This window comes from Coffea eugenioides, chromosome 6 (assembly GCF_003713205.1).
Source record: "Coffea eugenioides isolate CCC68of chromosome 6, Ceug_1.0, whole genome shotgun sequence".
NCBI lineage: Eukaryota > Viridiplantae > Streptophyta > Magnoliopsida > Gentianales > Rubiaceae > Coffea > Coffea eugenioides.
In genome coordinates, this window is record NC_040040.1 from 14,821,628 (window position 1) to 14,961,335 (window position 139,708).

A 139,708-nucleotide genomic window follows, 5' to 3' on the forward strand; every position below is an offset into this window, starting at 1 on the left:
AATATGCTTTGCAAGTATGTGGTTTTGGTCCTGCTTTAACTCACTAATTTTGAAAGGATGATGCAATTTAAGATTACTGGACTGTAGTAAAAGAACCTAGAACCCACCTAGAACATTTACAATGCGGTAATGATCGTACAATCCTGTAACAAAAGATCATAGTGTATTAGGCACAAGTAGCTATGTATCATATACCAAGCAGATTGATAAGGTTGTGGGTAATCAATTCTTTTCTGCTCAACTACTGCTTTGCTTGGCTTATATATAATTATATATATATATATATATATATATATATATTTTGTTTTGCGGGTAGCGGGGCAGGGGATGGGGCGGGGGTATACTCCCCCGCCCCCTGCCCCGTTTCTAAGCGGGGGGAAATAATTCCCCCCCGCCCCCGCCCCAACGCCCCGCCCCGAGAGCCCCCGCGGGCACCCGCCCCCATTGCCATCCCTACTCTTAAGTGACATGATTGACAACTAGTCCAAGTTTGTGTCCAATTCTTAGGCAGACAGGTGATCAGGTCGACGGTGCATTGACTCATTGTTAACTTGTAGTGAGCCATGATTTCATCATTTCAACTTGTTTATTGTAGATATGATATGACTTTGCCCAATAGGGCTACTTGCAGATTCTGAATATCGATGTCTCCATTTGCCTTTCCCATTTCTTCTACTACTATTATACTTCTTTTATATTTTTATGTTAAACTCCACCATTTTTTTTTTATTGAATCAATAAAAGAAATTATGAAGAAATCCATTAATAAAGAAACTCAAGAAAGAATATACTATAGACAGAGAATTTTAGGTTCTCAACTATATTTTACTTGTCTGACGTGCGCATGTTAAATTTTTAACTTATCCATGTCCCCAGCAACTGATCCCACAACTGCCATGGTCCCTAATGCATATTCTTTCGTCGTACATCTTTTTTTGCAAAGACCGGCTGAGCCGATCAGCCAGCACAAAAGAAGCTGCAACTTTGGCCAGGATAATTTATGTTAGAGGGTCTTCATCAATTGACAACTCTCACCTGTGTGTGTTAAACAGAGAATCTATCCAATAGCAAAATTTCCTGACTCAGCACGAATTGGTACAACCATCTTTGTAAATATTCAATGCCTTGTCTGTTTTCCAATCTCCGCCCTTAAAGAATCAATGCTCTTTCATTTGATAACCGACCATGTAGCTTTTTTTGGCGACCGAACCGAAAGTTAAAAGCAACTCTTAAGTAGTATCTTATTCGTGCCATTGGTCAAAATGTTGGTTAATTCCTTAAAATATTGTTGAGAAAAAAATAGCATAATTGTGACTTTGACAGGACTATTTTCTGATTATTGCCTACTATGCTGACTTAGCACGACAGGCAAAACCCTTTTTTAAATATAAGTCTAAACTGTTGTTGTGCTGACTCAGCACAATAATTTTTTTTTTTTTTTTAAAAGAAGTAAACTTGTACTCTCAGAGCTACAACAATTGTGCAATTTTTTTCAACAATATTTTAAGGAATTAGCCCAAATAATTGAGAAGCGGTCATCTTTTATCAAATTGCGTCCTGGCTTTGGTCCATCTGATCGATTTCTTGATTGTTGTTCTTGCCCTAGTACTCTTGCCCCGTTTGCACAATTATACAGGCTCTGCATTTGCTAAAAAGCTTGAAATTTTCTCCAATTTTGTACTAAGAACAGCAGCCAAAAAAAAAAAAAAGCCTTCTTGTCACTGAATTACTCAAAATTTCTCCAATTTTGTATTAAGAACCGCAGCAAAAGATAAAAGCCATTTGTCACTGGATTACTCAAATTTTACATTTTTATATGTTGGGTATCATTAGATTCTCTCACATTTATCTAACACTCTTTGTCTCTTCCACAATATCCAACAGCTGAAATGGGATAACCTAAACAATGTCCCTCACTCATAGATAAATCCAACAATGCCCCTCAATACATTGGTCCCTAGGTTTGATTAGATCAACATTGGATCCAAAAGTTCTTGATGGGATACAAACGGTCTACATATGATTGGACTCTCTCACCCAAAAATTAGTTGAAGGGGTAAACTTTTCCTTATATTTACAACCTAACACCTTGTCCTTTTCACAATTGATATGAGAAAAAGGTACAAAACCAACAGAAGAATCAAGGACACTAAAAGGGTTGCTTTTGCCATCAAATTTATAATTGATCAAATTCATATTAAAGAAGCACATGACTCCTTCCAAATTGTTTCGTGGAATAGACGAAATTACCATTTCATTTTGCAATTTCAATCGTTTACATTTCTATACAGAAAGCTAATTGACCGGACACCAACAAGGCAAAAGGGAAGCCGCTGTCTCACGCCATCCCTATCTATATTAAGCCGACAGTAACATTAGTCCACCCCACCACTTCGTGTATTTCATTGAAAAGAATATCTGCAGCAAAAGTTCTTCTGGGCTCACCAAAAATGACTCAAATCATGAAATGCCTTGCATCTTTTTCACTCTTCCTGTCAGCACTCATATTATCCCTTTGCTCTCCAATCTCATCCGTTAGCCTTGATGGAGCTGTGTCAAGTACATCTTCTCTGGAAGTCCAACAAGGGAATCATCTTGCAGCATATGAAACTAGCAAAGTCTCATTCTTTGCAAACCGGAAGTTAATACAAGTTCAAAGCAAAAGAAGAGGGCGTTCTGTAAGACCACCGGTCGGTGCTGGTTCCAGAACAAGATCATCATCTGCGAATAGGAAGCAAGCATCTTCGTCCCAGTTGAATGCTCTGCTGGTTTTCTCCATTTCATGCATCTTCTTCTTCTTGGTTTAGTTAGTACTAGCTACTACCATTGCAATTGTTATTTATAGAACTAAGGATATTCGTGCAGCTATACTTAAAAGGTGAAACGTTTCCTCTTTACAATCCATGGAAGGTTCATCATCCTAGAAAACTCTCTGCCTGTGTGCTCGTTGGAACTTGTTTGTAAATTACAGAATTCCTTTGCACATATCATTTCAGTGGATTGAATTGCTAGCGAGTGATTTGTGCTTTATTTGCCATTTCCATATATGTCAATTAATTCATTGAAGTGGAATTGTTGCACAAGTTTTTTCTCCCCTTTTTTTGAATTAAAGAAAATGACATACTGAGCTGTTTTTTAGAAAGTATATAGCTTAGATAGGGGGGCAAAAAAAAGAAAAGGTCTTTGCTGGGACCATATTAAATTTTTGTGGAATCTTACTGAAAACATTTATTTCAGGCAGAAGCAGATCATGCCTAATCTAAAAGTATTGCAAGGATTTTTTTTTCCCTTTTTGGCACAAATGACTTCATACTTGCGGTATAATCATCAGTCAAGGAAGCTGAGAAAGGCATTAAATATATCTAAACGCTATGATTATATCCCAGACAATGACCGCCATAAAGTGTTCGGGTTTCTCTTGTAATTCGTTCGTTTTCAACAGAGAAATAGCCCGAGTCTTACTGGTATATTATGCCCAAGTTGGAGCTGAATGGACAAAATAATAATAATAATAATGAAGCCCCTGCTGGTTTACAACCAAATTTATTTCATAAATTAAATTTAAAAGTTGAATAGATGGAAATAGATTTTTCAAATGACGTGCATGAACATAACATCACCAAGTTCCACAAGATGTGGTACAACTTTCTAATTTTTCTAAAAATTTTTTTTGATGAATTCGGTAGGCGTAGAAAAGTTGTTAGGACATTTTTGTCGTGCAAAACTGTGACGGTTTGCTTGAGTTTGGGTTATCGAAAAAATTAGAGGCGAAATGGCAGCTAGATAAAGAAGAGACATAGGAAACAAACACTAATTTGGAAACAGTATATTTGAAGCAGATATTTGAGTATTCATGTACATATGACCAATGCCTTTAGAGGCCCAAAACAGGGCAACGGCCTTCTACGCTTAGTTTTGAAACCCACAAAAGGCAAAGCCGCCCGTTCTTTACTTACTGGACATGGCTATGAGCCCGTCCGTCATCTCTTCAGATCCAACCCGTTTCTTATGCCTGATTCCTTCAGTAGCTATTGCTTACTTTATGTTTGTTGTGATTATTATGAGATCATCCATATGCTTGATTAAATGTTTCACACAACTTCTAGTTTTCCATTATAAGATTGTGGGAAGAAGAAACAATTATTTTGCATCATAATATGTCTCTGTCACATATCAAGCTCGAGCTCGACTGAAAAACGCCTTTTTATTGTTAATTTTTCAACCCCCATCCAGGCATGGAATTCAAATGCTTCACAGAAAACACCAAGGATATGCATTTCATGTGTTTAAGACTTGAGGGATTAAAAGGAAAAAAAAAAAAACGCAAAGAGACAAACTATTTATGACTCCATATTCTATGTTAAAACTTATCAACAAAGCGTAGTTCAATATTTTTTACCTGCAATAGATTGTAAAGTGTAGAATTTCCCAGAAGTCGTGTTTTGCATACACGAGCTTTTCGAGAATTCTATCATATAGCCGTCTGTCAGGACGAATCAACACCTATAGTGTGATTACTTCAATATTAGAGACATATGATCTGGCTAAGATTGGGATTACTTCACCTGGGCATTTAAGAAATATGAAAGCAGATTTTTTTTATAAAAAAAAAAGGGCAAACCTTATGAGGATTAGAAGATTTGCATGGAAACATGCACCGAAAAAGAAGTTTTGCATAAGAAACGTGAACAGGCTGCAAACAAATTGAATCGCTCGAAAGTCAATTCGGTCAAATCTTGATTTGAATTTGGTCAACATCGAATTCGAATCGAATTTGAGCCAACTAATTCGAGCTATCAAACTCGAGTTGAGTACAAAGAAATTCAACTCGTTAATTCGCAAGTCGATTCGAATATATATATATATATATACGTGTATGTATGCGTGTGTATTATTTTTTATTTTAATAATAAAATTACTTATAGATTCTTAATATTTTTATTATTTATTAAGAAAAATGACTATTTTATTTATTTTTTTAAAATAAAATAATTATTTTTTATTTTTTAAACTCGAGTGGGTTCAAGTTCGAGGTTGATTAGGCTCAAATTTGAGATCGAACTCGAACTCGAACTTGATTTTTACATTGAAAGTTCGTCGAGATCGAATTTGGTGAAATTTAATCGAGACCCAATTCAATTAGAACAAAACTTGACTCATTTGCAGCCCTAAACACGAGGAACCACGTTTATGGAAACAAGTTGTTTCAAACAACACCAAAAAGAAAGTGGGGGAAATTATGTCACCAAACAAGTCCAGTCATCAATCTAAGCAGAAAATGATCAAGAGCATGTGCAGCAGCATTTCCTGTTCCCTATTTATTCTACACACGTGTACAGTTCTGCGATGCTACTTGTTGATGTTGAATGCAATAGCAACTTAGTGGTTCCAAGTCAAACACCTCAATGCCTATACATCAGAAGCCTACTGTTAAGCCGCGATTATTGCCAAAATTTCAGCATGCTCTAAATCAATAGTAACATTTTGCTAAACCCCTTTGATAAGACAGCCAATACTCCCCTATATCTGTATATCATCCCGCCCTAGTGCTTCAACTTTCGCCTTCCCTCTTTTCCCCAAGACTCAGCAGCATTAAATTTCAACCTTTTCTCAAGTGGCTTTACACCTGTCCTAATCAATTTATTCGGTGTCTGAGCTCTAGCAGCCATCCCTCAGGTAGTGGTTTTGATTTTTTTTTCCGGTGAGTATTATTTGGAATAATTACTGTAATATTTTTTATGATGTGATGTATGTGAGATAAAATGTATAAAAAGATGAATTGAAAAATATGTTTATGGTGCAAGCAAAATATTATTTGAGATAATTGGGTAATCCAAACAAACTCTTTTATTCTGCAAAAGTACTTAATTCAAGGACTACGTGATAATTTTAAAATTTTAATAGTAGATTCTTGATATGCTTGTCGTGTGCCACTAAATATAAACAACCTTTGCACAATGATGCTATTTACCCTCCTAAATGTACCTTTATTTAAAAAAAAAAAAAAAATCTCAGAATCTATGATAATATGTTTACAGCTCTTCTTGAAGATGTCATGCTAATTATCAAGTCTAAAACTAAACTGATTAACATAGTCGAGAAACCAAACCAACTAGTGATTTCAATTTTCTAGTTGACCTAGGCAGGAAGATCCCCTGATTTGTGGGTCGCTGTCCTCTTATAATTATTGCTGGTTTACTAGTGACTGTCTCAACATGCAACCATCATTTGCGAGTATGGGGCGGGGCCAAATCTTATAGGACATCTGGCTAAGATTGGGATCAAAAGTTTTTAGTCCAATGAAACCGCCGCAAAAGTCGAAGCACGTTTATGCTACCCATTCCAAAAATTTGTTCTGGAAGTAAAAATTGGATGTCCTTTCAATTGCTGATCAGCCATTTGTGCCGAGCATCTCAGTCAATGATAAAATACGTAAAATATCCTTTAGTAACTGGATGGTGTCTTACTCTCAAACTACAAGGTTGAAAAAGTTGACAAAGAATTATACCGATTCATCTTAAACAATTTAGACCCTTGTTAAATGTATTCTTGATGGGTTGAATTCATCATTTCTGAACTTGATGGATACGTGTATACAGTTGGAGTAAAAGTTTGCACCAATATCGGCCTTGTTTGGTAGATAAGTTTTTGGTCGTCAAGTTTGTCTGCTACAAGTTTTTTAAAAATTTTAGTTACAGTAATTTCAAAATTTTTAAATTATACACTTCAAAATATTAAAAAAAAATACACTTTAAAAATTTTTACAATAAATTACAGTAAAGGTTTAGATAAACACCCAAAAAATTTACTTATTATCAAACGGGCATATCATTATATGCTTTTCCTGGAATGCAATCATAAGATGCCTATTCGGTCATGAACGGGAAGTCGGAAACAAGCACGTGATTGTGGGGAATTGAATCAATGAAGATATTAAAAAATAGGGGACCATGGCATGATTGTTCATAGAGTATATATTCTGTGATCCATGCAAGGTATACGTATGTACATATTTAGTCACGGGTACAGCCATACCCTACTTGCAAAGCGATCGCTCTAGAGGCATGGCTACGGTTGTCTGGACCATCACAAATTGAGCAGCTTTTCTGGTAATAGAAATTTGTTTTCTGTTTGGATTTGGATTTTCTTAATTTCGATGTACTTTGATGCCTAGTTGAGTAGGTTTCCTTTCTATTTTGGTAAGAAAAATTTTGGATGGATACACAACTCAGATCATCGCCACGAAACAGGATATGCATTCAGAATCATAGGTGCTTGTAGAGATTTTTACATATCGTTTACCAACATAGTTCTCGTACCGACAGCGAAATTTACACAGGTCAATTATGGCTGCATAGCAGATGGGATAAATCTCTGAAGAAAGGTAAAATATGATGGGAGACAATTTAATGGGGACAATATTAATGTTGTACTAGTTTCTTAACGTTTTCTCCCTCTTTTAAAACAAGGACAGGCAAGAACACATGCCATGCTGAGCAAATGTTCAAAGCTTAATAGCCAACTCAAATTTATCAATATGCACATCAAAACAATTATATTGGCAGCTCTTTTTAAGTTTGCAGAGAATATTACCACTCTATTATTTATGTACCTCCCCAAATAACAAGGCAAAACTCTCAATTCTTTCAACCAAATATTCTACTACGTGCCAATCTATTTATTAATATGTAATGGAGTTTGTCCTTTTTTGCCTTTCTCAGAAAACGTCACCAAAAAGATAAAAGCACCAGCCAAATTGAAAGCAAAAAATCTAGAAAAAAATATATATATTTTTTGTTTGAAGCATAGTGAGTCTAGAAGTACAACAATTATTGTCTTCCCGTCTGTGGTTCGTACACATTGCCATCGGCTTGAAATATGAACATCTGTGCTTTTTTGGACTTTTCTTTGACATTGACATTAATGTCACATCCTTCAACTATTCTGTAAGAAGTGTAGAGGGGACAAAGACAAAAGCCAGCCAATTCTGAGGGATTGAAATTTTGTGGTGAAAAGGGTAGAAAGGCATGTGAATTGTGCGGTTGGAAATTTTATATGATTGTACTAGTATCATTTTTTATATGAAAATCTTATATGATGTTTTTGGTGTTGAATGCTTCATGATTGTACTAGCATCAAATTTTTTTTTTTTTTATCTATTACCTAATATGCAAATCAACTTGATTGCGAGATGTACATGTTAACCTAACCAACATTCGCTTGTGCAATTGTATATTTACTGTTTTTAGTTGCTTTCAAATTATCTATATCATTGATCGTTTATATCATCAGAGCAAATTCCAATGGGTTTTAAGAGGTACGTTCTTTAATCAATTTCAATTCCTTTTCAATAGTTTATATTCTACAATCCAATCCACAGTTCATAAATATGGACTACAAGACTTGGTCTTCTTTTAGGAAACAACTTTTTACAGATCTTGACAAGTTAATTTGGTGTCATTATTGAGTTTCAAGTGAATTATCTTTCTCTAGCGGTTAAAATTGAGAATTCAGTTCTGAGTTTGTTTGGACAAAGAGAATTTGGAAAAAAAAATTTTGCCTCACAAATCCTAATCACCTTTTTATCTCACATACATCACATCACAAAAAAGTGCTACAGTAAATATCTCAAATAAATCATCCAAATAAACTCTTATCCAAACAAACTCTAAAGGTTCTGAATTCAAATATCATTTCTTCCCTCCCCTTTCCGTTTTTTGAATCTCAACCTTTGCTTGTTAGAAAATACAAAGTTCGCCAACTTATACACAACATTGAACTTTAGCAACAAAAGAAGGATACATTTCATTCCTTGTATGACTGTCCAAATTGAAACCACAGATCAAGCAGGAAAACAAAGCAGAAAATCACATTAACATGGTCTACAAGGCTACAACCTCAGAATTTGTCTAGAATTAGACTTGGAAGGTACTGCTCAAATTTAGCCCCATTAAAGACCCCAAAAAAAAAAAATTTGTCTGGCGAAATGTATAGCCAGCCTTGTTTGGACAATAATTTTTTAATCACTTTTTTATCTCACATATATCAAATCGCTACAATAATTTTTCTACAAAAAAATCTAAAAAAATATAATCCAAACACAACCTAACCCCGAACTGGAAAATAATTTCTAGCCTTTCGTCCAATCATCTTCTCACTAGATGTGCTCGGTGGCGCAAGGTCTTTCGCAAGTTCAGTAGTATCATTTTCTATATATTATATAAAAGTCGCTAGGGTGACACATGCAAAGTTGAATCTAGCTTTTAAAATTAAAACACCTAGTGGCTGCTAACTATTCCACGATCCTCGTTTTGATTGTTTTTTTTTTTTTTTTTCCAAACTCGTTTTGATTGTTTCCCCCACTAAAATATTGTGCACGCACGAAATGCTTCAGGAGCAGCCATCGTTAGAGTCAGCTGCCCGTGAACATCCAAGATGCACAATGACAAGGGTTAGGTGCCGATTCCGTTCTCACGGAATGGGTATTAGGTGCCAAATGATGGGATTTGCATTTATTGCTCTGTCACATCCGGGAACCGAAAACTTCTTCCGCGTGAAAATTTTTACATTTTTTATAAATATATTTTTATCTTATATATATTAAATCGGTGTAATATATATATTTTATAAAAACTTCTAAAAATAATAATTCAGATGAATTTTAAGGGTACCAAATGATGGAACTTTTGTTCCCCCGTCAAAAATTTAGATTTATAAAGAAACATTTTTAAAATTTTTTTAAACGGAGCAAATCATAACCTAGGCTCCTAAGGTTGTGTTTGGATTGCATTTTCCGTGATTTTTCATGGAAAAATTACTGTAGCGATTTGATGTATGTGAGGAAAAAAGGTAATAGGGAAATGTGATCACGGAAAACGACGTAATTTTTCGATGGAAACCGGCAATCCAAACAAAGACTTTGGATTGTTAAGGTAAAAGTGACATCACTTTGCTTGATAATAGTCAAGTTAAAATGTAAAATTTATTATTGAGAATATGCTCAAACTATTGCTTTTTTGCATATAATTCTCACTGCCCACAAACCTTGAAAGACAAGAAGTTGGAAAAACAGTCGCGTGACCTTTGCTCAAACTGACATTTCAAAGTGGTGTTGTAATTACACATACCTATTTTATTACGTAGGAATTTTGAGCACAAAAACTTCTTTTCAACTCTCAATTTTTTTTTTTGTTCCTTTCCTTAAGGGCACTGGCACAAGTTGAGTTGAATTGATGTAGTTTAGTAGCTTGCCGGATGATATTTGTGTTCAGCAGTAGACAATTAATATGAGAACCTTGTTCGTCGTTAATATATAAATATTTTATAAGCAAAATATGGCACCAAGAATATGTTCTGATTCATGACGATTTGAGTGAAAATCAAACTTACTTTTAAATATCGAAAAAAAAAAAGTAGACAATTGATTGGGATCGTACCCTTTCTATACCCAAAAAAAAGAACAAAAAAATCTCAATTCTTGATCTATAATTTGGAGCAAACTCTCCTCAATTAAGATAGATGTGCCGTTTCCATACCCAAAAGTCTCGAATTTTTCTTTGCAGCTGAACCTCGTTTGAGTGTGGACAAGGGGCACAAACGGTTGCAGGTGCAACCGTTTCTGTCGGTTGTGTATATTTTTCATTGTGCGTAACTTTGATTGCACAAGATATAATTTTCTTTATACACGAAATAATTTTAAAACAAATTTTTGTGGATTCTACATACGACGTGAAAATCGAGTTACAAGATGTGATCAGAGTCGCACAAAAATTTTTGACCAAATCATGGCAGTCAACTGCTAGGAACCCTTCCTGCCCCATGTCCTTTCAATGTTGGGTGATATCTAGTTAATGATTAGACTGATTCCTTCTAGAACAAATATCTCACAAGTTCAAACCACAACAGCAAAAGACCATACGGTATATTTGCTGAAATAAGCAAAAACATTATTCAATAGGTTCCAGTTAATGCTTGTTTTAGTCTCGACCAGTTAACAATAGGTTCCAGAACCCTTTGGCTGTTTTGTTCTTACACGTTTCCTCGCAATTTGCAGATATTTGTCTGTTCAAACTTTTTGGCAGAGGAATTTCCGCTCACGTTTTGACCTATAGACTGCAATGTTGACAGTCGAACTAGCAATAATTATCGTGGAAAATATAAACATCGCATCTCTATAGTGTGGAACAATTTCATATTGTGTGCCACAATTACAACCTTCACAAATCAATCATGAAATAAAATCCAAAAAAAGGGGGATAATTTCATAAACCTCCCCTGAGGTTTTATGAAATATCACCTAGCTCCCTTTAGGTTTTCAAAATCTCACTTAGCACCCCTCGAATTGACATTTTAGTAACATTGAAAGCCCTTCTAACCAAAAGTAATATTAAAAAATTCATGTTTGAGGAGAGAGATTATTTTAGTGCCTTTAATACCCTTAGGCTATAAAAAATGAACATTTTACAAACCAAGGAAAAAAATACTAGATTGGAACCATCTTAAAAGTGAGGAAATGAAAATTGGTAAGATTTTATGTTACAACCAATAGTCACTTCTACAGTAGGAAGAGATAGTAAAAGCAAATACTATTTTTTAAACCATTTCTACAAATAGAACCCTTCATAATGTTGAAGGTAATTAGCATGTAAAATCATACATTTGAGCAAAAAAAACTTAGTAATAGATGAAATTCAACTTCAATATCATACAAAAAATTTATTCAAAATAGACCGACTTTTTTTATGAGTGTGAAATATGAAAATTTTATTATAGAAAAAGTAAGAATTTGAAAAACTATTTGGAGTTTCAATTACTTTATTTCTCTTGTGCTCTATATGAATAGGAATAAATAAATAAAGTTGTGAAACACCAAAACAGGAAAAAAAATAAAAAAGAACCTGCAGCTATTCTTCTCCAAATGCATTGAATGTTTCATTGATTAAATCCTATATTTCATTGACATTTGCAATTCAATTATGTATATATGTATGTATCTATGTTTGTATAGACATTGTTAAAGAAAAATAGAAAATTTAGAGAAAGAAAAACAAGTTTAGAAATTTAAATATGAGGGTATTATTGACAATTCATCACCTTTAATATTAGTATATGGCCCTACTTTCACTTCAAGGGTGCTAAGTGAGATTTTGAAAAGTTTAGGAAAGCTAGGTGATATTTCATGAAACCTCAAGGGAGGTTTCTGAAATTATCCCAAAAAAAAACCCAAGGAATTATACAAGCATATCCCTTCACCCACCTAATTAGTAATTGCAGGCTTATTATTCTGTCCTTGGAATATTCATCACCTTTAACATGACTGATGATGCAATATCGTGTCCAAAGAAGTCTTTTACTATTTGGGGGCCTGAACCTTCAATCAAAGAAATGGTTTTTTTCCAAAGTTGACTGTCAATCAAATAACGTTTTTTCTTTTTTCCAAAAGTTGTGCCTTCTGGCGTGACTAGCAAGCATATTGAACGTCAAAAATCAGGAAAAGCAGACTTGACCCAACAGTTGGAAAAATATACAAACCCTCCCCCAGTGGAGAAACGTAATGGAGAAAAAGACAACTTCTTATGGAGTAATTTATTGACGTAAAACAAAGGTTCAAGGTTGGCCGTGCACGTTTCCCCTCTCTTTTTCTCTGCAAATGTCTAACTTCTAATTAATTATCAACAATACAATTTTTCCTCTATTTTTCTCGACGTTTTACCAAAACAATTATTGTTGCTCTGGTTTTGCATGTTTTAGTCCCTCATGTTTCATTTTAACATGTATTTGTCTCCTTAAGTTGCAATATTTACCGAAAAGTTTAGTCTAGTCCCTTAATTTCGTAAAATTTACACTTCTGGTCGGTTATCTTGAATTCTCAAATAGCAATAAATGTGTCAAATCTTTTGGGTTAATTTCTGAATAGGTGGCCAAAGACGTATGAGAAATGCAACTGTCCAAAACACACGGAGTAACGATGAAGGGGACATAGTTTTAGCTTACTGATCGTCGGCAACGCTCCGTTTGGATTAGTTATTTTTTGGGGTGTTTTTGAAAAACTTTGCTGTAACAGAGTTTTTAGAGTATATTTTGAAATATTTTTAAAAAATATTTTGAAATATTTTTTATTGGCACTTTATTATGAGATATTTGGTAAAATTTTAAAAAAATTTAAATTAATTTTTAGATTATCTTTTAGAGTACTTTGTTGTAACTTTTATTGTATTTGAAAAATTAATTTTTAAAAAACACTCCAAAAACAGGAGATCCAAACAAAGCCCTAGTTTTTAGTTGAAATGGTCAGGTCAACTAGCAGATTTCTAATTATTTCTTCAGCAGAATAAAACTTCCCTTTCACTAACATCAACTATACTTAATTTAAATGTGCCTTCGTCGTCGCCTAAACTTTTTTTAGTCCAGGAGTGATAAACTGCAATTGGAGTGTCGGCACAACTCCCTATCAGTCATTTTCAAACATTTATTTTTTGTTTCTTTGTAACTGTCAAATCACTAAAATGTAATTATGGCCGCATCCTTGCTATTAATTAAAACTTCCCGTTTGCTGTCTTAGTATGTTAGTAATTAGCAAGAAAGAATGCAATCAATGTAAACAGTAGGAACAGGTGATAGATTAAAAATAAGGGCAAATTACTCTTTAGCCCTCTGTGATTTAGTAATTTTTTACATAATTCCCTGTGGTTTCAAAAACTATACATAGGCTCTCGTGATTTGGATTAAATTGCTAAAGTGACGGAATTTACAATCTATAACGGAATCAACTAAAATATCAAAAATACCCCTGTATAAAGTTGAAAATTATTTATTAATTACGGGGAGTTATGTATATATTTTAAAAATCATAAGGTGGCCATATGGTAAATCACTAAACCACAAGGGGGTTATATGATAAAAAATATAAAATCATATTGGGTTATATGCATGTTATGCTTATATATTTTAGTTACTTCAACTATTTTAGTTTTTAAACAATAGTAATTTTTATATTTTTATATGTTCTATTACGAATGATCATTTTCGTCATTTTGACACTTAAATCCAAACTATGATGGATTATATATAGTTTTTAAAACTATAAGGGAGTTATGTAAAAAATAGCTATATCATAGAGTGGTAAAGTTTATTTTGCCCAATAAGCCATTCACAGATTCACCATCTAACACCTATTTTTGCACTAATCTTCTGTACTTAAGCTTATTTTAGTCAAGAAAGAAGTTATCTTTTGGGTATGAAGTGCTACATAGATAACTCCTAGTCCTTGTCATCCATTTTCATCATTTTTGGGTAACAGTTTGGCGATTAAAACATAATTAATCCTTGTTATGAATTATTAATTAAGTTCAAGTGCCGTTTTATACAGCAGTGTTATTTGTATATTACATAGGCCACATATTCCTCCATCATTCGATGAAAGATTTTGATGACTGCACTAAATTAATTTCACAATCAAGCATTATTTACAACTTCAAACTAATCCGCCCTTAATCCTTGAATAGTTAATGCTAGTTGTAGGATAATACAATTATTCATCCTTTTCTTTTGCCTTGTACAATTATTCATCCTTAGTGCATGGTTTCTACACAACCATCAATCGGACCAAACTATGAAGGAAGAAAAATAATTTGATTTAGTATGATGTGTACGCTGGAGTGTAATGATTGGGTACGACCTCGAGTAACTGTCAATTACCATAATGCTATTGCTAAATAACAACGCGAGAGTATATTGTGAGATATCTTTATGGAAAAAAAATGATGACAAATTATGACTTCAAAAGAGTGAAGAAAAAGGGGGAAAAATGAGTGGGATCCTTTTCATAAAGTGACCTAGGGTGCATTTAATAAATTTAAAATTTAAATCCATTAATTTATTGAATTGTAAGTACTAAATTTGATATATTTGAGTGTATATCACGTTAAAATTTGATACATTTGAATGCATGTCGCATTAAGTGATTAGTGGATAGTTCATCATTTATTTATTAAAGCAAGTTTTGTATAAAAAATTCTGCCTCACTTAATTAATATATTTTAGTTTTAATTATCAAACGCATCTGAATAGATCTGAATCTAACAATAATTTTAGAAACCTCCCCTGAGGTTTCTGACTATTTCACTTAGTTCTTTTGAAATTTTTAAAATTACACTTACCTCCCTTGATTTGACACTTTGATAATCAAACCTTCAAATAAGGTCAAAAATTTAATGAATACCGTAAAATACCCTTATCTTATAAAGTTCAATTCATTCTTCTAAACAATTGTAAATAATTTGACGCAATTATAAAAATAAAAAAGGAGATTCAAGTTTTTCATACCAATATTTATTATTTAATAACCAACTATAACAATAAATCTTTTGTTATGATAAGCTATTTTTTATAGTGCTTTATTGGGAATATAGATTCTTTTGAGATAGAGAAAAAAGTGTTACCTTGTGTTTTTTAAGTTCATGGACTATTTTTTTTAATAAAAGTTTATGGACTAGTTTAGTGATGGAACTACCATAGTTTGGTAGTGATTTTGGGCCATTTGTTTTTAATTATTGCTGATTTTGATACAAAAAAGGAGCTACAAAAAAATTGGATGATATGAAAAGTCATAAAAAAAATTACTAGTTTAACGTTTGATCTAGATAGATATTAGCGACAATATTGATAATTCTTCTATACTTCTAATGAAATATTAGAGAAATGAATAAGAAGGCAAAACGAAAAAAATTATAAAATTCATCCTCAGTATAAACATGGCAACAAGAGAGTTTCATTAAAATATTAAAGTTAATATTGTTATTTTAAATGGGTAAGGAAGGTATGTATAATTTTTGAAACTTTAAGAGAGCCAAGTGAAATTATAAAAATTTCAGAGGAGGTTTCTGAAATTATCCCTTAAATTTAAGTGCCGAATGAGTTTATCAAGTAATGCTACTTTGTTGCGTTTATCAATTTTCATAAGGATAAAGAAATTTCGTGGAAAAGAAAAAACCTTCTAGTGCTTCTCATGCCTCCTTGTTTGATCCATTTTAGTGACCTAATTCATGTTACAGCAGTATGCTACTTTGTGGTTCCTTTTCCTTTTTTGTTAGGCAACACTTTCATGGTGTCTGAATCATTGGCTGGTATGATTGGTATCTACAGTTGTAGCGCAATGACACAGAATGCTTGATCACACAGTGCTCGATATTTGAATTTACAACGAATGGCTTTATCCCAACAGCGAAAATTCATGCCTGCTTTTTCTTCTCCTTTTGGCCAAATGAATTATGAGATGATATATGATATGTTCCGATCATAAAAGTTTCAAAAAGCAACAATAATATCTATTGCATCTGAATTTACGAGTATATCCTGTGGCCCCGTGGTTGGCAATGCAACACCATAACAAAAGCTATGTGGTTGGCTGCTTTGAAGCTCGAACAGGTTTAAAGTTTAAACCTGATTTTGCATTCTTGTGAATATGAATTTCTACAAATGCAGCTTCCACCGTTTAAACAGCTAGTAAAGGACCCAGCAGCCCACGGGTTAGCAAGATAAATCCCCTTTCCATATTTATTTATGCTAGTAACCATCTTAAAATTCTTTATTGATATCAAATGAACGTATTACTAGAGAATATGATACGAAGTCATTATCCAAATTAAAACTCAATTTCTAATTATTTTTTATTTTTTCTGTAAATTTTTTTATTTCATACATATCACGTTACAGAAAAGATTATAGTAAATAACAAAATGAATTTTTGGAATAATTTTCAAATCGAGACGCACTTGGAACCCATAAATGTTCCAAAGTCAATTCAATTCAACATTTTAAATAACCAATACATATCTTTTTTTTCACCTTTATTTGAGGATGTGGCATTATCCATCTTTTAAATGTCTCCACGAATGATTTTCTTAATGAATTGGGCCAGAAGAGAAGATTGATTGTGCATAATCACAAGGCACCATGCACGGGTAAATCTAGTTAACATAATGAAACCCTATGGGCAAAGTAGCATCAATTGAAACCTCATGGGTTGGACTGCAAATAGCATTTCCTTAAACTAATTTATTGAATGTGAAAGGTGACCCATTAAATTGAAATAAATACTTTGTGTTTCAAGCCAATAAAGAAGGGTTAATACCACTTTGTCCCCCCAAATTTTGGACGATTACCCACTTCAGTCCCTAAACTTCAAAATGGGACACTTGAGTCCCTAAATTTCAAAATGGGACACTTGAGTCCCTAAACTTATAAATATCTCCCACTTAAGGAAAATTGTTAATAAATCCTGAATGCCGTTGGTGGTCGAAGTGTCCCATTTTATAAGGGTTTAGGGATTTAAGTGTCTCATTTTATAAGTTTAGGGACTTAAGTTGGAGGTATTTATAAGTTTAAGGACTTAAGTGTCCCATTTTGAAGTTTAGGGTCTTAAGTGGGTAATAGTCCAAAATTTGAGTGGACAAAGTGGAATTAACCCAATAAAGAATGAAATAACTACTTTGTGTTTCAAGTCAACAAAGAATATATATAAAAACTTAGGGTATGAAATCATAAAAATGGCTTTTTGCTTTTGCCGGGACAGGTACCATGTGACATCCACGGATATATTCTTTCCTGTAATTGTCAATGTAGCCATTGGAAAACTTTATTCAGTTAGAATGAAGAGAAGTAACTTGTTTCTTTTGTCAGAAGGAAAAAATGCAACCAAAGGGGAAAATATCGACCTTGTTTGGTAATCAAGTTTTTGGCTAAATTTATTTGCTACAAGTTTTTTAACAACTTTATTTATAGTAATATCAAAAAACTTCTCAAAATTTTTAAACTATACACTTTAAAATATCAAAAAATTTACACGCTTCAAAAATTTTTTTTACAATTTCTACAGTAAATTACAGTAAAATTTTAAACAAACATCCAAAAAACTCACTTGTCAAACGGGCAATCTTCTTGCCAATGTGTTTTCCTTGTCATTTCGCTAGCAAAAAGCCAGGAAAAAGTGGACCTGGCTACTACATTGTTGTGGTGTGAAAAACATGGGCACCTTCACAAGTGATAATTTCTCATTCAGTTATGTGAAATGTTAGACAAGCCCTGTGCGGCAGTCGGATATTTTAAGGGAGGTTCAAATTCGAATTGGCAGGAAGTCATACCAATATTATCATTTCGGCCAGCCAACAATAAATGTGTTTCCTTGTCATTTCGCTGGCAAGAAGAAATGGAAAACAGTTCACATAGCTGGATGAGAAATTATCACTGTGAAAGTGCCCATGTTTTTCACACCACAACAATGTAGTACAGTAGTAGCCAGGTTCATTTCTGCAACACATGTTCAATTGTACATGTTTTTCAAATCTTTCTCTACGTTAATGCAATCCTCTGCATTACTCAAGAGTGCCAAGACACGACAAGTAAGTGCCAACACATTTTCGTGCCAACACATTTTCGTGCCAAGACTAGAAGTGGCCAAGTGAAAGTGAAGTAGAACTCTTGAATAGCAAAGACAGGATTGAAGAACACTTGTGAAAATTGAAGAGCAAAGACACGACAAAGTAAGTGCCAAGACTGAAGCCCCGTGTGAACGGTCCAACGATAGCGCCTCTCACCGGTGACCCTTGAGATCTTAAGTTCGAGTCTCTGCTCTGCTGGATTCCTCCACGCACTTATCGTGTTCGGGTCGGGTTGGGGCACCGGACCCGGGCCGCAGGGGATCAGTCGGGCCCCGTAAGGATTGACCCGGACACCCCTGTGTCGACAAAAAAAAAAAGAAAAAAGTGCCAAGACTGAAAGAAAATGTAGGACATTTGGTATTCTATCATGTTTGAATTGTTATTTTTAGAAGTTTTTGTAGAAAATATACTATAGCGATTCGATGTATATAAGGTAAAAAGGTGATTCAGAAATGTGTTCATAAAAAATATAAAAAATTTTATGCAAAAAACCGCAATCCAAACAAGTGATAGAGAAAAAAGGAAGAGTACCTGACATTTTCAATCAAACAAGGAGCATCATATAATTATTGAATGTGTGTTTAGAAGAAAAATACTTGTACTAGTTGATAGTATCATGTGAATATAACCTCTACATTAATAATATGTATGTTTTTCATGTCAACTAAAGTACTTGCGTGTTACAATTCAACTTTTCCTTAATTAATTATGCACACATTCAAGCCCAATAAAAGTAAGAGTAAACAAGATATCATATAATTATTGACGTCTTAACTTAGTTCAATTGCATTTGAACGAGACCCACTCTTAAATATTAATGGCTCAAATTAGACAATGCAATTTCATTCGAAATCTGATTATTAGGCTAACCATTTTATTTAATGGCTCGAATTTGACCCTTTTATTCATCTAATAAACAAAAAAAAAAAGAATAAAATAAAAAGGAAGAGAGAGAAAATTCAACGTAGCTGTACTATAAATATGTACAACCAGCGGCAATTACACTCGTTGCCTGGAGGAAAGCAGAGAAGCATCCCTCCACCCAATTTTCACAAGACACTTTTGTGGTCATCTTTCAATAGCCACTCTTCCTCATCATATTCCACAAAGGACAAAGGTACGGAAACTTACAGCTAAGCAAAATTGCACATAGCCATTTTCCAATTTGCTTCTGAAACGTCAGGACGAAAAAATCCGTAACTCTAACACATATAAATCTTCAATTGACCTCTAATTCATCTATCTCATCTGCCCTTGTACTTCTATTTATTTAGACCATTTGTTTGTCTGCACACCTTTCTTCTCCATCCCAGCTCGTTTCTGACAAATCCCTTTCGTCAATCAACAAAACTGTTAATATTTTCTGCTGAATCTCAGGTTATTTCATCTTGTTTGACCAGCGTGGGAAGCGAGAAAATGAAGATAACCGTGAAGGAAACAGCAATGGTTCGTCCAGCCCAACCAACGCCTACAAAGAGGCTATGGAACTCGAATTTGGATCTTTTGGTAGCAAGAATTCATATCTTGACCGTCTACTTTTACAAGCCTAATGGTTCTGCTAATTTCTTTGATACCCGTGTGCTCAGAGAAGCATTGAGCAATGTTCTTGTCTCTTTCTACCCCATGGCTGGGAGATTAGCAAGAGATGAAGAAGGAAGGATTGAGATCGACTGTAACGGCGAAGGTGTACTGTTTGTCGAGGCTGAATCAGACTCAAGTGTCGATGATTTTGGTGATTTTGCACCAAGTTTGGAGCTCAGGAGGCTCATTCCGACCGTCGATTGTTCTGGTGACATTTCTTCTTACCCCCTCGTTATTTTCCAGGTAACCTTTTAGTCCTCTTTTGAACAACAAATTTTACTACTACTACTACTATTTTTGCTACTTTAGTCCTTTCCATCTGAGGCGGTGCTTGTTGAAGGTTTTTCTAATTATTACTATATGTTTGACTGTCAAAGGCTTGAATATATTTTTCCACAATGAAATGAATAATGAACAATAACCAAATCGATACGTTGTCTGAAAATACTTGTCTCTAATCCAATCAGTCTGGACCTCATAAAACTTACTGGAAAGTCTAGAGAAACTAAGGGGCTGCTTTTGGTTGTGGAGAGGCGTAGCGAAATTTGATTGGGGCATGTTTTCTCCCTTGACTTTTCTCCCCTTATCTAGCCATTGATTTCATTTTTTATTTCATCAAATTCTTAGAACTTACAAATTTTGCATTTGATTGTACTCTTTAGTTTGAGTTTGTATTCTTCATGTGATACTTTGTTCAATGTGTTAAATTAACAATATATGAAACCTGTAAGGTGCGTTTCGTTCACGGACCGGAAAAGAGTGGATTTTTTTTTTATTCTTAGGACTGTTCATTTTGGATTGAGTCATCCACAGATGAGTAATAATAATGTTTATGTTAGATGGGATGTCTTAGAAAATAATAATAATGTCTCATCCTGTGTTTAGTTGGAAATTCGTGACGAAACAAAGGTCAATTGTGATCCGTATTATATGGGGCAAAGATTATATTCAAATGTGCAGTACTTTACTTTTTCCTGGTGGTTTGAATTGCAAAGCGTACTGTAGCGATTTGATTTGATTTGATTTGATATACACGGGATAAAAACGCGATTGAAAAATATATTCACGAAAAATATAGAAATTTTTTAATGAAAACTGGCTTTTCAAACACCCTCAAGTCCTCCTTTATACTTTGTTATCCCAAAAAAATACGTACTTACCTTTTCTCGTTTGTCTCTAACAATGTTCATTTTTTCCTGAAAAGAATTTGGATTTTGCAGAATAATCTCTTCTTAGAAAACCTTTTGTTACACGGAAGATCTTGTAATAGCACATGTTCTCTACCATTGGGAAAACGTAAAATTAATTAACTATGCTACATCCTATATTTTATTTTAATTTTCTGCAAGTTTTAGTGTTTGTGTGTTCAATTTGTGATACAAAGAGCAGTTAGGGCACCCCCACAAAAAGAAAAAAAAATCATAATTGATGTAAAATAAGTGTATATAGCCCACATTAAGTACTTCCGGTTTGAAATTTAAATCCAAGTCTGAAAAATTCAATACGGTAGACGGGTAGTTACTAGTTTACAGTTAGACAGACCAACATTTACTACCCTTTTACCGGTGGCTATGAATGAATTGTTTAAAGTCACGCGAGGCACTGACATGAATGAGGTACAATATAACAGTCTAGACGATTTGCTCTCGTTTCGTCCACAAAAAAAAGAATTCTGGAGGGGTCCTAGTACGGAGTTCGGTACGGGTAGAGAATAATCGTGGAATAAATAGATCCAAAGGCCATAAATCTAGAAAAAAGGGCCACACAAGTTCACTCGATTCACAAGGATGTGTCACTTTCTCGTAAAATGTCACGTGTTCGAAATTTGTTAGCAATGTGTGAATTACGATAATGGGTGATTCGTAAAAAAGTTTGTAAGCGACCTATGATCCCGAGAGCATACTTGGTCCGTGATAGTAATCGAAATCAAATTCATCTAAATTTTATTATAGTTAAAAAAAAAAAACACGGTCAGAATTCAATAACGTAGAAGGAAATTATTTTATATAACAAGGTAGTGAGAAGTAACATGTTTTACAAGACAAGAAAATTAATTGATATTGTCCGACACTTTTAGTTTGGTACAAATGGTTTGTTTTCCTAGTACTTTTGTGGATGGTGTTTTAGTTTGGCTACCATGTAAAGGATGAATAGGGATTGAGAAATGTAAGCCTATGCATCAGCTACTTGAACATCAGGAGCAAGTAAAGGATCCAATACTTTATGACAGGCAAAAGATCAGAATAGCGACAGATTGGTATTCTAGTGTTGTTAGCTTTTGGCGGCATAACTTTGTGCTGAACCAGTTTCAACCATATGGTTCAAGAGGGAAATATGGTTGGTGTTCACCACTATCGTTTAATCGTTTTTGCAACTGGAGAACTGAAATAGTCCCCACTCAGAAAAAGTTGATAGGAGAGTTAGGAGCTAAATTTTATACCTGTTCAAATTAGACTCGAAGTTAGTAGTGTTTAGACATTTATTAGATTTTTCAGTTTCATCGCTAAAACGATGCAATGCAATGAGTTTCTCTTTCTCTAGTCCCTTAGAATCCATGTGCTTCAACGGGAATCATAGATTTGAAATGTTTTTTTTTTTGTTTTGTTTTGGTAACATAGCGTTTGTTCGTAACATATTAGGGTTTGATTTGATAGGTAACTCGTTTCAAGTGTGGAGGAGCAGCTCTTGGAGCTGGGGTGCAGCACAATTTATCAGATGGCGTTTCATCTCTGCACTTCATCAATACATGGTCAGACATAGCTCGTGGCCTCACCATTGCTATCCCTCCGTTCATTGACCGGACACTTATCCGTGCTAGGGACCCTCCCGTGCCTGTATTCGAACATGTCGAATATTATCCGCCCCCTCAACTAAAGTCAGATTCAAGAATTCAAGAACTCAAAACAGGCCCCAGGGCAAGTACCACAGCTGTACTAAAAATCACACCTGAACAACTTAGCCAGCTTAAAGCTAAGGCCAACAATGAGGGCAGCACTTATGAGATCTTAGCAGCACATATATGGCGTACCGCATGCAAAGCACGTGGCCTCACCAATGATCAATCCACCAAGCTGTACGTTGCCACTGATGGCCGGTCTAGGCTGATTCCTCCCCTGCCTCCTGGCTATCTAGGTAATGTGGTCTTCACTGCAACTCCAATTGCTGAATCCAATGATCTTCAATCAGAGCCCTTGACCAATTCTGCAAAAAGAATCCACAATGCCTTAGCAAGAATGGATAATAATTACTTAAGATCAGCCCTGGATTATCTTGAAATTCAACCTGATTTGTCTGCTTTGGTTAGAGGGCCTCGGCATTTTGCTAGTCCTAACTTGAATATCAATAGTTGGACAAGGCTTCCGTTTCATGATGCAGACTTTGGCTGGGGCAGACCTATTCATATAGGGCCGGCAATCATTCTTTATGAGGGTACGGTATATGTATTGCCAAGTCCAGGCAAAGACAGGACTTTATCGTTAGCTGTGTGCTTAGATGCCGATCACATGCCACTCTTCCAAAAGTTCCTGTACGATTTCTGAGAAATTTTGAAATATCAACAACAATCAATAATCAAGCTTCTGGAAGAGAATGGATAGAATTACCATTTTTCGATGGTACAAATCAAGGCAGCCTCGTGACACTTGTGATTGGATTGGGACTCTCGTTTTTGTATTGGTGTTTTGCTTAGTGATTTTCCCATTTTCTTTATCATGGCCAGAGCATTAATTAGCTGGATAGAAATGCTTGATTGCTTGTTCCGCTTGCAAAATAGGGCATGCCGCAGATGATGCGTATTATCGAGGACTTGTTGCTATAAGCCTTTGACTGGTTGCCTTTTGCCTCCTATTTGATTGTTGATGTGTGTCATTATCCCTTAGCGAATCTTTGCATCATGAACGGTTGAGAGTTCAGAATTAGTTAAATCTAAGGGTGCATTCGAGTCGAGTGGACCGTGTGCAGTGTGACTTGAGGTAAAATAATTGAATTTGAGCTCAATATCGAACTCGTCAAGCTTTTTTAAAAGTCGAGTTCAAATTCGAGTATGATTTCAGTTTATTTTATTTGAGTTTGAATTTGAGTTCGAATTTAATTAAATTTAATTGAGTCTAATCAAGATCAATCGAATCTATTCAAGTTTAATCAAGTTCATCTAACAAAATTAGGGAAAATTGCCAATTTAGTCCTCAAACTATTTTACTAAAGCCGATTTGGTCTCTCAATATTTTATCGTATGAATTAAGTCTCTTAACTAAAATTTTTGTGCCAATTGAGGACCTATACGGTGTCATCACCCAAAATACATGTTTCGGTACAGAAACCAACGGTGACGCAAGGGCTTTTTTGGAAGTACATAGTAGGATTTCTGCGGAAAGCAAGACAGAAACCATTTTGCATCCAAATTGGGGGAAACCTTTAAGTAGCGAGAAAATAGAGGGTTCAAGTGAAGAGAAATTTGACTAAATTTAATTGAGTCTAATCAAGATCAGTCCAATCTATTCGAGTTTAATCGAGTTCATCTAATAAAAATTAATATTCTATATGTAATTTTAATAAAGGATATAATCGATATTTCAAAATAATAAATATAAAAAATAAAAAACTTGATTAAATTCGTCAAACTTTCGAGTATAAGAATTTAGGGATTAATCTCGACTCGTGAGGTCGAACGAGTAACTTGAACTCGATCAAAGTGAACTCAAGTGGAACTATTGATTGAATAGCTTTCAAACTCAAGTCAAATTATTTGGTTCAGTATCGCCCTTAGTTACATGTACAAGTTGATAACGTTCAATTCCTGAATTGGGTCCCCCCCACCCCACCAACACTGGCTTTGATAGGACACGTGCACGGCAAAGAGTTCAACTCATAAATCCCTTTAAAAAAGATAAGGGAAAAATCACTGAGGGACAGATTTCTTACTGGACGCCTTTCACTATCATCTCCAATTAGTATTTTTCTTGTTTGACAGTAAGAAAATTTAAAACATATTATTTAGAATATTATTTAAAAGAATGATTGCAACACTTTTTATGATATACTATATGTGAGATAAAAATTATGTGATTGGAAAAATAAAAAAAAATTATTAAAAAATGTGTTTGTGAAATAGACAAATAAATTTGTAAAATAATACCAATCCAAATACACTCATTGAATAAATCCAGTGGGCTCCAACAAAAGGAGGCGTGTAATGGTATCCTACTAGATATAAAGAAAGCAAGGACAGTTACGCGAGACACAGAATTTCGAGAAGTGACTGCAAGGTTGAATTTCTATGTTGATGGGATTAACATCCAAGTGATAATAATGTTTAGCAGAAAATAATAATGGTTTGTCTAGCCAGAGCTTTAACTCATGGTTTAAGCGTTAGTTTTATGAAAAAAAAAATTGAAGTTTACTAGAGGTTCTTATTTACCTAAACGTTAGTTTATAAACCAAAATAGATCGAATGTGTTGTCTAAATGTGCAATAGATGTAATTATGACTGTGTTTAGTGTTGATGAAATCATAAAATAATAATCAACAGATTGATAAGAACTTAGTCTTTATGTTGGGATACTGAAATTACAGTCTAACTACCGACTAAAGTGTTTTTAATTAGTAGGCTATTTCTCAGAACCATTGTAAAACCATCTAACGTATTAGTGATATGTTCTGACCTTAGAATGAGGTGAGCTTTACCCCTAAACTTTTTCTACTGACTGAAAAAAGGGAGAAATAATGAAATGATAAGTGTATCAACCAGTGTAGCACTCATTGGAAAAGGTTTTTTTTTTTTTTTTAAAATATCAGATGCATGTAGTTAGTCCCCCCTATTAAACACTTCTCCATTAAACAAAAGCTTAATTATTCATATTGATTCTCTCAAATTGATTTTAAATACTTGATTTAACTGTAATTTACCAAAAATATTAACACACTTTACACCTTTATCAAGTACTAATTGAACACCAGTTAGACTGTTAGACAAACTCGTAAAATCTACATAAAAAATTTCACACATAAATCTTGGGAGACTGACAAGGGAAAATGACATGTTTCATCCCTTACATTTCACAACAATATTCTTTTCATCCCTTACTTTTAAAACGAAGCAATTTGGTCCCTAACATTTAAAAATTAAACCTATTACATCCCTGAACCTAATTGTCAATCTGAATCAAATCATCCAATAACCCAGTAATAAATTTCGGAGATAGAATTGATAGATCATTCTGTCAACTCCATCATATTCACATGACATTTATTGAACCAAAAAAATAAAAAGTATAACATAAAAGGTCATTCTTTGTCCGGGAATAATAGGGTTTCTTTTTTGGGTAAATCTTTTCATTCACCGTTAGTATATACGCTTGCGAGTCTAGATGTATATCATAAATACAAAATTTGGTGTTTAAATTTAAATTGAAATGATGTGGCAGCAACATAAACCCATCAGTGTATACAATGACAATGTAGGAAAGATTCATTCTTCTTTTTTATGTTATAATTTTTTATTTTTTATTTTTGTGTTCATTAAATTTCACGTGAATATCAAGTTGAGTTAGTCAAGTGATCTACCAATTATACCCCCAAAATTTGTAATTAGGTTGATAGATGGTTTGATTCATATTGAAAATTGGGTTCAGGGACGTAATAATTTCAGTTTTTAAATGTCAAGGATGAAATTGTTTCGTTTTAAAAGTGAGGGATGAAAAGAATAATTTTGTGAAATGTGAGGGATGAAACCGATCATTTTCTCGACTGATAATTATATGCTTTTATGGCTGCAAGTTTTATTTTTTTCCGGAATACTAATATATATCATGTGCCTTCATTAATGTTGTTTGGCTGTAGTGATTATCATCATACCCTCTCGATATTATGCCAAAAAAGGTAGCGTGATCTAAGAGCTATGCGTGCATCACAAATCACAATCTCCAATTAGGATTAAAGTTCCGTTTTCCACAGAAAACTCTTTGTCATTCAAAATTTTTTGGGTAAAGGAGAAAGAAAAAAAAGAAAATTTCATTTATAGGATGAGAAATGTAATTAATATCAGCTAATTAAATTTGTTTGTCAAGAAGAAAAATACAAATAGTCTTAGCGTGGATAGATCATTACATATGAGTGGAAAATTAGGGGTTCAATTATTGTGATGTTAACACCATTAATATTATGCAGTTTATAGCTGCAGAAATCGACTTCATTCCAGTCCACAGATAGTTTTTGTCGAAACGATAAGTTTCAGCCCACTAATAGTGCTATAGAACTTTAGGAATACTGCCAATATGCATTTACTATTGCATTATTTTAGAGTCGCTGTGGAACTGTGGAAGAGATTTGGATTAAAGACATATGTGTCGATTGTCAATTAATCAATAATCACACTAAGTAATAATCACCTTTTGTTTTGTTTCTTTGCACGTAAATGCAAAAGGTTTGGCGACCACCAAAGTGTTGGCAGGAAAGATGATTGTGAAAGATAAAGGTTAGGATTAGATGATTAGTGAAAGATACATTATTTTGAAAATGAGTCGTGGTGGCTTTTCCGCTAACAGCCATCTCCCAACCCTATGTACGAAACCACCACTAAATTTGCGGAATTTACCTAGCACGAAACAAAGTTTTATTTTATTTTATTTTCTCTTCTCTTCTCTTCTTTAGGGTGAGATTTAAAGAGCGAAACGGGGAGAAGGAATCACAAAACAATAAGATGCTATTTCTTTTTTGTACCTTTCTTTTATTTTAATTAGAACTGTCAATGGGTTTTTATGGATTGAATTTTAACAAGTCCAAACTCGATTTACAAAATAAATAGAACTTTAGAACTCGGGCACAGATTAAATGGTACACTTTATGCAAACATATTAGCCTGGCCGTACAAAAACCTTGTCGTATAAGAGCCTAAAATTAGTTCAACTCACAATGTCACGAGTAGGGCTGCAAACGAGTCGAGCTGAGTCGAATTTTGAGCTAATCGAGCCGAGCCTCGACTAAATTTTATCAAGCTCGAGCTCGAGCTCGACGAGCCGGCAAATTTCGAGCTCGAGCTTGACTCGAATCAAGTCGAGCCGAGCTCGAGCTCGAGCTCGAAAAAAAATAAAAAATAATTATTTTATTTTTTAAAAAATAAATAAAATAATATTTTTTTCTTAATAAATAATAAAATATTAAGGATATATACGTAATTTTACTATGAAAATAAAAAATAAAAAAAATATATATAATATACGTAATTTTATTAAATAAAAATAAAAAAATATATATATACCCAAGCTCGCGAGCCGGCTCGTGAGCTAACGAGCTTAATATTCTAAGCTCGAGCTCGAGCTCGAGTTTGACTCGAGCCAGCTCGAGCTCGATTAATATCGAGCTCGACTCGAGCTTGACTCGAGCCGCTCGCGAGCGGCTCGATTCGTTTGCAGCCCTAATTACGAGTATAAGCAAGAAAAAGAATTCTCCGCAGCCTACATTTCAAGAGACAAGTAGGGAAGCTTGTTTAACTACTGACATCAACTATGGCCTTCTTTCTTCAAGCCACAAGTGAATAGCAATAATGAAATAACAATAATGCAAAGACAAGTTTTCAGTATTTAATTCTTAGACCCTTGCTTTTCTCGAGGATAGGTCTTGCCATAGCAAAATACTTGTGGTTAGAACAAGACATCAATGTATGTAACCAAGGTATTGTCTACAGACCATAACTGTCTAATCTTAGACTTCACATTGCTCCGGAGGAAAATCATTTAAACTCACATAATGTGGTGTCCGCATCATAGTCGTTAGTACATTTTCACGATTCCACGGTTTCACCACTCAAAATTAGGCCTAAGCCTAGGTTCATATTATAGATCTTCTCTGCCCTTCTTCCATGCAATCTTTTCTTCTTTTTTTTTTTTTTTTTTCGAGAAGGTTTTAAGCATGCATGTATATTAGACTATCATGCGTTGTTGTCTAGTTGATAACCTTATTATGATGCATGGGATCTGAATTCTTTAATAAAGAAGGGCGAGAGAAGGTTTCATGATTATAAAAATTGATTTGTTTACACGCGTTTGGAGAATGGAATCACATTATAGTACTCCCTCAGTTCCAAAATTTTTGTCATACTTTTTATTTTTGAGATATTCTAAAATACGGCGAATTTCTCGAAATAATGTTAAAATAAGCCTTGAATCAAATACAGAAAAGCTACCAATCAGAACACGGTAAAACCTAATCAGAATAATATCGTGTCTATTTCATTTTTTTCTGTCATACAAATATCTTTTGCTCAAACCCAAAATTGTAGCAGTATATCCTTCATCACCACCTTCAAGCATTATTCTACAAAGAACAAAATCCGTTTGAGTCAGTTTAAGGAAAACATAATTAGATTTTATGATATATATGGCAAAAGTTCAGCAAGATGAGTGGTTCAAATAGAAAATACTAGTAACAATTAAAGCACTGAAAAGACAACACCCCTACGCTAAATCGTCCCAGTTCGATCTGTGCAAAAGTAGTACTAGCAGTAGTTGTCTGTTGGAAATTCAATTCCAGTCCAACTCAAAGATGGTTTATTAATTCAAAAAGTCTGAGTTTCTCAGCTTATAAAAAAAGATGGTTCACAACCCAAGAAACATTTTTAATGATCGGCAAATTATGATTGTAAATTATTTAAAATATTTTTACTGTAACACTTTTTATGATGTGATGTATGTAAGATAAAAAGGTAATTTTTTTTTTTTTTGTCAATTACGACAGTTTGACTTTTGTAAATCCTAAACTTAAACCCACAGATAAAAAGGTAATTGAAAAAATCAAAAGGTGTATTGAAAATTATAATGGTGATGTAAGCAAATAAATTTGGATAAATAATCTCCTGTCCAAACACACTAGATGTTAATCGACACTTCAACAGTGGGTAATACTCAATGAGGCGTTAGTGTTCCACGGTCAAACTAGGTAGATAGCTAGGTATCATGAAATCCTTCTCTTGATAGTAAGGGCACGAAAGGCCCAATGAGTAGCCCAACAAAGCCTGGACCCAGGTTGCATTCCTCTGATTATTTTCTGAGTTCCCCTTGGTGGCGCTGGCACAGGCGCAGGCCTGGGCATGAATCCTAGACACGTATGGAATGATTTCAACGAAGAAACCGAAATTCCAGCAGGGAACGGGGAATTCATTTGAATCTGCCGCTGTCCCCCATCACCATTTACGGAGTTCTACATGAAAACCAAGATGCTTTGTCAGTGCACTTCAAGGTTGGATCACACAGATAATAGGAAATTGTGACAGGAAAGCACCAAGGCATGAGCAGCAACTAATAGCCCGACATCAAAAGCCATAGACACAAATGGTACACAGAAAGAAAACCAAGCCTACAGGAGGTAGGTAAATTGATCCCCCGTTGTTCTTGTACTAACCAAACATAATGAACTTCCAAAGATAGCCTGATGGGGACTCAAACAAGTACCTAGTTGCTTCAGTAAAACAACAGCAATGTTGAATACTGCCGGCGTCAGAATATTAGTCCACAGACAATTGCATTGTATTTTACCCAAATGACTTATACGGTGTGTCATAGCATAAAGATCAACCTGGGGCTGTATCAGAGTGCATTGAGATACTTAACTAAAGTACACATCTGGGCAATCCGGGTTGTGGCAACTACGCAATAAAGTCTAATAACATAAAAGCAATTTCAAAACTAGATCACCATCGCTTTTGACGATCATGTGATTTAAGAGTACCTTAATTAATCTAACAATGTTCTGAGCATAAAAGCGTTCAATAAGAAACGTAGTAAAGAAATCTTTGTTGTAGCACAATGTAATGTATAAATAGCCCCATACCTTAGTCTGGGGTTATAGCATGTTAAAGCTCCTGTCATGCTAAGATTAAAAATGCTTTCACAACCTTGTTTGATGTCTCTTCTGATATATATAGGCCAGAATTTTTGGGATAGTTTCATTCTTGAAAACATGGAACATGCAAAAGGTTGAGAAAAAGAATGTATCTTTTAAGTCAATTTACTAGAATTTCAGTTTTTAATCCAAATAGTCACTATTAACAGAAGAAAAGGAGGTATTAGTTATTTATGCGATTCCAACCTATCATCCAGTTGACACCAGTCAATTGGAGAATGTTACCTGATTGAACTCAGACCAGCTTGACTTGGGCTGCAGTATATTGTCAAGAGCCATGCTGAGTCTTGCTGTTACAGGGGGAAAAGGAAACAATTTAGCAATGATCCTTTTGCCCAATTGAACTCTTTCTTCACATCCTTTTGTTTAATTTAATTTCCAGTTTATCTTTCACAATCACTAATAAGATGACCAAAAAACATGTAGATGTTGACCATTTACCTGATTCCTGGAGGTTCAATCTGGTCACCATGCTTGTTCCGCCACATTGCCAGTATCAATTCAAGAACAAATAGGGTGAAGGTCAGTGATAGCTAGTATTGCATCAACACTTTATTACATTTCACAATTCACACCCTTGCGTTTAGGCAATATTTCTGCTAGATCCCTCAAATTCTAAAATAAATTACATTAAGAGCCTCTGACAGACAATGAAGGACAACCTAGGCTCACCTCACAAAAGGTTCTAGCCTAAATACCAACTGCATGGAGTAGGGAGGATGTTGTATTGCAAGATCGTGGTGGAAGCTTTGGTTTTTCACACCCTTGATGTGGTAGCAGAAACAATTTAATAGGAATAGTTTCACGAACTAATCCAAAAAACAAATCAGGAGTTGATACATGATAGTACCCCAAAAGGAAAACCAAGATTCAACAAGAATCCCGTCTAGATTCAACAAGAATCCAACCTTGTAAACACTCAAGCAAAGGAAAAAAATCCAACGCAGAAGTATTAAAATTTAATAATAATGTCAAAAGCTGTCCAAATAAATCCTAGGAACACTTATTTATGGGCCTTAAGTATTATAAACCGAAAAGGAAAGAAAATACACTTGAAATCAGCAAAAACGAATAAAATCAGAATAGCAGCCACCTTAGAATTTCTTTAGTGTGTTGCAGATCTGCATAGCAGATCCAAAAGGGGAGTCTCAGCCCCCAATCCGCAGCTGGACCTGATCTGCATGCAGATCACTTTGAGAAACAGATCCTGCACTATTTTTCCTTCCTTCTTCCTTCATGTACTCCTTTGTCGACAATTATAGCTAATAATAGGAAAACTAAATAAAAATAACTAAAAATACTAATCAAAACTATGAAAACTACCCTAACTAAGAATCCTAAAACGGCACCTTGGGCGGCTTTATTGATACGGACTACGGACGACGGATTAATGAATCTAGGATCCTTGTTCGGGATCAGCCACAAGTGGCCCCCTCGAGGGTGATGGCTTTTGGGCCCATGGCAACATTTTAATTTTTCCCCAAATTTCAGATCTTACTACTTTTGTCCTTTAAAACTTTCCAGAAAAAGTCCCAAAACTTACATAGGTGCAATTATTTTCTCAATGGAGGCCAATTGGGTAAAACTTCAGGGGTAAATACTGTGAAAAAAAATAAAAATGGTAATCTTACCAAACACAAGCTAGGTGATGGCACTAAAAAGAACAAGAATTTTTCATAGAATCATGAAAACGAATAAGCATATAAAACTACCTATATAATGCTTACCAACTTATATCAGACACATCAATGTCCTCCGTCTTCAAAGCAAACCCCAAATCTTTGAGCAAACAAATCACATTTCGTACAACGATGTGTGGTGGTATATCATTCTGAAAGAGAAAGAAAGCTTACTTAAGTTCAAGATGAATAAGAAACAGTAGCGGCACCAAGATAAAGTGCTGGAAATGCATACCCCAAGTGCAATGAAGTAGCGAAATCTATCAATGGGACCGCCAGCCTTATCAAAAACATTAAGCATCAATCCCATAGAACGTATTGCATCTTTCATTTGCCTGCACCTGTTCAACTCCTCATTATGGGCAGTACCCATTAACTTAACCTCTTGATCAAGTAATAAAGCTAATTCTTTTAGGATGCACTGCCCAATAAAGGATCCATCAACACTGTTATCAATAGCCGGAGCAAGTAATTTTTCCCTAGCAACCAACAATAGAGCAACAAGCTGAACAAGTCTCCCCTCATGAACATTTGAGGAACTTATCACCTGCAACTCTTCAGTATGCAAGGCCAGCAGTTTTAAGGTCTCCAATGGCTCTGCCTGTCAAAAGGGATAACCGATCAAAAAGGTGAACAACATTCCTATACTAGTTTAACGACATACAATTGTGACAGGTGAAAAGGTTTAAAGAAAGAAGGGAAAGACGGAAGCACCATTTCCGGCAGGCAAAAAATATAAATTAGCTTGAAGATCGATTTATTGGGACTCCAATCACGCAGGAATGGATGACAGCCTATTGCCTCAAGTGCCACACTTAGAGGGAGCTTTCCACTATATCTTGACCCATGAACGCTGCAAGGAAGGGAAGTTAAAGCTCCATGCTTCAGAAAAACATCTGTAAGGCCGCAACATAAATTTTCAGCTGCATAGTGCAATGGGTAAAACCCACATTTGAGCGTCACATTAAGATCCACAGATAGTCCCGTCTTTCCTTCCAGCAATGCCGTGGCACAAGCTAATGCTTGGTGGGAACATATCCACATCAGCACATCCTTTGAGTCAAGTACATTTTCGTTAGTCACAGAATTCTTCTTTTCCAACACCCTTCTAACCAACGAAACAAATCGAGACTTATTATCAATCCGAATAAGATCTTCAACTTGCTTATGCAACCTAAGTGCTTTCTCACAGTTGCATTTCTGCCATATCAACAGAAGCTGGTAAAGATACAAAAGGGGGAGAGAAACAAAGGAAAAAAAAATGACCAAGGAGTACTTTATTTGCACATAGTATTCACATGTACCACCATCCAAGATGAATAAGAACACCCACCTACTTCAAAAGAATTTTGTAGATGTCATTGCATATTCAATACCATGCAAGAAGTCTTTACACTTTTGTAACGGCCTTCTACCTAAACATCTTGCACATACTGGGGAAAAGAAAAACTAGGATGCAACAGAAAAGCTACACTACATTCCTAACAATGCAAATAGGTTCAACAAGAAAGCAGAACTACTGAGGACAACAACCCACTCATTCGCTAACCTTGCCAACTCATTGGAACCAACAAAAGTATGACTAGGAAAGCAATCAGCAGATGACACAAATAACCTCACGAAGGATCAGAAATGATATCATCTCAAACATATATGTTCCTAACTTACAAAGTGAACTTCGGTCTTTTATTTCTTTCAAGGACACCTGTTACACACTCAAACCTATGCTTATTTCCATGTTTAGGTTACTCTGAATTCCAAATCATGGATAGCTTATGAAGACCACAGCATATAAGTGCAAACAACGCTCGTACCAGTAGTACAGAGTTGTGGACAGATCCATTATATAGATTATACAAGAGTACGTAAATTAATGCGCCTGAGCAGGAATTCAGTTACCAAAAGCAAATTGAAGGCGAAACATGATAGTGAGACAAAATCAAGATTTAAAACACGTGCAATTAACACGAAGTTTGATGCCAAAATCAACGCATGATCTGCAGTAGTTGGCAAAAAAATTAACCAGAGTTCTGTCTTTAATAGTATACTCTTCTTGGGAGAACAATTTAGAATGACTTTTTTCATAACGTGCTGCTCTGGAAATTGAACCCGGAGAAATTCTGTTCTAAATAGATTTTCTTTTCTGTTGTCCCAAAAAAATAATAGAAAAGAAAAACATTAAAAGTAACTTTTTTTTCACCCAATTCAATGTACTGCTCTGAAAATTGAATTCGAACAAATTTTGCCTAAACAAATTCTCTTTTCTTTCTTTTTTTCATACACAAAAACAGAAAACAAAAGCGTGAAAAATTACATCTTTTTCAGCTAAAACTACAGAAGCCAATTGCAGTATTTTTTTTTAAGCACACAAAAGGTGGGGCTGGACAAACAAAAGCGTGAAAAATTACATCTTTTCCAGCTAAAACTACAGAAGCCAATTGCAGTATTTTTTTTTTTCAAGCACACAAAAGGTGGGGCTGGACAAACAATTTCCTTTTTGTTTCTCAAGTGTCTTGAAGGCATATTATTTCTCCATTTTTATTTTTTCTGTTCCTCAAAAGAAATTTAGCAATAGACAGAAAAACAGAAAATAAGGAAAGCAAGAGAGTGAAAATACCACATAATCAAGCATGTTGACCTCTCAGACTTAGACTCAGCTCCTGTGAAGCTCCTAAGGAAAAAGTAAAAAATCAGGGTGTTTTATGTTATCAGAAAGCAAACCTCAAAGAAACAAGGGCAGAAGACTGAAAATAATAAGAGATTAAACCAGGATTTTCTCCACCTTTTTCCCTTCTGAGTTTTAGGCGAAAAGAGACTGAGCAAAGGTCTCACCTTTAATGTCTGGCGTCCTGGTGTGGTAGATCATAGATGGGAAGGCACTCCGCCGCGACCGCGATTCAGAAAGTTTTTTTTTTTTTTTCCGGGTAGGGGGCATGGAGTTTTTAATTAAGGCAGCGTTTGAAATTGAAGGGAAGGAATGGAAAGGAGATGATCTAATGGAAAGGAAAAGTAACGCGCATTTTTTTTTGGGAAATTTGCCAAATTGGTCCCTAACATTTACCAAAAACACTTTTTTAGTCCTTAACATAAAAAATCAGCCAAAATGATCCTTCACATTTAAATTATGAGCCAATTTGGTCCTATTGCTCGTTTTTGCTCATTTCTCCGGCTAAAAATAGCACCCCCCTCACGTAGTCATATTTTTAGGGGCAAAACCGGAAAACACATTTCATTGAATATGACCGTCTTCATCGGTCTTCAGCTAAGCCGACGAGGCTGAGGCTGTTTATATTTCTGTTGAATGCCAACCCACCGCCGTCCGTGAGTAGTTTTGAGTCGGATGATTCCAAGGCTGAGAGGCAGTGGTTTGTTGACGCGTTGAATGCTGCGCAGATTAATCAGAATTTGGAGGGCTCTTCTCCGCAGTCTGTGGCGGTTTCTGGGGTGAAGGAGCCGGCGAGGAGCCCTGATTTTTTGTTTGGTTTGGAAAAGGGTCATCCCACGCCGGCGAAGTTGCAGGATCCTCCGCCGGTGGCCCCTACGGTTATGGTTCGGCAGGTGATAGACGAGCCCGTGGTTCCTCCGGCGGCGGAGATTCAACGGCAGATGCATGAGTTGCAGAAGATGCAAATTTCAGGCCATGATCAAGATATGTACAGGAGGAAAGTCGATGAGTTTTACCAGCAAAAACCTCCACCCCAGGCTCCTCAGGCGGAGCAGGTTGCGCCGGTGACAACTCCGGCGCCGTATTGGCAGGAAAGACAAGGGCCTTTTCCAGCTGGGGTTGGAGTTGGAGTTGGAGTTGGGGTTGGGGGAACCGAGCCTCCTCCTATGTACCTAATTCAAACTCCGGCGGTGATTAGATGAAGGAAAGATGGCTTCTTTTGACCGGTAATGAAATGTGTTTTCCGGTTTTGCCCCTAAAAATATGACCACGTGAGGGGGGGTGCTATTTTTAGCCGGAGAAATGAGCAAAAACGAGCAATAGGACCAAATTGGCTCATAATTTAAATGTGAAGGATCATTTTGGCTGATTTTTTATGTTAAGGACTAAAAAAGTGTTTTTGGTAAATGTTAGGGACCAATTTGGCAAATTTCCCTTTTTTTTTTATTGAAAAACACATATGGGAGGAAAGCAAAGAAAACTATCACACTTGTTTTTATCCAAAAACACATTATAGGAATTTTAGAAAATTTAAAATTTTCAATTTTGATATTCCTTTTCTCCATTCCCACCCACTTTCGAAACCTAACCAAAAATAGTGAAACCTTACCCCTCATTTTTTTTCTTCCAATTCTTTTTTTTTCCCTCCTCAAAAACCAATATAAACGTCATTACTCCATTTCCTTTCCCTTCCCTCCCATTCCCTTAGGGTCCGTTTGATTCAGGGATGACATATAATTACATTAATTATCCTGTGTGATCCCATATTTAATTGCATTTTACGCTTAAGATGACACATTCTAATTAACAGAATTAATCCCCCATTCATGGGATAAAATAATACCATGAGGGAGATAGTCATCTTAGTGTTTGGATTAGGAAAATTTGAAATAAAAAAATTTACTTCACAAATTCCAATCATCTTTTTATCTTTCCAATCACCTTTTTATCTCACGTACATCACATCATAAAAAGTGCTACAGTAATTATCTCAAATAACTCATCCAGATAAACTCATATCCAAACAAACTATTTAGTCATCTTGGGATAACTAAGGGATAGGATAATAAAATTTTAAATTAATTTACCCTCACAAATAATATAAATTTATACTCTCATAATTATATAACCTTACCCTCACGCAGTAATATAATATGAATGGACTAATTTGTCCCTACTAATTAATTTAAGGTTTTTTCACTATTTTGCCCCTACTACCAACATAATAATATTTGGACTAATTTGTCATTGCGAATAATACAAATGCATACTGAATATTATATAACTATTCTCTCACATAATAATATAATAATAAACGGACTAATTTACTCCTACTAATTATATCGAATTTTTTTACTATTTTGTCCATTTTCATTATTTTAAATTTTTGACAAATTACTCCTATTAATTAATTTAAATTTTTAAGCTAATTTACCCCTACTTATATCATAATAAAAGGACTATATTGCCCTTGGACTAAATTGCCCTTACTAATTTATTTTCCCAACCAAATTCTATATAAATACACACCCTTATCAATTGGGTTTTGCAAATGATGCTTTCAATAAGCCCAACCTTAATCCAAAGAAAAATTTTCGATATAGAAGAAAATATTCTCTATTAGGCGGGTTGGATTTTATTAAATTTAATCCTAACTTAGCCAAAACTCAACCTATTATTTAATTGAATTTCAAATTTAGATTGAAAAAATCATGTTAAAATCTATTTTTAAGGGTTCGAATAGACTGAGTTTAAGTGAATGCAAATTTTTATATGTCAAAACCCCTTATCATATATATATATATATAATAAAGTCGTACTCTCATACTTATCCCTTCATATTTTCTCTTTCCTACATGGCTTAACGAGATGACAAGTAGTTTCCTACGTGGCTTGCTCCTTTTTTGTTTGGATATATATCAATTATTATTTCCTATAAAAATTCTTAATATTATATGATTCTTATTTCCTACCCAAAAAAGGAACTGGAAAGTAATGCGATATAAATAAAAGAGACATAAATCTCCTCTATTAGATATATAGGAATAAATGATAATATATTTTTTTATAGTGTCCTATTCTTTTTTTTTTAACAGCTTCATCATAGATCCTTTTTATTTTAAGATAATCTACTCATATATAGAACAACATACAAACAATCTAGACATGGAAATTAACGAAAGTTAGCCCGAGAAAGTTTTTACAAGATTCACAATCCCCATGCATAATTAATGTACAAAGAAAAATGGCATTTCATCTTATTGAAAAATTCTGAAAAAGTCCATAAAGAAAATGGAGTGTCATCAACCAAAGAAATAAAATCCCATTATCATAGCTAAAGAAATATGAGATAAAACATTAGATATTTGTTGAAGTTTTGCACCCCGAAGGCCCCTACCCGACCCTCCGTCCGTAATGTCCTCCAATCCAAGAGAATGGCCTCCGTCCGTAGTGTCCTCCGCCCGTCTTTTTTTTAAATATATTTCTGCTAATAATTCCTTAATCACAATACATCTCTGCCCAAATGGAGGGGAGTATTTCGTGTGTAGACCCATATCATAGGAGTCCATGCACTTAAATGACTCGATATAGTGGAGATGGTCTTTTAAGGTCGGTAAAATCTATCTTGATAACGCATTTGTAAATTTATTACGTACAGGTTTATATACGTGCATAGTACGGGTCACATAAAGTCTTATTTCCTACCCATAGTTATTTGGACGATTATGATTTTATTTCCTATAAAAATTCTTAATATTATAGCATTCTTATTTCCTAGCCAAAGTTATGTACTTTAAACAATTTAAATTAAGATAAACATACTTTTAATGTTCTTATCAATATTTCTTTGTATTCTTATCAATTCTTATTTCTTATGTGTACACTACATATAGCCTCTAATATATTGATTTCAAGTATCAAATTCATGGTTAGATATTTTCAGTGCAAAGCGGTTGGCATATTAAAGTATCGATTTTGGATTTCCACTCCTCTTGATTATCAAGTACATATTCTTTCAATATATATATATATATATATATTAAAAAGGCATGTTGATCTTCAATTGTAAGAGTTTAGTAACATATCTTGAATTTTATTTATTTTTTATTTTTTGTTTTATTTGTTTTGTATGAAGACATAGGATTTAAACAAGTACTTTCATCGTTATTTTTGTAGGATTTTTTCTAACATGTTTGTTAATTGATTTTTGTGATCATATACTACGATGTTTATTAATTTGCCTTCAGGAAAAACAACAAAAAACAAAAGGCACTGAAAAGTAATGCGATATAAATACAAGAGACATAAATATCTCTATTAGATATATCTGCAAATTCATTAGTTAATTAAAAGACTCTGGTCGTTTACTTAATTATAATCTTTACGTATTGTTATACACAAACTTGAATGCGATAAATCATTTTTTTTATACTTAGTTATCCTATTTTACTATCATGCAGTGATAATAGAAAATCAATAAACGCTGATTTGCACGAACAAATCGAAGAGAATGTTTAAACAAAACAAAAACAAAAACAAGTTTCTGAATAGTAGAATATTATTTGATACTATTTACTGCACTTTTTATTTATTTTCAAGTTTTTGAATGTTATGATATTGTTGAATGTTATTTTTTCTATTTTTGAATTATTATTCACTGAATTAGATGTTCAAATTTATATTATAAGAATACTTTACATTACAATGTGCACATAGTAATATACTTAAGACAAGTTATAATAGATTATACATTAAATATGTATTTTATATCGACATTTTTATAAATTGACTAAAGTTTATTATTTTTCGACGATTCCCGTTCAATGAACGGGTACAAAACTAGTTTCAAATAATTCTAAAGTTTCAAATAATTATTTGCTTTATAATTCTAAAGTTTCAAATTATTATATTTTAATAAAAGAATTTGATTTAAGGGGTATTTTGGTCATTAAAATAATAATTATATCTCATCCAATCTCCAACCAAACACAATATATGATTATTCCTAATATATCCTATCCAATCTAAAACAACCAAACACTGGATAACTTGTATTATTAATCCCAAAATGATTCAACCCAAGATTAATAATCCGATAACGAGTCATTTCATTCTTTCCAGTTTGTGAACCAAATGAACCTTTAAAACAAATAGTGCATGAAAAAAATAGTCTGTTTGTTTGGATAAAAATTTATTTGGATGATTTATTTGATCCAGTTACTGTAGCACTTTTTGTGATGTGATGTATGTGAGATAAAAAGGTGATTGGGAATTGTGTGTACGATACAAGCAAAACAAAATCTGAAATTTTTATTCCAAATTCTTGTTGTCCAAATAAACTCACTATATCCATCACCAATAAAATGGTAAGGGTTGAAGGTAAGAGTGTTCAGGTAATTGGCGATCTAGTAAAAAAAATTTTGGGAATTGGTTTTTTAAAATCAATATCCAATTACCGTCCAATCTTTTGTTTGGTAAATTAGATCAAAGAATCGATAAATTCGGTAATATCTGAAATCCAAAATATCAATAATGAGTTAAAATAATTTTATTTTTCTATAAAATATTATTCTAACAGAATAATATCTCATATTTTTTCAACAAAATTCAATCAACTTAGCACATGATTTGTTTGCAAGTTCATAATCTTAAATCCTAACTCATAGTTTCAATTTTTTAACAACATTGAAATAAATAAGAACTCTGTCTGCAATTTCTCATAAATTGTATGCGGGTAGGTTTTTTTTTTTTTGCATCAATATATTAAAATTTGTTCATACCCTAAAAGTCTCCGAGTCGTTCATGGATATCTGATGAGTCAGTACGGGTTGACTCGGATGCTCTTTTGGGTCCGGGAGTCTACTCAGCCCGAATCTTCCGAGTCTGAACGAATTCGCACCGGGTCTACTATCTCCGGTGACGACTCAGCCGGATCTACTGGGACTCGGCCGAGTCTTTGAACCATGGACTCACGTACATGCCTAATCTGTCATGCATTTTTCTTATTATGCAATTTTTGGGTGAACGGTGCATCAAAAAATAAGGATGCCCTGAGAAGAGAGCCAGTTTGAAAAGGTGACAAGTCGAGACCTTTGGCAATCTTTTTTAGCAGACAGAGACACAAAAACATAAACGAACGATCTTTTTTCTTTTCTCCTTGGTGCGATCAACTTTTGTCTCACTTAATTGATTTGATTTATGCAAATGCTCTCTCAGACGTCTGCAGCCGTGTGGTTTTTCCAGCAGGACAAAAAATCAGAGAATTTTTTCTGGCAGCTGAGCTGATTTTGGATAAGGCAGAATGGAAGGGGTATGTATGAGTATGATAACTCCCTTGCTGCATCGCATCATCTTAGAACTTTATTTTTGTCTTATATAAAGTTGCTTACCAAGCATGTAATGTCTGATATCTTGTATCTTAGTCACTTATCTCGTTGCATTTTCTTTCCTTTCTTCCTTCCTTTCTCATGTTACATCATGATTAGAGTCAAATTATATTCTTGACTCCCATCTTTGGTATTTTTAATGTCATAATACTAAATTTGATCAATTTCTTGCTACAGGGTGAAGTGATTAGACTGCGTATAGAGTCTAGGACGCTTGAAGTCTCTATACACTTAGGCAAGATTAGTTTAGACAGTTTTTGTTTATGTATTGTCAAGTGGCTATCTAACTTCAAATTTCTGTAAATTAAGTGACTTAAGATCATCCGTGTGTACATTTTGATGATCTGAATGAAATAGCATGACAGCATGATCTTCTGCGGCCACATGAATATTTCAACGTCATTCACCCAGATATGTTGCTTCTCCCAAGTTTTAGGTTTTATTTATAAATTGGGAAAAGTAGATTGCTCGCTTGAAATTTCTTGTGTTGTTTTGTTTATTTGTACAACTATTTTAATCATCATGAATGTTGAAATATGGTCCTTGCCTCTGAGTTTGTGCTTTCTCTAGACTCCAAGAGTAACTGTGTTGGTTCTCTCTCTCTCTATGATTCTTATTATTTTCTATTAAAGCAGAGGGTACACACTTTTCGGCCTCCAGAAGGATATGTGGATGAAGAAATGGAAGACTATATCAAGAATGGTTATCCTTCCCTAGAAGATGAAATTACTTTTGCTGTCTCACATGATAAGAAAGAAACATTTGTTACTTGGATAAATGGGATAACCTACAAAAATGATATACCTCGATGGTGTGTGGATCGTATGTTTCTTTTTGACTCCATAAATTGTATGGATGCTGTTCTGAATGGAGAAATGACAGGAAAAATTGATTTTACTGTTGATGCTGTTCCACACAACAACCATGGGGAACTTCCTGCATTGCATAAAGCAGCTACTAGTCAGGCCTGTAGACTGACTGAGTTATTTCTTGGTATTACGGATCAAGCAAATGTCAGATTGGATTTTAAGGATGTAAAAGGGTGGTTGCCGCTGAATTTTGCTCTTGAGAATTTAAGGTATGATTTACTTCTAAATGGATGATGCCAACATTAGTTGCCGTGTTTCTGATCCTGTTTATGATAGTAAAGTATAAATCGGATGGAAGATCTTCAAAATTAGTTTGACTGGATGGTTTTGTTGTATCCCTTTCACACATCACAGGTCTCCAAGCTCGATGCCTGTGTGGATAAATTCTAAAGGAGACAAGCATAAATCCTACTGGATGGCTAATCCAATACCACAGGGACCAACTGAGATGGTCTTCAAGTTACTTTATTATCTGCTTTGGCCGTTTTCGGTTTGTACTCATATTAGGCTTTGTTATTTTCATTTTTTTTTTGTTAAGCATATGTTTTGGTTTCTTTAAAGGTTTAATTTATATAGGTAACTTAATATTGATGCATTTTGCTGCTATATCTGTAGTCCTGGAAATCGCATGAAGACTCAAAGCCACTTATGATCCCCCTGGAGTAGTTCTGAATACTCCCCTTCTATTTGCCTTTCCCGTGACTCTCTTCCTTTCTCCCCTCCCCCAGCTCTGTTTATTTGAGAAATTTTGCATATGGCTCTTGTGCAACTATCTGAATTTGCAACGTTAACCTGAATTTGCAACGTTTTCTCTTCTTTTCCTGTTTGTGCATTTGCACAAGACTGTCATTCCAAGTGTATGGATTTCCCTTCTGTTTTGTGGGAGGCGTATATGCAGTAAATGAAACTTTTTGTATGGGATTTGTTAAGGCATGGTTATAATAAGAACAGTAATTGAGAATTCAAGTCAGATTATGGTTGTAGTTTCAATAGGTGTCACGATTGATGTCTGCAGCAATTATCTCATCTTTTTTTTTTGTTGCTGGGACAGAGATCTGCTCTGGAAGTTGTGAGATTGCTGGCGCAGAAGACCAAAGAAGTTGAATTTGAATTTTTTAAATATGTGAAAGAGCAGAAACTGGTTGAATTAGCAGGCTTGTTGTTGGTGGCTCATGAAAAGGTTATGCCTGGTTTAGAAGAACGTATGAAGATCCGCAATTTTGTCTTGAAAGAAGCTGCATTTCTGAATTTACAAGAAATCAGGTCCTTGTATGGCTCTGGTGATGAGAAGTCCCTACAAGAGGTGAAAAAGAAGAAGGTGGAGATGGAGGCAATACTATTATTACTTGAAGTATTTGACAGAATTGGTGATAAACTTTCGGCTTATGTTCAGATAGTGCGAAAACTGGTATTGACTAGTTTTACCTCTTCAAGGATTGAGGTGGTCACTAGTTTAAACTAAATCCTAATAGTTAAACTAGAGAAGCATACAATGTGTACTCCAAGCTTCTCTTCTTTGGTTGTGTTGATGTCATTATATTGTTCAACAAATTCGGTGTTATGTTCCACTTTTTGAATTTTGGATGTGAGATTTGATGCATGTGAATTGTATTTCTGTGATAGGTGGGAGAGGAATATCACGCCAAAGAAATTGGCTGGATCTTGGAGAAAGCTGGATTTTCCGTGAAGCTTGAACTTTTTGATGAAACAAGCAGGTTTTGGTGTCAAGGACTTTTTCCCTCCTCCACTCCCTTTTCTCTGACTATCTAGTGATACTGTACCACAGTACATGGACTTATTCCAAACAGAGTTTTCCTTGCAGCTTAACATGACAGAATTTAGCATGAGAAGTAAAAGGATCTGACAACTGCATTTCGGTGATAACATCATCCCCTGAAACACTTAACTTTGTACTGGAATTGCGCAGAGTAGAAAACTATAGTTATCGTTATGGTGCTCAGACAACGGCAACTTGTTATGTTTTAGATTGAGATGCATTGTGCTTACTAAAATATCTGAATGTAGCCCAGGTTGCTTGCTTAGAACTCAGACATTTTTATGTCAAACTCTAGCTTATTGCTTGGCTTTAATTCCTATTACTATGCCAAGGATCCAGTCTAAGTGCAATTCCAATTCCCAAGTCCAGCACTTGCATTTATGATGTTTGCTGTTTGCATTTGATTTGCTCATATTGACGTAGTCTTACTATTTAGCTCTATAACTTGTTCTTGCCCTTCTCACACTGCAAAAATTTGCAGGGGAATAATTCGGCATGAGTGGTATTTACCCTTTCTAGGTGATTCTTTTGTACCTTCTCATGCAAACATGTTTCTTAAACTTATAAAGGTGAATTGGCTCAAGAATTGCCATTAACTTGTGTAATGATGCAAAATACAGGGGACACAGGTGCAGAAGACACCTTTTACATTCTTAATCGCATCAAACGTTTGGAGTCACATAAGATGGCTTTGGGTTATCGAAAAGTATGTCAGTTATGTACATCACGTCCTATATTCTTTAGTTCCGGTTGTTTTTGGCTCTACCTTAGTCTCTTGGACCATAACCTTTGTTGCATATAGCTTGTTCATTTGCATTACACTGAAACTCGAGACCATAGCACAATTCAGGCCATTACAATATTCATTTAAATCAACATCATAGAAATTTGAAGAAAATGGTAACTTGTTATGTCCTGTAGTAAACTAATACTGTCATTCAATTTCCTGCCTATATATCTGATGCTATTCTGATCTAAATCTTGTAGTATGATACATGAATAGGATTTTGTACATTGATACTGGATACATGGTCCAACTAAAGTACTTCTGCTGCTTGTCTCATTTTATAAGCTGCCTTCAATCTGTGGGACGCCTATTCAGCAAGTTGTAGCATCTTCAAGTAGCTCCTCCCAATGGTCTTCAGCTTCTGCTCTAAAATCATTTCATACATTCCATCCTGTGAGGGCCAGTGGTCGGTGTTCTGGTTCTGCTACATGGGAGAATAAAGCATGCAACTGGTTGTGGGATTTGCCATGCAAACGTGGTCTTCTTAGAGATAGCCAGGATCTCCCTTCAGCCAATAGGGTGCTAAACATGCAATACAGGAAGGTATGGGCTTGTGTTGTGGCAACTTTAAAAAGGGGAACAAGGCTCATCTGAACGATTATTGAGGTGGCCCTTATTTTTCCTCCGTATTGGTAGTATTGGTGTTATACCTGGGGCCCGTATTTCTTACGCTTGTTTAATGGAATGTTTTGAAGTATTGGAGATCTTAGCATTTGTTCAAGTAGTTCAGTGTAAACAATGACACCGTACTATTGTATGACTATTCTGCATGCACCTCTCTTGAAGGTTATTAGTAGGAAGATGGCTGCCAATGACTCTGTGTTCTTGGCCCTTTCTGCTATGAAATTTATACCCTTGAAATCACACATATTCAAGTTTCATGATATGTTCAACTGCAGGTTTGGTTTTTTGTTCAGTCAGTATCTCTTAACGTGCCTGAAATTGGTTTGGCACTTCTGTATTTGCTTCCTTAGCGATAATTGCACGGCATATGTTGTTAGCTGGCCGTTGTTGCTATTGAAAGGAAACGTCTTGCTGAAAATGCTGCAAGGACCATATTTCTTCTGTTTCTCGCTAAAATTAAAGACATCGCATTTGATTGCTTGGATGGTGTACGTATGCATAAGTTTGCTCGTTGTCTAAATGACTAAGAGGCTCTAAATCCCTATGGCTTGTGGTTTTGTCTCGCATCTCTTCTATAGTTTCATGCAAATATGGTGAAACTTTAATTCATTGGGCTTGTACTTTGTACTGCAATCGATAAGACGATAAGTATGCCTTTTCAATCTTCTTAAAGATTTGTCTGTTTTTCTGCATCAACAGAATTAGGAGTTAGTACCATGTCAAATTTGATCTCTATATCCTAAACTGTGGCCCGTTTTTACTTAATTACCAAAAAGTTTTCCCATCTTTTTCTGTGTTCGTATAAAATCCAACATATAAAGATCAAACAGATACTTGGCCATTTATATTCTGTCGCAGGCCAATTTTCTTGCTTCTCCCACCTAGGTATGGTTTGTATCTTTATTCTCCTTCTCTTCTTCTTGTTTTTTCTGTAACGAGAAAAAAAAAAAGACAAAAAGAATCGTCCTTTCTAATTGGAAAATTTGGTGAATGTTGACTTTAAAGTTAATCAAGCTTAACTCCCAATCGTGAAACAATTGTAAACCCTTTAACCATATATTATATAGGGTTGAACATTGAAGTCTTACACTTATTACGCTTATTTATGTCACTATTTACAAATAACGTTTTTTCAAACTTTAGTGGGGCAAGGGTAAAATGTAAAAACTAGTAAGTTTTGGGGGGCAAGTAATTAATTGGGAAAATATTCGACAGCTTTCTCGAGATTTGTCATAATATTTCTTCACATTCTTGAGGTTTGTAAAATTTTCTCTTACCTCCCTTATATGTTTGATAAGAGTAGGGATGCACATTAAAGATGATAATTAATGATGTTACCCCGATCAATCTAAACAATTGTTATTGTTTAGCAAAATATATCCAACAAAAAATAACTTTTGAAGTAAAAAATCTAGACAACAATTAACTAAATGGCCATATCATATGGGCAACATTTTGGGCGTTATTTTTTTTGACAAAATTACCTACTAAATAAAAGTAGAAGTTCTGTTGGAGGTTTTAAAATGCCTTCAAGGTTATAATTTGACATATTTTGCTTGAAGATTCTCTTTAATTTTTGTATTTTTGCCTATTTTGCTACTAAATTTGTTTGCTCATCTTGATCTAATTTATGCAGTTGAAGCAACTGTAGCACTAGCTACAATGATGATTGAAATATAGGAAAAATGATCAGTTTCATCCCTCACATTTTACAAAAATATTCTTTTCGTCTCTCACTTTTAAAATGAAATAAATTCATTCCTGACATTTAAAAATTGAAACTATTATATCCTTGAAATCAATTTTCAATCTGAATTTAACCACCCAACAACTCGATTATAAATTTCGGAGATATAATTGGTAGATCACTTGGTTAAGTCAACTTAATATTCACATGAAATTTAATAAACCCAAAAAAGAAAAATAAAAAATTATAACATAAAAAAAAATTAATCTTTCCTACATGATTATTGTATACATTGACGGGATTAAATACTTGTCACATCATTTTAATTTAAATTTAAATACCAAACTTTGTATATATGGTATACATCTAGGGAAATGGGGCAGTATGACCGTCCCTGAACGGTTTATGACCGTCCCTTAATGGCCATGATCTGGTCTCAAAAATTTGTGCGGCTGAAATTACAAGTTGTAACTCGATTTCCACGCCATGTGTGGATCCCACAAAAATTTGCTCTAAAATTACGCGATGTGCAAAAAAAGTTACACGATGTACAAAGAAAGTTACGCGCAGTTGAAAATGGCCAAAACCGTTCGAAACGGTTGCACCTGCAACAGTCCGTGCCCCATGAGTTACGTGAATCTGCTAGGTGACTTTTGCTGTCCATTGCTGAACAGTGTGTCATGATCGAAATAGCAAAGGCACGAAGGGTATGATTTGCCTTCTGCCTCGAGAAGGTATGTTTGGCATTGTTAAGATTGATCTCCACTTATTGATTACTCTGCATCAGTACCATGTTTGTAATTTTTTGTTGTATTAATGCATTCTTGTCATTGCTGAAATGTTGGGAGTTCCATCTATGCCATACAGCAAGTCACAAATTCTTGTGAGGAAATATTCTCGAGTCATCTTCACTCTGCTGGCAGTCAACTATTGAATCCTTTAACTAAAAGTTAGTTTCACATTGGGACAGGGAACATGAAAAGAGTCTATGCTATTTAGTTTCGCATTGCATTTAGGGGCTTGGGGGAGGACTTTAAGCTAGTATCTGATTATGGCATTAGCTGCTTGGAACAGCCATAAGAAAAAGAGTAGGCAGTTAGGATATATGACGTGATGTTGTTGTTTAGTCTCCAAGTACTAAAAATTGAATCCTATGGCTACATTTTAGATAAATGGTTGGTACGAATTTTAGGTGCATATCATTAACTATGATATTATTATGTATGTCTACTATTGTTGTCTTCATAGTGGGAGAAAGATTATTGACAGTTCACTAGATATGATGATGGGAGGCACTTTATTACTGTTTCCCATCTTCTGCTTTCTCCATGACATATAATGTTGCCGAACTTTGTAATTACAGCCTGTAGGATTTTTGTTTATTAAGTAGTAATAGTTCATAAATTCTTTAATCTGCTGAGTTTTATTTATTATTATTTTTTTAAAATGCCTGCCAGCTTTTAATATGTGGAAATTGCTATTAAAGTCCCTGGCATTTTTCAAACTTCTGTAATTTAGATCCTTGCATTATAAGCTCTTTTTTTGCCTATTCTTATTTTGGACGGAAATAACTGCAGTAGAAAATAGATTAGAGAAAGGGACTTCACCATTTTTCTCTGTTTGAAAATTTTTAGTGGGGAGACAATTGCTAAACCCAGTGAGTTTAAAATCGTGTAGTTGCTTTCTCAAAGGCTAAAGAAAATGTCAGCAATTTTAGAATGGGGCTGATTAGAGGTATTAATCACAATCAAATTATATTGATCCATCCAAACTTGTCCACTAATAAGTAGACTTTAATGTGCAATTAGGGCTGTCAATGGGCTTGGGCTAGCTCGAGCCCAGTTCATTCAGTCCGCAACAAGGCCTTATGAGCCTTATGTTTAATAGGCTTGGACTGAGTTTGGGACAAAATAGGGCCCAAATTAAATGAGTTGAGATTGGGTTTTACTATGTTCAAACTTGATTAATGCCCGACCTATTTACATGTATAATTATATACTAATATATGTAATTTCATATTAAGTGGTATATATAATGTAGAATTATACATTATAACATTAAAATATCAATCATTTATATACAAATTTATAAATATTAATATATTATTTATAATTATATATTTAATTATGAGTTTGGGTCAAATCCGATATGAACCCGAAGTTCATATAAAATGATGAGTCGAGTTTGAACTTTCTAACCTAGGTTCAAGTCCGAAAGTTCAAAATCCTGAAAGCCCCATTTATTTTTTGAGTTGAACTTAGGCTTCCCAAAGTGAGGCCCAGCTTATAGAGCTTGATAGGCACCCCTATATGTAATTAGCTGGCGGGTGAAGATGCTTCTTAGTGACTGAGATGTTTGGACCCAAAAAATGTAGAGCTTTTGGTAGAGTGTGCTTGGAAAACTGACTCGAATTCCCATATTATAGGATATAGTTTGCTTGCATACTGTTGGCTGTGCTGTCCATGTTCTAAATGTATGCAATACCAAGTGCATATTATATAAACTATTGATGAAATTGGATCAAAACCATACAGTTGCTAAATTTCAAATCGCGTTATTATAGTCCTGTGATTCAACAATCCAATTTTATAAATTTGATCCCAATCTAAGTAAGATTCTTGGAGTTTGTAAAACTATAGTCAAATGAATAGAATTTTGTAGAATCAAGTGCATATTATATAAACTAAGATAATTCTTACGAATTTAAAATTCGTAGCCTTATATGTCATGAATTCATATCAATGATATTTATTTTTCATATTTGTAGTCTAAAAATAAAATAAATTCCGAAAATTGAATGTTTATCAATTAGCATATAATGCTAGAATACATACATTTTAGCTGAAGAAATTTATTTTTTCTAACTACCATCACATTTTCTGCATCTATTTGCACATTTTTTCAACTATTCATGAACAATAAGCTTATAAATAAATAAAATGTTAATTTTTTTTCATATTTTTTAGTAGGAACTTACGATTCTATGATCCATCTATGGTTTAATCCTATGACTTCCAAAAGGAACCCTAGGTAGGATTCCCATTTTAAAAACCTTAAGACTCCAATCCTGAAAACGGCTATCCCATGTACAAAATAAAGGGGGGAAAAAGTAATAAAAAAAGGATGATAAAAGAAAATAAAGAAGAAGACCCCTCTGGATATTCAATTTGGTATTGTAATTTTCGGGCCTTTTTTTTCTGGGCTGAACTGCAACATTAAGGGGCCCAATATGTGATTGTAAAACCTGGATCAGCCCAAATTTCCAACGTTAGGCGCCAAGTTTCCAAGAACAAGAAACAGAAAATCATTTCAGCTGGTTCGTCCGGATCTTTCTCTAGTCTTACTGAGCAAGAACTAACGGTAATTTTTTCATTGTTTTTTCTTTATTTTTTCTTTATTTTTTTGTGGTAATTAGTCTTGGGGTGTTGAAGCGTTGCCCATTTTAAGAGCCGAAATTCAGTAATCCGCATAATTGTTGCTCATATGCGTTAAGTTTCTTGCGCACCACCTGTTCGATTAATTAACGATAGGCTCTTCTAAGAATTTTGGGTTCTTAATCCGCCATGTTCTTACTAAAATAGTGAGATTTTGGATTTAGAAAAATTTTTAGACTGCTTCGATCCCTTGGTCTTTTTCTTTGTATAAGTTTTAGCACTGCTGCAATCCCACTTTGTTCTTCTTTTATGTTTATGTTTTTTCAATTGATTTTGAACGGGGAAAATGTTTTTTTAATTCTTTTTTTAGTTTTGGGCTTTAATTTCTTTGTTAATTTCAATGGTTCTTTTATTTCATTTGCTCATGTTTGCAGAGAGCAATCCAGACAATGTCTGCAATCAGAGCAATTGGTAGGGCGCTTTTTGCTGCAGTCAAGGCTGACACTTCATCCGCATCTTCTGCAGCTGCAGCTGCTGCTTCCACTGCTAGGACTAAACATAACCCTCTTGAGGATTTCTTCGAGGCTGACAGAAGTTCAGATGACGACAAGCCTGTTGTATATGGTATAAACACGTCTTCTCTCTATCATATCGTGAAGTTCTTTGGTTTTCATGTAATTGAAGAAACTGAAGTTAATAAGTTGGAGCCCGAAATTGACCGTGGAAATAAAGTACTGGTACAGTCTTAAATTCTACAAATACTTTGTGGTTTGAATAGCATCTCCTTGTAGTATCTAAGCTTAAGTATTTAATGTCAGAAGTGAAAAGGATCTCTTTTTTTGCATTGTGTTCTGGAGGTGTAATAATTCAGCTGATCTGTCTTAAGCTTTGACAATTCCTTTGAGGATTGCAGTGACAACCTCTTAAAATGGTGCTTCTGATGCTTTGGATGTCAAACAACATTTAGAAACAGCCTTGAGCATGACCTAGCATTTATGACTAGGAATTTTTTTCCCTTTTTACTTTTTTCCTCGATAATGGTATGTTCTATTTTCGGAATCATTCTTATACAGATGCTAAAATAATTTTGATAAGGAGCTATTTTTGAGTTCTTGTTTATTTTATTAAATTAAGATAGCTTATTTCAGCAAAGTAAACCTATACAGATAAAAAAGACAGCAGCAAATATTTCTTCTTATTACAACTCTATGTTGCTTCATACTTTTTCCAACCAGTTAAGGTCTATGATATAGCAGGATATGTGGAAACTTGAGTTCTAGAAAGCACCCTTTGTTTTCCAGAGAGATATGGCATGAGATAATTGTACACCCATGTTTGTTTGGTCTTGCTATCTTTTTTTGTTAGATGATTATCCTCAAATTAATAAATTTTTAGGTATTGTAAATCAGTTGTACTTTCTTTTCTTGCTGGTTGCTCCATCTGAGTTACTGCATATAGCTTATGGACCTTGTTTTTTCTTGGTTAATAAATGAAAAGGTTGTATTCTGCTCTATGGTGTATGTGCAGCCCATGGCATTTTGTTAAACTTATGTTCATGGAACATATTGTTACCACTCCTTTCTTGTCAGTTGTGTGTTCAAAATAACTGTTGATTTTATCATATAGGTAGGGGCTGGAAAGCTTCTGAATTGTGCCTTAAATCATGGGATGATCCTCAGAAGTTATGGTTTGTTCTATTAAAGGAGAAAAACATGTTGATGACCCAACGCCAGATGCTTCATGCTCAGAACCTACGTTTTGCAAATCCAGAACATATCTCCAAGGTAGATTATGTATTCTCCAATTTGCTGTTTTTCTTTCATTTTTCAAATGCTTTTTCTGGTGCTGTTATATAGCCATTTCTGCCATTTATCTTAAAGAATAAAATCCAATGTACTTGAAAAAGTTTCTTTGCTATAATCTTCTGCATTTTATTCTAATAAGCAACCAATTTCAGTTTTTTTCCCCAGTTTTATTATGCTAGAAAACTTCTCGATACTTATGCAGTGATGAACATCATCGCTTTGGTTAATCATGAAACTTTGTCTGATACAAGGTGAACGCAATTCTACAGAGCCTATCACATTTTTCCGCTTTATGAAACATTCCTAGGATTACAATTCTACTTAATAGACAGTTTTTTCCACTTGAAGGCGTGGGAGAAGCAGAGGGTGAAGAGAGAGGACCTAATAGGAGAAACACTATCTGCCAGATACATGTTTCTCCCAAGAAAAAAATCATTTTTGTATTTGAAAATGTAGTTGTACAGTGAGGGGACTCGCCGGGGGAGGGGGGGGAGGGGGGAAGAGAGAGAGGACCTGATAGGAGAAACACTGTCTGCCTGATATATGTTTCTCTGGAGAAAAAGTAAAAATTATAATCCTCACATTTTGTGGCTGATAGTAGCCCTGGAGGACCTGGGAGGAGGGGGGGGGGAGAGAGAGAGACAGACAGACAGAAAGGCCTGTTAGAGAGGGATTCAAATTAGAGGAGAAATATACTCGAGTTTTGCTGCTGATAGTATTCCTAGAAAACACAATCTGTCAGATACATTTTTCTTTTGAAAAAAGCTCTCCTATTTTGCAGCTCACAGTAATCCTGGGGGGAGATAGAGAGTGTGTGTGTGTGTGTGAGTGAGAGAGAGAGAGAGAGAAAGAGAGAGAGGGGACCTAATTGGAGGAAACATATCCTCATAGTCATTGCTGACAAAAGTCCTAGAAGAAACACAATCTGTTAGGTACATGTTTCTTTAGAAAAAAGTTCTCATACTTTTCACCTCACAGTATTTCTAGAAGAAACCGCATGTCCTAGATACATGTTTTTCATAGTTCTTCTGTATAATATCTTTATTCTTGTCAACCTCAAAGGAATTAATATCATAATTCAATCTTTCCGAATATGTTGTCTGAAAATGATCTTATCAGCAAAATTTTTAATACTGACATTGTGTATTTTAATCGACAAATGGCATATTGTAATTCTGTATGATTGGAAATTTATTTTTCTTCTTATTTTTTCAACTAAAAGCTTATCTTGAAAGGTTGGAAAAAATTGAATTCTATAAATGGTTGTGTTTTCTATGTATGGAATTACCAATGAGTTAATTAAATAGTTTCCTTGCTCCATTACAAGTAGGTTGGGGTTGTCTGACCTTTTTCCTTAATATGCTTCATGTTTTAGCAATGAACTTTTTGTTTTACATTTATGGTCTTTCCTAGTTCAAATGAATGGTAAGCGGATCTACTCTTTTATGAATTTCTGGTCAGGTAAAATTAGTTGGGTATGCTGGAGTAGCTTTAGGTGAGTATGATGCTTGTATTCAAAACTGTCCAGCTTAATCTTTTGGCTGTTGTATTTTTATGGCATGAATGTTACAGAAGTAGAGAGGAAAAAAGTAATAATTAACATAATGATGGACATTCATGGACTAAGAGAGCCCCTGAGACCTAAATTTGTCGGAGTGGAAATTTTGACATGATTGGGGAATTTCAACTTGGAAATAATAGTCACAGTGTATAAAATTCTTACTTCTAGAGAACAAGATAGTTGTTTAGTTCTGAATCGCACTGGCTAATGGCTATGCCATCGCCAAAGCTGGTTCCTTATCCTCTTCTTCTTGAAGCCTGAGTGTGACATATGCTTTGAGCCTTTAGTCATCATGCATCCATTCTGTTACCCTAGCACTGAGGGTTCTTATTTCTTCTTAGTTTTTCCTTGTCAGAATAGACAAGTGTAGAAATGCTTTTTCCAAAAGCTTTCAAATGCTCTATAAACTAGAGAGCTTTGTATCTTTACTTTTGTGCCTATTTTGTTGCTCCAATCTTCTAGTTCAGCTGCTTCATGATTTTCAAAGGCTGACAGAGCCATAACTTGTACATAAGTCAGAACTTTTTCCAACAAGTATAAGACTTGCAAGATTACTACTATCTCAACTCATTTACCACATTTGTGGTGAGTGACTTTGAGCCATTGACTACCATCTGATTTAACTGATATTTTGGCTTTTTAACTTTGTTAATTACTGGAATTTATAGTTAAGTATGGGGATATTTGGTGATGACAACCACAAATGATTTAGTCTTATGTCATATTTTCATTCTCCAATGCTGTGCAAAGTTGTGTTTTATGTCCAGTATATAACCTTTAATCCTTAGTTCGCATTGATGATCTTTCTACCAGCCTGTACAACACAAGAAATTAGTTCGGCTATTTGAAATAATCCTGCATACCTGCAAGTGGCTTGGCTTTCACCTAATTTTTGTTCCTTGTGTTTATACTGCTTTTATTTTGGAGATTAGACGTTTTCCAACTTTGATTGAATGCATTTATTTATTTATTTTATTTTTGTATGTGGAATATTTCTACTCAAATCTAATTATATCTTGTTGGGTTATACATGTGTGTGGCGATAATTTCGTTAACTAATTGTGAATTTTACAACAAAGGTGTCTGTCTACCCTTTTGTATATCAAAGGCGGATGCACCATACATCCGATTTCTCTACCATACATGATCACAAGGAACTTTTCGTGTATCCTCCACATGACAGAAATAATACTCTTAGTGAGGTAAACAATTAATTTGACTAAGAAATTGAGAAATCATATCTTCTCATGGTCCTTAATGTCTACTTGGTATTTCTTATAATCTAACACTTTTTACTTGCTATATTCACATATAGGATCAGATCCCTTTGGAAAAAATTAAGGAATTATATAGTCCTCTCATTCATGAATATGAGTCCAGATCGAAAGTTGCCAAAAAGAAAGAAGTGACTTGGATGGATTTTTCTAGACTGTTAATCAACACAGAGGTTGAGAAACGCATTTGGATAGTTGAAGAAGTTCATAGAAGGAACTTGCATATCGTGGACGGATGTTTCAGTGAAGATCCACCGATTGCGTGTACTTGGCCTTTGCCCAATGAAAGGTAAGTTGTAATGTTTCTAATGCTTTTAACATTTATCATAGTTGTCCATGTTATAAGATTGATTTTTTTTTTCTTTTTTAGGTGCACTATAGTTTCAGTTATTGCTGGATTTGACCCGAAGACGGGGACGATATTTTATGGAATCGTGATACGGAATGAACATGGCGAAATATTGCTGATACAATGTCTGACTGAAGTCATTGAATCTTGGAAAAGATTTAATCCGCATGAGGCTGAGGCTGAAGCTATTCATAGAGGCATTAAGTTTGCAGATAAGAATAAGGAAATGTTAGGATATGACAAGTTCATAGTTGAATCTGATAGCAAAGAAGGCATTCATCGGGTTTCAAGGTCTCTTACTTTCTTAAGATTTTATTTCACTTTTGATCCTTTTTTTGTTCTTTATATTTATACTTGTGTTTGGCATTTGTTTGGCAGATGGGCAAGTGAAAATTACCCAAATTTTAAATTGAGACACACATATCGCGAATTAATGGGGTTAACCCAACTCCTCATCAACCTTGTGAAGGTCTCACCAGATGTCCAGAATCCCGATTACGAGTCGATTGAGAAGGATTTAAAACCCATTGCAGAAGGATTCAAGGCTGGCATGTTGCGCCTTATATTTCCAAAGTCCAGGAAGAGCAAGAAGGGAAGGAACCAGAAGAACAAGCGTGAGAATTGAATGATGTTCAAGTTAAAGTAGTAGAGTGAGGTATGCGCAATTTTCTCTACCTTTTTTTTCCCTAATTATTTCATTTCAAAGGTTTTTTTTTTCTAAATTTTTTTGAAAAAGATAGAAAACAAAGAACTGCTTCCGTGTGTTCAATTTCTTTGATATCTACCCCTGTTGTGGTATCAACTCTTTAGTGTGTTCAAACTCTTAGGTCTTTAGATTTTTTTCTTGATTTTTGTCGCTGAAACACATAAGCATGCGTGCATTATTAAACATTTGATGAGTTTGTATATTGTCGATAGATAGTATCGGATGAAGAAATGCAGTATTAATGTTCATCTTTTGTAGAATCCCTTTTATGTACTGGTAGTTTTGTTGCTTAGTAACGATTTGGTTCAATTGGGTCAATTCCAGATGGAGATATTTGGCTATTTGCTGCCTTGTTTATAGGTTTATGTTCTGTTCAATTATTTGACATTGATATATTTTTCTGAGTTCGTTTTACCATTCTGCAGCAAGAATCATTACTTGTACTACGGTCAGGTTATTAACAATTTAACATCTTTCTTTATTTGATCGCTGTCTCCTTTTGTTTAACAATTTAACATCAAAATTTTTGGGGATTCTTTTCTTCTCCTTCTTTTTCCTTTTTTTTAGGAAAAAAAAAAAAAAAAAACCTTGCGGTCAACACCCACTATCATTAATGGAGAAACATGACAAATGTATTGATGGAGAAATATGACAAATGAGCTGGTGCATAAGCCACACTGCGTAATGCATCTTTTTTCCCATCATTTTTTAAATTATTTTTTTTAGTACTCGTGAAGAGAGATTTAAGAAGTTGGGAGAGGAGATAGAATTCGAGCCCCCCGAAACTCAAACTTAAAAATAAAAAAATAATAATAAAAATGGAATGAGCATAGTTTACTTGTGTAGTGCTAGTAGGAATTCATGAAGATTTTTATAAAAATTTTTAAAAAAAACACATGAAAATTGAGAACTTCTTTGGTCAAGTAATTTTTCTATTTATCTTTTCTTCTACTCCATAACGCTTGCAATTATGCACTAAGATCACATAATTCTAGCACACGACTTTTTCTTATTGATTTTTCTTTTCTTTTGAAAGAACTTTTTGGCTCCGTTTAGATTAGCTGTTTTTTGAAAAATTTTACTGTAGCAGAGTTTTTATAGTATGTTTTGATATATTTAAGAGTAGAAGAGTTTTTAATTAGAATATATTGTGGGATATTTTTTAAACATTAAAAAAAATTTAAACGATTTTTTAGAGTGCTTTTTAAAAATTTTAATAGTATTTAAAAAACTAATTTTTGAAAAATTCTTAAATCCAAGCAGAGCCATGGTGTCTCATACTAACATAATAAAAACAATTTGCTCTCTTACAATTTGAATCCTCCACAGGCATTAAACAGTGCCCTCTAATGGCGTCTTTAGCATAGTTTTGATATGAAAGATCATGGCAGAGGTAGACTCACTAATACACATGTAACTCTTCTCATAATCTCTCCGTGAATCTAAATATATAAAAAAAAAAAAAAAAGGACACTATTTAGTGCTGAAAAAATTTCACAGTGATCAATATCAAGGCATCAGAAGACAGCAGATATTTATTGGTTCTCCACAAATTGAATTGGGCTATTACAACTTGGTTCGAGTTACGAATGCATAGATAGATTAATAGAAATATCAAAATTACTGAGTAAGTATTATATGGGTGCAAGAATTCATTCGAAATATGTGTAAATATGTGTATAGCTAATACTCAAACATTTGAATTAGCACATATATCCATATAGAGGTATACACATATTTACGCAGAATATTTGCACATACACTTGCACACTCAAAAGGATATGAACATGTATATTATGCGTGGATACCAAGTCGAACTTGGATCAAATTTTCATTGCTTATGCGTCTAATTTTTTAACTCGTAACATTAACAGCACCATCCTTCTCCGCCATTAACATTTAGCAATTCGATTCATTGCTTCTGAATACGTATTCATCCTTTATTATTTTAACTAGAACTGTTTCATGTTTATTATTTTATTCATCCTTTATTATTTTACCTAGTCCGGTTGCAAATAAACTTTTTCTATTTCAAATTGTTTATTTTCATGCCCCCGCACCCTCCACTGTCACGCAAGGAATCTACGCCGTGATGTGCATGAGCACGTCTGTTTTACTGCAAATAACAGTATGCAGCGTACACTGCCATCATCGGGCAAGCCCCATGCACAGAAGCAAAAACCGAAGCCTGGCGGTAACCACAAGTATCTACTCAAAGTTGATGACAGGGGCAGAAATAAAATGCGTTAACTACATAGAAGATATTTGATCAAATACCTAGACAATAGATCGAATACGAAATGCGTATTACAGATGATTTATCAGTGTTTACAATTTCCAACATCAAATACGAAATGCATCGGTCTGGAAGCGTTCGTCATATAATCTCCAATGGCCATACCTTTCAACATGGAAAACAGACCTAGGAATGTAGAAGTTAGGCCTTTTTATGGTTTTCAAATTCTTCAAACTGGAAGATGCATTTGCTATATCACGACTAGTTACATTTGCACATCCAGATAAATCCAGATATTCAAGATCCGAACACCCTTCGGATATCAAAACAAGACCTTTGGCCGTCAATTTGGAAAACCGAAGTTCGAGATGCAGGAGATGAGGCATAAATTTCCCAATTGCAGTAGCATCTGCATCCCCATCTTGAGGACAAGCATCCAGATACTCACCAGGTACAATACCATGATGTTGAGAAGGATCCAACCAATTCATCAAATTCCGCCTGAAAACCTGCAACTTCGGGCAGTGCCTTCCTATAAGTGCCATAGATTCATGAGATATTTCATAGCAATAGCTAATATCAAGTTCCCTAAGGTTGGGGCAGCCAGAAGCTATTTTAGCAACAACTTCATCTGTAACATGAGGAGAGCTCTTGATGGAAAGAACTTGAAGATTGGGGCACCTGGGAGACAGACAATGGAACTGAATCGTTTCAAACGTCAATAAAAATATAAGATGCACACCCCTCAACATTGACAGAATTCAGAATTGCCATTTAGACTTGCCATGACTATTATAGAGGTAAATAAAATTAAGTGGCAAAATGCACAAATTGTAAACCACCAGTAAAGCAATTTTATTGCTCTTGGTCTTCTACTAACAATGAACCTCAAGTACAACATACATCCTAGTCAACTAAAAAATAGAAATGTATAGTTTTTGAAAAGGCCGCAAATCAATACTTGATAGATAAAGAGGCAACCCACTCTTTTTTGAGTAAATTTAGCAGTACAATTGCCTTATTAGGATGAATAGCCCAGAATTATGCTCATATTCCCATTTTGCATCGCGCCCCTTTAACATTTTTTTTCAAATCCAAACAACATTACCCTAATAAGCATTAGTCATTAAATTCAAATGCCAATGAAGCCGGGCAATCAGGTTTTAAAAACATGGTTCATCGAGATAAATGAATCTGAAGGCAGCCATAAGAAAAGCAAGATCGAAACAGGGAAGTAGGAAAAAAAATCCTTGGAAGAAATTCGTCATTCTCTTTGGAACCATTCAACCAAGTGATCCTGATTTTCAATTTGTCATTTTGTACCCACCAAATCAGACCCAAATTCAACTGAGTTTTCATCCTATTCATCAAGAAACCCCCTAAAATGAACCATTCTATCTAACCCCAAACCCACATCATGTAGTACTTTTAGAGGATTCCATTGATGAACTTTCAAATGTTTCTCGAACCTAGAGCTGAATTCTCATCCATTTCAAAAGAATAACTCAAAACCACAATTAATAACAGAATAATTGACACATACGTGGACATTGTATTCCATAATATAAGAAAAAATTATCAATCGTGTGCATAAAACAAATCCATCGCCTAGAAAATTCTGATTTGTAGGAAATTGACTTCTCATTTCTTTTCTCTTGTTCACAAGCTACACCTCCAAACAACTATTGTCCTCAGGCTTGACATCGGTGAGTTTGAAAAAATTGACAAGAGCACCAAACATGCTTGTTGGGGCTTCTTCACCAGCGGGAGCGAGGGAAGGAAAGAAGAAGTTGGACAAGGGGAAAAAAAGATATTCAGGAAATAGACTCTAAATTTGATCTTTGGGAAATCGATTAGTATTCAAACATTCTAAATTTATGGCACGAAACTGGGATTAGAATTATGTGAGCTAACCTTAATCCATAACTCCAAATTGACAACTAAATTAAACATAAATTAATGACAAAAAAACACGCACACACGTTTTTCACCTTAAAATTCAGGGAAAACGAAAAAGAAAATTCATGAAATGAAAGAAAAAAAATTCAAACATCAAAGTTTAGACCTTTCAGAAACTAAAGAGAGAGAGCGGTTAGAGCAGTGTCTGACGCGGATTTCAGTGAGGGATCCATCGCTCCAAGCGACGACGGATAGAAGCATGGCATCGATTTTGCGTTCGAACTCGGGAGTCCAGTAACGGGGCAACTCAGTGGATGAGTCGAAGCGAGTTTCGAGGTCAAAGACCGAGTTGAGACAGGGCTCCTTGCAGGCGTGCAGCCATGGCTTGCAGACGACCATAGCTCCCCGCCATCGGTCTTCGAGTGATACGCGGGAAAGGATGTTAACGAGACACTCGTGAGTCAAATCGCCCCAGTGGTGACTCGGTCCCGACTCGGATGTTCCTCCTTCTTTGTCGTCCATTTTGCCTTCTGTTGGCGGTGGTGGTTGTGCCAAATCCTTTCGAGTTTTGATGCGTGAAATACTACAGGGGTCGATTCGCGCGATGCGTGACGTTGTGTGCAAATAAGAGTTACTAAAAGAAAAAATATTTGTAAAATTTTTTGAATATATTTGTTGACATAAAATGTATAAACATATCCAAATTAATTATTTGGCGGTGAAACATGACCATAACCGGTAGTTGCTAAACTAATTAGTGAGATTTATCAGATTTGTTGAAAATTAGAATAATAAAAAATACATGCTATTTGGTAGAAAGACGTATTAATAATGAATAATTATCAAGAATAGTTTTTAAAAAAACATAAAATGATAAAGTCTTTTTGATATCAAAAAGCCCCCTCTCCATTATATATAGTATACATATCATAAGGCTTTAGTGTAACTAAAAATGATCTTTAAAAAAAGGTGAAAAGAAAAATGGATGAGATTAATGTTCAAAAACTATTGGAAGAGAAAAATTATCGATGGAAAAATTAATGTTCATGGAGCATGTTTCAAAAAAAAAAAAAAAATTGTTCATGGATCGCTTGAAAGTTGAAAGACCATATATAATCCCTAAGTAACAAGAACTACTAACCATCTTGATATCAATTAAATCACACAAGGGCAAAATCAGGATATTACACAAATCAATTGCTTTTAGTATTTTACCACACCATAAACCAGTTGCATAAAATAAATTCCAATGTGCTATTTGTAAATGCACAGGAATGATTACGTATCATTGGGCCGGCCACAGTTGAGAAAATACTAGATTCAGGCCGTAAATAAGGCCCAAATATGCTTTTATGTGTTTTTTCCCCACAATCTACGTACAAGAAATTTCAACGTGTTCGAAGCCTAATCCAGTAATCCTAATCGTAGGGCATAAAGACATTGCGTTGACTTAAAGATGAGTTAAGGATTAGAGATGTAGTAATTAAATTCAAATATTTGCTTACTTTTCATGTTTTTTTGGTAAATAAATCTCGACGATTAATGGATACTCAATATTTATCCTCATAAAAGCGTGTTGGGAAACTATTTATATATATCTCTCATGTATGGTGACTAAATCAAATTAACCCGAAACAATAGCAAATTTGCTGTATAAAAAGCTTGGCTTAACGATGCTATTTGCATTAGTAGGTAATGCCTCAAATCATATAAATGCGTTGAGAGAGGGAGGGCATTTTCATGTGTCGCGTCATCTTCTTATGCCTTTCGATTTTGAAGTCTAGTCTTACAAGGTCTTTGTTATGGGGTGTTAAAATGTTGGATGGGCATAAGAGGCAAATAGAGCAAAGACGCGGGGGAGAAGCAGTGCAACATTATAGACAAACTAAAACTGATTTGTGTGACATCCGGGTTATACATTAAACGATGTACCACGAAATTTCAACACAAATATGCAACATTTCCTAATCACTCCAAAAGCAAGTTAACAAGGCCATTCAAATGTTCAACATGCAGATGTCATTGGTAAACAGAAAGGTATAACCTAGCTTCATATATCGACACCATAACGAGGGGGAAGCAGAAACGGAAGAGAGAAGGCCATGCAAATCAGGATTTGACCTGCAGGCTTTTCTTGCAGAAAGAAGTGTTTTGGGTTTCAACTTCCTGAATTCTAACGCCTATTGTTAGTTTCTCACTCACCTAACAGCATAGCTGACTCAAAGCTTCAATCCGCCCACCCTCCAACCCCCAAACCACCTCCCTTCAAAAGAAAATAACACCCAGATGCCAGAATCGATCTACATTCACAGCTTTGGCATCAAAGTAAGCAAAAAGCAAGAAAAATGCAGATGGAAATGTAAAAACGAAACTCCCATTGTTATCATGATGATCAATCCTGTGGCAATATTCAATAGACCAGTCCAACAATGCCACCATTGTATAAGCATTTCTTAAGTACATGGATAGGATCAACAACGCCAATACCTCCTAAGAAAACAGCAACTTTCGACTGAAAATTGAAAATTTTTGATATATCGACAAAACAAGGTTTACAATTCTACAACATTACAAGTCAAGCGCATGCGTTAATAAACTCTTGAACAATTGAAATAGGAAAATCCAGAGACTCAGGGAACAATAACCACATGAACATCGGCATAAACATTCATAATTGGTTTAAATTGGAAAGCCAAATTCCACGGAGCAGTGCTAGGCAAGGGGCTCATAGTACTCGCCGCGGGACATATCCCGATCGATGAAGAGAATTGCGTAGAGAGCATAGATTATTCCCGGAACGTACCCGAGCATCGTCAATACTAAGCAGATAAAGAACTCTACCTGCCCAAAATTCACCCAAGCATTGAAAAAAAAAAAAGAGACAAGAATTAATTAAATTGAGCATCTAATCTAGGAAAAAATGAAGAAGAAGAAGGACGAGGCTTACAGTGCAGCAGCCATGCCGGAGACAAATGCCGAGAGGGGGAAGGAGGATCGCCAGTATAATCTCGCAGCAGATTTCACATCTGGACACCATTCTTCAGCGTGATCCTTGTTTATCCAGACGAAGCGATATTTTTCTTTTTCCTTTTTTACTTGTTTTGCGCGTTCCTGGAAGATTGATTTGGGGGAAAGGAATAGAAAAAGGTGGATTTATCAACATTTTTGGGGATTCTTTTCTTCTCCTTCTTTTTTCTTTTTTTTTTTTTAAAAAAAAAAACTTGCGGTCAACACCCTCTATCATTAATGGAGAAACATGACAAATGTATTGATGGAGAAATATGACAAATGAGCTGGTGCATAAGCCACACTGCGTAATGCATCCTTTTTCCCATCATTTTTAAAATTATTTTTTTTAGTACCCGTGAAGAGGGATTTAAGAAGTTGGGAGAGGAGATAGAATTCGAGCCCCCCGAAACTCAAACTTAAAAATAATAAAAAAAATAATAAAAATGGAATGAGCATAGTTTACTTGTGTAGTACCAGAAGGAATTCATGAAGATTTCTATAAAATTAAAAAAAAAACACATGAAAATTGAGAACTTCTTTGGTCAAGTAATTTTTCTATTTATCTTTTCTTCTTCTCTATAACGCTTGCAATTATGCACTAAGATCACATAATTCTAGTACACGACTTTTTCTTATTGATTTTTCTTTTCTTTTGAAAGAACTTTTTGGCTCCGTTTAGATTAGTTGTTTTTGAAAAATTTTACTGTAGCAGAGTTTTTATAGTATGTTTTGAGATATTTAAGAGTAGAAGAGTTTTTTGAATATATTTTGGAATATTTTTTTAACATTAAAAAAATTTAAACTATTTTTAGACTACCTTTTAAAAATTTTAATAGTATTTAAAAAATTAATTTTTGAAAAATTCTTAAATCCAAGCAGAGACAATTTGCTCTCTTACAATTTGAATCCTCCACAGGCATTAAACAGTGCCCTCTAATGGCGTCTTTAGCATAGTTTTGATATGAAAGATCATGGCAGCTCCCTCAAGAGGTAGACTCACTAATACATATGTAACTCTTCTCATAATTTCTCGGTGAATATAAATAAAAAAAAAAGGACACTATTTAGTGCTGAAAATATTTCACAGTGATCAATATCAAGGCATCAGATATTTATTGGTTCTCCACAAATTGAATTGGGCCATTACAACTTGGTTCGAGTTACGAATGCATAGATTAATAGAAATCTCAAAATTACTGAACAAGTATATGGGTGCAAGAATTCTAATATGGAAGTAGAAAAATAGGAAGGGGAATGTTGGAAAATGTGAGATATTATGGAGAGAGAGAGGACTATGCAGTGAGAGGACGCCATTGATCGTCCGGGTGGGAGCCTCTAACCACTATGGCGTAGACAGCGTAGATAATGCCCGGAATGTAACCTAAAAGCGTCAGTACCAAGCATATGAAGAACTCGCACTGCCACAAATTCACAAACGTTCATCAGTAATTACTCATCTGTTTGTCTACCCAAAAAATTAATTAATTCATCTCTTTGTGCATGTAAAATTGGAATTTGGATCAAGGGTTTCAACAATAATTAATTACGCTAATCAAATACTCCACCATCCGAGACAATGAATGTGGCGGCCTTGTTCTCTTCTCGGTTGATTTAGATTTTACAGAATCTATAATCATAAAAACTGATTACGGAATCAGCACAAGCTACTTCTTAGGTGATTTTTGTTCTTTAATCATTTTATAAAAAAAAAATCTATGATCAGAATATAAAAGCAACCAAAAACATCGCAAAAAAACTAATTATTCAAAATCAGAATGTATAATCAGTTAAAACAACCAATCGATAACAAGCCCAATATATATATACGATGTTCATTGAAAGCAGTGATGTATATATGAAGAAAATATTAAGGATTTTAAAAAACTGGAAGTGGTGTCGTATATGTGTGAATTGAAGTATAATCATCAATCTTTAGGAAGTATCATTATTGATCTTGTTCGAAACCCTAGCTAGCATTTTGACAGGATTTGCTTAGAGGGTGTGTGGGAGAGAGCGTGTGTAGCTTACACTGCAGCAGCCATCTCTTAGGCAAACTCCGAGTGGTGGGATAAATATTGCGATGAGGATCTCTAAGAAGACTTCACATCTAGATGCCATCCTGATAGCTGATTCCTGCTGCCGTAAAGAGTTGGAGGAAATGGTGTGGGGATTAATTCTGCTTTGGGGTTCAAGATATAGGAGAAAAATTCAAAGTTTTGGGGTATGCATTGATGATTAACCAAGGAAATAAGAAATTCTCGGATCACATTTTTGACTTAGTAAAGTGTAACAAATGGTCAAATAGTCGTTCAGTTCGTTTGGATGGAAGAAATAGTTTAAGTTGGAGATTGGAGAGCGTTGGGTTTGTGTTTTTATCCTTTCTTTTCTTCGCAAAGGCTGCTGGAAATGGAAAGAAAGTTACATTTGTTTATTCTACTTGTTTGGAATGACTTTTTTCTCAAAATTTTTTTTTACATATATCATAACCCCATTTTCTAATCACTTTTTTTTTTCATCACATACATTAAATTGTTACGATACATTTTTCTATAAAAACTATAAAAAAAATAGCAATCCAAATGAGATATTTTTCTGGGGAAAGGCACCATATGCTCTTAATTTGTGCAGATTTCTGAAACAATTAGGCACCACTGGTCTACCTTGTTTGGATTGCATTTTTCTGAATTTTTTTATAAAAAAAATTACTGTAAGTCTGTAACGATTTGTATATATATGAGGAAAAAAGGTGATTGCAAAATGTGTTCACGAAAAACGTAACAATTTTTACTTGAAAAATGGCAATCCAAACACACCTAGCTACTAGTTATGTTTCTTATTTCAACCAATCTGGGGTTTCTGAAATCTTAGAAGTTATTTACAGCTAAATCTCAACAGCATGGCAAATATGCTACATTAGGCAAAATTACACAAGCTAAAGTTACAGACATTTGAATTGCAGCCATGACCGGGGATGGGGTTTTTGGGGGGAGGGGAGGGGGGTTGTCGGGGCGGGAACAGTAACTGGAATTACTGCCTTTGGAAATCAGGTTGCATCTCTCCAACAATTTCAGCAGCTAGATATTTATGCAGAAGGTTAACCTGAAATATAACAGTCAAGACCATTATCATGTCTTCTCGCTGCCTGATAATCATCTTCCTAACACAGCCCCATCAGCATCTTCATTATTTATATTATCTCCTATGGTAGCTTCGTCAGCTTCTTGAAGCCGGGTCATATGCTTCTTCCCCTTTCTATGTGCTTCCATCACACTTTCATTGTAGGCTCCTACTTGGCACATCTCACACCAAAATGTGCATATTTTCTTCTTCTTTTGCCCTTTGTTGGGGGCTTTCTGAACTCCCAAGTTTTTCTTCCTTGTATTGTCTGTCTTATCACTTTCTTCCGAAATTGACACATTATTTTCTTTTGTCCGTTCTGTACTTGAATTAATCTGAAGCGAAGATTCCCTAGTTTGATTAAACTGCGACAGTTCTCCCCTTGATTTCAGTCCCATCTCTGAGCTGATCTTATGAGCAACTTCCACTGAAGGCTTGATGTCTTTCTTGGGGAATGTGCCGATGCCAATATTATTACCATTCCTCTGCGCCCTCAAAGCAGCTTCTTTGGACTTGTGTTTCTTTCCTTGGATGTGATCATTCAGGCCCCGCTCACTTGTGGCACTAACCTGACAAAGCGCACAACTCCATTCCTCCTCCACTTTCTTCTTTGAAACTCCACCTGAGAGGTCACCTGCACCCTCTTCTTCCGGTGGAACAGCTTTCCGCTTTGCTCCCAAAAGTGATGCATCAGGTTTAGCCTGTGTAGAGAGCTCAAAAAATCCATAATCAAGTCCATAACTGTTAAGTACAAAGGGAAATGACAAGAACAACAATTATTAGTTTAGATCAAACCAAGTGTTCTGGCAAAATGTGTACCATCCATTGGCCATCTACCTTTGAACAAAAAGACTTGATCTGCTCTATTTGAATAGAGTAACACCACTTATACATGCTAGAGAGAGAGAGAGAGAGAGAGAGAGAGAGGACTAGGGGCACAGAACAGAAGTTGTTTTCCTAAGCAGGCCAGGCCCTGATCTATTTTAGTTAATTCCGAGTACTATTTTAGCTGCCAGCTTTAGCTCCATTCACTTATCTAAAAAATGCCAGTAAGCATAGTCATGCCATTACAGCCTAAACCAGTTTCTAAATCTAAAAGTCACATGATGACAAGAAACATAGCTTCCAACAACGACTGTATTGAATTCCCAGTCTCAATTTCTCTCCAGAGTTGGGTGGCTTGTAACCAGTCTCATTGGTAAAACACATTATATCCTAGCATGATTTTGGATATTGTCTCCACTTTAAATGTCGTTTATTAACGCTTGATTATCCTGATCCCAGAAGGCCAAAGTGCAATAGACAATCATGAGTGATGAGACTTCCTGATCTAAACCATGAATGTATTGACCAGGTATGCATGGTTGAGATCAGTTGATCACGTCAGCCTCGACCGGCGATGGCACTCTCGCCCCCAAACTGTGAATTACCAACAGGGGTAAATTACATTGAACTCCCGAATTCTATACCTATTTACAGTTAAAAATGCCAATAGCTCTTCATTTTAACTTTGAAAAGCAGCTCTTCCCAGAACCTGTAATGCCACCCCATGACTCCAAGACCATATATTTATGAATTTCAAAATGCTAATGACATGTCTGTGAATTTATCAATAAAATCAAGAAAGATAACAAATGGTTAAATTGCAAAAGAACAAACTTTCAAATCCCAAACGTATGATATAAAGATGACCAAAGAAATTCTCTCAAAAGGATTCACAACCAACATCCTAATCAAGGAGGGCAAGATCTGATAGTTGATGGATTCAGCTTGTAAAACATATCAGATTGAGCTCGTGATTTACAAGTAGAATCCAATTAAATCCAAACCCAACAATTAGAATGAAAGTTCTTAATCCTGTCTTTAAGAAATCCTTGGATCATCTGTAGTCATACAACTTGGGATTTGTTTATTATTGAACATAAATTACAACACAGAACTTCAAATGAGTGTACTAAATGAAAACAGAAACAATAAGAACTTGATAGGTCAGAATTCACGACACCAAAAGGAAGAGTTGCTCCCAGCCAAATCCAATGAGAACACTACACAGTTACCACCAAGGCAAATGAGACAAGTATCAAAGGCAAAGAACAGAGAACCATAACCAATAATAGAAACAAAAAGAAATTATAAAATGGAAGGACATTTGCAAGCCAGGACCAGCTAAGGACAACGTCAACAAGATAATGATGTGCAAAACAGAAACTATCTATGTGAAAGTCTAACAATTGGTTAACACCCTCCCTCCCCGGTGCACAGAACAGGTGCAGAATATCCCCCCAGTATTTTGAAAGACCTTAACACAGTATCTGTTATAATGGAGATAATCAGCAAGTTTTTTAGGAAAAGCAATAAGTAGGTGGCACTCCTTTTCTACAGGGGGTGTAACCAGCAAATAACATCTTTCTCCAATGTTTGTCATAACAAAAGTTGAATTTCAAGAAGAGATGGTAAAAAGTCTGTAGATCATTCAAAATAGTGAGTCAGAGAAGTTCTTTTAAAGCTTGATAAACAATCTGACTGAAGTTCTTCAATCCACCACGGAAAATGATCTCCAATTATCAGCCACATCACCCAAAAAGACATGCAACCTTTTTTGTGGACCAAAGCTCACATATAACATCAACCTCAAATTCCGTTGGAAGAAAGTAAAACAATTGCATGGGCATTTATGGCTAGACATACAAAACCCTGTTTAATAAGACTAACAAAAACCAGACCTTGATACTCTACAAAACGGAGCATACAAACAATTTATGACTATAACCACAATCAAATGGTAATGATAGAACATGCCTTGAAGCTCTAAAAATGTTGTGATCCAAATGCAGGTGAACAATCTTACCACTTAAACAGATCCAAGTGTGAGAAATAGAAAACTACATACTGACCAGTATAACAATTTTGTCTTTTTTAACGTCTGCTGGAGATGACATAAACTCTTTAATCTTTGGCTCTATGCTTCCATGCTGAAGCGGCACCATCCCAAGTCTCCCAGTCTCATGTCTCTCCCTCATTCCTAGCCTCTCTTCTAGGGACATTGCAATTCTCTCCTCTAACGACTGCCCTTTATTATGCAGAAACAAAACATCTCTAGGCTGAAACTCCATCGCACCTCCAAATGGAAACAAAAACCTATCAAATGCATCAACTCGCCCTCTTCTGGCCCGAATGGCTAATTCTCTCTCCATCATCATCTCCCTCCTTACTTCAGCCTCCAGTGCTTGTCTCTCCGCCGCAATGATTTCTTCCCTAATCCGCTCCTTCTCAAGTTCTCTCTGAATTGCCTCACGGACATCGAGTCGATTCCTAATGTACTCATTTACTTGTCCAAAATCCGCATTAAAACAACCATTGGCCCATCCAGGGCCAGAATTGAAATACTCATTGGCCCTTCCAGAGCTTGGAATTCTATAGCCCGCTGAAACACACAGAAGCAAAAAAAAAAAAAAAGAGGAGAAACAGATCAGTAAAATTTAAGTTTAAACTCTGCATCGCGACCAAAACTTTTCAGAAATTAGATTTTAGAGAAAAAGGCTAAAAGTATGTCGAAAGCCAATTCCAAAATTCCTTGCTTGCTCCAAAGATCCTCTCTCTCTCTCCAGCTTTTGGCCAAAATTGAACTTCTAGAAGGCCAGTTTTACATTGTTAACAAGTTGCTGGGTATAAAAACCAAATTTTTGTGTGAGAAAAAAAGAAAAGAAAAATCTCTCCACTCTAACAAGCGGCATGCATTGGGTCTAGGAACACGAACCATGACAAATCCAATATCAAAATTTCAGATTTTCGACAGCGAACTATAAATGCAGAGCAAATGCAGGAGCAGTAAAAACAATCCAATAAGTTAATCTCAAAAGTGAATCAATTATTCAGATTTACCACATGCAAACAAGTCAATCCAGTTACAGAAATGAATCAATCCAGTCAAAGAACAGTTTTTTACCAGCAAAAAAATGGAAAAAAGAAAAGAAACGAAAAGGAAAAAAAGGACCTCTGATGGCTTGTTCAGTGAAGTAACTGTAGCCCGAGGACGACGCCGTCGGGTGTCTGTAATACGGCTGCGGCGGCGGAGGTGGCGGTGGTTCATCCACAGCTCTATATTTGAATTCCATTTTGCACTTACCACTTCCTATTTCTCTCTGTGCTTTACTTAAAACTGAAGGGACTGGAGAATTTAAGTGGGGGGGAGCTTTTAAATTGTTTCCTTTATGGGGGAAAGTGAGAAAATTGAGAGGCGGAACACGTGTACTTCAGGGGGAGTTTGAGACACGCGCCTCTGGCGGGAGGTAGGTGGCGTTCAGAAATTGAGACTGCCGCTATCAGTAGTATCGGGGCCTCATTTTCTGAACGGGTTGGGGGTTTTGTTCCGGCCGATAAGCCGGCGAACGTGTATGCCAGACTCTACCACTGCAAGTGAGAAAGACAATAAGCAACGTACACATGCATATCCTGTTGTTAGAACTTAGAAGTAGAGAAAACGTGCGAGAGGAAAGCAGTTGGATTCGTATTACGCAATAATCTTTTAATTTTTTGTTTGCCAAACGAAAATATTGTACTTACTAGTACTACGATGTAAAAGATTTGCCTTCCTTGTATAACAGCTCAATGAGTACGAAATTTATTGTTCTGAGGTGGATACCATAATACTAATTCAATGCTAATTAGGATTATTATGACGGGTATTTTTTTATTTATTATTTTTTTAATATAAGTATGAGATCTCAAATTTAAAATTTTTTATTTACATTTACTTTTTCAGTACCATTTAATTCGTTCCTCTACAAAATGAGATATTTAAATTAATGTATATATCTAATTCAATGTTAACTAGGGTTATTAAGACAAGTATTTTTTTATTTATGTTTTTTTAATATAAATTAAAGTTCTCATATTCAAAATTCCTTATTTATATTTTCTTATCATCTAATTCATCCCTCGCTCGTGGAATGGAATATTTAGGCCTTGCTTAGATTGCTTGTTTCCGTCGGAATATATTGTCGTTTTCCGTGATCACATTTTTCTATCACATTTTTCCCTCACATATATCAAATCGCTACAGTAATTTTTCCATGAAAAATGACGGAAAATGTAATCCAAACACAACCTTAAATTAGTGTATATCTGTATATATATAGAGATGCATGTTCCAACTTTCCACTAATTGTTAGGCCACAAACACAAAGTTAAAGTTGGAAGCCAAAGCCACAAAGTTCAATAGTAGTAACATGTGAGCATTTAAGTACTATAGCAATAACCTTTTTCTTTTTTCTTTTTTGCCTTTTTGGTGCGAAAGTATTACAGTAACTCACCGTCCTTTTCTTATCCAAAACCAAAAGTGAGGAAGAAGGTAGCGTGACTACAGGACTATACGACATGGCAATGACCAATCAACGATGAAGCAGTGGTTTGGAAACTTCACCGCTGCACGTTTGGGTCTCCCCTTCAATTAGTTACTGAATGCACGGATTCTTAAAAGTGCATTGAACGTTGAAATTTGATGGCTGCACTCGAAAATTATTCGCATTCCGACATTGAAAGACTTGTACATAAGCCTTTTTTCTATTTCTTTTCTTTTTTCCCAACTGTTGGTGTTCCGATCCCTAGAGCCCTTCCCAAAAAGCAAGGGCTCCGTATGGATTAGATATCTTTGAAAGTATTTTTTTTAAAAAATTGTACTTTAAGAATTATACATGAATTTTTTTTTATTATAAATAATTAATTATTTTTAAAGATATATTTTACAACTTTTTTGAAGTATTTTTTAAAAAATTGAAAATAATACCAATGGCGGTCACTGCCGCCCATCACTCCTTTCTCCTCTCTCCTCCCTATCTTTCTTTCTCCCCCTTCTTCTTCCTTCCTCCTCTTCTCTCTTTCCTCCCTTCTCCTTCCTTCTCCCGCCTCCCATCCCCCTTTGGTCTCGCTGCAACCAAATTGTGCTTCTCTAAAGATGAGGGTAGGAAAGAGGCGGAGGACGGCAATGACGAGGGAGGAGGGGAAGGTAGGGTGGTGATATGTGGCGATAATAGGTTGTGGATGGAAGAAGATGAAGGTGGTAAATTTTTTTTATCTTGATTATTTGTTTTTTAATTGTATTTAAATTTTGTATGAATTAGATATTTTTAGAACTGTGCAGCTATAATATTTGTATTTAAAAAACTTGTTTGTTAAACAGAGTCCCATTCTCAGGCTTGGGAACTCTTCTTCATCCTTGCATTATTTCAGCGTCCGTGTGATGATGTAACTGAGCAAGAGGTTCTCAACGAATTTCAAACAGATACAAACTTCAGCACCTAACCCCGATGTGCCTCGCTAAAACTAAAAATTCTGCAGTACTGATTCAAACTGCACGACTAGCCTGGTATGTATGTGTGGTTTCATTTGCTTAAGACACTGGAACGAAAGCCGCGTATTCTTATCCGCTAAACCATTGTAAAACAACGAAAATACCCTGATGTTGAATGAAATTAAAGGATGGCAATCAGTCAAAGCCAAAGATGACAACTTCAAAATCAATCAAAAACTCGAAAATGATTTGTTTTCTGCTTTTTGTTGGGGATGTGGGCGCTTACTTTTCTATGAGCATTTAACTAACGCTCTAAAGGTAAGCAGCGCAGCAACAATCAGGTCGCGTTTGGATTGTAATTTTTTGGAGATTTTATAAAAAATACAGTAGCGATTTGATATATATGAGATAAAAAGGTGATTAAAAAATGTGTTCACGTAGAGATTTTTTTGGTGAAGAATCCTTTCCAACCATGGAATGCAGTTCAAGAAGAGAAACGAAAGATTTTACCGGTGGCCAAAGCTGCAAGACTTTGACCAATTGACCAGACCTACCCTTCTTTCTTTGAAACTTCTTGGCTTGATCCATTGGTAAGCAGTCGACTTGACTCAAACAAGTTGCTCGCAAGCAAGAAACAATTTTGGCAGACTTTTAATCTCAGTTTGAAACATACCTGTAGATTTCATTTTTGCCATGGAATATATACGTATCACCTGAATGTTTTTGCTTAAATTTACAGAGATCCATTGAATGGGATCAAGATCACATATTTCCCCCCTAAGTAGCAAGTAGTAGCAGCAACCGTACACCCTTTTGAGTTGGGCTTAATTTGCTGACTCAATGCATTGTGCAGGTTTTCCCAAGTTTGTACCCGTCCCCAAAATTTGTACGGCCAAAAATTGGATCAGCACAAATCCTCTCACCGCACGCATATGGACAGATTGAAGGATTTGGAACCTGTTGCAGGTAGAAGAGACGCTACCAATTTGTTTATTCGCCAACCAGGCAAAGCAGAGAAAGTGGGAATAGAAAAATGCCTAAACCTTTGCAAGCACTGGTCACTAATATATATTTGAAAAGAATGTATTTGTATTTATATATATATTTCCTTTGCACGGGTGTTGCATGACGAGTACTTTATCTTCATGAATCGCGCGTTCGCTATGAAAGCAACTCATACATGTATATCATCAAAGGCTAGAGTTTTCACGTAAAGCAAAAAGGCTACAAGAAAAGGAAAGCAAGACCTTAATTTTCTTCGATTTCCAGAGTTGATGTACCAGAAAGGAATAGAGAACGAGGAGGTAAATCTGGACACCTTCTGGAACTAGATTAAGCAAGACTCAAAACTTTCCTTGCTTCCTCAGTCAAACCAGCAACGGACATTTTACAAAATCTAAGCAAAAGCCATATATCGCCTTATCATAATCCATCTGTAGCATCTATTACACATATATATGACATACATGACAGGTATCTGTATGTAAAACTAATTTTCCTTTACAGAGGAGGAAAACATAACTACATTGTCTAAGAGCCTTGCTGCTATTTTCCATATTGGCTATTGCAGCAGGGCAAGATTTTCCTAAGCCCACTAGCTAATGCTATGTTGATCTTCTACAGTATTTCACAAGCCGAGCATTCAAACCCTCAAAGCAACAGGGTCTTGCCACGAGATTTTTCGCTTCCCAATTCGAGATGAACCTTCCCCAACATTTCTACACACAGATAACTTGAGGTCATTAGACTGCTCTTCATTTCCACCTCTCATCGAACCTACCTTACTCTCCCCATTTGAAGGTTCGTAATTATTCTGTGGTTCTTCTTCCTCGGTCTGCAAAATCAAGCCGAAGTAAGCCCGTTAGAAAATGTCATAGATACCATTTGGAAGTTGTAGTTAAGTGAATGCAGTCACACATTATTTACCGATATCTCATTCAAGTCAAAGGTTGGAGCTCGACTACAAATTGTAGCTTCTTTATCACCAAGACTAGTGCCATTAATAAGACTGGTATCCTGATTCAAATCAAATAGCTGTCTTCTGCTTGCAAAGGCAGTAACATCATTTGCCACCTGCATTTTTTGGATTTTGTTCAAGTTGATTGCTGCTTCCGAGTTTGGAACTAAAGCTTCTGTGCCACTGGCTATCCTTTTTCTGAGGTTCAACTCTGAAACTGGAGTTGAACTACGAAGGTTAGCTTCCTTTCCACTATCTAATGTCTGCCTACGGTTCAAATCAAGTATTGGAGTGATATTTCTCATAGCGGCTTCCTTCCCAGAGTGCGTCTTTCCTTTGGGTTTGGGTTTTGGAAGAGGAGGCAACTTAAACAAAGCAGTTTCCCTCTTCTGCGAAATGCGACCCTTACCATTCAAGTTGTGTTGCTTCTCTACATTCAATGGCGGTTCTTGCAAGCGGTTCGACAACTTCATCTTCAATAGATACTTGTGTCTCCGTCGTAAAAACCTGTCATTTTAAATAGAAATCCACATAAGATAGCTAATTACTATTTGCCAAATACACGCAACATTAAGCGCATTAGTACAAGGACAACTAGAAAAGTGTCCACATGTATGCATTAGGAGATTAGGTAACCTATATTAGGCCTAATCAACCAAAGAATAATGCATGAGGGTAGATGATTATGGAAAACATAATTGCCTTAGTCTAGTCTCCTCCAGTACAAGTGTGTTTATCTGAGTCTAATTGGAAGATTGATATCAAACTCAAGCCACGCAATCGCTCTTAGAGCAACTTAATCAGCATGCTATTCTAGCAGATTGGTCATTACATGTATGAAAAAGTAAATCAAAACTAAAGAGAAATGCATAACACGTTATGAAAACCAAATTCCCACAAAAAGAAAAAAGCAAGAATTAACATTAAAAAAAAAAAAGCATACCGAACTTCAGCCATTAATCTCAGCTTCCTTTGTTTTGCAGCGTCAAATTTGTTTCTCAGGTCATCTGTATCCTGTAAGACAAGAAGTACATGATTTTAGTCCTCAGCCAACAGACATAGAAGTGGACTGAAAAGGACCATAAATTAACTTGATCTTTTCAGAGAAACTTGCAGCAAACCAGTTAAATCAAGACCGACATTAAGGACAACATACTGAAAATCTCCACAAAAAGATTATAATAGCTATAAGCCCAACAACTCTAGCCAATGGGTAGAACAAGAAAAATACGCAGCAGAGCATCAGTAATATAACTAACAAGCGCGCCAACCAAGAGGAGAAGAGGTTTTTTTTTTTTTTTTTTTTTTGGGGAGATGTGTGCGTGTGATTTTTTTATTGGGGAGAGGATTGGGGCGGGTTTGCTCAAATCTCTCATGGACATCAAAACATCACCAAAGCATCCCTTTGCGGTAACAAAGAGGAAAAACCGCAAGGACTTAAAATATAACATGACAGAAGACGCATACAATTCATTAGCTAGACACAACCACACTGAGAACCAAGGGGGAATAAGTATCAAGAACACTAATAAACTTAGCCATTTGTCCTAAAGGGAGGACAAATACAAATAAGATGGCCATAAACATCACGGAAAAACCATGAATTAGCCCACAATCCACCTCCTAACAAAGAAAGTCTGTAAGGAGGCAAAAACTCAACAAAAGTACAAACTGAGCTATACGGCAAGAGACAACACATCAAGCCCCAGCAAAACCATTTCCACCACCCTCACTTCTTCCAATCAGAAAAAACGTCACAAGGTATGCACAGCTCCAAGAATCTCAAAACAGGGATTTCCAAGGATACTGATCAAACCAGTAACCCATCAACAGAACAAAAATCATGAAAAGGGATATATGGCCCCAACAATTCCCACAAAAATCAGATCAAACCACCACAGATAAAACCCACAAACATATGTAACAGAACTCCATAGATCTCTAACACAAACAACAAAAATCCACGAAATAAAAGGAATAAAGTAGTTAACCTTCTGCAAGTCCTGATAGTCCTGCAAGAGAGCCTGATGTTTCAGCCTGGTCTTGGGGTCCTCATAGATACCACCACCACCATATGGAGGAAGGGATGTTTCTCCTGCAACCCTTTTCGCCTTCTTAGACATCAGATCACAGAGAATTTCAAAACAACCCTCTGCCAGAGAAAAAGTTCTGATCTTGAAAATGATCAATTGAACCACGGAAGCTGTGGCGAGAAATATGTATAGCCCAGAAAGAGGCTAGACGGTTAAAGATGAAACAAAGAATATTTATGAGACCAAGGAAGAAAAGAAAGGAGAAGTAGTAGTAACTAGCAAGAGATAAGGACAAAAGAAAGGAAATGATACTACACAACTCGTGTAAGGAAGGAAAGAAAGGTAAGCTAAAGACATAAAATAGGGAGAAAGGGAGGGGGGTATTGATGATAGGAGGGTGAGAAGGTTCTGGCTTGGTTTGCTGTTTTCTCTGTGAATAAGCTCTGACCAAGACAAAGCCCAAAAAGCCCACATAATTCGGGAAAAATGATGTATACTTTAGTAGAAGTAGTAGGAGTAGTAGTAGAAGTATGATCATTTTTTGGGTGTGTGTTCTTTTGATGAGAGACAGTGAACTAGTGATGAAGATGGGGATTTTTTGGGGGGTTGCAGAAGGGTATTTCTGGCAACGTAATAGCTTTAAGGAGGTGTGTGTTGTGTGTGAAATGGGAAATGTGAATTGTGTATTTAGGAGCATGAGGTGAGGTGAGGTGAGGTGGATTTGGTTGGAGGACATTTGAAGACATCTCCTCTTTCTTTCTTTCTTTCTTTCATTGTTTTCCCATTCTCTCTCCTTTTTGGGTTTTTCTTCAACACACACATAAATTTTGGTCCAGCTGGGCCATTACTGGGATGAGAGAGAAGAGAAGGAAGAATGGGTGGGTGGTGTGGCTGTGGTTGTGTGGACTCTTCTTTCTTTCTTTGTTTATATGGAGTTTTCTTCTCTCTTTTCCATCTTCCTTCTATATTTTTGCCCCTCCTGCTGAGGACATAGGAATAGGATATGGATGGGAAAGAGCAGGCCTTGTTATTATCTGATCTGATGTCTCCCCCCTCTATAAATATTTAGGCTTGACAGTTCTTTGTTTTTTTTTTATTTTTCCTTTCCCCTTTTATGAGGGAGAAGAAAAGAAAAGAATGAGGGCTGAGATGATGAGAAGGTGGGTGCTGAAAAAGCAGGAGTAAGAGAGAGAATGGAGGATGCTGTATTTCCTGATGTGTTGCAGTTGTTGTTGGTAGTACCTTGTTTGTAGGCTTTGGCATTGTGGGATGGCTGCTTTGATGGTGATGCCTTTTCCACAATATTATAGCTTGGGTCAGGTTGTTGTGAAATGTCACTTTTGCCCCTCCTGTGGTCACTTTCTTGTTTGCACGAGTCACCATGTACCAAAATGCCGATCTTCTTTGAATTGAACGAGTCAATATCCACAACTTGGGCTGTTTGTGCCCCTTTAGTCTGCTATTGAAGAAACCATGAGCAGCAATCAAGTTTAAGTTTTGCTCTTACCTTACCTACAGATGCCAAACCTATTGGTAACTTCCTTGTCCCCCCCCCCCCCCCTTACATGTCTCACAGATGACCTGCTAATTGCCATATTATAGTACTCCTTACTGTATGATCCTTTCTTTTCTTATGTGAAACACCAAATCCCATTTACCATACCTAACTTACTCAAATTCTTGTGGCATCAAACAATCTTGAGTCCCCACCTTCACCCACCTGCCTAGATAGATGCTACAAAAAATTCGATACTCGTAATTCTTCTAGGCAGGCAGGCAGGCAGAGGTTGAAGTTAAAGATATTCACCAGATCCCACTATGGATCCTATCTCATGATGTAAATTTAGCAGTCTCACCACTTCTTCTATTAGTTACTAATAGTGCACTCCATTTCCAGCCCACCTAAATATATATTATTTGTGCTACCAAAATGTATGGAAGATCAACTGCAATTTATTTACTAAATGCAATTGCACAATTCATCCAGCATGCACGACCACCATGGAAGTAGAAGTAGAAACTTCCATATGCGTCTGTGTGTGTGTGTGTGTGTATTTATGTATATATATACACACACAGTAACTACTGTATTTGTATTGGGTGATTGATACTTTGATAGCTTTTAAGTGGGTTGAGGTGGGGGTGGCATCCAAGAAGCTGCTGAGCAGAAATGCAAAAAAAGAAATAAAGCTGTGGAATTCTCCTGTAACAATTTTGTCGGTCACACACACAGAGTAGTACACCTCAGCCCCCTTACCAGACCACCTCCTTGCCACTTTCATTATTCCACTCCTCTGTCCTCAAGTCCTATCTGCTTTTGTGGATTTATTGTCCTTTATGGAAGTGTGCGTGCGTGGGTGTGAGAAAGAAGAGGTGGAGACCGGTGACTGGAGAGTGGGGAGACAGGTCTATTTGTAGTTGCCCATTTGGTGGCGTTCTGCTAATGGCACGATTAATTATTTTTGTTCAATCAAACTTGGCATGTGATTAGGACATATGTGTCCTGGGAGAGTTAGCACCAAGCACCAAGCACCAAGCACCAAGCACCAAGCACCAGCAGAGAGATTGACAACAAGGTCAATTTGATTGAAGGGGCTTTTCTTTCTTTATTGCTGTTGGTTTATGGATTGATTAGTGTTTTGTTTCGAGTGATTAGTGGGATGTGTGTGAATAAATAAATAAATCTCTTCTCTACAAGCCTTTCTTTCCTTTTTCTTAGGTGTCATGCATGGAGAAGAAAAGTCTCATCAAAATTGGTGTCCTTTTCAGATGGGAAAATTGTTACAGGGAAAATTTTGATTAGCATTGCCAGTTTATCACCACAATCTCCGTTTCATGAGGAAGAAGAATTCAGTTCTGAGGAAATGAGAATGGACGGAGATGGCCGATCCTTCCCTTGTCTTTGGCGATAGAACCATAATTCAAGTCAACTTGTTGAATTCAAGTAGCACCAGCATAGCCATCTTGACTCTTATAAGTTTTCTGCAGCTATTGAAACAAATTTTGTTTAAAAGATAGGAGACACTGGGGTTTGGATGGTTTTCTAATATAATAAAAGGATTTTTTTTTTAAAAAAAAAAAAAAGCAAAAGATGTGTCACAAGGGAAAATGGAAAACGAACAAAAGGAGCAACATTTTAAACTTCACCTTTTGATTTGGGAGAAGTTAAAAGGCTAAAGTTAGAACTCAGAAGCAAGTAAACATGAAAACAATAAAATAAAAATAAAAAAAAATTTCGTGACTTGAACTCAAAGGGGACTAAAATCAACTTATTCAAGAGCGCGAGTACAAATCCGACCATTGTGCACGAGGATCAAAGCATTTTCAAGTTGTCTTCCATTTTCATTTTGTAGCCCATAACATGAGTACAGGAATGAGTATGACGAACTTCATAACTTTTTCATACTTCTTGTCTTCTTCTTTATAAGACTCGTGCAGATGAGCAAAGAAGCTGGAATTTGTCAAAACAGCGTACGTAAGTAGGGCAAGTTGGTGGTTGGCAATGAACTGCACAACAATTTCTGGGATTTGATTGCAAAATTGTTTAGCTGGAAGAAAGAAATCTATAGGATCATAGGTTGGTCCATCCTTGACAAAACCAACCATTTCCAAGTAGGTAGTCTGAAACTTAGATTCCGTATGATAATCTAATTTAACACTTATGTCCTGTTTGATAATCTGATTTTGCACTTATGTTTAATGAATTTAGATCTTAATATGTTCAGAAGCATTTGATAATAAAAAATTGAACATCTGAATTAATTGAGTGATACTGAATTTTCTAGGTAAAACTTACTTCAAAAAATAAGTGATGAGCTTTTCACTTATCACTTAATGTGATATATACTTAAATGTATCGTTTTTTTAGTACTTAACAATTTAATAATTTACTAAATTTAAATTTTAAATTTCAAATTTCAGACTTCAGTTTAAAATTGTTTCAAACTGCAAATAGGGTAGACTATATTCAAAGAGATATTTAGATTAACAGGAAAAAGGTTAAGATACCCATTTTGTAGCTTTTATCTTTCCATTTTAACTCTGACTTACCTTAAATAGTACGTTTATACAATTGCATCAATAAGACAAAGATAGCAAATCGGCACACTGACGAGTGAAAACATGATGACAATTCTATGAGCTTGGAAAATCTACAATTTTGTATTTAGATATAAAAAGAAAAGACACATAACGACACATGCACCAGAGATTCAAGCCGGCTACAAAACTGTAATAATCCAAGCAAAGGACTGGAATGGTTCAATTCTAGCAAAGTCCTGGAAGATATTCATGGACTGAGTAGGTCTGCTGCTGAACGTTCCTTTGCCTTTCAAAGAATAGAAGGAAACAGTCAACAGAGCTGAAATCTGAAATACTGTGGAAGATATCCTTCTTGAAAGATGCTATACTTTATAGCTCCTTTTAGTACAGACATATTAATATCTGTTCTTGTAGAAAGATTCTGAATTGTTTGGCTTTAACCTATTTACTGATCAAACAGCTTTGGTTACATGAACCAAGCGATTTTGACGTCTTCCACATGGAATAGAGGGCACTGCATAAACAATGTTAGTCTAAGTAATTGAAATTCAATTACCAGGATCAAGCAATGTAAGTCATTTTTATAATATCTGGTCATAAATTTGAAAGGGAAAATGGCCTATTTCATTCCTCACATTTTACAAAAATATTCTTTTCATCTTTTACTTTTAAAACGAAGCAAATTCATTCCTGACATTTAAAAATTGAAACTATTACACTTCTACGTCTAACTTTCAATCTGAATCAAACTATCCAATAACTTGGTAATAAATTTTGGGGATATAATTAATAAATCCTTCGGTCAATTTCATCACATTCACATGGCGTTTATTGAATCAAAAAAGGGAAAAGGTTAAAAAATTATAACATGAAAAGGCCGTTCTTTGTCTTAAAATAGTAGGATTTCTTTTTTGATAAATCTTTTCATGCACCGTTATTATATACACTTGTGAGTTTAGATGTACATCATACATACAAAATTTGGTGTTTAAATTTGAATTGAAATGATGTGATAGGTATCTAGACCGTCAGTATATACAATGACAATGTAGAAAAGACTAATCCTTCTTTTTTATGTTATAATTTTTTAGTTTTTCTTTTTGGGTTCATTAAATTTCATATGAATATCAAATTGAGTTAACCAAATTATCTGTCAATTATACTCCCCAAATTTGTAATTGGATTGCTAGATGACCGGATTCATATTGAAAATTGACATCAGGGATGTAATGGTTTCAATTTTTAAGTGTCAGTGATGCATTTGTTTCATTTAAAAAGTGAGAAACAAAAAAAAATATTTTTATAAAATATAAGGGATGAAACTGGCCATTTTCTCAATTTGAAAACTACAGCTCTAGAAAATTGTCTATTTGCATCAATGATTTTATTATATAAAGCAGATAAAACACCTTGTCCCTTGGTGCGTTCGATAAAACAGATGTTTGAAAACTGAAATATAAATCCATTAAATTATTGAATTGTTAAATACTAAATTTGATACATTTAACTATATATCACATTAACTGATAAATGAATAATTCATCATTTATTTTTTAGAGCAAATTTTGTCTAAAAAATTCAGTGTCATTTAATTAATTCAAATGTTCAATTTTTTATTATCAAACGAGTCTGAACATATTAAGATTTAAATTCATTAAGTTTAAATGCCAAATTGAATTGGCAAGCCAACAAGAAAAATCACAATATATAATAGGAAATAATTCAGATCCACTTATAATCATTTGTGAAATGCATGTTGCTTCTTTTGAAAAGTTTCCAATCCAAGAACTTTTATATTTAAGAACTTAAAAGGAGAGTCTATATTTGAGGGATTACTACAAATTTTTTTTTTTTTTTTGCATATGTTATATGATGGTGAAACATCTAGCTCTCTCATGGAATTTGATTTCGTATTTTGTATTGTTCTAACACAATGTGGACCTTTTTATTCAATGCCTATAACTTACAATATTATAACTAGGGGTGTACGCGAGCCAAGCTACTCGCGAGTAGCTTGGTCAACGACTTGGTTCGAACTCGGGTTGACCGAGTTCGAGCCGAGTTTCGAGTAGTTCGAATGAAAATCGAGTCGAGTTTCGAGTCAAAAATCCCCGACTCGAGACTCGTCGAGCTACTCGTCGAGCCGGGGTTATTTAAATAATATATTTATAATTTAAATAATATATATGTATTATAATTATAAAATGACCATTATGGGTATAAGTTATATGGAATTTACAAAATACCCTTCGTTATCGAGCCTTATCGAGTCGAGTTTCGAGCTACTCGCGAGTACATCAAGTCGAGTTTCGAGTATCAATTTTTTTGACTCGATCGAGCTCGAGCTTAGGGAATATATGAGTCGAGTCGAGCTCGAGTATAGCACTACTCGAGCTCGACTCGGCTCGATTACATCTCTAATTATAACTGTCAAGCTAGATTCATAGTTTAACCATTAACAAGGAAATAAAAGTTTTAAAAATAAATTATTTCTTGTCATATTTATTAAATCATAAAAAAACCAAAATCATATAGTCGCCCGTAACCTTCTTCCATGAGTTAATTTCCCCTTTCAACAAATTTTTTTTTTTATTGGAGCTCTAATTTCTTGAAAAAGATATTTTCATAAGAAAGATAAATTTGAAAAGACCAGAAATTCATCGTACTAATAATATGATGGGTTAATTACATTTACCTCCCTTTAGGTTTGGCCAAATTACCAACTGAACCTTGAGGTTTGGCAAAATAACAATCCACCCCTTGCAATAAACAAATGTTTGTCAAAAACCTTCCTAACGTCCTAAGGTGTTAGAGAATCTGCTAATGTAAGCACAAAGCTATTGTGTTAACCCAAATACATCCTTCTGGTGCCCATTTATCAAGACAAACTCTTAACTTCTTTATTTTCGAAGTAATAAAAAAGCGTTTTCTTTTTCCATTTCTCTATGGTATACTAATAGAATTGCTGCACTTTAAAGGGAGAAAAAAAAAAGACTTTGTCGTAATGCTATATTTTGAAACCGCAATTGTTAAAAGAAAAGGGGCAAATTAACAAAAAATTGTCAAAAAGAAGGAACGAATAGAAAAAATGGCAAGGAAAAAAAAGAAAGGAGTGAAACAAAATCTAGAAAAAAAAAATCCCCTGGAAAATTTTGCCAATACAAAACTCCGTCTTCCTAACCCGGCCTGCAAAATGGCCTTTGAACGCATATTCTACTCAACTGGATCCTCTCCTGGCTTCCGCCTCCATGAATTACCTTCTGATACTAGTGATAAGGTGACTCGAACAAAGCATCTAGCTATTTGGAGATTGCCTGGTGATGGGTTCGTGATTGGGAGGTTTCCAGAAAAACAGATGGGGAGATAAGATCCTAGTCCATACTGACTTTTCCCATGACTCCATTGTTTTACTGCAGCAGTGGTGTATAGGATGACAAGTTTTGCTTCGAATCAAGGTCCAAATTCTAGTTTAGAGTCATTTTTTATGTTATACCCTCTATGACAATTCTAGTTTAGGAATTTGTGGTTTGAAAGGAAAATGGGTTTTCAATTTTCAGGGATTTTTAACAAAGTGAGTTTTGAGGTTTTTGGTATTTGGCTTTTGATTAGGGAATCATTGACGTCTCCTTCTATAGCTATAGGTTGGTTTGTTTTTCGTGGGCATTATTTTCCTGTGAAGTTCATGAATTCTGATAGATTTGGGTGGCAGTGGAGAAGAAGGCCACAATTGATTACTCTTATTTGGTAACTTTTTAATCAATTTTTGCGATACTTAAGGTTCAAATTATGATCCGCTCTAAAAATTGAACTCATCCTATAACTTTGGCAAGATTTCGCTATTCAGTGGTGATAGCCGGAGGTGGAGGTGGCAGTTATGGCAGGGAACTGCCGCTTCCATGGCAGCTACTTTAAAATATTTTAAAATTTAGTGAGGAAGAAGATTAATATAAAATTAAAAAGAATTAAATGGATTTCTTAAAAGTAGAAAACGGTATTTAGGTATTGTCAAATTCTTTCCTCATGAAATTGAAAAAAATATATTAGTCCAGTTGATACCAGTTGGGCATTTAGTCTTTACACCAATTCCATCCAAAATATTTAACAGACGTTACTTAAAAGGGATATCTGTTATTTGGTCAAACCTCAGGGTTTGTTTGGTAGTTTGGCCAAACCTCAGGGAGGTAAATGTAATTAACCCTAATAATATGATAGTATCCAATTATCCATTAAAACATATCTTTTTTCCCAATTTAAAAAAAAAACTACAACCAAAAAGCAAATAAAAGAGAAGTCTATCCTCTTCGCACGACCAGGCCACCACCGTCTCCATCTCTGTCTGGAGTGCTTAAGCTATGGCTTCAATGGCTGCCCTCACTTCTCAATTCTCTTCTCCTCCAGACTTCACAAAGCCTATGCTTTCCTCATCTTCCTTATGTAATCTCTCTCCTTCTATCTCTCTCTCTCTCTCTGGTGTTTTCTTGGTGTTTTATGTACTTGTATGATGGTGGGAATCCACCGTGAATCTGTGGAAAGAAATCAAGTTTTTGATGCTGTTTAGCTAATTAAAAGAGGATATATCAACTTGGGTTGTGTTCATTTGCTGATTTTATCAAAAGGGTTACTGCAAAAGTTAGTAGATATCGTGAATTTCAATCAAAATTTGGGTATAGTTGCAATTTGATTGTGCTAATGTTTGTTGGTTTAGTTACTTGCTATATGGGCATTTTCTTGGAATTTTTGGGTGCTATTGGTACACTGGATTTCATTGGATGTATTGAAGTTCAAACCAGTTGCCTGACTGTAGTGTTTTTAAATTCTTGGAGTAACCCCATGCACTAGAAGATGAAGAATAAGAAATATAGGCACATTTGGTTTGGCAATCCTTAGAAGGAAACTAAGTTCTGCAAATGCTAATGCTGCTTTTCTTTTGGCTTGTACATTTGATTTTGAAGCCTTTGCAAATTTATTAGGAGGATAGAGTATAGAGTAGTCTTTGGAAACAAATTAGTGTTGGTTGTTGTCATGATTTTATTGAGAAACTAGAGTAGTCTTTGGAAATGGTTTAGTGCTTTTATGATCATTGTTTTGTACTTTGAGAATTTCCAGATATCAGCCTAGACTACTTTGTCATAAGGGGATTTGTCAGTCATTTATGAAAATTAAGCTAATCAGTATACGTAAAATTGGCAGTTGGCACAACTTGGGAGATATATCCACATTTTTGAAGGGGCTTCCGATTTTCTTCTTAAGGAAGAATTGCTACTATTTGAGTCTTTAAATAGCTGCCCCCAGTTGTCCCTCTTTATTAACACCATCGCTTGTAGTTAGTTGGGGTAACAAGCACCATGTTATTTACTTTCACCATGAACATGTGAATGTAATGGATTTCTGAGTTCTTGCTTTACTTTACACATTTGGGCAGGCTTTGATGTGACCTGTGACCGATTCTCAGGAGAACTTCTTTTTTGTGCTTGAGTTTAACTTGTTCTTGTTAGCCCCTTTTGAAGGCTTCTCAAAAGACTTTTGATCTGAAATAACTATGGAAAAATATTGGACCTCTATGTGAACGACTAACTACTCTTTTAAAGCTTTTCTAAGATGTTGTTTTTCTCCATCTTTCATGTGTTGATTTATCATAGCTTGTTATATGGTAGAAAATAAGTATTAGCAACTGATAGTTATGAAGCTTCTCACTCCTGTTCGCCATTTCTCTCTGGAAATGACATTGACAATTTGTCTGGTGTTGTGTCGGCTGTCTCATTGCCCCCAGCAATGAGAAATCTGCTCAAATCATCTCTCCAAATGAGCTTAAAACTGCATGTGCTTGTAGTTAATTAATGCATGTATTCAAATAACTAACTTATTTTCTAGGAGAATATTTATTCTTAGGATTAATTTTGTAAACCTAGAAGTGATTGGAGTTATGTCGAATTCCAGGAACGTAGTTTTGGTTTTTGTTGGTCTCATTTACTACAGCATCACAAAGAAATATGTGTTGTCCTTGAGTAGAGATTGCTTGAAAGTGCAGAACAACACGTACTTGATTATTCTTATGAAGAAGTTAATAATTCCTATAAGGGTGGTTACATTCATTACTTGGTTTTTATCGGTTATTCTTCTTATGCATTATTTGTTTCAGTTAGGTCTGCGCATGCATTTACCAAATTACATGTCAATAGGTTCTCTCTGATATTGTCCTGTCATTAACTTTTCAGACAAAATAAACACAGAAACAAATGTTATTAGCACGTGGAACTTATCTCAGACTGGCTCTCAGAAGAAACCTCAAAGAAAACTTCAAATTTGTGGTCTGTTTGGAGGAAAAAAGGACAGTAATGAGAAGGGTGATGATGCTCCATCAAAGGTTTGGGACGAGTTTCTATCTTATTTTGGCTATATTGTGATCTTTGACTATTGAAACATATAGTTTGTTCTGCTCTTTAGTCATTTTCTCTAAATATTCTGTTTTCAAACTATTTCACCATTTGCGGGCATGCAAACTTATGACTACAATTTGGTTGTTGTATTTCTTTCTTGTCGGTTCTGGGTGATAAATTCAGTTTTTGCTTATTACAATGGGTTCAAGCATCCAGAATCATGAAATAGATAAAGGGAAACTACCAGAAATGTAATCTGGTTTACGGAGAACATTGACAAGTGATAGTTATTATGTGCTGCAAGCAATGGATGCAATTGAGCATTTCCTCAAATTTTCTATCATGATTAAGTTGGTGCATTTGATATACTTTGTCTAAACAAAGTATACTTATTTATTTGTTGAAAGTAAAGTTTGGCTTAATTTAATCTTAGGCAGGAATTCTAGGAAACATGCAAAATTTGTATGAGACTGTGAAGAAGGCCCAAATGGTTGTTCAAGTTGAAGCAGTACGTGTGCAGAAAGAACTTGCAGCGTAAGTTTTTATTTTATATAACCTCAATTTGCAACATGCAAATGCATTCATTCTGAAACTTCACTTTTCCTACTCTTGGTTCTCTTTTGCAGAGCAGAATTTGATGGTTATTGTGAGGGTGAGCTTGTGAAGGTATGTTGCCTTCCAATTGCCTTTTCATCTGATAGTACCTGATCAGTTGAATTTGTAGAATCTGATATATGCATAAAGGACAGTGAGCAAGTATTACATAACCACATCCAGTGTCTGGTTAGTAAAACCAAAAGTTACTCCAGCCCCCGCCAACCTCCCCCTCTCCTGCCCCCCCCCCCCCACCCACCAAAAAAAAAACCAAAAAAAGAAAGAAATGATATGTATAAAACAAATTTTTACAGATGGAGTTACAGTTTTAGACCTTTACCAAAAATTGCTTCATAGATCCATGACTGAAGGCTCAAGTTGACGTGAGAATAAATGCAGTCTAAAACATGAAAAAGTGGGTAGAGGAGAATAATATGGTGTCAGAAACTAGCACGACTTTTAAGGACGAAAGATCATGAAGGAAATGTGTTGCTTGATATTCACGTATTTACTAGAGAGTCAGCCATGTGATATGACTTAAAACAATAGTGTAGAAGTCTGGAGTTCCATTCAGCTGGCCTGGAGAGTTTTAGCTAAAGTTACCTATGAAGACGAAAGATTTTTATACAAATAGTTACTGCAAAAGCTCTAAGTTTATTCCGCAAATTGAAAGCTATCTGTAGTTACTATAACTAGTCACATATAATATGAAAGTCAATTTTATGGAAAGGTTGCACATATAGGAAAACTTATCTAGCCGTAGCTACAAATTATACTTAGATTTCTTAGACAGAGCAGTTACTTCCTTATCAACATTGGCTGAACCAAGTAGGTGAAATATCTACTTTATTATCTGTTTTAATGAACTAAAACAAGGACAAGTAGGTCAATTTGATATCTGTTCCCTTGGTTTTTCTTTAGGGTTGTGATTGATTTTTTGTCCAAATGGCTGGTTGTTCTTTTCTTCTGTCCAATACTAATTGAATGGGATTCCTCTGGAACTTTGCACTAATTATTATCTTAGCTTGTATAACACCATCATATGGTTGACATTTACATGCTGTGCAATGCTTCTGTTCTTTTTGAGCGTGTGTTTAGACAAAATATAGTTGCACGAGGCACATTAATGGAGGTGTTTAAATGTGTCTATGACTTTTCTCATGTAATTGGACATATTAAGACAGTGCTGCAAATTGCCTTTATTAACCAATCCAAATGCTTTCTAGTATGTGGAAATATGCTAGGGTGTTTTTACTGCACTGCGCCTGAGTGTTAGAAATACCATGGACTCAACAGCATAACCTACACAAATTGTTATGGTCATCTACCCACCCCTTTCTCTCACTTTGATATTTTCATTGGACCCGTGACTGGTGTAATCAGGACAATTTTACATAGAACTTCCCTTTACTGGTGGATCTGATATGGATCTGTTTAGGGTATCTAAGTAAAGTTCTAAGTATACCTGCTTCTCCGGAACCAGTCATTCAGTTTATTAAATCGATCAAGCCTGGCTCTTCTTTTTCTGATTCAACGAAGATCTGACATTGTCGACATGTAGATGCTTCATGCGTAGGTTAGAGACTATGTTATATTTCGCAAGCATTATAGATTATATGAATCATATTCATCCACTAAGCTTTACATATATCATCGCATACATATGTCAAATCTAAGTCACTTATAGGGTAAAAATGGATGTAGAGACCTTTAGAATCTTATTATAACTTTCCTAGGAGCTCCAAAAATCCTGTAATACAGTGGTTGTGTTAAATGAAGATGAGAGATGATGCATATATGTCCTGATCTACCTTTTTAAGGATGGATCAGTGATTGAATGCATTTCCAGAAGTGGGTGTTTGGACCTGGATCTGATCTGTGTACCACACTAAATTATGCCGTAATATGATCTATGGGTCCATTAACGTCTTCATCTCTCGTGTCAAGAAGTTTACTTCCATCTTGTCTGGACGAGCATTCTATAAATATTTCCTCTGATTTAACTTTCTCATTTAATCTGAATTTTTTCAGGTAACTTTATCAGGAAACCAGCATCCTGTACGCACTGAAATCACAGAGGCTGCAATGGAGTTAGGACCCGAAGTGAGTATACATACTGGACTTGTTCTCATCATTTAGTTGTCTCATAATAAGCTCTTCTCTTCTTAGCTCCTAATGTATCTACACAATGCATGTTCTTCATTGAACTTATCAAAAGGAAGATATGCACACAAATCATATTTTCCTATTTGTAGTAAATTTTGATGCTTCAGTGAATCATACCTTTTAGTGTTTCATTGAGCTGCCCAATGTCTATGGGAGTGTCTAGTGTGTATTTTACTAAGATGCATTCCACTGGCTTTATATTTTTGCCCTTTCTCCTTGAGAAGTTTTTCAAAGATGCAGATGCATTTGGCATTGTTTGTGGTGCATGTACCAATGAAAATCTCATCTTTATAGGATCATTGTTTTGTTGGCATTCTTGTTGTCTTTGTAGATGACACATCCTATGTTAGAAAAATGCTGCTTTTGTACTCTGGCCAAGTGTAAAAGACAATATGATTCTTTTCTTTTCCCTGTGGTTCTTTGAGCAATGATGCTAATGTGACCAATTTCTTCATCGCTACATGTGAAGATGATAAGACATGTACAAAGGATAATATGTCTTTTTTTATTTTTATTTTGGTTGTTTTTTGGCTCTAACAACAACCATTACACTATGGATACCTTGAGGAAGAAAGTAGCATCCTTTTCCCTAACAACCTAGAGGCCCCTTTCGAAGGAGTATAGCAGACCACTCCTATATATAATAAGGTCCCTAAGCTCGTATGTTTGCGGCTGATAAGTTTGCAACAATTAAAAGTAAGTAATACAACCACCTAAATTTTCATAAAATTGTTAATGACTTGTGCGAAATAAGAAATGGGCATTAAGATGGGAATGACGATGAAACCAGGTGTTTAAATAAAATGCTCTTCCCCTTTGAACGCTTTGATTTTATTAATGCACAAAAAGCTCTTGCATTATTTTCAGTGCACTCTGATTTTTTCGTGTGTGTGTGTTATTAAGGTTTGTTTGTCACCGTTCTTTCGCCAACCTCGAAAAAGTTCTTGATTGTCTCGGGGAGTGAGCACAGTAATTCTTACTTTCTTTCTCTCTCTCTTGTGCAGAAACTTGGTCTTTTGATTACTGAGGCATATAAAGATGCGCATCAGAAGAGTGTGTTGGTGAGAATCCCCTTCTAATGTCAGCAAGGAAAAGCCTAGAAATCCTCTTATTTTGGTTTGAGATAAAGTTTGTCCTGCTAATTTTACAGGCCATGAAGGATAGGATGAGTGATCTTGCTCAGAGCTTGGGCATGCCACCAGGTCTCAGTGAGGGGCTGAAGCAATAATCCAGCAGAGGTATCAATCGAGGAACTTCAACGTTGTACAATAGAGGAGAAAGTAGGTAGACAACCTGATGCCATTTTCCCAATATTGACTACATAACATGATCTATCATTTTTGGCCAAGGGAATGTGTAGGAGAATTAGGTGCAAACAGAATAATTTTCTCATGTTATAGAAATTTTCTTCAACTGAAAGAATTTTTTCATGTTTTTTGGACAATTTGCAGAAGTTTACATGGACAATTATGACGATTATGTCTTGGTTTGGAATTTACGTTGCCCCATATTTGGAATATCCATTTAGTAAGAGAGGTATGTGTGGAGAAAGAGGGACATTGAAATGTAGTAATTACTGCAATTGTTTCCAAAAGATGGTAGACCACTATCCATTTCTTCACTCCCTCGACCCCTTTTAGCCTTCAAATCTTTTTCTTTCTCTTTTTCCGGGTCAAGTTGTTAGATATTTTTCCTGAAAACTTGAAGCTTGTTCCTGATTGATTTCCTGTACTCTTCAAGTCCTTTTTCCAAGTGAACAAAAGTTCAACATGAAATCTTGACCAGCAGAAACATTCGTTTGACTTGCAAACTGTCGTTCCTTCAGCTCGGTCAAATCAAAGAGAATTGGAGCCCATAGATATTAACGGATTAAAACTGGGTGCAGCCCATTGAAAAATGAGGTCGAATACCCTGCAAAAGCCAGCCTAGCCCAAAATATTTGGGTGTAGTGAGAAAACTCAAACATGGGCTGAAGTTGGCTAACTCTAAAAAACCCTCTAAAAAGAAATTCCCTTTCAACAACATAGGGAGGAGGAAGTGACATGAATGGAAACTGTTTGTAGTGGTTCCTTCAGCTCGACCTCCTTATACAGTTGCCTCTCCGCCCCCACTCCTACCTCACACCGCCGCGGTTAGCCGTCCCGTCCGCGTCCCACTAAATTCTTCTTATTATTTTTTTTTTATTTACTTTATTTTTTTCAATTTATATAGATCTAATAATAGTTTTATTAATCATTCTTTTAAGTTTTATAAAAAAAGTACAATCATTTTATCATAAAAACATAACATGTTACTTATTTCATACAATATATTTATACAATAATAAGATAGTATTTATTTTCTATTATACATACATATTATACTATATTAAAATATAGGCAAGGGGCGGAACGAGGGAACACCCCATCCCCACTCCATTCCTCCCTTCGCGGAGCAAGCACCCATTCCCAGTGCCATCCCTTATCGTGGTGGCATATTCTTCATGTAGTACAATTAATTTTCGTGTAGTAGAGAAAAGGTTTTCTTTTTCGAGACAGAATCAAATTTCTCAACTATGATAAACAAATATAGCCATTTAATTTGGTACATAGTGAAACGAATGATTCCTATTTTAGTTGATTCTCCCACAACCTTCCATGTGGACATATAATTTATCAGGACCAAATTGCTTGAGCATCTGAACTTCTCCGAGCTATTTATAACTATATATTCGAGCCTTTGCGGTGTATATGAGCAAAAGGTTCAAGATCTTGGCAAAGCTTTGCCTGCCAAGAATGATTGGAAAAGAACTAATGCTCTCTGGGGCTGAAGCAAAGGGATTTCGTGGCCAGCTCCTCTAATTGTGGCAAAGGTTAGTCCTCTATATACCTCTGTCCAGCCTCCTACCTGTAGAGAAAATTTTCTCAAAGGCATTAGTTGCAAATTTCAAGATGTACACTGTTAATGTTTTGGGTGCAAAAATTATCAATCAATGTTGTGTGGAAACATTGAGTACATGTGTAAGTCTGCATGAATTGTAAAATCCTACCTGACCACCCAGGTACCAAGGATACCATTTAGTTTTGATTTTGAGATTCAGATGGTTCAAGGAGAATCTTGTGGCTGTGACAGGCACCACTGAGTCCGTGTCACCACTGCATTGAGAAAATGGCAGTCAAGATAAATTTTGCAGTATTATTGGTGGCATGTTTTGCTTGGTTTTCTTCATTCAAGAATCAAAGGCTGCAGAAATAAATAATTACACTAGGACGAGGAAAAGATGATGAAGATAGACTTCACACATTTTTATCCTAGACAAGAAAAAAAAAAAAAAAAACTTGCCTAAGTTGCCTTCAAATAATTCAGTAAAATCAAGTGGTCATAATGTCCGAATTATTGAGGTTGGAATAGTGACCCCAGTTCCATTCCTACTGCATTATGACAATTTATTGAGACAGTAGATTAATGCCTAGCATTACTGACCGTCTCAATAAATATGACACTGGATGGTTCCATACCTAATAAGAAAAGCTCTAAAAGTTTTCAAAACTTTTGACCAGTAAATTTTGCAGACTCGTACCTGAACACCCAAATTCTTAGGCCAGCAGCTATCAACTTCTTGTAGGTGGGCAGGATTGAAAATTCAGTGTCCTTCCAGTTCCTTATTAGTACATCACTGCCCCCACAAATAAATGAAAAAGTCAGAGGAATGTAGGCTACCACTAGCAACCAACATTTCAATGGATTCGGTGTCATCCTTGAGAGAGAGAGAGAGAGAGAGAGAGAGAGATTAGCAAAACAATTCATATTTGGATCCATTTGATACTAAGGAGCAAGGCTGTACTCAAAGATGGAATGTTTTTACCTGCAAGCAGTCCATTTGTATGGAATTGCTGTAGAATTTGCATGCATGGCTTTCTGAACATCTGGTCGATTGTAGTATTTCTCTGCATAGTTCTCAGTACACGGATCGTATCCCGAAATTTTTCTATGTATAAGGCTGTTCTTGAGCCTGAGTAATTTCACGGTATTATTCGCGGTCGAGGCCTTACAAGCAGGCGCATAAATACTGTACTGATCAATGTTGCCGAATTCATGATTCATGGCATAATTTACTGCATCATCACACTTCTGAGAAGACTTTTCTGATGAGAAGTTACATGATTTGAGGATGGATTTGTAAGTTCTGTCAGATATGATGGAATGGCTCCACCAATATGAAACTGTTCCAAGGTTGTCATAGTAGTTATCGGTCACAGCATTTCCAACCTGCATGGAGAAGGTATATAAAACCCTAAAATTTCCAATTGATTTGGAACAACAATTAATCATGATCAAGCCTAGTTTTGATTAGGCAAAAGAAATGACTCACCATGATTCCTTTAAGATTGATGATTGGATGGGAAGCTCCTTTGTTGTATTCAGCTATTTTCAAAGCCAACTGGGGTACATAATGGCCTAAGTGAGCAAAAGACATATCAATTAGGTGAAAAAATGTTATCTAGTTACCATCTGCTTTATTTAAGAAGAAAAGATAAAAAAAAAAGAAGAAGTTGTAAGAGCTTAAAAAAAAAGAAAAAGAAAACAAGAAGCAGAGAAAATCCTTTGAGTGTTTCCATGCATTATGTACCTGCATAACTCTCGCCAGAGAGGTAAAAGTCTCTATCTTTGTACTGAGGAAATCTTGACATCCATCGTAGAAGGAAAATTAGAGCATCCTGAGCTGAGACAAAGTTTGGAGAATTCTAAGCAAGCAATTTGCAAATTGGACTGACAAAAATTTTTACTCTATTTGAGGAGGGGCAATATACTAGAATCAAATTAACTTAAAAAAGAGAAAAAAAAAAAACAAATTGGTGCATACCTGTCCTTTTATCTCCCGAGTCCTTGAGATCAGAACTTGTGTTGGTATATGAGAAACCAACACCAGCAGGTGATTCCAAGAAGAGAATATTTGCCTCTAAAATTGCATAAACAACAAGAATATCAATAAATAAATTGTGCTTATTCAAGTTTACATAGCTAGGTCAACGCTGTCTATGGTCACCTCTATTCCACGAATGTTTGTTCAGGTAGAGAGATGAAGCAGTTTTGCTAATTCGAAATGGCCCTATTTCCTCTGATGCCCCATAAGCCACAGATGAACATCCCGGTCCTGAAATGTCAATGCATTTCTCAGGTTAAAGCAAGAAAAGTTGGTTGTTATTTTATATACTATCCATGGATGCAAATAATTAAGTAGGGGTGCAGAAGTGCAGCTAACACATAAGTTTTCAAAATCCAGTCCTTTTTTTTTTTAAAGTCAAGAGTTGACTTTGAGTTCATGGTCTAAGATTTTCGGGTTACCAGGTTTGACCATGCCCATTCCACTATTCCGGACACAAGTTTTGGTACACAAATCATATGCAAGAACAGGCATAAGGCATCTATCAACAGTACAAAAAAAAAATTATGTCTTAGTCTTACACAGATAAATGCAAAGATCATGGTTAAACGTTACATCTTTTCAGAAATGGATAAGATTTTTCATGCATCTATTATACTTTCATAGCATAACCTTTCAGCAAGTTAAAACATATGGTCATTTGCGTGAATTGGATGAATAAGCAGTTTCTTGGAAGAAATGAACACATGATATCATAACATCAATGCATCCTTATGGGAAGCACATTCAATTCCATCTTCATAATAATCTGCAGTAACTCACCTACCCATTGAACATAATCATTAATATTTTCCATCGTTTTTGCTCCTGATCAGTCAACTTCACTTATTAAACACACAAGACAGTGATAGATACTAGTTGCAATATTCTACTTCTAGTTCTAACTTCTAACCTTTTCCCTAAAGTTAAATTTCATTGTTTACTACGTATAACAATGACAGTAACTCCTGTCGTTCCATCTTTTGTTCAGAATATCTCAGACATGTCCTGACCGTCATCATCGCTGTCATATTTTTAACCTTGTTAGCTTCTGAACAGGCGTGCTTGCAAGAATGAACATAAACAGTGAGCTTTTTGAATGTTTTTTTGCATTTCTAACAGACCATGTACGTACTCTATCTTAATTTTCAGGCTAACCAAAAAAAATACAAAATTTTAAGAGTCATTTTTTACAAAACTTGTAAATTGTCATGGGAATTTATTTACAAAACTTAGATCTAAGCAAGTAAGCAAGTGCGCTTCGCGCGTGGCTCCATAAACTGGATGGACCAAGATTTCTTTTTTTGACCCTTAGGATCCTTTATTGGTTGGGAACAGGACAGCTTGGTTGCCACTTGCTTGTAGATGAAAGCTATGGTACAGCTACAGGGAAAGTTGTTCAACTTTTTGGTGAGGTGGTTTTCGATTTTGTTTCCTTATCGTTGATGTATTAACAAAAAGATAGACACGAAAAAACTGAGGCCACATACAGAACTTTTGAGCTTTCTGAGCAAATCCAAACAAAGAAAAAGTTTCAGAAATAGAAGGAATAAACACCTAAAAGAGAAGGAGACACAGAGAAATCACGAGCACCCAAAAGGGTTCTCCCCTTTTTGGTACTATCAACAGTAATGTATTTTTTACTTCATTGGAAACTAGGTTTTGCATTAACGTTTGAATTGTAATTTGAGCCCAGACATTAACTGCTAGCTTATGGAAGAAAATTCAGTGGGCTTTATTTTTTTATTTTGGTGTTTTTTGGTGCTGGGGAAGAGGGAAGAAGGGAGTTGTGGTTGGTGTTGGTGGGGTTCTTGTAGTCGAGAAATTGACTAGGAGTTAAGAACAAGAGTGGGGCTAGGACAATTATTAATTCTTCTTCGAGTTTTGGGATATTACGTATGAGCTTCTTAAGGCTTTGGAAAGAATGGCATGGCCAAGAGACAAACCAAATCCAAATAAATGACCTACTGGCCAATCTAATCATTACTAAATTATTAGTCTTTCAAAATTAGTTTACTTGCTCCCATCTACTATTATTGTCTCCCTCTCTTTGCATTGTATTTAATTTGTTTGGCTTTCTTTATCACTTCTACTAATATCCATACTTTTGGTTTTGACTCCAAAACACAATTTTAGAAAGGAATTATGCTTCCCTCCAAGTATTATTTTCTTTTTCTTTTTTGGTGGTTTCCATTTTGAGGGAAAACTTTTATCATTAAGATAAAAAGCATTTTTCCTAGGAGACATGTCAAAAAAAAAAAAAAAAGAAGTCCAAGCTAAATGTTTATGCATGCATGTGAGAACTGTTTAATTAACGTCCCAAAATCCAAATTCCATGCCAGAATGCACGGGACCTAATTCATTTGAGTTTATAGACTTTGCAATTTTTCCCATGATTTTGAAGTTCAGAAAACACATTTTGCTTTTTTCACTTTCAGTAATAAGAACGTTACAGATCAATGTAATGCACAAAAGATGGATCTAATTCCTAATTGCCTTAGTGTTTCCTTTTCTTGCAGGGTTTCTTTTGGGGTTGAAAAAAGTGAGAATGAACTGACCTCCATTGAGCCAGAGAACGAGGGGCTTCTTCTCAGGACTGGAAGTAGCTTCTGTCAACCAATAGAAAAGAGCCCTCCCATGGTCTTCATTCACTGGAACATAACCTGAAAACTGAGAAAACGAAACTGGTGGCTGCCCCGGAAGTTCTAAGATGCGATCCATTTCTTGTTGCTCATTTTTCAGAGCCATTGTACCATAAATTGATACTAGAAAACTCAAAAAGCTCAGTAGCATTAGAGTCATCTGGGCTGCCATTGCACCCTCCACTGTGACCACCGCTACCTCTAAATCCTTATATTTATATTTATAAGGAAAGTTTCATGTCCACCAATTATAGGGGAAGAATTTAGTCATTTATTGAAAATATATAGATATGTTTGAGTGAAGAAACTACTGATGATGAGCAGAAAAAAAAATAGGTTGCTAGGGGTTGTATAGATCCTTAATGTAGCTACATTACTTCTTCTGCAGACAGCTCAGAGTTGTGGCCCTCCTTCCTTGCATCTCCCTCTCACTGTTGTGTGGGAGAGAGAGAAAGAGAGATGAGCTGGTCCTAGATGAGCAGAATGAGCCTAGATTGGAATTCTACCTACACTTAACTTAATTTGTGCCAACTAAAAGTTTCAACGCAAGGGGATGGGAGGGTGAGGTGAGGTGAATGTGGTCCAATTGATTGAGGAGGGAAGGTTAAAAACATCAAGAAATGGATGTGTGGAGGTTTATTTAGGAGGTGTTCGGTAAATGGATACTAGGGACAAGAATGGGTATCAAAATTAATAATATATATACATCTATTGTTTGATGAAGGATTGAAGAATCTTTGAATGAAATAAAAATGTTAGATTTTACTCACTATATTAGTTTTGATTTGGGTTTCAATTATTTCATTCTATAGTAGAATAAAATTGAGTAATATAGAATAAAATTAGTAGACTCTAAACTAATCAAGTAATATAGAATATGCAAGGAAAGACCGTTTTGTTATTCCATAAAAAAACAATAATAATAATGTCACTCTGATGCAATTTGGACCGTGCAAGATTCTAAAACTCCAGTTATCATACTTGTCCATGTCTTATTAAAGCTGCATTATGGATAATTTGGGTTCTTTAGCTTGACCTTTTTCTTCCAAATTGTGTGCAAAACATAAGGGCTGCTTCAAATTTTTAAGTATCTGCGGATGGCTACTTATCAATACTTGGTTCTGTTTTTGGCAATGTATTTGATATAGTTTCATTTGTATTTGCTAAGAGCTAGTAGGCCGGATAGCTTTTCCAAGCTGCTGCAACATCTGATCCCTACCAATTCATTAGAAACTTGCATGCTTTGACAATGGATTTGGCAACCAAGTGGAAGGAAGGCCATCAATACATCCATAATTTGTAATTTAAATCTAAGTAATTTGAGCAAGCAGGCTGCAACATTTTGAAATTTGAAGTCTACATTGTTTATATTTGTGAGGCACAGGTGAATCATTTCGTTTCCCATCAAAACTGGAAATTAACTTTGGTATTCTGCTGTTATTGCGATAAAGCTGAAAGAATAAATGGGATCCTTCAAGAACTCTGACATTAATTTAAGTTTCCATTCATATATTTCTTGTGTCAATTTTAACAAAGCCTCAAGAATGTGCAAATGCCCTAATCAAGCCCTTCAAAATTTAGTATTGCAATCTTGGCCTTCTAAGCTATGATAACATGTCAAGTTCAGATGCTTGAGTCGTTGCTAAGTATTCCACTGTGTTCAGTTGTCCTTGTTGAGTCTTGTCTTCCTTCTTCCATTTTTGGTGTATCAAAAATATGCAAAGGAAAAAGAAACTACGAAATGCCAATGGAATAGTTGGAATCTGGGCAAGATTTCCGAGATTTTGTTTCCTGATTTATCCATTCTTTTATGTGATTCGATCGCGATACGTATGCTTCCACACAGCATGAGCATCACAATTTATTGCTTTGAAAAGAAAACTTCAATGGAATGGTCCTGGAAACTTCTCTTTTGGCTTTTTAAGATGATAAGATCCCATGTTCATTATTAGATCCAAGGATGGTATAGGGAATGATGTTCAAAAACTACACACACTTTTGACCTCTACCCATATGTTTATAATACTTGATTCAACACTGATGAATGAAGCGGTTGCTGTATAAATCCGCATTGATAGATGTTTTTATCAATTCTTTCTTGTTGCAAGTAGCATAAGATTGTCCTCCTTCAACCCAATAAAAAAAAAAAAAAAAGCATAAGATTGACCATGACATTGTTGATATTTGTCACAATAAGTCAACCTGGAACTGGTAGGTTTTGGGTGGAGCGGTTTGTATTTGGTGCTTTTTTCCAGACGTGATACTAACCTATCGTGCGGGATGCCCACGCTTCCTTGTACATTAAATTTACCTTGATAGTAAGGATTAGAGTCTAGAGAAGCCCTTCTACTAATAATAATTTACTTTATACCGACTACTAAAACAAATCGCACTTCTGATGAGCATTCGGCAATTTTATTTTATTTTTTCATTTAAGGGTATTCCAACCTTTCAGCCAAACTAATCCCCTAAAATCGTGTAGAATCTTGCCCTAAGGGTACAGAGTGAAATAGCACACAGTGATCGATCATGAGATTTGCTGGTAACTACCAAGTTACGGAACCAATCGGACTACCCGCGGGGGGCAGCAATTTTTTTTTATATAAAAAGCAAATGTCATTAACAAATTATTGAAAATCGTCCAGCACAATTTGATCTATTGCCAATGTGTATTACAAATTACATATCTGTAATTTAACAAATACAATAGATCCAAAAAATTATGAGCAGATCTAAAAAATATAAGAAATTTCAAAGTTATCTTCTAACAGATAAATTGCTGCAGTTTGGAAGGAGGGACGGGTTAGATATAATACAGTAGAGGAAGTATAAATGTGAAGTTTCGGGTTCGAGACCTCCCACTTATATTTAAAAAATAAAAAAAATAAATTGCTGCATCTCCCTTCTGTATATGTTGCAAACGCTAGATTTATTAATCAACAATTTTAAGTTCTAATAATCGCTAGATTTATTAATCAACAGTTTTAAGTTCTAATAATGATAATGAGATCTGTCGAGATAGATCTAAGATCCAAAAAAATACATAGGAATGCTTAGAAAAACAGAAAATTCTCATTGGAATCCCTAGGAGAAACAAAAAACTCACTAAGAAAACTTAGAAGAGATTTTATTAGAAGGAAAAATCTTTTGAAACGTCCTTTACATTTCATCAAATGAAATTTTTTGTCCTTCACTTTGAGAATAGTATCAAATCGGTAAATCTTGGTTCCAGCATAAGTTTTTGACCATTATTTACCTTGAATCTATTGCATGATCCATATATGGTTATTCTTTTAGGGGCAAAAAAGTTAGATCTCATTTGTTATTAAACAAGTAGTGCAATCTTTATTCATTTTTACCCCTAAAAAAGTAGAATTTGACCTGGACCGTATTCATTTTTTCCTAAAAATGTGGAATTTGACCCAATTCATATTCATTTGTTTCTAAAAAAAATGAGATCTGACTTTTTGGTACATAAAAAATGACTCATGTGAGACACATAGTGATTTCATATTAATAAGTGATTGAAAACTTAAGTTATGACTAAATTGTATTAATTTGAATTTTTAAGTGACGTAAATTAACATTTTTAAAGCGAAAGATAAAATAATGAATTTGATAAAATGTTGGTGACTTTTTGAATGATTTTCTCTTATTAAAGAAAGGAGAAGAAGTAGAGAGAAGTTCGAGAAGAGAGTTCCTTAGGAGTTAAAGTTGTTATTGTTAACATTCAGCGAATATTATGGTTCATTAATTTCAAGTCTATCAGAATCACACCAAGATTTGACAATAATTTATAATGTCCTTCAAATATTTTAAAGGGCTACCGTATTATGTACTCAAAAGATACCGAATAAGAGGTGGGATTAGGGTTGTCTTGCCTATAATATTAGAAAAATATACGCAATTCAGAGATAGGTAATAATGTTAGAATTTTACCATTAACCCCCCCCTTTTTATACTTATTTTAGGACTAGAAAAAGACTTTTTTAAATATTAGTGTAGAAATAATACCATGACACTCGTCATAAATGTGCTGCACATCTAGCATTTTCCTTCAAGTATTTAACATGATATACATGGTTTTTAACCTAAAGAAACATTAACGGAGCAGATTTGAAGCCTTCGATCATATCAAATCCACATTTATTAGAAACTCCCATTCAAGTGCTCCAAAAAATTAAAAACAAATTCTGCAAAAGCAAAATATGGATGGCGGGTATATATCAAACGCGTAACAACTAATAGAACCTTATTCATTGACGGCATAAGATCGAGTGGAGTGGATATACTCTAAAAAATGCTTAGTCTAATAGATGGCATGCATGTGCCCCTTGATCAGTTGATCTCTACAGCGTATACTGCATATTCAATTGTAGAAGAATCATTGGACGATCCCAGAGATATAGAGGCACGTTAATTTCCCAGCTGCTACGGCACCGGCGAATTTGACCAGCTTATAATTCCAAGTTACTTTTTTAGTAGTTTGCAATGAGAATACTTTGTACAAGATAGGATCCAAGTAGTATAATCTTTTAGCCAATAAGTAAATACCTTTCTGTGCCCCGGCTGGCATGTTGATAAAGTTAGCAGTGACTTCTCTTCAATGCTGCGCACAGTTGGGTAGTTTGATATTCTTAATGTCATTTTGCTCGTATCTCAAGAAATGTGGAATGAGTCCAAGTTCCTTAGCTTTAAAATACTGTATGGTAAAAATTTCCCTTTTTTTTTTTGGTTCTTTAAATGGTATCACATTACATATTCGTACTAGGTAGTCTTTACCCTGAATCTTTGAAGTTTGAACATCTTGAAGTTCTGAAAAGGATACTCGATTCTGTTGCATGATAGAATAAATAGTGTAGCTTCAAATGGTGGTGTAATTTGATGGCCTAAAAGCTATTCGGCTTTCTGGTTTGTTTAGCAATACCGAAGGTCCGAAAGGCTGATCACTTTTGTGTGTTTTCTTGGGTGGACAGTTTCCAAGCTTGCTTTGCTGTTGCGCTGCATATTTATAGCACGAGGTTGACTTTGCCACCAAAACTTTCTTGAATTTCTGAGTTTTCCATTAGGGCTCATAGTCTTTCAAAATTAGCTTCCTAGTCAAATGGACTTCGCGTTCCAGGTATGTACGAAGAGTTCGCCCAACAATTCATAAAAAGTTGGGTAATTGGTTATTGCAGAGGTTAAAGGCCTCCACTCTCGATTTTAGAATAACGAGGACTACTCTTTTTAGAAAGAGGGCTTTGAACTAAGAAATTAGAATTTCAAAGTTCTAGGGTCTTTACTTTAACCATTTTAATAACTAGATCAAGGTCTCCTTGACCGAACCACCTCTCCTGTTTGTTAGACAACATAAAAAACTTGCCATACTCCTAATCAAGTGAAGAATATTACCTAGTTTTATCATAAATTCACTTCAATGTCCCCAAATGCTATTAAAAGTAATAAGTAATTATTTCAAAAGAAATTAAGAAGAGAGGCTGGCATTAGTTTTTCTTTTCTTAAAAACTTATGGTTTAAAAAAAAATTAATGACACTAATTGTATATATAGTCATTTAAATTGGCCCTCCATCGATTTTATCTTTTATTTTTAGATTAAGTGGTTGTATTGTGAAGAGTAAATTCAAATTTTTAATACCGATTTAACTGATAGGGAGATTAGACCAGTAATTGGAAGTCCCTAATTTGATTTTGAAACCCTAGCCTTTCCTCCTTCCCCTTTGTAGTTAAGATTTGACATTGAAAAAAAATAAATTCACAATGCTTTTTTATGCATTACATTTGTCACGAAATTGATGTCTTAATTCTATAATCTAATATTCATGTTTATATGGGTTGAGATACACCTTGGATTAAGAGGATTTGATACATGTATGGTTGAAAACACTTCGTTTTATTCGAATCCATTATAGGAACGGATATGGATGCATATCTCTTTAGTTTAATAGGTGTAAATACAAAACCTAAAATGAAATCCCAAATATTGAAGGGCCTCAAACTACATGAATAAAGCTTTCTTTTTCTACTTTCCTTCCTTTTGGGAAGAATTAAAATTCTATATTGAATAATTTTCTTTTGCTAGACATGAAGAAGATGAACAAGAAAGGTAGGGGGTAAAATTGTAAACTGAAAACTCTTTAAAAAGCTGCTTGGATGGAATGCATTGGTTGATAAAAAGGTCTATGTTACTTTGAAATTGAAAGAGAACATTCCTAGCTTTTACAAAAATTAGAGAGGAGGTTAGCATAAGCGTATAACTTACACAAAAAATTCTATAGGTTAAAAGTATAAATAGATATAGAATTAAATTCCAACATTAGAGTTATAAAGCATAACGGGATAAAAAAAAGGTAATGGGAATTTGTTAAGTCGCAGTTGTTAATAATTAATACCGTAAAATAAGTTTTTTCTATACATGTGCGAATTTATACATTAAGCAAGTTTTGTAATGACAAAGATGCATAAGGCTACCATTCTCTCCCTTTATTTAATTTAATGCTATACCACACAAATTAATATAAATATATGTATTCACAACATAAATATTAAGGACATCCGCTGTAGCAATGGATGATTTCTCGGCCAAAGTTGGCATGGAATCCCAGGTTCAACCCCGGGTTCTCTTCTTGGTTAATTTCACATGTTTATGAATTCTAGAAGATTAGAGGAAACCATCAATGGGTTTTTAAATCCTATTCTATTACAAGGAGGAGTTTTAAGCGAAAGGATATCCTATTCTATTATAAGGAGGAACGCCTCCACCTGATCCTGAGCTCCACCGACCTGCTGTCTTGTCAAATTGCAATAATATTTACAAACCTGATAGAAATAGAAATCAAAGCCTGACCACTGAGGAGAAGCCATAGAGCTCAAATCAGATTTTGGCTGTTATCTTTCTTGATTTGCTAATAGCCAAGAGAACTTGTTAAGAATTTAGAAGGAAAGGCATTGCCAAAACGAAAATGGATTTTAATTACAATTCCAACCATTGGGGTCGACTCGGTCCCAATGGCTAGGGGAGGGTAGGGATGGCAACGGGGCGGGGGATGCTGCCTACAAACTCCCCCCGCCCCCGCCCCATCCCCCGCCCCGCTTCCCCTGAGGGTGCCCCCGTGGGGCTAATAAAAATTTGTTATATAATTTTAATATGGTTAAAATTTAGCAAATAATCAAGTACTAAAATATTAACACATCATCAAATTATTATTAATTATAATTTTACAATTGAAACTTATAAAAACAATCAAACAAAAAATATTTGAATACAATCCAATATGATGAAATAAATATAACTAAAGTAGTCAAGTTTTCACTTTTGGCACAAATACAATCACTAATTCATTATTGTACTTGTGCTTTTTTTAAGAAAAAAATATTATTGTATTAAGTGTAATTAGGGATTTAGTATAAATGTATTAGTAAATTTAGTATAACCAATTAATAATTTGTATTAGTACACATATATAATTATTAGTATAATTAATAATATCAATTATATTATATATACTAATAGACATTATATAATACATATAACTAATAATATCATTATCATAAGTTTGTAACTAATTAAATTATATTTATTTATTTTTTTAAAGCGGGTGGCGGGGCGGGGGAGAAAAGCGGGTGGTGGGGCGGGGGTACACTCCCCCGCCCCCTGCCCCGTTTCTAAGCTTTTCCCCCCGCCCCAACACCCTCCCCATTAACCCCCCGTGGGACCGGTGCCCGTGGTCACCCATCCCCATTGCCATCCCTAGGGGAGGGTTGCTAGAGTTTTTTGCACCGTACCTAACAGTTGGGAATGACAAGAGCATGAAGAGGGTTTGAAAGATTAAAAAAAAATTACAAATCTTCAATCTATCGGTAATATGAGAGATTAAAAAAAATGATTTTCTAACCATGTTCAATGGAGCATTCGTTAGCATACTTCAATTCTATCCAACCTACCATATATACACACACTAATAATTACTACCCTCCATTCCTTGCATTTATACATTTTTTTAAATTAATTTTACCTTTGTAAAAATTTAACACCTATAATACATATTTAAGTATACAGACCAATTAAAAAGAAATCCAGAAAAGATAACCCACCCTCTATCCATTTGAACCAGGATCTAAAGATCCTAATCAATGATACACAGAGTTGGCCTAGTGGGCTCTCGCACAAGCGTCATATCATAACAAGGACTACTCTTTTTAGAAAGAGGGCTTTGAACTAAGAAATTAGAATTTCAAAGTTCTAGGGTCTTTACTTTAACCATTTTAATAACTAGATCAAGGTCTCCTTGACCGAACCACCTCTCCTGTTTGTTAGACAACATAAAAAACTTGCCATACTCCTAATCAAGTGAAGAATATTACCTAGTTTTATCATAAATTCACTTCAATGTCCCCAAATGCTATTAAAAGTAATAAGTAATTATTTCAAAAGAAATTAAGAAGAGAGGCTGGCATTAGTTTTTCTTTTCTTAAAAACTTATGGTTTAAAAAAAAATTAATGACACTAATTGTATATATAGTCATTTAAATTGGCCCTCCATCGATTTTATCTTTTATTTTTAGATTAAGTGGTTGTATTGTGAAGAGTAAATTCAAATTTTTAATACCGATTTAACTGATAGGGAGATTAGACCAGTAATTGGAAGTCCCTAATTTGATTTTGAAACCCTAGCCTTTCCTCCTTCCCCTTTGTAGTTAAGATTTGACATTGAAAAAAAATAAATTCACAATGCTTTTTTATGCATTACATTTGTCACGAAATTGATGTCTTAATTCTATAATCTAATATTCATGTTTATATGGGTTGAGATACACCTTGGATTAAGAGGATTTGATACATGTATGGTTGAAAACACTTCGTTTTATTCGAATCCATTATAGGAACGGATATGGATGCATATCTCTTTAGTTTAATAGGTGTAAATACAAAACCTAAAATGAAATCCCAAATATTGAAGGGCCTCAAACTACATGAATAAAGCTTTCTTTTTCTACTTTCCTTCCTTTTGGGAAGAATTAAAATTCTATATTGAATAATTTTCTTTTGCTAGACATGAAGAAGATGAACAAGAAAGGTAGGGGGTAAAATTGTAAACTGAAAACTCTTTAAAAAGCTGCTTGGATGGAATGCATTGGTTGATAAAAAGGTCTATGTTACTTTGAAATTGAAAGAGAACATTCCTAGCTTTTACAAAAATTAGAGAGGAGGTTAGCATAAGCGTATAACTTACACAAAAAATTCTATAGGTTAAAAGTATAAATAGATATAGAATTAAATTCCAACATTAGAGTTATAAAGCATAACGGGATAAAAAAAAGGTAATGGGAATTTGTTAAGTCGCAGTTGTTAATAATTAATACCGTAAAATAAGTTTTTTCTATACATGTGCGAATTTATACATTAAGCAAGTTTTGTAATGACAAAGATGCATAAGGCTACCATTCTCTCCCTTTATTTAATTTAATGCTATACCACACAAATTAATATAAATATATGTATTCACAACATAAATATTAAGGACATCCGCTGTAGCAATGGATGATTTCTCGGCCAAAGTTGGCATGGAATCCCAGGTTCAACCCCGGGTTCTCTTCTTGGTTTATGAATTCTAGAGGAAACCATCAATGGGTTAGTAATTGCAATAATCGTAGCGAAGGAGCCACAGTTTACAGCGTAACATATGTCAAAGGAAAATATCTCTATTTTTATTATTATTTTTTAAATCCTATTCTATTACAAGGAGTAGTTTTAAGCGAAAGGATATCCTATTCTATTATAAGGAGGAACGCCTCCTACTGCTCCTCCTGAGCTCCACCTACCTGCCGTCCTGTCAAATTGCGATAATATTTACAAATCTGATAGAGATAGAAATCAAACCCCTGACCACTGAGGAGAAGCCATAGAGCTCAAATCAGATTTTGGCTGTTATCTTTCTTGGTTTGCTAATAGCCAAGAGAACTTGTTAAGAATTTAGAAGGAAAAGCTTTGCCAAAACGAAAATGGATTTTAATTACAATTCCAACCATTGGGGTCGGGTCGGTCCCGATGGCTAGGGTAGGGTTGCTAGAGTTTTTGCCATTGTACCTAACAGTTGGGGATGACAAGAGCATGAAGAGGGTTTGAAAGATTAAATAAAAAAAACTACAAATCTTCAATCTATCGGTAATATGAGAGATTAAAAAAAATGATTTTCTAACCGTGTTCAATGGAGCACTCGTTAGCATACTTCAATTCTATATAACCTACCATATATACACACACACTAATAATTACTACCCTCCATTCCTTGCATTTATACATTTTTTTTAATTAATTTTACCTTTGTAAAAATTTAAAACCCAAAATACATATTTAAGTATACGGACCCATTAAAAAGAAATCCAGAAAAAGATAACCCTCTAGTATCCATTTGAACCAGGATCGACAGATCCTAATCAATGATACACAGAGTTGGCCTAGTGGGTTCTCGCACAAGCGTCATGGAAACTTCTATACTGGATCGTAACATGCTCGACATGTCATATGGACTCGTTATCAATTAGTCTCTCTTTAAGGCAGAATGATAAATTTTCTGTACAATTTCTTGAAATCCCATTTTCATCTCCATTTGCTGGTTCTTAAAAGTATTAACTTTCTATAGATACAATCTTTGTTTTGTACTTTTAGTGCTTATTAAGATCTCAATTAATCAAGAAATCTTCCAAAAGTAAATTGGTATGGACTATAGAATGGTCACGCTACACCTGTGCGCAGTCCATATAGCCAGAAGCGTAGCCTCATCGATCATCCACACATGCAACATAATCAATCAACGAATTTAATATTTATTTCATTTCCAGTGGGTCAAGATTCAGAATTCTCAGAACCTGGATATACCAGTGTCCTTGAGTTTCGTACCCATCCACATTATCATGTCCAAATAAAAGATCGAAAAAACAAAAAAAAAGAAAGAACTTGGGAAGAAAAGAAACCTGAGAAGTAGAGATTTTGGAGCTAGCTGTTGTTGGCTTAGATTCTTGAGCAGACTGCTTGCATATTTTTTTTGTTCTAGCAATGTATGGAAAATCAAGTTCCAGTAGTAATACCAATACCATATTGCTTGGACACTTGACCTCCGAGCACATAAATCCAATTGGAAATGTCTTCGTTGAAGCAGGAAACAATCTAGTGAAACATGAATTTGGTGCGTATGGCGAGAAAATCTTTGGGTCAAGTTCATCATTTCTTCAAAGCAATTTTGTCAGCAGACACCTCTCAAATCCCCAATACTATTTTGAAGTGAACGATGACTACGTGAAGAATAAAATCAAGATGATTCTCTTTCCTTTTCTGCACAAGGTATGTAGAAAAAATATGTTCATATATCAGTGAGGTGAGATTATTCCTTTCTCCTTCCTTGAAACAAAATGACTTGGGATGTTTTCTTGATTCATTTATACTTCCAAAGTGCTTGCATGATGAATTTAATTGTTTGGCCACCTTGCATTGTGAATACAGGGACATTGGATAAGAGCAACTGAGATGGTTGGAGGAGGTGAAATTTTGTACAAACCTCCATATTGTGATATTAATGCGCCTGATCTATACATCCCCATGATGGCATTTGGCACTTGCATGGTTCTTGCTGGCTTCTTTTTGGGCATCAATGGGAAGTGAGTCATAGTCAGCTTTCCACCCCAACAATTAGACTAGCACTATTTTGCTTTGCAAAGAAAGAGATATTAGTACAAAAATGATATATATCGTCAGACCAAAGTTTTGATGCCTCATCAAACATATGACAAGACTATACCTCTCAAGTCAATTTGTGATGGCATTTGATTTGGCGGATAAATTCATTACTTTTTAACAAAAAAAATTGCAGTGACATTAAATTTTGAGTTTTGATATTAAGACGAACCCTTGTTTAAACTGTAGGTTTAGCCCTGAAGCTTTGGGAGTGCATTTTACAACTGCATTACTCTGTTGGATATTGCAAGTTCTACTGCTCGGTGCCGCATTGCATTCTCTAGGAGGTGGGGGAGATATTCCATTGCTCGACTTGGTTGCTTATGGTGGATACATTTTTACAGCAGCATCTGTAGTTATCATTTCTAGGATCATTTGGGATCATCTTTTTTGTGCAATTACCTTGTGGGAGAGCTTCTGCATGGGAGTGTTCTTGGTAAAGACCATGAAGAGAATTCTGATTTCAGAGGTGAAAAGAGTGGATCACAAGCACTCCTCCAAGAGAGATTATCTGTTGCTGTCCATTGCAATTTCTCAAATTCCCTTACTATTTTGGATAGCAAGTATTTGTCTTAAAAGTTAAGACCATCTTACCAACTTTTATATATTCTTGAAGAGGAGAGGTTACATATATATTGTCAGTGTAACGGCTTTATCTTAACTGGCTTGGAAGTTGCATATAATTTTGGATGAGTCTAGCTAAACTTTCTACAGTGAAAATTTTGAAGCCTATACTACAACAAAATTTAGAAGAATGGAGCACAATGGTTTTGTTAGTCAGACCTTTCTAATAAACTAATTTTTTTGTTTCAAATTTCTTGTTTGTAGCAGTAGAAAAACAGAAAAAAGTTAATGGAGCTAGGAGTTGCCAATTTAGTGGTTTATTATGTCACAGTGAATGTCATTTTCATCCTCCCAACAATACAAGTAGTACTACAAGAAAGTGAGAAAGTCTCAATCGAGTCTAACAATAAGAATTCCTCCCAATAATACAAGTCTTAAGTAGTAATACAAGAGAGTGAAAAAGTGTCAATCGAGTCTACCTTTAAAAAAACACGGCTGTAAATCAAACGTTAGACGCAAGTATGAGAATTCCTAAAATTAAATTAAAAAGGTGGGTTATCCATTAGTTTATTTTTGTCGTTTAAATCATATGTCGCTTAATCTAGAATTTTTCTAAGAGTAATAAGACAATTTTGAATGTGATTTTCTTAATTTTGTTACTCTTATTTTACTGCAATATACTAATACAAACTATTTGATTTTTTCGGGACTGGGGAGGGATGGTTGAAGCCTGAAGGAACAAAAACTGCTTGATCTTTCACAGTCTAAAAAGACAACGTACTATATATACTATAGAAAATTTAATGAGTAATTGTCACATCAGTCCATAATTATTTTATTTTTTAGTAGAGGAGGAATTTAAGAAGTGAAGTGCAAATTTGTATTTAAAATCTCTAATTTTTCGGAATCTCAATCTTCATGACCTATTTTAACAATTTATTTTATTGTTCAATAGAGGAAAAAAGTCCAACATTATATGTCAACGAGACGAAAAATATTGTATTTGGACAGGAGATTATTTGAGATAATTTTAAAAAATATATATAACACTTTTTTAATGTAATACATGCGAGATAATAAAAAAAGTGATTGAAAAATGTGTTAATAATTCGAGTAGATAATTTTGCGTAAATAATTTATTGTCCAAACACAAAGAAAACTTTCTTACCTTTGCTTTGCCTCTCAGTTTTCACCGCAAGAACTTAACGCAACAGTAACCGTAATAAAAACAAATGGGACTCGTCAATCGCCACGTTTCGTCTTTCGCGGGTCAGAACGAATCCACCCGGCAGCCCACCGCAAGCAGTTGGTTTCAAAACGCACTGCTCATATATTGTCTGCATCTTCTTGTCCTTTTTCCCATATCCTTTCCCTCTTCTCTTTTTAGTTCCAAAGCCCCTAGCGAGATTCACAGCAAAATCAGGTACTTTTTTCTTTTTCTTTTCCCTTTCCTTTCCTTTCCTTTCCTTTTTCCTTCCAGCTTAATCTTAAATTCCTGATCTAGGTATGGTCCGTAAATTAGCCGGTTTCCATTTGAATTATAGGGTTTTCAAATGTTAGTGATTTGTTGTGCAATTTAATTTGATTAAGGCTTGATCCAACCCATGATTACCCGGATACCCGACCCAGATCACGAATTGAGTGCATCGGAGATATCCTCCGTTATTATCCCTACAAAATTATGGCACCTTGAATTTGCAATTTTTGCTAATCTTTGATCGTTTTCGCGTAGTTAATATTGGGGGCAACATAATAATCGAATAGAGAGATATATATTTTTTATCATTTGTTTGATGGATATTTTTGCCTCGTAACTCAATTGAATTTTTGTTACTTTACTTGGGAATTTTGGCCGGAAAGACTTGATATTTCAAAATTGAGATCGGTGCTTGCCTTAATTCCATGTCCTTTTATGATCATGAGTTCTTAGGTTCGATTCTTCGTAGATGCTTATTCATTAGAGCATAGCAGATCCTCATTTTATTTTTAATCTTTTTTTGCAGGAGTAGGAGGATTATAGAATCGAAACATGTTGGAACAATTGCTGATATTTACTAGAGGGGGATTGATCCTCTGGACATGTAGGGAGCTCGGAAATGCTCTCAGGGGCTCGCCAATTGAGACCCTGATTAGGTCTTGCCTATTGGAGGAGCGCTCGGGTTCTGCATCATACAGTTATGATGCACCTGGTGCTGCATACACACTTAAATGGTCGTTCCATAATGAACTCGGGCTTGTGTTCGTTGCTGTGTATCAGCGTATTCTCCATCTCCTCTATGTGGATGATTTACTTGAAATGGTCAAGGATGAGTTCTCGAAAATTTATGAACCAACAAGAATGGTGTACAATGATTTTGATGATACGTTTCAGCAGCTTAAGAAGGAGGCAGAGGATCTTGCTGAGAAAATGAAAAAATCAAAGCAACCTGTGAAGGCTATTAATGCTAATTTGGGTAAGAAGCAAGGTCTTGGACAAAAGGGTGGTGTGGATGGAGGAAATCAAAAAAAGAGCGGTGATGATGGAAATGGTGACAAGGATGGCAATAAAACAAAAAGTTATGTGTATGAAAATGGGCACACCAATGGTGAACATGTTTCAAATGGGGAAGTTACTGTAGCGAGTGGTGTTAATGGTAAGGAAAATAGGAGTTCCAATACTGGGGCTTTTGATAAGGACAAGCTCCAGAAGATGCGTGGAGGTAAAGGTGGAAAGAAAACTAACACTGCCGCTGTTAGTAAGGCTCCCAAGGAGGAACTAAAGAAAAAACCACGAGTCTGGAATGACTCACCTCCAGTGTCAAAGTTGGATTTTACTGATCCAGTAAGTGAGAATGGGACTGATAATGTTCCTGTTGTGGCAGTGGAGCATGGTGAGAGTATGATGGACAGAGAGGAGATTATTAGTAGTGATAGTGATAGTGATAGTGATGAAGAGGAGGAGTTGGGAAAGAATGCGAAGATCGAGACAAAGAAGAAAGGATGGTTCTCAACCATGTTCAATAGGTAATTTCTGCCTCCTGTTTAATCATTTTCTGTGCCTTAAATACTATTCCTGATGCTTGTGCTTCTCTACAAGCTAGCTTTGCATTTGTAATAGTCAATTGAAGTATGGAGGACTTTAGTAGAGGAACATAAGAAAGAAAAAACACAACATAGGAAGTAGAGAAGTCGATGTGGTAAAATTATTTGTGAAGCTTATTCATCTGGAGGATGCCATCATTGTAAATTTGTTGGAATTTCCATTTTGTTAATTTAATCAGCTGTTAGGATATCCAAATTGATTTTTTTATTCTTTTGAACTCAGCATTGCTGGGAAGGCAAGTCTGGATAAGGCCGACCTGGAACCTGCTTTGAAGGCTCTCAAGGATAGGCTAATGACCAAGAATGTGGTATGCATATATTTCTCTCTTTCCATTATTTTTCCTACTTATCTTTTCCGTTAGTGTGTTTAATCTTTCTTCAAAGTGATGTTTTATTCAGCTTAATCCTGCTCTGGTATATATCGCTGAATGTGCTTGTTACTGGTTTCTTTACAGGCTGAGGAAATAGCTGAAAAGTTGTGTGAATCAGTTGCGGCAAGTCTTGAGGGTAAAAAGCTTGCGTCTTTTACAAGAATTTCCTCAACTGTGCAGGTATTCTCAACTTATCCCCATTGTGCAATTAGATGCTAGGTCAATACCCCCTGAAACATAAACTGGGTAAATTAACAGACAGATCATTTGGGGAGAGAAGAGAGAATGAGTTACTTGTTGATGCCCCCAGGGCCCTTAATTTTGTTTTTACTATTTATCGTGGCCATAAAAAGTAATAGCATTGATTACAATTGTTGAAATAGGCTGCAATGGAAGAGGCTCTTGTTCGTATTTTGACTCCTAGACGCTCCATTGACATTATGAGGGATGTTCATGCTGCCAAGGACCAAGGCAAACCTTATGTGGTTGTTTTTGTCGGAGTCAATGGAGTGGGGAAGTCAACCAATCTTGCTAAGGTGAATTTTATGGATACTCTGCTGTAGATAGTTTTTGGCTGTGTTGGCCTGTGTATCTTACCTGGCTTTTTACCTTTTTTTTACAGGTTGCTTACTGGCTTCTGCAGCATAAGGTCAGTGTAATGATGGCAGCATGTGACACCTTCCGTTCAGGAGCAGTTGAGCAACTCCGAACTCATGCCCGTAGACTCCAGGTATGTCGTAGGGGCTACTTTTGGCCCTTCTCATTTCTATTGTCAAATTTGAACTGTTGTTATCTGAGATCTGATTGAAGTTTTAGAATGGTAACTGATTTGTGTTTAACTTTGTTATCAGATCCCAATATTTGAAAAGGGGTATGAGAAAGATCCTGCAATTGTGGCTAAGGAAGCAGTACAAGAGGCCACTCGAAATGGTTCGGATGTGGTTCTTGTTGATACTGCTGGTCGGATGCAGGTAAAGCTTTATTACATGATCAAATGTTAAAGCCCCGAATCAAACTGACATTATCTATTATTTTCATTTCTTCCTCTTGAAGAACACAATTTAGATAATAAGGAAATTTTTGAAAGGAAAAGTATTCGAATATGTGTGTTTACTATGAGTAGCTTCCTCTGAATTTGTGACTTTTATCTTTTGCAGTTGTCTGAATTCCATACGTTTGTGAATAGGATGTGAACTGGATGACATCCTTGTTTTTGTGCTTTGGTTTAATGAGATGATGTTCTCGTAGTAGTACAGAATTATGTCCAAAAATACTGTGGAAGATTAGCACATATATACTCCTCTGTGTGTTTTGACAAACTTTGGTGAAATATAAGTGGAGGGAAGTGGGAATGGGAATTTGCCTCACATATCTATAAAATTCTCATCGCAACAATAGCAGATGGTTCTGTAACTATTATGGCAAGTTTGTGTTTTTATCATTATTCGGTAGACCTTTTCCATTGTTTGTCATAATAAGAGAAGTTGTTTCAGTGTCATCAGATCCTTGAACAGGACTTATGATTTGAAAAGGAGCAAGTATGTATAATAGTTTTTCTTTTCTAGGATATGGGCTATTGGTTTTTAGGGAACTGGATTATAACTCGCTTGTTCATAGAGAGCTTTACACTTTTTTAAACTGAAGGAGTCACGGGAACACAAAATAAGAGCAAAAGAAAGACGCAATGTAAGTGGGGCATGTAGATATTTTTGAAGGTTTTAAATTTCACCACAAGAATTTTTTTTTTTTTTTTTAAGTGTTGAGACTGACACCATACCAACATGGCAGTGACTTTGTTGCTTCTGTTTTGTGCTCTTTATGGCTGAGCGCTTGTCTGGTGTGGGTAGGTAGTTTGTGCGTGAGAAGCAAATGTCTTCTTCAGACACTGCTCCTTTCCTCGTGGAGAAATGAAAAAATTAGATAGTAAACTGCTGTTTCAGTAATGGCTATGTTTCATGCTTTACAGGATAATGAGCCACTGATGCGAGCACTCTCAAAGCTTATCTATGTCAACAATCCTGATCTGATATTGTTTGTTGGTGAGGCATTGGTTGGGAATGATGCTGTAGATCAATTGTCCAAGTTTAATCAGGTGTGTTTCTTCTATTTGAAAATGAGCCTCACATAATCAGATAAAAGACCTTTGAGGAAATTTGTGCAGACATTTAGATATTGACTAATCATGTTGATCTTTGCAGAAACTTGCTGACCTTTCACCATCTCCAAATCCCCGACTGATTGATGGGATTTTGCTCACCAAGTTTGATACTATTGACGATAAGGTACATACTTCTGCTATCGGTTTTAAGTAGAGAGCTCGAGGTTTTAATATTTAATACTTTTTGTTGATGTACTTCAGATTGTCTTTGTGGCTCTTCATGTTTGGATTTATTTGCTGTAACATGGTGTAGGTCGGAGCTGCACTTTCAATGGTCTACATTTCTGGATCACCCGTCATGTTTGTGGGTTGCGGGCAATCTTACACGGATTTGAAGAAGCTTAATGTTAAGTCCATCGTGAAGACCCTACTAAAATGATGGAAGTGTGTTGTGTTCTTCGCTCCCTATCTTTGGCTTATTAGTATTTAATATGGGTTTCCCTCTGTCAATGAGCATTTTGTATTTCCTGCCACAACTCGTTCTGTCCCCTCCCTCCTGCGAGCTCACTCACTGCTGCTTGTTATCTTTGATACTGGAGACTGGAGTTTGTTCAAGCAAATCCAAGTTTTAGGTAATTCTGTCTCGCTCTGATTACCTGTTTGTTTGTAGCGAATAATTTAGGCCTATTTTGCTGTTCCTCGCTCTTAATCTTATACTACATGACGTCATGTATGTTTATGTCAAGTGAGATCGTACGCTTGCAAACCAAGCACTCTCTGGACTAGAGTGGTCACGGACAGCTGTGTTTCTCGAGGTTATCTAATTAATATTTTACCATATGGGGAGAAAAATGTTGTTTTGTTTGCAATATTTGATCTCTAATGTTTCGAGGAAAGCAAATTTGGTTCTCATAATCTTTGATTTCAGGCAAATTTAAGAAAATGATTAGAATATTACAATAGTTAACGATTAAAATTAAATTGGAGCTAGTCAAAAGGGACATGAACTAAATTCTATGCTCAGAATATTTGCGCTTATGATGCACCCGGTATTCCATGCACTGTTTGTAGATGCACCCTCCCATCTTTCGTTCGTATTTGGACCAGTTACTTGAAACAGTGAAGCAAGTGTTTTGCAAAATTTATCAACCAAAAAAGAAAAAAAAAAAAAAAAAGAGCCTAAGGTCTACGTACACCCCACTCAACGGTGAATTTGATGGCATATTTTTTCAGTTTTAAGGAAAAGGCCGAAGCCAATAATATTAGCTAAAAGAGTGAAAACCTGCTTTTGCCTGTGCTAGCGATTAAGGGTTGATTAGATGGAGGTAGTAATAAAAAAAAAAAAAGGAATGGTGATGAGGATGGTAAAGGATGCTGTGCTATTGAGGCTGAGAAAAAGGAAGAAATGAGGGTTCCAAATTCCAATCCGTTTTTAGTGGAAGGCAAGTTTGAATTATGAAGACCTGGAACCAGGTTTGAAGGCTCAAAAGGACAAAGCTCATCACCAGCAATTAAGTGTGTATGTTAAGCTTGGGTCCTCTTCCAGCTCGGACATGGGGCACATCAGTTGTGTTATTTCCTCTTGGCATATTTGTTATTTGATAGTATATATAATTACATTAGTATACTTGAAATATTTTGTTACATATACGTAAATGTCATCACGAATATAATAATAAAAATATTAGTATTATATATCAAACATTAATTGTACCTAGATAGGTATTACTTGCATGCGTCATAAACATATTTTTTGAATATATCTCTTTATCTTCTCAATCATTTTTTATTTTATATATATCCCATCACAGTAATTATTTCAAATAATTTATTGCTAGTCTATTACCAACCAAACACACTCAATTATAAAAAAAAAAATTAGAATAATTATACAAAAATGGACAAAAGTACAAAAGTACAAAAGTGTGTTTGCTGTTTCACGTCCCAAAAAAGAGCGATTTTATGAATTCAAATGTTTATCTTAATCAGTTTGCTGTTTGAACTGAAGTTCGAACGTTGGGGAACGCATCTTAATTGCTGATTTCCTGCCAAGTGGTTACTTCAAGTTGTCTCAAGATAACAATTTTATCCCCCAAAAAAAAAAACAGATGTCAAGATAACAAAAACCACAAATATACAGATTTGATTGGATTGGAGTTCCACAAGCAAATAACAGAATTAGCAGCCTCACTGTATGAGAATAATTCCTCATTTAACTTTTAACATTCACTGTCCCAACCGACCAAAATTTCCACCTGCATTATCTACTGAGTTTAAAGAAGGAATAATGGAAGGTGGTCAAATTTCAATTAGTACTATTTTTTGACCCCAAAAATAAGGCGAATCCTAGGAATATCAGTTGTATGTATCAAGTTTGAAAGCTTGTGTTGTTCCTCACGTGCCAATACTTAATTGCTTCGGATTTTCCAAAGCAAATCCCAAGGCCAACCTAGTTACTAATATAAAAGAGCCCCCAAACCAAAAGCCAAAGCCAAATCCCTATACAATACAGCACTTGGCATTAACTAGGATTTCTCAGCACTTGGCATTGTTGTTACATAGTAGTATTACTTGGTATTTTCAGAAACGTTTCTTCTCTCCTGATTTCTTAAATGGCTTCTTCACTCAAAACTGTCTTTCCATGTTTTGCCCTTGTCTTCTTCCTCTTCTCTTTGTCTGAAGCCAGAGAGTTTCTGGTTGGCGGCAAAGGAGGTTCTTGGAAGATCCCTTCTTATCCTGATGAATACAACAAATGGGCTGAAAAAAATCGCTTCCAAATTGGAGACTATCTCGGTACATATGTGATCCCTTCTTATCCTACTTACTCTAAAAACTTTTCAATCCCTATATTTCCTATCTTATTTGTTCATTTCCTTGCTTGTTTCCAATCTGATCATGTTTACATGAGTAACTCTTTTGTTGCATGCTTTTCCATTATTGTTGTATGAAACTCCCATTTTTTTCTGCTTCCATCAGTTTTCATCAAGTATTTTCTACCGTTTCTCCTGTTGAATTGTTACAAGATATATAACTTGTATATTTTCTCGTACTTCCCACTATTTTTTTTTTTTTTTTTGGTATTCTTCTTGGCATTAAATTAAAGAAGGTTTGACTAGAAATGATTCTCGAAATTTCCCTTTCAAGGATTAGGATTTCTTTTTTCATCTCTTGGAGTTAGTACTTGTTCCAGTCTCACAATTTTTTTCGTCTTATCTTCTCATTTTCTTGCTTGTTTCCGGTCTGCACATGTTTTAACTAGTAACACTTTTGTTGGATGTTCTTCCATTTTTGTCCAGCTGTACCATTCCCATAATCGTCTGCTTCCGTTAATTTCCTTTATGCATTTTTCTATTTTTTCTTGGCACCAAAGAAGCTTAGAAGCAAAAAAAATTCTGACGGTTACAGAATCGAACACTAGGATTTTGTTCATTTCTTGAAGTTCCATCTTCGCCTTTTGTCATTTCCCAAATTGTTTTTTTTCCTACACCAACTTTTGTAAGTATCTTGAATACACATTTGTCGTCTTCCTCGAATCCCAAGTTTATTACGTTTCCAACTCGTAACTCCCATCCTCGTATTCTACAAAAAAAAAAAATAAACAAATAAAATTAAAGCCCATGAATTGCTTTTACTTTTTCATTTATGATGGGAATAAAATTGTCGCGTTCTTCTTCTTTTTGGCTAAATTTTTTTCATTACATTCTTGTCGTGAACAGTATTGGAGTACGATAAAAACAGCGATTCAGTGTTAGAGGTGGTGGAGTCAGACTACAACGGCTGTAGCAGAGGGAACCCTGTTAAAGAATTCCATGATGGGAACACCAAGATTCAGCTGGATCGATCAGGGCCATTCTACTTCATCAGTGGAGCAGATGGACACTGTGAGAAAGGGGAGAAGCTGATCGTTCGAGTCCTGGCTGCTAATCATACTTCAGCAGGGAGTCACTCTCCTGCCCCGGCTCCTTCTCCATCAACCTTGCAACATGCTCCGGCTCCTGCTGCGGCCACCGGTGCTGGTCATGCCCTCAAGCTTGGATTCATGGGATGGCTTGCTTTGATGGCTGCAAGTTTGATATTTGTGTTTGCAATGGCTTAGTGATCATGATGGAATTTGGGTCGTTTGTGGTTGTGTTTAGGACCATGCATCATGTTGACTATGGTACTCTTTTCTTGATTTGTTTTCGTTTTAGGTTGTTTTAGGGCAAACTTTGTTTCAGTCGTTTGATTTCTGATGTATGATAATGAATATTGCGGTTGTCTTCTCTTTTCTTTTTTTCTATTAATTTCCATCAATGAGCTATATGTACTTTTCTTACTAGGTTGCAGCAAAAATTAATCCAGGAAAATTTTAAGAAATTGAAATTAATTACCTAAAGTAGGTCAGACGAATTTGTTTTCTGTAAAATGGAATTGAAAAAGGAAAGAATGTACTATCAACTTCCTGAAATGTTGACTTGTATGAAAACAAGAGGAAAAAAGAAGAAGAAATAGAACAAGAGGTGGGAGTTTCTGGTATTTTCCAGTGTTTTCAGTCACTTTAATTTAGCATTGATAAGTCCAAATTAGTTCAATTTTCCAAGGACATATGTGCATTATGCATAATATACATCATTAGATTTGAATGTACTTGTCCAAAGATCGTCCACAAAATTCATCGGGGAAACATGAAATATAATTGATTTTGTTGCCTCTTCTTTCGGAGGTCCATCATTGATGCTGTTCCGCTTCCGCTTCAAAATTTCTAGTAGTTTAGAAGATATGTAGCAGGGAGAAAAAAAATCATATAACCAATTATGATGGAGGTTTTAAGTTACGTATTGAACAGTGAATTCAGTGGCCGTTTTCAATATATGAAGAAACAAAACATTAATGTACACTAACCAAAATCTTGAGGACAATTTGCTAATATGCAGAATCCTGATTATAAATGCTTCATCTCGAAGCTAATATAAGAAGGAAATGAGCATAGAAAGAGGTCATAATTATGATTCAACAACTTCTCTCTGCTTCTCCACCTCTCCAATTTTTCTCTATTTCTTCTTTTATTTTCAAAGGCCTTCCTTTAAGGAAGGAGACCCCATGAATTTCATTTCATTTTATTTTGATTTTTTAATAAAGTCTCTCATAAGTTTTCTTAGCGAGAGTTTTTTGTTTATCCTAGGGATTTCTAGTGCGAATTTTCTATTCTAGATTCTTATGGAGATTTTTTTTGTTTGTGGTTAGATCTGTATTGTCAGATTTAAATTTTTTTTTGAATTTTGAATTTATTTCAACAGATCTCATCATCATTATTGGACCTTAAGACCATTTATTAATAGATTTAGCAATTGCAACATGCACAGAAGGAAGTTGCAACAATTTATTCAACTTTGAAATTTCTTGTATCTTTCAGATTTGTTCATAATTTTTCGGATTTGTTGTATCTATCAAATTGCAAATATGTAATTTTTAGAGCATATTTAACCTACCATTAAGGTAGTGTTGCGGTGCAAATCTGTAATTTCTATTGCATGTTTAACTTGTCATTAGGATAGTGATGCAGATCAATTCATGCCGGACACTTTCCAACAATTTGTTAATGAAATTGCTTTTTTGGATTTTATCCAAAAAAAAAAAAGCATTGAAATAGGGTCATTTCTCAGATCAAAAGGCAAAGATATCCGAGTATAATAGTATTCTTTCTACCTTAATTGAGTTTAATCTTTACTCTGCAATGTATTTACTTTAAACTACTAATAAACAAGGTAAGGAGATGATTATAATTTACCATTAGGTAATCTTACCTCAACCTAATATTCCACATCATATTATTTGCATTTTGTTTTAGAAGACACATCAAAACAAAGAAACAAGATCGCAAATGTAATTTGACTTCAATTATTTGCACTAACAAATCCATTTTGAGGTTTCAGTATGGTATGTTGTACGTCAACAGTTCTAATTAGTTACTATTAAATGTTATTCACGATTTGGAATTTATTCACACCTATTCTTCCGTTTTATATAAAAAGTACACATTCAATGGGTGTAGGTCAAGAGCCTTGACTTGCATTCTAAAAAATCTAGGATTTTTCAAAAATTTCACCGTGGTGCTCACATATTTGACTGGTTCGGTGGTAGTTCAACCTTCTCCGAATTCTTCCTTTGATCCCTTTGAATTCCTCCTTTTCCCTAGTATACAGTAGGAGTAAATGTAGAATAAAATATATCGTGTCTGAAAAAAAATAGAATCGTGATTGATCATTTGATAAACACACACACATATAGACACACATATGTTTAACATTCATCTTATACTTTCTAATTTTTCGATAAACAAATTTTCTACTACATAGACAACTCTATTAGTTAGAAAAGAAGGGGAAAAAAAAACTCCATCAGTTAGAATAGGTTCTCTAAGTCCTGCTTCTATCCTTATTCTGAAACTTTGTTACAGAAATAAGATTTGGCCTAGAAATTAGGATCACCATTTTTTTTTATTAAATTCAGGACTTCTCTCTAGAGATGGCAAATGGGGCGGGTGTCCGCCGTGGGGGGCCAATGGGGCGGGGGGACTTTTTTCCCCGTTAAGAAATGGGGTAGGAACTGGGAAGGGGGGGGTAGGGGAGTATACCCCCGCCCCATCCCTTGCCCGCCACCCATTATATATATATATATATATTTTTTTTTTTTTATGTATATATATAATATTTAATTTAATTAGGTACAAACTTATAATAATTATTAGTTATAAGTATTATATAATATATATATTAGTATATGTAATATAATTGATATTATCAATTATACTAATAATTATACATGTCTACTAATAGAAATTAGTAATTAGTTATACTAAATTTACTAATACATTTATCCTAAATTTCTAATAATACTTAATACAATAACACTTCTTTTCTTAAAAAAATACAATAATGACTTAGTGATTGTGTTAATTTCCAAAGTGAAAATTTGATTAATTTAGTTATATTTGTTTCATTATATTGGATTGTATTCAAATAGTTTTTGTTTGATTTTTTTTTTGAATTTTAATTGTGAAATTATAATAGATAATGATTTGATGATGTATTGATATTTTAATACTTAATTATTTATTAAAATTTAACTATAATAAAATTATATGACAATTTTTTATTAACCTTGTGGATAACTCTGCGGGGAAGCAGGGCGGGCTGTGGGCGGGGAGACGTAATGGGCAATTCCCATCCCTCGCTCCAAGCTAGAGGTGGCAAAATGGCCGGGATGGGCGGGATTTGCTTGGGTTTGTGATGGAACCGAGTCATATGGGTTTGGGCCCAACCTTACCCATATGTATTTTGGGACTAACTTGGGCGGGATCACTTTGGGATGGGTTTAGATTGATCCCGCCCAATACCCAAATCTATTTTCTACATATTTTTTTTCCTTTAATTCATTTTTATTTTTTATATAATTTTAATATTTTTGATTTATTAATTTTTTTTTAGTTTTATTAAATAAACATGCAAGTGCTTTATACTCAAGATTCCCATAAAAAATTGGATTAACAAATAAAGGAAAAAATAGATATACAGTCATATTCCAACATATATCAAGATGACCAAGGTACTTAAGGTGTTGAATATTTATCATCATCATTGTCCAAAAATGACAGGTCTAAATTGACTGAAATGTTGAAAATTTTTGTGGATAATGACTAGGAAAACTACTAGATTATATTCTCTAGTATGGCTATAAAAATTGTTAAAGATAATTTTTGAATCTAAGACTCCGTTTGGATTGGCTATTTTTTCAAAAAATAAGTTTTTCAAATACAATTTTACAGTAATATGCAATAACTCAAAAAACATCCCATCCATATTAGTATATCAAATATTTCAAAAAAAAATTTATAGTAAAAATTTTTCATATACACTGCTATAATAAAATATTTCAAAAATACCCCCCAAAAATAGCTAAACCAAACAGAGCCCTTGTTATTTGAGCCCAATGGGTACCCAAGTATTTCCCAAGTATTCCCATCAATTAATGGGTACAATTGGGATTTGTCCTATTTTAAACCCAATATCAAAATCCAATACCCATCCCGCCCAAAGTCCCCATGGGCATGGGTAACCCATTGGGACTTGGAACAAATTGTCACCTCTACTCCAAGCCCAGCCTGTTGCCAATCCTACTTCTCTCGAATTGAAAAGGCTAGTAACTTCAAACTTCAATGTGCTAATCCAGTAATTTAAAAACTTCAGGGCTTAATCCATATTTTTGTCAAAATTAGAAGAAATGATGCAATTAACTAAAAGGATTGAAGTCTCCCAACCATCATCTCCAAATTCCCGATGCTCCTCTTCTCACTTCTCAAGTTCCCACTACCCACCAAGGCCATCCACAAACCGACCCCGCTTTTAGCCTCAGTCTGTTCCTACTAATGTTATATAAAAGAATTGAAAGAAAACTGTTGCAGAGATTTTGGTAAATTTTGGAGGGATTGGTTATCCGCTTTTAACCTCAGTCAGCTTCCACTAATATTTATGTAAAAGAATTCAAAGAAAACTGTTGCAGATATTTTGGTAAATTTTGGAGGGATTGGTTAGTTTCATTTTTTGTTTTATCAGATTTTTGCTCTGTTGTTTTGACAATCTAGATGATAAATCGACCATATTCATCTGATTTCAGGAATGGCTTGGGGGAGTGTAAACTCCCAGTTTGGAACTGCACTTTTGTGGCATGCTAAACTGAAGAATGTTTCTCCAAGATTACAACTTTTGGAAAATAAACCTCAGCGGGTTCTCAGTTCACTTGATTCCCTGAAGGTATGCTACTATAACTCACAAGTTGCAACGCCTTTTGCCCTGCATTTGGTTAGTTTTGTCTATAAAGAATTGAAGGTGAACCGAGCCAATTTCTTGTTGATGACCCTTCTTTAAGTAAAGCTCAATTTGAGGGTATGTGTAGAATTCAGACTAAGCTGCCTTATGGTGTCACTTATTGCCTTGTTAAGGATACCCCTTGTCCATAATGTTCGGAATTTGGGCATGTCTATACAGAGATAACTGCTTTGGGAGATAATGTTTATGCCTTTTTCTTTTGTTTATGTTTCTTCACATGTTTCCCTTTTTGTATAAGAATCTTAAACTGCAGGCTATTTACTTGTAATCCCAGTTAAAAATGGTGGAAATGAGTAATCCTTACAGTCTTTAATATTCAATAAGGATTATTGTTGAGTGTGGCCAAATTAGTAGTTCTGTAAGTAGATGCGCTAGTAACGGTAGATTTTTGGGTTAATTATAATGATGTCATTATAGAGTGGAGACTAGAAGGTTATACACAGGAACTACTCAACTCTACGATTCAAAACAAGAGAAGCAAGACTCTTGTATAAGTTTCATACTTTGAGTGATAGTTCCTGGTGTCTCACTTTGAATCAAGGTATATCATCTGCTGAACATTTTAGATGTAGAGTTGCATATTGGTATGACTTGATGATTGAATGAAGAGTTCTAAAGCTGCAGTTTTTCATCCTTCACGTAAATGTTAAAAGTTTGTATGGTACAGGGGCTGTTTGTACTTGTCAAAGTTAGAGAGAAACTGTACTCATCTTTATCAAATTGGGAGTGAGGTAGAGAATACTTATTCTTACTAGAACCGAGTCATGAATCCATTTACTTCTTGATTTGGTAGGATGACTGCTAGTTATACGTTATGTACTTCTCCTTTCTTATCTCGGCATCTTTTTAAATTAGTTAATGCTGTATTTGAATTATGTCTCAAGGGAAGCAAGTGGCAACCTCTAATTCAAAACTTTAAGTCATTTCATCTAATTGTTGCTGGTCCTGTTTGTGCTGTATGAAATTATTGTCCTTTGAAGAAATGATAACTAGTAACTGGTATAATTCCTCAAGTTTCATCAATTGTCTAGCTTGGAAAAATGTCTTCCTTGGTGGCAAGTTAATTAGTCAAAACTACCCTGGTATCTTATAAAGACTTAGGTGGTGGACGAACTTGATCAATTTTTGAATCAACACTGCTTCTTCACATGGCCGGCAGTTACCATTTTTCAGACTCCCTTGAATTTGAGAATAACTAAAACTGCTCTAACTTTGAGTTGATTGCTCCTTGAGTGTTTTTCTCTGATGAGTCTATACCTTGAAACTAATACCTTAGAGTGCGTACATTTGTTGGTTGCAGCTTGCCTGCAGTCCAGTTGCCCCCGAGTTAAGAGGTAGACGCCCATCAGAGAACCTGGGTCAATGCAAAGCCGCGGTGATCAGATGTGATCATCCTCAAAATGCAGATCTACCTCGCTACTATTCAAAGAAGGAGAAGAAGCCCTTCCCTGTTCCAATAGTTGAGTTGAGGAGAGCTGCCAGGGAAAGGTTCAAGAACAGCAAAGGCCAACCAAGAAGACCAATTCCCCCTCCGAAAAATGGCTTGGTTGTTAAGAGCCTAACTCCCCTTGCTTACAGTGTGCTAAATGCAAGAATAACGTTGATTAACAATGTCAAGAAGTTGTTGAAAGTGGTGCCCGTTCAAGGTTGCAAGTAATGTTCTGCCTAATTGCCACTTATTCATGTCTGTCATCTAGCATATTACTGGCCTTTTTAGAACTGCATAAATATTACTCCAATAATTTGAATGTCTAATAGTCTGAAGCTTGCCTTTTTATTTCCTTCATACAATTTGTGAATTTGATCCCCTATTATCCTTATGTTTCATTCACAATGACTATCTTAATTTGCTATTGACATTTCTTGAGACCATTGAGTCCTACAAGTCAAGATGTTTTTGGAACATTTATCTCTTATATAATGCACCTTCAAACTTTTTCCTGCAAACTTTTTGAGTTAGAATATGTCAAAACTAATGCAGGTGGTGCAATGAAATCCATGTGGGACAGTTTGGTCATCCATTCAGATCATGCAAAGGACCAACAGCCTCAATTCGTAAGGGAGAGCATGAGTGGGGAGATGCAGTAATTGAAGATATACTGGTGCCAATTGAAGCATACCACCTCTATGATCGTCTGCAAAGGCGTATCACACACGATGAGAGATTCTCGATCCCCAGAATCCCTGCACTAGTGGAGCTCTGCATTCAGGCAGGGGTTGATTTGCCTGAATATCCTACAAAACGAAGAAGAAAACCAATCATACGAATTGGGAAAAGTGAGTTCATTGATGCAGATGAAAGTGACTTGCCAGACCCTGTGACAGAAGCTCCCATGCCACGAATATTGACTGAAATACCTGATGGAGAAATTAATCCCCCTTCTAGTGCAGAAGAAATTGCTGTGCTTGCTGAGGAAACACTTCAAGCATGGGAAAAAATGAGGAAAGGGGCCAAGAGGCTGATGAAGATGTATCCTGTGAGGGTTTGTGGATATTGTCCAGAAGTGCATGTGGGTCCTAGTGGACACAAGGCCCAAGTTTGTGGAGCTTACAAGCATCAGCAACGTAATGGGCAGCATGGATGGCAGACAGCTGTTCTTGATGACTTGATACCTCCAAGATATGTGTGGCATGTTCCTGACGTCAATAAGCCTCTAGCACGAGAGCTTAGAAATTTCTATGGTCAAGCCCCTGCTGTTGTAGAAATATGCATACAGGCTGGTGCTGCTGTGCCTGAACACTACAAACCCACGATGAGGTTGGATATTGGAATTCCTAAAGACGCTAAAGAAGCTGAAATGGTCGTTTGATTTTTAATTATATCCATTTCAGAAATAGAACTAGTAATTGCATTTTAAGAAAAAATGAAAAGGAAATCATACGCCCTTGATCTTCACTCGGTGGTATGAAGTTGAGATACATTTCGTTACAGTATTTCAGCAGATGAAGGCAAGTTTCCAAAATCAGAGCAGAAAGCTTGGCTATCTGAGAGTTATTGTTGCCCTGCTCTTCTAAAGGAACAAAAGACTTGGTGCACTGACATCTCTCCTGCAGAGTATTCCTGTTCAGCTGAAAGATTTGCTTGATGAAAAGTGTCAGATAGCCTTTCGGCCTTTTCTTTGGCTGGTCTAGAATTTGGAAACAGTAAGATCTTGCTCAGCCCCGGATCCATGATGTGATATCAGTTGGGGTGCTATATAGATTTGCAGTTGCATGCATCATTTATATTGATGAATATGAGAGGAATCAGGTTTCAATTTTCTCAAATTTCATACTCGGTGTATATGAGACATTTAATGTGTATACCATTGTGCTGTAGTGTTAATACAGTTGGAATGAAAGATATAATAGTGCTCGTTTAACTTTTTAGAGCCTTAAAATTATTCAGGTCACTTAAGAGAAGGCAAACCTGTATCAGCAGTACACTATGATGTCTTAGCAAAACTATCATGCAAATAAAGACATTTATTGCAATGATCCCAATCTACATTCCACTCAAACAAATTAAAGAACTCCTGTAAAAAAATCAAAAATAACAATCTGGTCTCATGAAGCCAGATGGAGCAGGAATAAATCCTCTGGAGCAAGTTAAATTTTAAGGCATCATATCTGTGATCATGAAGATCTTTTCAGGTACGAGGACGGGTGTTTTCAGGAGTAGCAGTTCCAGTAGTAACTCTGGCAACGTCAAGAGCAGTGGCTTCGGGCTTCTTGTGGGAAAACAGCGTAAAATAAGCCAACGTAGCAACACATGCAAAACCAGCCATAGCCATTCTGGCTGGACAATAGGGCAACTTTCTTGTCTGATGGAGTACCTCTGAACTATGCTGTGCCGAAGGTATCTTTGGTGATGCCTGGCTTGCCCCTGCCCCTGCCCCCGCCTCGGCGGTCGGTTGCCCCAGAATGGGTGTGGCTACCCCAGCTGCCGTCATGGCTTGCTGACCCCGTGGTGGAGGTGCCTGGAATCTCCCTGATTGATTATTGATTCCCGGATTTCCTGCCATTGCGTGAAAACTTTTTCTCTAGCTCTTCACCTCTAGCAAATGTGCATGTGGTTTTGTTGTCTTGGGCAAAAATAATAAGATGGATGCCAAGCCAAGGTGTGAAGAATAAATAGAGGATAAAACGTATTCATCTTTTGGACAAGTGGAAAACCATAATTGCAGGAAGAACAATTTCGACAATTGGCACCAAATGTAACATCCGAAAAACATTGCAAGATCGAGTGATTTTTATCCAGGAAAGCGGTAGAATAGTTCTATTTAGGGACTTATTACACACTATGCTACGCTTCCGCATCAAACTGATTCATACCAACTTTACACGTATCTCCCTACACTCACCTTCTTCTTTTGTATTGTCCATCTTGGTAGTCTTAAATCTTGCATATGCGTGTTTGTAGAAAGGAGGATTATTTGTATGAATTTTAGAATTATACTATGACATATTCTGTGATGTGATGTATATATTATAAAAAAAATTGAAAAATGTGCTTTAGCAAAATTAGATATGTTATATTATATCTCATGTGTTAATCTCATTTGTATACCACATTCACCTCGACATTCGATCGCCATGAATGATTAGTGTTAATCATTGAATCTCACGTCATGCTTTTGCAAAATTAGAGAGTTGCAATAGGTACACTAACTTGAAAATAAAATTTTATAAGAGTTGAGTACTGCTGTAGATTAACCGAGTTAACTATTAACTTTTTTTTTCCGAAACAAATTATCATATCGAAATATTTATCAATAATTCGTTCCTAAATACCTTCACTATTAAAAAAAAAATTCATCACTATAAGGAAAGGTTATGAATGCGATCCGCAATTTTTAACGAAAGGATTGACAATTATATATGTAAGTATTTTTGCATTTACAAGAATGAAATTTACAATCAATTACACTACTCAATATTTTCTTTTCCAGAGAAAAAAAGGTGACAATGAGAAGATATCTATGTCGTTTCAAATTTTCATTGGTTTGTGATGAAATTAACGATGTAGTTGTTTATTATACTATTATGTACAAATAGAATTGAGTAAAATGATTAGATACATAAATACAAAAATAAAAGGGTGAGATGGAGGGAGTATTTCATAGTAACAATACTAGTATAGTATACAATGAATAAATACATTAGGCATAAAAAAAAAATTAGAGAATAAACACATTGGAGCTAGCTAGTATTGTCAGTTTCGTCATGTCCCAAGTTCGAAAGGTCTACTATTCCACTACCCCTGTTCTCTTCTCATAATCTATTCCTCTGCTGCATAGATTTCATCAATTACCCAAAACCTCGCATTCAGATAGCTGCTTTACTGTTTTGAAAAAAAAAAAAGATAGCTGCTTTACTGTGTGTGTGTGAGAGAGAGTGCAAAGGAAAGGGACAATGGTAGTCTCATACCAGTCTTCCTCATCCAAGTTCGCTAATTTCCAGTTCCATCCTTCCCCTCCACTCCACCATTTCCGTAAGCCCCCTTCCTTCCCCACTTCACATTTTTCTGTGTGTTGTATATACAGTGAATATATGTTCAACTCTTTCTATAATTTTTGTGTTTGATTGTCTTTGCGGCTTTGCTTCTGCTCTTTTTTTTTCTTTCCAGGTCAAAAACCAGCTGGGTTTTTCCTCTGCACCTCTGTTCGCCCTGTAATTCCTCGTCCATCAATTTTGCATCTTTTCTGTGTACACACATACACACACGCAAGCACACACTTATTGGTGTTGTAATCATTTTAATTGGAATCCATTGTTTTTGCCCATGTTTAGATAGCTATATATGTATTCTATTCTGTGGGGGAGATAGCTAATGAGGAAGGGGTTAAAGGCTGATTATTATGCTTACTACTAATTATTTGAGAGGAAACGAAAAATGTTAATTTGTGGAAGTGAATACACACACACACACACATATGTATACATGTGTATATATATACATTGGTTAGAGATGAAAATATGAGTTGTTAGACATTGATTATTACAAATTTAGTTGGCGTTGGCTTTTTGAATGCTAATATGACATGACGCTTGCTCCCTTAGGCGGCTTGGTGGTTGATTTCTCAAATTGAATTTGGAGATAGAAGTTTCCCAATTGAAGTAGAAGTTATGTTTTGCTAGTCATGTAGCATTTGATTTCTGTTTTCTTGGTAAGAATTAGAGATTAATATTTAATGTTGTGCTTCAAATTTAGCCAATAAGGTTTGATTCTACCAGTTTTGTGGTTTTTAGAATTTAGTAGAGCTCTCAAGACTGGATTTTCAGCATATTGTCGGGTAACGATGATGGAAGCGTAATAGTTGCAATTTTGTCAGGCGTGTTGTCCACATTGAACTTGAGGGATCGTTGTTGTGACATGCATTTGACTGCATTATGACCTCAGAAGTCTAGGTAACAAGATTCCATTCAAAATTAACAATTCTAATAATGAAGATTAATACTGTCAGAGGCCAAAAAAGTAACTTTTCTGTCATTTGTCCTAACGTGGAAATAGTTTATGGAATACCTTTTACATTTTGAAATATTTGAATCTGGTATTTGCATAAGTTTTGGATTGATTAGTAGCACTTTAGCCCTGCAAACCAAGTTCACTTGAATTTGTTTGTGATCCTTCCTCATTCTTTTATCTCTGAGTGCTCTTCTATTGGAGAGAATGTGGAAGAAATATAGAAGAACACCTTTATTTTCTCTTTTGTAAAATCTGATTCAGCTTGTTTGATGACCAAACCCTTGTCCTATACATGTGATAGTTATAAATTTGAATGCCTACACGGAGAAGATTAAAATTGTTTGTAAATGTAGAATCAAAGTAACATGTTCCATGGCCTTTTGTTTTTCCTATTGGAGAGCATGTGGACTATGTCAAACATATGATATGATGTGAACTAAGGGTCCTCGTGCCTTGGCCAACATTAGAATTATTTTGTCTGTGGAGCCAGCCAAAGGCTTTGTGCACTGCTGCTATGGTGGCTGTGCTGTCACTTTAATTTACTATATCCGGTCACATTTACTCCCAGCTGGAACCAGAAAGCACTTACTCTTTAAATGGCACCTTATAAATGACATATTGATAAGGCACACGGGATTTTTAATACTAATCCATCTTTTAGAGCAAGCCTTTTGTTCGACTGACTTGGATGTCTGCCAATTTCAAAATTAAAGAGGATCTCTGCTTTGGGCTTTGTGTTTTGTGTGTGTGTGTGTGTGTGTGTGAGAGAGAGAGAGAGAGAGAGAGAGAGAGAGGATCTCTGCTTTAAATCCTGTTTGATTCTTTATGCAATTTATTGGCAAATGCAATCTCTATATTTCATTCAAAAGGTAAATGTATAACTTCTCATTTCTATGACTACTACAAGGTGCTAATGCTATTTAGAAACCCAATTTCCTGCCACGCAAAGATACTGCTGTCAATGAGATTTTTGACTGTCTTAACTGCATTCATCTACAGAAGTCAAATGCTCATGATAGATTCCGCTTTGGTCTTTTTCCTCTCAAACATTCTACTTGGAGAATTTCAAACATATGTAAGTTCATTCTGGACATACATAATTGTCAAACACTCCTTAACTATTACTTTCACGTTCTGTAATGCATCTTCTTGATTGATGTATGTCGTGACTGTGTTTCTGTTCCCTAAATTAACAGCCTTGTCGTGTTACTTATTGATTATTTATGATGTCAGTTTCAATAATGTTGATTTTCTTTTGTTAATTTGTGTGAGCTGCCAAGGCTTTTTCTACTCTTTCTTTTCTTGTCAGTGGATTTTGCTGTCAAGTTCTTGAAATTTGCAGTGACACCTTTATCTTCCTATTTGAAAATATTTTGTCTGAATAGTACAGTATTCTTTGCTTTTACAGCTGATTTAATTATTATTATATGAATTGTATAACAAATACACTGCAATAAGTTGAAAAGCAGCTTGCAATAAGGTTTCCATTTTAATTTTTACCATATAAATTCATGATAGTCCCCTGTTGGAATACAACATGATAGTTTCATTCAATTTGCTATTCAGCTGCATCTTTGAATTAAATTACCTAAGAATCATTAATTGAGTTACTTTGTGTTATTTGTCAGACTAAAGTCTGAGTTTAGATTTTGCATCCGAATAAGATAAATTTCATGAAGTTGTCATATTTGATCTTTTTGCTTGTGTCTAGCTGGAAACATCTTGCAAACTCTTGTTTATGATAAATCATAAATTCCATAAGAGCTATAAAGTTGATTTTGATCCAACCTCTTGGAAAATTTGACTGGGAGATGGATGGTGATAGCAAACCTAGTCAAACTTTTAAAACTTTATTGTTTAATTGGGGAATGTTTGAAATTGGATGGTGAATTGGGAAATAGGAAATATATTAGATTGCAACGTCATTTTTGCCCAAAATGATGTCTTCACTCTGAAAGTCTCGGTCATGTATTGAACCAATGATTGTACTGAGTTTCCCATGCATATCTGGATGAAATCTTGAACTATTATAAGGGTTTCTTCTGAAAGTTATATTCTTTGTGAGGCATTAGTCATGGAGCAGTGAAAGTGAGTACTAAGGTTTTTGTGAAGAGTACTTGCTGTTTCTATAGAGTAATACTGGCTCAAAATATTAAAAAATCATGAGTACGAAACATTTTGCTTGTAACTAGATATAAAATTTGATTTCTGTATCACATATCACCTGGGGCTTTCCCTAAAAATTTAATTATCTATAGAAATATGGCTCGTTGGAGAGTAAAGAAATTGCTGAAAGTATGAATGTAGAGATATTAAGCATGTAGTAAGTTCGTCATTACAGTAGTATTCTTATAATTTTGAGTGTCCTGTCTGCTTCTGTCTCTCTGCCTGTGCTTTGACTTTTAGAGATCGTATCCACTGCCTTACATATCATTTTCAAGGTATATATATTTATGTTTGTGCATATGTGTAGATGTGATATCATTCTTTTTTGTTCATAACAAAGTCCGGTTATCGTACTTTCCATCCTTTCTTTACCATCTCTTCGGCATTCTTTCTTTGCAATAAAACTGAACTTTGGGCATTGAAGATCTAATAATTTGTCTATTTTCATACTAAATTTTTACAGATGATTTTACAAGTAAAAGAAGGTGTGCTCATGCATCTCGGTTATCTTTTTGCCCTGTCGAGAAGTTTTGTGGAGTATATGATGAATGTGTTTCAGATAGGTGTAAATTGTCAAGATGCATCATTAGATCTGATATTTCTGCCAGTGGTTCTGCTACTGCTTCCTATCCACTATCAGGTATATTTTCAACGTCTTCTGTTATATATATTTTTTTTTTCAACTTCAACCTTTTTTTCTTCATTCTTTTGTTTTTGGTTGCAGAATCTCAAGCAATCTCAAAATTCAGAGGAATTTGCTTTTATGCTGTAACTTCTTTTGTTGCCATTTTTTTGTTTGTGCTGATGGTGGTTGCACATCCTTTTGTGCTCTTATTTGATAAGTATCGTCGTAAAGCACAGCACCTCATTGCTAAAGTCTGGGCACTCTTGACTATTTCTCCGTTTTTGAAGATTGAATTCGAGGGTTTGCATAATCTTCCTGCCAAGGATGCTCCTGCTGTATATGTGTCCAATCATCAGAGTTTTTTAGACATATATACTCTGCTTACTCTTGGGAAAAGCTTCAAATTTATAAGCAAAACTTCTATTTTTCTCTTTCCCATTATTGGATGGGCAATGTATTTCCTGGGCACTATTCCTTTGAAGCGCTTGGACAGCAGAAGTCAACTGGTCTGTTTTTCCTTCTGCTTATAACTAATGTTCTTGGAGTTAGCTCTGCTATTTTTGATAGAACTGTTGTTTGTTTACTCCTGGTTTTGAAGTTATATTGTCTTTCCATTTTTGTTTTCCGTTAATTTGATTTAAAACTTGCAATTTTGGCACACTGATCAATTAGTTTGTGACATCAGGATTGTCTTAAGAGATGCATGGATCTTGTTAAGAAAGGAGCATCTGTTTTCTTCTTTCCTGAGGGAACTCGGAGTAAGGACGGGAAATTAGGCACTTTTAAGGTGAGCTGCATTTTAGAAATTTCTGCTGCTTCTATAGAAAAGCACAATACTATAAGCATCCCTTTTAGAGATTCTGGTCATGTTGATTGTGGAATGATATATTTGCATTTAGATAGATGAGGTACTTTGCTTCTTTAATTAGTAATAGTGAGTATGACAGAATTAGAGCTTTCACCTTTTGAATGTTAGACACTTGGAATGAATCTTATATATATCTTTTTCTCCATTTTTTTATTACCCAAGTTTGCTAATTAGTCTCAGGTATGCAAACATTCCGAGCTATAATGCCATTCTCATTCTGGTGTTTTATAGAAAGGTGCATTCAGTGTTGCTGTGAAAACTGGAGTGCCCGTGATTCCAGTTACTCTTATTGGAACAGGCAAGATAATGCCTGCAGGAATGGAGAGTCGACTAAACCCAGGAGGAATTAAAGTTGTCATTCACCCACCCATCGAAGGAAAGGATCCTGATTTCTTGTGCAGTGAGGCCAGAAAGAAGATTGCAGATGTGCTAATTCGTGAAGGTTATGAAACTTAATGCAACAGGAATTTTTCTGTACTGTCTTAGTGTGAAATCTTTCTTGTGGAGCAACGGAGTGCTAGCTCAAAGGTATGAAGATATGAACTTTATCATCCTCTGATCTCTGTTGCTTTGATGGTTTATATTGATTTAACTGAAAACAAGTTACAAGCATTTTCAACCATGTTTAGTTCCTCTTTGGAGAATTGCTTCATTTATCATATGCAAGTCTTTTTCTCTCCCTTGACTCCCCCTTCATGTCAGGGCCGGAAAGAAGATGGGCATAGATTATCTCTAATGGTATAATAAATAAACGGAAGGGTTGCTGTCACAAATTGTAAGACAGTAACAACTCTATATAATAATGTCAGTTTTAAAGAGATGTGCACCGACATTAGATATTTAATCTGATAGACATGTGGTGCTCTCATTTCAGATTCAGTGGTGAGCTTATCTGTTAGAATAATATTCTCTCTGTCTCTACCATCCCTCCCCTTCTGCCCTAGTAAAGATCCAAAAATATTTATCCGCACATGGTCCACTTGTTCCTTTTTTCCCTTGATTTTGCTATCTGGATTCTGAAGTTTTGAAGTTCCATTCCATGTACAGACATCATATATTTGCTCATGATTAGTGATTTATTTGTGTTGGTCTTTTCTTCATGTGCTTTCTGGGGGTTGGGTGTTGATCTTCAACTTTAGCCTAGAAATTCTTGATCCTTTCTGCTTGTGTTATTTTGCGATATGCTAATATTCTCCAGCTTCTTGAACCATTTTAGATCTAGTTTATTTCTCTCTTGTGCAAGTGTGGAGATTGCTGTGCCGAGTATTGTCTAGGAATTCGTTAGTGGTTGCCTCCCTTTCATCAAACCTGTTTCTTTCTGCTTGGTTTATTTACTCCAGAAAAGCTGAAGGAGAAGTGCAAATAACCTGTAACGTGTCGCTTAGTACTTTTCTGCTACTAGATTTCTTCTTGACTTGAATTTATTTGGGAGGGTCACTATGTTCATTAAAGTCTCTTTATTTTATAGAACTGCCTCAAACCACACAAGTGTGGAAGAATGTTACTTTGAGGTCTTGGCATCAATCTGATGTTAAATCAACTCAATGATGGATATTCCTTTGCAAGTTTAATGAAAATGTACTGCCAAGAAGAAAAGAAGTCTGTTTATTGTTTCTAATTATTCAACGTACTGTCTATACTAGCCTAATTACTTATGTCATCTTGTGTTCCCACTTTAATTCCCCTTGTGCAGGTTTTTTTCGAATCTTAACTATTTGACCAAACTTTGAGGAGAATTTGAATCTAAACTTACTTCCGGTTGGCTGGTGAAGCTTTTATTTCCACCATATATATACTAACCGCAGTAGTGTTGCTTCCGAGATAGAGCTTGTAGATTTCCATCCTGAGTTACATTTTTGGTAAATTCCGTGATACCCTGCTTTTCCCATGGCTGAATGGCTAGTATCCTTTTAACATGTAATCATCATGATTTTCAATGATTGCATGCGACTGAAATTATATGTTGTTTGTAAATGTGAAGATATAGTAGTTTGCCGGTCGTGAAATCGGCACTTGAAATCTTAAACATAGAGAGACACTAACGTAGAAAACTCTAGTAGGGCAAATTATAGCTTTGGCCTTATTTGAGATTTTTCTACAAATTTAGCTACCAGCCATTTTAAGTTTCAAGTTTAAGATATGGCTGCCATTTGTAGACTTCTTTCAGTTTAATAGACATTTACCAATTTTGACATTTGACCCCTTATCTTATTGATGTCTTATGGTTTGAACTTACACTACCTAATGTTTGGACATTAGGCAAGTTTGTCCTAGAGAATCTCAACTGCTCCATGGTAGAAAAGACAATTACTGATGACTTCTCATCTTTCAAGTGTTTTAAGAGTATTCAATGGAAACAAATGTACAGCTACCTTAAAGTTGTGTTGCAGGGACTTGTTATAATAGAATTTTCAGAAGATTACAGAGTCTAAATCCCTGAGGCCATCATTGAAGATGGCTGCAAAAGCATTCATTTAATCTTTGGCAAAACCAGCCCAACCTCCACTCCCCGCTCTGATTTCCTGCACTTTTCAAAGGACATTAGTCCTTAAAATGCAAATGGTCTCGTACCATTGCTGACCTTCCCCGCCCATAATCTGCATCATGAATATCAAACTTGGGTGATCCAAAATGTCCAATCGCCAAATATGTAAATATTGAGCTTAGTTCCCTTCCCACCCAGAGCTTGGAAAGTTAGCTTCTTTTACTTTTCACTTTTCAGACTCTTTCAAGGAGTTGGAGTAACAAACAATAAGATAGTAAGCGGTAAGCACGGGAATCACAGATTGCTAACTTTGATTATTGTCGTCGTGTACGATCACATTAATCTTCAGTTACCATTGTTGAAACCTTCTTCACCCAGTTTCTTAGCTGATGGCACAAAGTTCCATTAACGTTAACCTCTTATCAAAACTTTGAGAAGTGACGGAATTCTGCACAAGAATACATTATTTTGGACTTTGACGAAATGATGTAGCAGTAGGCTAAGATTCTCTTAAGGGAGTCGATTGGATGTCTTGGTCGTAACAAGTTAGATTAACTGTTCTGAAGTTGATACTGCCTTATAGAAATGAATCATGGCTGGCGGCTACCATAGTCCAATTTCTGATTCAGGATATGCTTTGATATCTTTTCATACCAGGAAAAGCAAAGGAGATAAGAAAAAAGGAGACAAAAAATTAGATGTAAATTGCCTAACATTACTCTATCAGGATGACATTGGAGGCCTGCAACTTTTCCGAGATGTGCAATGGATCCCAGCCCGTAGAAGACAAAATTGTAGTCAGCGTAGGCGATGTCATTCGAGTATGTTATACTAATAAAAATAATAAAGTCATTAGTTTTTCGATAAATGACCCCTTATGCTCATGTGATTTAATCTTTTTTCACGTAATTTTTTCATAATTTCAAAAGTTACACTACATAATTTGTTCGTAGTTTGATTTAACGTATCAAAACAGTAGAAATAGTCATCTCTGATGAAACTACCTAAAATATCAAAATTACTTCTACTTAAAAACTTTAAAAACCAGAGTTTGATCTTTAGCCGTGTTTTTCCACGCAATTTTTTTTATAATTTTTAAAATTTATACATAATCACCTGTAGTTAACAAATAATTTCCATCTTTGATACCGAGTACTTTCGACATTTTCACAATTTAAAACAAACCGTTAGCGAAGTATGTATAATTTTTGAAACTATGAAAAAGTGAGGCCAAAAAAAAAAAGCTAACTCGCAAGAGGTTAAAGTGTAATTTACCCTTAATTTTGTCTACTCTGGCACTGTAAAACATGAATGCGTCTAAATGTCTCCATACTAAAATACTAATTAATCATTATCAAGTTTTCTCATTCCTTTTTAACACTTTATAATGTTCTTACCATCATTGATGTGGAGAAGGTATTGAGCAATGACAAGTTTAAGAGTGCAACTCGCAAGGTGTTGAGAACAAAGTGCAAAGGCCGTTACTCTTCAGCATCTTCCCTTAATCTGACACAGGGGATAAATGGGTTGAGCCATTGCCAAAGTTCACTGGAGAGATTGGAGCATCACCCAAATACAGAGGATTTGTGTAAAATGATTATATTCAAATTGGGATTCTTTGCTTACTTTCTCTGTATTGAAATTAGTTTCCAAATAATGTAATAAATTCGTGATTTTGCTGTAATTTTTCTTGCAAAATGTTCCTTCTTTTGTGCGGAAACTAGTTGCTTCACATTACTTAAGGGTAGTAGTCAAAGTATTAACTAATTGTACAAGTTCAGGAATCAGCATAAGTTACTTCATATTTGATTGATCTTCTAACTGACTAATTTCTCAATTGTTTCAAAAGCAACAGTTAGTGTACCCTAAACTACGACTAGTTTTCGGGTGCCACGCCAATGCCCAGGTTTAAGCTTACCATTTATAAATTTAGGGTTCTACTCATAATCCAAAATGCATGTAATGGTTTTCAAATGGAAATTCATATGCATATTTGTCTATAATAATGATATATCTGCCATTAAATCTAGAGTAGATGTACTTACAGGAGAGATAATTAATTGTATTAGGTTTGTTATGCCTAAACGGATAATAATTAGTTTTTGTTTTTGTTTTTGCTGCTATAAAAGTGCGGGCTTTGTGGTTTGTTATGCCTAAATATGTGTTATATGTTTTTGCTGATAATTTGGTAAGGATTATTTTGTTTTATTTTTTATTGTTCCGTTCATATGTTATAATTTTTTTTATGAGTTATCCTATTTTTTTGGGCTCATATAATATCCATTTTATATGGATAGGAATTCCATAAACTATTAGAATCAGAGTTAGTAACTATTACTTCTTATCTATTCATAATCGATATGGATCTAGAAGAGAATAAAATAGAATTTCAAGTAAATTATTGAATATTATAGAGCACAACGATCAATGTAGCGATATAGAATTTCAATTTTTTTATCACTCGATTAAATTCTAATTATCATCTACTATTAGATAGTAAATAGTTTTAGTATAGTTAAATTAGTTAAGTTTTTCATTTTTGAATTCAAATGACATTTGGAATTCTTTTTTTTTATATACTTCTATATATATTTATATTATTTGATTCTATATCATATATTTCTAATTCTAATTAGGAATGATTAGTTCCTTAAATTGGCCAATATTACACCAATAACCGGTCCAATGT

The 139,708-nt window shown here is 35.3% G+C and overlaps 17 protein-coding genes and 1 long non-coding RNA gene across 30 annotated transcripts in view; 11 read left to right on the forward strand and 7 right to left on the reverse strand.

Moving 5' to 3' along the window:
* The first annotated feature begins 19,466 nt into the window (after positions 1-19,466).
* LOC113774513 (shikimate O-hydroxycinnamoyltransferase-like) lies at positions 19,467-24,014 on the forward strand. 2 transcript variants are annotated; one of them, XM_027319043.1, is made up of 3 exons: positions 19,467-19,554; positions 19,815-20,261; positions 22,673-24,014. In XM_027319043.1, exons 2-3 carry the CDS (start codon positions 19,854-19,856, stop codon positions 23,555-23,557), a joined length of 1,293 nt encoding a protein of 430 aa, XP_027174844.1. In that variant the 5' UTR covers positions 19,467-19,554; positions 19,815-19,853; the 3' UTR covers positions 23,558-24,014. The 2 variants fall into 2 exon arrangements, with proteins under 2 accessions (XP_027174844.1, XP_027174845.1); XM_027319044.1 differs by having other exon boundaries at positions 19,838-20,261.
* A 5,822-nt stretch (positions 24,015-29,836) lies between these two features.
* Positions 29,837-35,546, reverse strand: LOC113776124. 5 transcript variants are annotated; one of them, XM_027321209.1, is made up of 8 exons: positions 35,423-35,546; positions 35,208-35,261; positions 33,305-33,790; positions 32,826-33,191; positions 32,639-32,742; positions 31,353-31,402; positions 31,137-31,201; positions 29,837-30,209 (listed from the first exon to the last, which is right to left on the reverse strand). In XM_027321209.1, exons 2-8 carry the CDS (start codon positions 35,220-35,222, stop codon positions 29,964-29,966), a joined length of 1,332 nt encoding a protein of 443 aa, XP_027177010.1. In that variant the 5' UTR covers positions 35,223-35,261; positions 35,423-35,546; the 3' UTR covers positions 29,837-29,963. The 5 variants fall into 5 exon arrangements, with proteins under 5 accessions (XP_027177010.1, XP_027177014.1, XP_027177012.1 ...); XM_027321213.1 differs by having other exon boundaries at positions 33,305-33,643; positions 35,423-35,545; XM_027321211.1 differs by having other exon boundaries at positions 31,353-31,384; positions 35,423-35,545.
* Positions 35,547-41,048: 5,502 nt separating this feature from the next.
* Positions 41,049-45,972, forward strand: LOC113773082. Of its 2 annotated transcripts, XM_027317614.1 has the most exons (9): positions 41,049-41,330; positions 41,472-41,565; positions 42,277-42,719; positions 42,865-43,000; positions 43,562-43,918; positions 44,134-44,225; positions 44,769-44,806; positions 44,908-44,993; positions 45,360-45,972. In XM_027317614.1, the coding sequence occupies exons 2-9, from the start codon at positions 41,557-41,559 to the stop codon at positions 45,666-45,668; spliced, it is 1,470 nt and encodes a 489-aa protein (XP_027173415.1). In that variant the 5' UTR covers positions 41,049-41,330; positions 41,472-41,556; the 3' UTR covers positions 45,669-45,972. The 2 variants fall into 2 exon arrangements, with proteins under 2 accessions (XP_027173415.1, XP_027173416.1); XM_027317615.1 differs by lacking the exon at positions 41,049-41,330 and having other exon boundaries at positions 41,365-41,565.
* Positions 45,973-48,023: 2,051 nt separating this feature from the next.
* LOC113772971 lies at positions 48,024-56,843 on the forward strand. 2 transcript variants are annotated; one of them, XM_027317476.1, is made up of 7 exons: positions 48,024-48,119; positions 51,194-51,383; positions 52,386-52,543; positions 55,205-55,327; positions 55,441-55,688; positions 55,770-56,039; positions 56,127-56,843. In XM_027317476.1, the coding sequence occupies exons 2-7, from the start codon at positions 51,209-51,211 to the stop codon at positions 56,371-56,373; spliced, it is 1,221 nt and encodes a 406-aa protein (XP_027173277.1). In that variant the 5' UTR covers positions 48,024-48,119; positions 51,194-51,208; the 3' UTR covers positions 56,374-56,843. The 2 variants fall into 2 exon arrangements, with proteins under 2 accessions (XP_027173277.1, XP_027173276.1); XM_027317475.1 differs by lacking the exon at positions 48,024-48,119 and adding an exon at positions 50,702-50,745.
* Positions 56,844-58,687: 1,844 nt separating this feature from the next.
* On the reverse strand, positions 58,688-61,174 carry LOC113775947 (F-box protein SKIP1). The gene is made up of 2 exons (XM_027321007.1): positions 60,756-61,174; positions 58,688-59,371 (listed from the first exon to the last, which is right to left on the reverse strand). Exons 1-2 carry the CDS (start codon positions 61,109-61,111, stop codon positions 58,798-58,800), a joined length of 930 nt encoding a protein of 309 aa, XP_027176808.1. The 5' UTR covers positions 61,112-61,174; the 3' UTR covers positions 58,688-58,797.
* Positions 61,175-62,947: 1,773 nt separating this feature from the next.
* On the reverse strand, positions 62,948-63,779 carry LOC113775192 (UPF0057 membrane protein At2g24040-like). The gene is made up of 2 exons (XM_027319961.1): positions 63,537-63,779; positions 62,948-63,430 (listed from the first exon to the last, which is right to left on the reverse strand). Exons 1-2 carry the CDS (start codon positions 63,624-63,626, stop codon positions 63,302-63,304), a joined length of 219 nt encoding a protein of 72 aa, XP_027175762.1. The 5' UTR covers positions 63,627-63,779; the 3' UTR covers positions 62,948-63,301.
* Positions 63,780-64,890: 1,111 nt separating this feature from the next.
* On the reverse strand, positions 64,891-65,732 carry LOC113773662 (UPF0057 membrane protein At4g30650-like). Its single transcript, XM_027318292.1, has 2 exons — positions 65,627-65,732; positions 64,891-65,016 (listed from the first exon to the last, which is right to left on the reverse strand). The coding sequence occupies exons 1-2, from the start codon at positions 65,714-65,716 to the stop codon at positions 64,891-64,893; spliced, it is 216 nt and encodes a 71-aa protein (XP_027174093.1). The 5' UTR covers positions 65,717-65,732.
* A 628-nt stretch (positions 65,733-66,360) lies between these two features.
* On the reverse strand, positions 66,361-71,101 carry LOC113774499. The gene is made up of 3 exons (XM_027319027.1): positions 70,710-71,101; positions 69,610-70,139; positions 66,361-67,416 (listed from the first exon to the last, which is right to left on the reverse strand). The coding sequence occupies exons 1-3, from the start codon at positions 70,828-70,830 to the stop codon at positions 66,748-66,750; spliced, it is 1,320 nt and encodes a 439-aa protein (XP_027174828.1). The 5' UTR covers positions 70,831-71,101; the 3' UTR covers positions 66,361-66,747.
* A 1,468-nt stretch (positions 71,102-72,569) lies between these two features.
* Positions 72,570-74,081, forward strand: LOC113774501. The gene is made up of 3 exons (XR_003468818.1): positions 72,570-72,770; positions 72,908-73,079; positions 73,858-74,081. It is a non-coding gene; the product is annotated as an uncharacterized LOC113774501 (long non-coding RNA).
* Positions 74,082-74,239: 158 nt separating this feature from the next.
* Positions 74,240-78,219, reverse strand: LOC113774500. The gene is made up of 4 exons (XM_027319028.1): positions 76,953-78,219; positions 75,905-75,975; positions 74,931-75,468; positions 74,240-74,838 (listed from the first exon to the last, which is right to left on the reverse strand). Exons 1-4 carry the CDS (start codon positions 77,082-77,084, stop codon positions 74,647-74,649), a joined length of 933 nt encoding a protein of 310 aa, XP_027174829.1. The 5' UTR covers positions 77,085-78,219; the 3' UTR covers positions 74,240-74,646.
* Positions 78,220-85,310: 7,091 nt separating this feature from the next.
* LOC113776106 (nucleoid-associated protein At2g24020, chloroplastic-like) lies at positions 85,311-91,680 on the forward strand. Its single transcript, XM_027321188.1, has 7 exons — positions 85,311-85,469; positions 87,251-87,399; positions 87,846-87,946; positions 88,039-88,078; positions 90,038-90,109; positions 91,177-91,233; positions 91,323-91,680. Exons 1-7 carry the CDS (start codon positions 85,388-85,390, stop codon positions 91,398-91,400), a joined length of 579 nt encoding a protein of 192 aa, XP_027176989.1. The 5' UTR covers positions 85,311-85,387; the 3' UTR covers positions 91,401-91,680.
* A 1,025-nt stretch (positions 91,681-92,705) lies between these two features.
* Positions 92,706-98,173, reverse strand: LOC113775459 (serine carboxypeptidase 24). The gene is made up of 9 exons (XM_027320348.1): positions 97,634-98,173; positions 95,199-95,306; positions 95,016-95,111; positions 94,782-94,874; positions 94,524-94,609; positions 94,017-94,420; positions 93,732-93,827; positions 93,201-93,306; positions 92,706-93,058 (listed from the first exon to the last, which is right to left on the reverse strand). The coding sequence occupies exons 1-9, from the start codon at positions 97,887-97,889 to the stop codon at positions 92,915-92,917; spliced, it is 1,389 nt and encodes a 462-aa protein (XP_027176149.1). The 5' UTR covers positions 97,890-98,173; the 3' UTR covers positions 92,706-92,914.
* Positions 98,174-108,774: 10,601 nt separating this feature from the next.
* Positions 108,775-110,032, forward strand: LOC113773663 (protein YIF1B-like). Its single transcript, XM_027318293.1, has 3 exons — positions 108,775-109,059; positions 109,219-109,373; positions 109,639-110,032. The coding sequence occupies exons 1-3, from the start codon at positions 108,775-108,777 to the stop codon at positions 110,030-110,032; spliced, it is 834 nt and encodes a 277-aa protein (XP_027174094.1).
* A 1,309-nt stretch (positions 110,033-111,341) lies between these two features.
* LOC113773428 (signal recognition particle receptor subunit alpha) lies at positions 111,342-116,401 on the forward strand. The gene is made up of 10 exons (XM_027318077.1): positions 111,342-111,436; positions 112,017-113,016; positions 113,318-113,402; positions 113,550-113,645; positions 113,849-114,001; positions 114,088-114,195; positions 114,317-114,436; positions 115,432-115,557; positions 115,664-115,747; positions 115,877-116,401. Exons 2-10 carry the CDS (start codon positions 112,043-112,045, stop codon positions 116,000-116,002), a joined length of 1,872 nt encoding a protein of 623 aa, XP_027173878.1. The 5' UTR covers positions 111,342-111,436; positions 112,017-112,042; the 3' UTR covers positions 116,003-116,401.
* Positions 116,402-118,175: 1,774 nt separating this feature from the next.
* LOC113773664 (early nodulin-like protein 1) lies at positions 118,176-119,659 on the forward strand. Its single transcript, XM_027318294.1, has 2 exons — positions 118,176-118,356; positions 119,280-119,659. Exons 1-2 carry the CDS (start codon positions 118,176-118,178, stop codon positions 119,657-119,659), a joined length of 561 nt encoding a protein of 186 aa, XP_027174095.1.
* A 4,216-nt stretch (positions 119,660-123,875) lies between these two features.
* On the forward strand, positions 123,876-127,789 carry LOC113772855 (APO protein 2, chloroplastic-like). Of its 3 annotated transcripts, none has more exons than XM_027317343.1 (4): positions 123,876-124,128; positions 124,216-124,352; positions 125,728-126,080; positions 126,409-127,789. In XM_027317343.1, the coding sequence occupies exons 2-4, from the start codon at positions 124,218-124,220 to the stop codon at positions 127,235-127,237; spliced, it is 1,317 nt and encodes a 438-aa protein (XP_027173144.1). In that variant the 5' UTR covers positions 123,876-124,128; positions 124,216-124,217; the 3' UTR covers positions 127,238-127,789. The 3 variants fall into 3 exon arrangements, with proteins under 3 accessions (XP_027173144.1, XP_027173145.1, XP_027173146.1); XM_027317344.1 differs by having other exon boundaries at positions 123,876-124,109; XM_027317345.1 differs by having other exon boundaries at positions 123,876-124,030.
* Positions 127,790-129,645: 1,856 nt separating this feature from the next.
* Positions 129,646-136,733, forward strand: LOC113773268 (1-acyl-sn-glycerol-3-phosphate acyltransferase 1, chloroplastic-like). Of its 4 annotated transcripts, none has more exons than XM_027317876.1 (8): positions 129,646-129,900; positions 130,036-130,079; positions 131,875-131,950; positions 133,505-133,681; positions 133,766-134,172; positions 134,352-134,453; positions 134,766-135,062; positions 136,228-136,733. In XM_027317876.1, the coding sequence occupies exons 1-7, from the start codon at positions 129,822-129,824 to the stop codon at positions 134,988-134,990; spliced, it is 1,110 nt and encodes a 369-aa protein (XP_027173677.1). In that variant the 5' UTR covers positions 129,646-129,821; the 3' UTR covers positions 134,991-135,062; positions 136,228-136,733. The 4 variants fall into 4 exon arrangements, with proteins under 4 accessions (XP_027173677.1, XP_027173678.1, XP_027173679.1 ...); XM_027317877.1 differs by lacking the exon at positions 136,228-136,733 and adding an exon at positions 135,237-136,109; XM_027317878.1 differs by lacking the exon at positions 136,228-136,733 and adding an exon at positions 135,778-136,109.
* Positions 136,734-137,747: 1,014 nt separating this feature from the next.
* LOC113773665 (APO protein 2, chloroplastic-like) overlaps positions 137,748-139,708 on the forward strand; it is a 28,345-nt gene continuing 26,384 nt past the window's right edge. Inside the window, exon 1 of the mRNA XM_027318295.1 lies at positions 137,748-137,840. Within this exon, the coding sequence (XP_027174096.1) occupies positions 137,748-137,840 (93 nt within the window). The remainder of the gene's footprint in view (positions 137,841-139,708) is intronic.

Bases quoted from the DNA above. Each gene is read 5' to 3' on its own strand.
- LOC113774513 (XM_027319043.1), top strand. From the start codon at position 19,854: ATGAAGATAACCGTGAAGGAAACAGCAATGGTTCGTCCAGCCCAACCA. The intron at 20,262-22,672 runs GTAACCTTTTAG...TTGATTTGATAG, and splicing joins ACCCCCTCGTTATTTTCCAG to GTAACTCGTTTCAAGTGTGG.
- LOC113776124 (XM_027321209.1), bottom strand. The intron at 33,192-33,304 runs GTGCTTCCGTCT...CCCTTTTGACAG, and splicing joins TTTTTTGCCTGCCGGAAATG to GCAGAGCCATTGGAGACCTT. The intron at 31,403-32,638 runs GTAAGCATTATA...GAATTGATACTG, and splicing joins GATGTGTCTGATATAAGTTG to GCAATGTGGCGGAACAAGCA.
- LOC113773082 (XM_027317614.1), top strand. The intron at 43,919-44,133 runs GTATTGACTAGT...TTTCTGTGATAG, and splicing joins TTCAGATAGTGCGAAAACTG to GTGGGAGAGGAATATCACGC. The intron at 44,226-44,768 runs GTTTTGGTGTCA...AAAAATTTGCAG, and splicing joins CTTTTTGATGAAACAAGCAG to GGGAATAATTCGGCATGAGT.
- LOC113772971 (XM_027317476.1), top strand. From the start codon at position 51,209: ATGTCTGCAATCAGAGCAATTGGTAGGGCGCTTTTTGCTGCAGTCAAG. The intron at 55,328-55,440 runs GTAAACAATTAA...ATTCACATATAG, and splicing joins GAAATAATACTCTTAGTGAG to GATCAGATCCCTTTGGAAAA. The intron at 55,689-55,769 runs GTAAGTTGTAAT...TTTCTTTTTTAG, and splicing joins TGGCCTTTGCCCAATGAAAG to GTGCACTATAGTTTCAGTTA.
- LOC113775947 (XM_027321007.1), bottom strand. From the start codon at position 61,111: ATGGACGACAAAGAAGGAGGAACATCCGAGTCGGGACCGAGTCACCAC. The intron at 59,372-60,755 runs GTCTAAACTTTG...TCTGTCTCCCAG, and splicing joins CTCTCTTTAGTTTCTGAAAG to GTGCCCCAATCTTCAAGTTC.
- LOC113775192 (XM_027319961.1), bottom strand. From the start codon at position 63,626: ATGGTGTCCAGATGTGAAATCTGCTGCGAGATTATACTGGCGATCCTC. The intron at 63,431-63,536 runs GTAAGCCTCGTC...AATTTTGGGCAG, and splicing joins TCCGGCATGGCTGCTGCACT to GTAGAGTTCTTTATCTGCTT.
- LOC113773662 (XM_027318292.1), bottom strand. From the start codon at position 65,716: ATGGCATCTAGATGTGAAGTCTTCTTAGAGATCCTCATCGCAATATTT. The intron at 65,017-65,626 runs GTAAGCTACACA...AATTTGTGGCAG, and splicing joins TAAGAGATGGCTGCTGCAGT to TGCGAGTTCTTCATATGCTT.
- LOC113774499 (XM_027319027.1), bottom strand. From the start codon at position 70,830: ATGGAATTCAAATATAGAGCTGTGGATGAACCACCGCCACCTCCGCCG. The intron at 70,140-70,709 runs GTCCTTTTTTTC...TGTGTGTTTCAG, and splicing joins CACTGAACAAGCCATCAGAG to CGGGCTATAGAATTCCAAGC. The intron at 67,417-69,609 runs GTCAGTATGTAG...CTCTCTACACAG, and splicing joins AAGACAAAATTGTTATACTG to GCTAAACCTGATGCATCACT.
- LOC113774500 (XM_027319028.1), bottom strand. From the start codon at position 77,084: ATGTCTAAGAAGGCGAAAAGGGTTGCAGGAGAAACATCCCTTCCTCCA. The intron at 75,976-76,952 runs GTTAACTACTTT...CTTGTCTTACAG, and splicing joins ACTATCAGGACTTGCAGAAG to GATACAGATGACCTGAGAAA. The intron at 75,469-75,904 runs GTATGCTTTTTT...TTAAAATGACAG, and splicing joins AGATTAATGGCTGAAGTTCG to GTTTTTACGACGGAGACACA.
- LOC113776106 (XM_027321188.1), top strand. From the start codon at position 85,388: ATGGCTTCAATGGCTGCCCTCACTTCTCAATTCTCTTCTCCTCCAGAC. The intron at 88,079-90,037 runs GTATGTTGCCTT...GAATTTTTTCAG, and splicing joins GTGAGGGTGAGCTTGTGAAG to GTAACTTTATCAGGAAACCA. The intron at 90,110-91,176 runs GTGAGTATACAT...TCTCTTGTGCAG, and splicing joins CAATGGAGTTAGGACCCGAA to AAACTTGGTCTTTTGATTAC.
- LOC113775459 (XM_027320348.1), bottom strand. From the start codon at position 97,889: ATGGCAGCCCAGATGACTCTAATGCTACTGAGCTTTTTGAGTTTTCTA. The intron at 94,421-94,523 runs GTGAGTCATTTC...TTCTCCATGCAG, and splicing joins TCAATCTTAAAGGAATCATG to GTTGGAAATGCTGTGACCGA. The intron at 93,307-93,731 runs GTACGAGTCTGC...TTCTCAATGCAG, and splicing joins CTAAGAATTTGGGTGTTCAG to TGGTGACACGGACTCAGTGG.
- LOC113773663 (XM_027318293.1), top strand. From the start codon at position 108,775: ATGTATGGAAAATCAAGTTCCAGTAGTAATACCAATACCATATTGCTT. The intron at 109,060-109,218 runs GTATGTAGAAAA...TTGTGAATACAG, and splicing joins TCTTTCCTTTTCTGCACAAG to GGACATTGGATAAGAGCAAC. The intron at 109,374-109,638 runs GTGAGTCATAGT...TTTAAACTGTAG, and splicing joins TTTTTGGGCATCAATGGGAA to GTTTAGCCCTGAAGCTTTGG.
- LOC113773428 (XM_027318077.1), top strand. From the start codon at position 112,043: ATGTTGGAACAATTGCTGATATTTACTAGAGGGGGATTGATCCTCTGG. The intron at 114,437-115,431 runs GTAAAGCTTTAT...CATGCTTTACAG, and splicing joins ATACTGCTGGTCGGATGCAG to GATAATGAGCCACTGATGCG. The intron at 115,748-115,876 runs GTACATACTTCT...AACATGGTGTAG, and splicing joins TTGATACTATTGACGATAAG to GTCGGAGCTGCACTTTCAAT.
- LOC113773664 (XM_027318294.1), top strand. From the start codon at position 118,176: ATGGCTTCTTCACTCAAAACTGTCTTTCCATGTTTTGCCCTTGTCTTC. The intron at 118,357-119,279 runs GTACATATGTGA...TGTCGTGAACAG, and splicing joins CCAAATTGGAGACTATCTCG to TATTGGAGTACGATAAAAAC.
- LOC113772855 (XM_027317343.1), top strand. From the start codon at position 124,218: ATGGCTTGGGGGAGTGTAAACTCCCAGTTTGGAACTGCACTTTTGTGG. The intron at 124,353-125,727 runs GTATGCTACTAT...TGTTGGTTGCAG, and splicing joins GTTCACTTGATTCCCTGAAG to CTTGCCTGCAGTCCAGTTGC. The intron at 126,081-126,408 runs GTAATGTTCTGC...AAACTAATGCAG, and splicing joins GTGCCCGTTCAAGGTTGCAA to GTGGTGCAATGAAATCCATG.
- LOC113773268 (XM_027317876.1), top strand. From the start codon at position 129,822: ATGGTAGTCTCATACCAGTCTTCCTCATCCAAGTTCGCTAATTTCCAG. The intron at 130,080-131,874 runs GTAATTCCTCGT...ATTCATCTACAG, and splicing joins TCTGCACCTCTGTTCGCCCT to AAGTCAAATGCTCATGATAG. The intron at 133,682-133,765 runs GTATATTTTCAA...TTTTGGTTGCAG, and splicing joins TGCTTCCTATCCACTATCAG to AATCTCAAGCAATCTCAAAA.